The 143,565-nt window shown below is 49.5% G+C and overlaps 2 protein-coding genes across 4 annotated transcripts; one reads left to right on the top strand and one right to left on the bottom strand.

The window, feature by feature from the left end:
* The first annotated feature begins 27,040 nt into the window (after positions 1–27,040).
* On the top strand, positions 27,041–35,332 carry NTSR2 (neurotensin receptor 2). Of its 3 annotated transcripts, none has more exons than XM_036070908.2 (4): positions 27,041–27,698; positions 31,960–32,116; positions 33,704–33,794; positions 34,795–35,332. In XM_036070908.2, the coding sequence occupies exons 1-4, from the start codon at positions 27,075–27,077 to the stop codon at positions 34,961–34,963; spliced, it is 1,041 nt and encodes a 346-aa protein (XP_035926801.1). In that variant the 5' UTR covers positions 27,041–27,074; the 3' UTR covers positions 34,964–35,332. The 3 variants fall into 3 exon arrangements, with proteins under 3 accessions (XP_035926801.1, XP_035926800.1, XP_035926802.1); XM_036070907.2 differs by having other exon boundaries at positions 31,867–32,116; XM_036070909.2 differs by lacking the exon at positions 31,960–32,116 and adding an exon at positions 31,746–31,866.
* Positions 35,333–40,547: 5,215 nt separating this feature from the next.
* Positions 40,548–111,877, bottom strand: GREB1 (growth regulating estrogen receptor binding 1). Its single transcript, XM_078055981.1, has 32 exons — positions 111,505–111,877; positions 106,615–106,734; positions 103,815–103,991; positions 97,123–97,305; positions 95,558–95,701; positions 94,569–94,697; positions 91,038–91,151; positions 90,409–90,552; positions 87,850–88,035; positions 84,037–84,384; positions 83,003–83,131; positions 82,191–82,319; positions 81,392–81,589; positions 80,487–80,667; positions 78,902–79,097; positions 77,394–77,530; positions 69,574–69,913; positions 68,433–68,548; positions 66,712–66,911; positions 64,992–65,081; positions 61,821–62,449; positions 59,147–59,249; positions 56,875–57,033; positions 55,798–55,940; positions 52,458–52,619; positions 50,563–50,767; positions 50,022–50,196; positions 47,555–47,773; positions 46,560–46,695; positions 44,125–44,325; positions 43,533–43,671; positions 40,548–42,378 (listed from the first exon to the last, which is right to left on the bottom strand). Exons 1-32 carry the CDS (start codon positions 111,659–111,661, stop codon positions 42,215–42,217), a joined length of 5,853 nt encoding a protein of 1,950 aa, XP_077912107.1. The 5' UTR covers positions 111,662–111,877; the 3' UTR covers positions 40,548–42,214.
* Positions 111,878–143,565: the final 31,688 nt, after the last annotated feature.

Raw genomic sequence — 143,565 nt, 5'->3', positions numbered from 1 at the left:
TTAACCTCTAACACATTATGTAACTGACATATTTATTATACTTCTTGCTGATGGACTGTCCAGAATGTGAACCCCATGAGGCCACGGCTTTATTTTTTATTTGCTTTGTTTTGGCCAGATTTGTTCACTGATGCATCCCAAGTTTCTAGCCAGTACTTGCCATATGATAGGCTCTCAATAAGTACTGAGCAACTGAATTGAATGAATTACAGCCTCATGATTGCCTTGTACCTTGGTTTTAGGATCCGTATTTTATGGGCAGGAACACCGAACAATGAAACTCCATGGTGTCACAGATGATGAGGTGTCATGGAAATTCACAGAGGCTGAGAAAATGACTGGAAAGTGGTACCTAGAACATTTCAACTATAATAATCTTTTTTTATCAGTGAAGGAAGTAGTAGGGATGCAGGTCTTCATTACAGTAATCTCCATAACTTTTGTATATATAAAAGGTTTCCTATTTTTAAAAACTTAATCGATATTCAAAAACTTAGCCATTCCTATTATGTGCTCATCCCGTGTTAGGTGCTGGGCTGGGAAGCAGATGGGGAGCACAGAGAGCTGTGGTTCTGTCCTCCAAGAGCCTGATACCCACAGTGTGAGAACACCGTAACCTCTAGAACAATACACAGCAAGGATGGAACATGGGAGGAAACCAGTTCAGGATTCATGGCAGACGAGTGATACACACACTCGCTGGTATGGAAGTTCAGAGGACCCGGAGATGGCTGTGGTCAGAGAGGCTGGAGGACCTTCCCAAAGACTGAGAGCTGAGCTCAGTTCCAAGGGTAGAAGGACCTCACAGAGAGTGGGAGCTGTCGCGGGGCGCTGTCTCTGAATCCTCACGTGAACCCCTCATGTAGGCTTATGCAAGGATAACAGCATCTTTTGAAAGGTCACTTGACCATAATTTCTTCACCCATTCACTGAGTGGTTCGTTCTAGACACTCTACAAAGTCTTTTCTGCTTCAAGGATTCTATAATTCTCTGTGCCAAAATGACGAATTCATTCAATGCTCGGCATTGGGCAGGCAGAAATTTTAAAACTATATGGCCCTTGCCTCAAAGAATTCATAATGTAATATGGGAGTCTGGCATGAGTTCCTCTGACAACCTTGAGAAGAAAATACAGCAAAGAGGAGGAAACAGGCTCAGAGGGGTGTCAAGGATCAAACAAAATCCCTGCCTCAGGGCGCTCCCATTCCAGGGATGGAGCCAATGTGAACAAGAGGCACGGATCTCACAACCTCTCACACACCGAAATCGCCTGAGTCAGCTGGGGGCGCTTGTTAAGAATGCAGATTCTGGGGTGCCTGGGTGGCTCAGTCAGTTAAGTGTCCCACTTTTGGTTTCAGCTGGGGTCATGATTTCAGGGTCATGGGATTGAGCCCCATGTTGGACTCTCCACTTAGTGCAGAGTCTGCTTGAGAGTCTCTCTCTCCCTCTGCCCCTCCCCCTGCTCTCTCTCCCCTCTCTCTCTAATAGATAAATAAATAAAATCTTTAAAAAGAAAGACTGCAGATTCTGATTTGATAGTGTTGGGTGGGGTCTGAAAGTTTGCATTTCTGATTAGCTCCCAGGTGATGCTGATGCAGATGCTGGTCTGAGGACCACACTTTGAAAAGCACAGGACTATAGATTCAAACTAGCTCAGACCGCTGACCAGATCATTCAGCAGAGAGCCTGGTTCACATTTAGATTATTCTAGAATCTCTAGATCAGTGCTTCCCAAACCTGACTGCACATCAGTCAGATGGGCAACGTGTTAAACGTGACCAAGGCTCAATGCCAGCAATTTTATTTCATAGGGATGGGACCTGGAATTTTGTAGTCTTCTTTGTTTGTTTGTTTGTTTGTTTTTAAACAAATTGCTCAGGGATTCTGGTGCACAGCCCTTTTGGAAGATGACTGCCTACCTGGCCTTCCTGAGACCCCCCCAGGACAGGCTCTCTGCATTCTCTATTTCTCTGACTCTCTAGCTCCACCTACCGTACCCATCTTGACTTTATCCTCAACTGGACACGACCTGAGAAAGCCTCTAGGGTTTGATTTAAGTGTATAAGGAAGGCAGGCCCCTGACCCAAAATAAGACTTCTCAAAACATTAAAATAAAATAAAATAAGAGAAGATAAACAAAATAAAATAAAGTAAAGTAAAACAAAACAAAATAAAATATAAATGAGACTTGTCTCCCACGTTAGCCGGACTCGATGCCTTAAATTTCTCAGGCGGCAATATAATCCCAAGATCTCAAGGGCGGAGCCAGAGTCCTACTTGTCTATGTACCACGGGGCTTCATAAAGGGTACAGAGTATAGACCAAATCAGTGGTGGTGGAATTTAAATGAAAACTGAGTTAAGCATTGCCCTTTCCCCTGACTATTTTTATCAAAGGAAAACATCTGGAGGAGAGCAATTTAAACCAGTTGTCCTGTGGTTTTCCTCTGGGACACCAAGTGGGCAACACCTGAGCGCTGTGGGCCTGGGGGAGGAGAGGTGGAAATGTGGGAGAAGGGAAGCGACAGGGAGACCCCTGCAGAGCATTGGCTGTGTCCAAGAGCTGTCCGCTGAGCACTTTACAAACATTACGACTCAGGATCTAAGCCTGCTTGCTGATCAGAATCGACTGGGGAGCTCACTAACATTACTTGGTCCCAGGCCCCACCCGACCCTGATGAGTCAGAATCTCTAGAGGCAGAACTCAGGAACTCTTCAGAGCTCCCTAGGGACTGGGGCATTTGGGAAGCCCTGCATTGCCCTCCCAGCAGGCCATTCAGGTACAGAGGGACTTATTGAGTCACGTCACGCAGCCTGTAGGCGCCAGAGCAAAGGCAAAGAGAAGGAACTGGGACCCAACTTTCCAGTGGCATTTTCATAGGAAGTAAAAATATTCAAAATCCCCGGGGAGAGTAAGAGCTGGTGACTTTTTGCTTTGAATATGCCAGTGTTTCCTTGGGATACATAGTGAGGCAATGTTCCCATTTAGGGCATGTTCACCGTGTGGACTTGACCTTGCGTGCTCCAAGTGAGTCACTCTCAGTGTCAGGAAGCCAGGGACATTGACAACCTGTAAGACAGTAGAAGCCACCACCAGAATTCCCAGGGAGCAGCGCTGGTAAAGAAAATACATTTTATTTTCCCTAGGATAGTTAACGGTGGCAAATCAGGGGAATATCTCACACACACACACACACACACACACATACACACACACACGGACATGTAATAGTTTCAACAAGGCATTTGATAAAATCTTTCATGATACACGAAAGGATAGATTGGATAACTTGGGTTGGGTAATATTTTAATACTTACAGCTACTTACACTGACATTCCTAGGGAGCGTGAAAATCAGCTCGGATGGAGACCGCGAATGTCATACCACTAGCTCTAGCCTTGCCCTTTCCTGCTTAAACATTTTATCAGTGTTGGGTTGAGACAGAAAGCATGTCTATAATTTACAGTCAAGATAGTACGGTGAATTTGTACTCTGAATGATCCCACCCTCTGATCCAAACCCAAGTATATCAAAGGATAAAGCAAAATCACACAGAGAGGCTCAAAAACAAAGAAAGCGTTTCCATGAATCACAGACAGATTAAAAATGGAAAGCCGCAGGTCCACGAGGCACTGATCCTAAAGCAGAGGGTGTGGCCAGCACCTGCAAAGGGTCATGTGGGATGGGACACAGGGGCCATACTGAAGCCTGTCCTGGGACTCAGTCCCCGCTGTTGGCAAAAGAGACTTGAACATTTCTGTAGCCTAACTGCTTTGGGCCAAGGCTATGGAGGGCAGTGGGAGGACGATGACATAACTTTTCAAACAGGAATCAAACTGAGTGGCTGTCTGGCTCAGCGTCTGTCTAAAATGTCCCCAGTAGCACCACGAGAAAGGAGATCTGCAGTGCTGTTATGAGGCCTGGCTCTGGGTTGTACCCCTGGGGCCTGGGAGAAAACTAGTCAAGGGTGTGTCCAGGGTGCCAGACTGAGGGTGTGCCTCTCAAGTCACCCAGCCCTGATGCTGGAGAACAAACTGGGGAGGGCGGCGGGTATGAGAGGAAAGAAAACAATAACAAATTTAAAAATGAGACAAACTGAGAGTTCATGGGGGGACGGGTTAGTCTGGTGATGGGTATTAAAGACGGCACGTACTGCATGGACCACGGGGTGTTATACGCAAACAATGAATCATGGAACACTACATCAAAAACTAATGATGTAATGTATGGTGATTAACATAACATAATAATTTTAAAAAAGCAAAAAAAAAAATTAAAAAAAATAAAAAATAAAAATGAAGTCATTCAAATTGAGCCCCAAAACAAAACTTCTGATACTTATGAAGAAATATAATGCTAAGAAAGACAGCCAAAAATACAAAAACAAACCAAAAACCATTAAGAATATGGATTCACACCAAATTCATTTCATTGAACAGCCTCACAATGACTTTAATAAGCATAAGGCTTAAGGATACCAGTTGAGGAATAACTTACATTAAAAAGAGAAATTAGGAAACAGGAAGATATGAAAATTCAACCAAAACTAGTAGCTAGGACCAGTTAGAAGTCTTGGAAATGAAAAATATAGTCACTGAAATTAACATTAAAAGGTACACCTGGATGGTGCAGTCTGTTAAGCATCTGACTCTTGGTTTCCACTCAGGTCATGATCTCAGGTCCTGGGATGGAGCCCAGAGTTGGGCTCCGCTCTCAGCAAGGGGTCAGCTTGAGATTCTCCCTCTCCCTCTCCCTCTGCTCCTCCCCCCCAACTCGCACGCTCTCATAAATCAATCAAATAAATCTTAAAAAGAAAAAGCCAGTAAAAGAGGGAAATAAGGAATTAGAATATAGTAAGGAAGAACTCAACCAGCACTGCACATCAAAGAGAAAAAGAAAGAAAGAAAAGAGCAGGAAGGGGATGGAGGATACAGTGAGAGGCTACCGTTTGTGTCTAAGAAGTGTTCCAGAAAACAGAAAAAGGAAATCACAGAGGAGAGGCTTTTGAAGAGATGTCTGATATTCTTCCAAAATTGATGAAAGACCTGAGTGATGAGTGACACTAGACTCTGAGCACCGAGACGGACAGATAAAAATAATTCTACACATGTTGTAGTGACACAGCAGAACATAAAAGGCAAAGGATAAACTTTAAAAGTCTCACGGAAGACTAGTATTTTTTAAATACCATACCAAAGGAAAACAACTGTCAACCTATCAACCTAGAATTTTATACTCAGCTAAACTACTATTCAAGCAAGACACCTTCAGTATACAAAAACTAAAGGAATTTATCTCCTATAAACCTGCACTAAAAGAACAGTCAAGTGATGTACACCAGCAAAAGGAAAAGTGAATCCAGATGGCAGGTGTGAGATACAAGAAATAGCAGGAAGTACACATATGGACCCAAGAGGTTGGAAATTTTCATTATTAAATTTTATACTGAAAAATAATTAAAATTTTTAGAATTTCTTTTAGGCAAAAACCAAAGCTCTGAACAAAAGTAGCAAGAGGAGAGTGCATTCAGTAGTGGTTAAAGTAAGGTAAGGTCTAGGTGATATTTGGCAGAATAGAAAGAACAAATAATTTTAGGGGCGCCTGGGTGCAGTCGGTTAAGTGACTGCCTTTGGCTCGGGTCATGATCCCAGGGTCCTGAGATTGAGCCCTGCATCGGGCTCCCTATTCAGCTGGGAGCCTGCTTCTCCCTCTCTTTGTGCCCCTCCCCCCACCTCATGCGTGTGCACGCACTCTCTCTCTCTTTCTCTCTCTCTCTCAAATAAATAAATAAAATCTTTTAAAAAAGAAATAACAAATAATTTTAAACTACATTCAACAATAAGTTAAGTGGGTGTATCCAAAAATTAAGGAGAATCACTAAAAGAATGGGAATTCAATCTATAGTCATGAAATCTTCTGAGGAAAAATGGAAAACAGAATGGAAAAAGTATATTTTTTCAATTATCAATTCAATAGAAGTCAGGAAAGGAAAGCAGATTTTCAGATGTAATAAAATCAGTATGTTGGAGAACAAAATTAAAGCACAAAAGGACTTACACAGGTCTAAAACCGGTGAAATGATATTTAAGGCAGATATAGTAAGTCTCAAAAAGTCAACTGTATAACTACTAGATAAGAAAGCCCTACCCACCAGCAGTTAACTATGAATGCTTTGATCTTAGAAAACAGAAAGAGATGTATGAGATCCAGAACAAAGAAGACCAGAGGCCATTCATTAGCCACTGCACTGGTCAGATAAAGCTTTAAGAAGAACACTGGGCAGCTAGAGTCCTCCCAAAGAGTGCAAATGGATATCAATAGAACCAGAAATCTATCTCATGACAATTAGCCAGTGGAAGGAACTGGGCATATGTAGTCTGGAGAAGAAAAGACATAGTAGGGTCATGAATATTGTCTGCATATCTTAGAAGGACATAGTCACCTAAAAAAATTATATATACATATATACATATATATATATTTCCATTTATTATATAATAATATAATGTATAAATTATATATAAGTATATATTACATGTGTTTATGTATTTATTATATTTACATATATTTTACTACATTACATTAGATGTATTTATTTTATTAATATACATTTTATGTATTAGAAAGAGAGAGAGAGCTGATTCTGGGGAGCATCAGAGGGTCCAGCTAAGATCATGAGTTGACAATGCTCAACCTCCCACTTCCATTTACTGAGCCTCTTCTCACACCCAGAACCTGTTAGGTGCTAGGAGACTAGAGATCTGCACGGCACCATTTCTGTTCTTAAGAAGTTCATACTCCAGTAGAGGAAAAAAAAACTGTAGAATCAATCAGTACAACGAAGTAAGTAAGCCCGTAGACTGACAGACACAAATGACAACAGGCAGCAGAGGAACGTCAGATTCATTTGGTCTCCAAGGGCAGAAGAGGAAATTGGACCTTGAAGGACAAGTAAGAACTCTCTGGACAAAGAGCTGGGGAGGGAATATCATGAACAAGGGGGCAGAAGGTGAAAGCCTGAGAGCCCAATGTGATGGGATTATGTCTCAGCCCCCAGCACAATTACCAGCAGAACTTCTAAGAAAAACAGAGATGCCTGGACCCAACTCCGTAGGTTCGGATTCTGTATTATTTGGGAAGCCCATGACTCTGATGTCCGGGACTGAGAGCAACTTCAAGACTCGTGTGAGGCCAGCTTTGCATGTGAGGCTAGATCAGATGACCAGCCAGCAAGGCCTCTTCCAATCCAACATTCGAGGCTCTTCCTTCATCAAAAAGTTTCCAAGGATGGGGCCCATGGAGAGCAGTGTCTCTCTGCTAGTCCCCACCCCATCCACCATCACATTGAAGAGGCACCGGGCACTAGGCTTCATTGGAAAGTGACCAGCCTTCAAGTGAGATGGTCCCTGCTGGAGAATCACGCTCCAGCCCAGGGCATCAGGGCTAAGCAGAGACATGTGGGCCGGGAGAACTGGCTCCCAAGACGGTCAGAGTTCATTCCTACAAATGTTCTCCCCAGAAAACCAGGGAGGCAGCCTTCCTGGTGGAGAGACCAGGGTCTTTTTAGCAGGACGCCCGTGCTGGAATTTCGGTTTCGCTGCTGGTTATAATCTCTCTAAGCTCCCCTGTGTGTAAACTGAGGCTAATAATCCACTGATTATTATTATTATTAGGAGGAGGAGGATTGATAAGACAAAAAGGGAAGATGCCTCACAGGTGCCTAGCATATAAAAAGCACTCAGTTAACAACAATGATACACCTGGACACTTATCACTGTGAAAGCACTTTCATTTACCTATAAACTGGGAATAACTCATATGTTTGCAAAATGCTGTTATACCAGGCAGCTATTCAGTGTTCACCATGCAAGACTTACTGTTCTCTCTCTTTTCATCTGGTGACCTCTAACTCATTGGGCATTTCTAATTGGATAAAAACCAGAAACCTGATCCCGTCTTGCTTCACCATTAATTGTGAAGTGTCTATCAAACGGCTATTAATAAAACGCAATTTCTGCTTAGGTCAAATCAGGGGAAGACACCAACTCACCAAGTCCCCATTGCCTTTATTTTGAATGACTTTGAAATTCAAATCACCGTGTCCTTAGATAAAGAGAATTCACTCAAGAATTTCAACAAAACTCTCCCATTGTTGGCAGAAAATGTTTTATGTAGTAACTCATTTCTCATTTGCCCCCCACTTGAATAGGGCAGAGGGGACCTGATCCTTGCCCAAGTGCCTGTCCCGGGACCCCCAGCGTGACAGCGCCCTCTGGGGGGCGGGGGGGGGTTTTCTGGGCCACCAGCTGACAGCAATTCAATGTTCCCTACAAAGGGCTGCTCTTTTAGGGGGTAAATGAGGAAAAACAGGGCCTGAAGGATGTAACAGGGCATGGAAACAGGGTCCTCCCAGCCACGCCCATGCGGCAAGGCTCGGTCCACCAATCTGAAGACTGCACACTGTTAGTCCAGCCTGTGACGGGGCGCCTGGCTGGGTCAGTCGGTTAAGCAACCTACTCTCAAATCTCAGGTCAAGTCTCGATCTCACGGTCATTGTGAGTTCAAGCCCTGTGCTGGGCTCTGTGGAGCTTACTTAAAAACAAAAACAACAACAAAAAAAACAAACAAAAAAACAATTCCAGCCTGTGATTTCAGAGTGGTCAAGCTGGTCTCCAGCGTTTTCATGGAGCCCGAGGGTGGCCGTGGAGGGAGGGCGGGCGGGGCTGAGCAGGAGGCGGTCGGTGTGGGGAGAGGCCAGGGAACTTGAGATGGGAGGGCCCCAAGCTCACCATCTTTGCAGCCTCACCAGGTGCCCCATGTTTATTCCAAGTTCAGGGAGCCGTCTGCAGATATTCTCATTGCCCACAAGCGTTCCAGGTTGGGGAGTGCCGGTGCTGGAAATCATGGTCAGGCCGCTTCCCGGGCCACAGTGCACCCGAGCCCCTCGGCAGAGTGAACGAGAAGGACCCCTCTGGATGAACAGATTTCACAAAGGTGTCCTTCCTCCCGATGGTGCCAGCCAGCCTCAGTCCCAGAGCCCCGCAGGCTTGGGGAGCGAAGCGGAGGTCGGCTTTCAGCCCCCACGTGCCCCTCAGCCCGTGCTCCAACAGCCCACAGACCTCAGGATACTCTGCGGCAGCCCTGCCTCGCCCTCGTTTTCCAAAAGTGCCTGATGAATGCAGCCTCCCCCGCCAACGACAGTCAGCGAGGCTACTGCCTTAGAGAGGGCACCCCACGCCTGCGATTGCACATGCAGTGTCTCCTGTAAGCTGCAGACAGCCCCCGGCACCGGGGGGGGGGGGGGTCATTGCCCTAGAATGAGAGCAGCCCTGCCCAGAGCCATACGGCAAGCCTAGAACCCAGACCCCCGGACTGTTCAAATTCTCAATGCTCCTCTCCTGCTGAATACGATTCTCCTCTGTCTTCATTCCAGTAACAATAAAGTCTTGAGAAGTTCACGGGCAACCCCCTCCCGTCCCACCTGGCAGGGGCTGCTACAGGACACATCACATCCTTCCGCCCCTCCTGAGCCCCGGCTCCAGACCCCCGACCAGGGACCTCAGCAGTCACGTCCCCGTAACGTCCAGTAACACCCTGCTTTCATGTCAGTCCTGTCTAAATAAAATTTTTAAAAAATAGGTAATTTTATTCCAAACTTTTGGTTATGAATGGCTTACATCTGTTATCAAATCCAAAAAGGATCTCGAGCAGCTTAGAAAGAAAAAAACAAGTAATAGAACTGTTTGAAAACAGATCAAAAGCGGTGAGTGGAGCAGGATTTAGAAGAAGGGGAGGGAACAGAGGGAATTATTCCTGAAATCTAGACTCTACATAATCGTGCAGTTGAGCACTGAACACAACTCGGCCCCCGGCTGCCAGGGCCAGAGGGGAAAGATGAGTAACAAGGTTCTCTGTTGCAAGAGCCATACCAGTTCATCCGCACAGATACACTTCCAACCACACACCCCGTGAGGCATGTATTTGCGGGGCCTCACACAGGGCAGACAATAACAGGAGGATGGCATCTGAGCCCATGGAGCCTCGGGCACAGGCATCTTCTCGTTCACCCGCATGGGATGGGTATGCTCTTCCTGGTGGGCATGCGCTCTGCTCAGGGTGCCCGGGCAGTGATCATCCACCCCAATCCTGTGCCTTTAAATCAGACCATCTCACCCATAAAACACACCACACAACACTTGTCCTCCGGCCAATATCCACCAGCCTCAGGCATTAGGGAGTAACTCATCTGGGCCAGACAATCTGGCACCAGCCTGCCTCTTTCCCAGAGTCTATCTGTCCTAATATTCTGGTCTTCAGCTCCCATTTGGGACTAACTCCAGAGCCATCTCTGGGCTCCTCCTGGGGCCTACGTGAACTGTGTCTCCTCCCTTTCCAAGGGCAGCCCACCCACAATGGGCAGTGAGTCCCCAAAGGGCAGCCTGATGGCTGTGGATGATTTCAGAGCTAAAATGGGATAGGCGGGGGGGTCTGGGCACATAAATGAAGACCAGACCAAGCAAAAGCTCACCATCAAATGATCAAATGATAAGGACTCGGATGTGCTCACCTTGTCATTTCGTTCATTCACCTTCCTTCCACAAATGCCAAGCACTTGCTGTATGCGGGGGGGGGGGGGGGGGGGGGGGGCGTGGGGCGGGGAACCAGTCTTGGATAACTCCAGTGAAAATTAGTGCATGCCAAGTTCCAAAAGGAAGCTGATGGTTGAGAATGGAAGCACCACTCCCAGCTGGGGTTTCAAGGCAAAGCTGCATTTGGACAAGACCTTGAAGGGTCAGGAGGCCACCAGTGGTGGTGATCCCTCCTCCAGGTTCTCTACTAGCTGAGCATAAACCATGAATGAAGAAACAGGGTTAGATAAGCAGAGGCATGGGGAGAAAACTCAAGGAACGAAAGGAGTAAGAGAAGGGAAACATCTGGAAAGAGCAACAAGACCAAGTGTCAAGTGCAAAGAGAAGTTCAAAGTGAATTTATGTACTTTTCCTGCATGGAAGGTCAAGAAACTAGGATTTTAGTCTTAGAAAACATGCCAAGAGCCCTCTGGAGGGTTCAGTTTCCCCATCTGCAAAATGAGGGACTGCACCAGGTCTGGAGTTCTTAAACTCTCTACTTCAAAGACTGAAATTACATTTCTAGCCTAGACCTTCCCTGGCTTCCACTCCAAACCCTTCTCACCCCTCCCCTGCAACCACTGCGATTATCACAACAGCCTCAGAAATGGTCCCACCAGCCAAGGGCCGGGAGCCTGGTCCCCATCATGTGCACAGTCCAAGGCAGCCCCAAGTCCCCCATGACATACTGTCTCATTGGATCAAGCCCAACACCCTATGATGCTCAGCTCAGATGGGGGGAGGACCTCTGACATGAGCTCCTCCTTTCTGCTCCAACCACACTGGCTTCCTTGCAGTTCCTCAAATGGGCCTAGAAGCTTCCGCCCCAGGGCCTGGACACCTACTGTGCGCTCCGCTCACTCCCTCACCTGGTTCCAGGCTGTGCTCGAGTGTCACCTTCCCAGGGGGGTCTGACCTGACCTCTCCCTTAAAGCCACATCCTTCTCCCATCTTGTCCCCCTCCCCTTGCTCAAGTCCCCCCATCACCCCCTCTCCATCTGCTACATGTTTTACTTATTCATTTGCTCATTCTTTTCCCCTCTACCTGGAATGTCAGCCCCAGGAGGGCAGGGATATTTGTTGGTTCATCTACTGCTCCACGTCTAATGCCTAGAAACATAGCAGAAACCTAATGAATATTCATTACCAGAATGAACAATGGAACAAAAAGACAATAATCTTTTACTATTTTTGTCCAGGGGACCACAACTGACATAGAGTTGTCAACTTCTTATCTTAAGAAGGAAGGAAGGAGGGGCACCTGGGTGGCTCAGTTGGTTGAGCGTCCGACTCTTGGTTTCAGCTCAGGTTGTGATCACAGGGTTGTGAGATCGAGCCCATCAGGCTCTGCACTGGGCATGGAACATGCATGGGATTCTCTCTCTCTCTCCCCCTACCCCCCCCACTCCCCACTGTCTCTCTTAAAAAAACAAGGAAGGAAAATGCATATACTATTATAATCTTTTTCATAAAAGAAAGATACCTTAACATCCCCCAAATGGGATACACATTCTCTCACAATAAATAATAATCTTTCCCAAGAAAAAGTCACATCAACATTGTCCTGCTCTTTTTTCACCGAGCACCACTGAAGACTTTGGCACCAGCCCCCCCTCACCCGCCCCAGCTCTGCGTCACAGTGGCTCTTCCCTGAGCAAAAAGACAAGACGGTCACGTGCCCCGACCGGCCCTTGCTCCCGCAGACGGGCCTGCTGACGTCAGAGGCATTCTTGGCTCTGGAAAAAGGCAGGAGTTCCAGCTCAGGACAGCGGCTCAGATCCAGGGCCACCACTCAGGTCACTGAGGGCCAGCGTGACCCCAGCCTGTGGCTCACAGGCTGTTCCGTCCCTGCTGAGTTGTCAGGGCATTTATACTTTCTGCACAGCTCCTTCCAATATCTTTGTCATGTAGCTGCTGAGAGAACACTAAGAAGATGGTCCAAACCCCACCCCCTCTACCCGCACAATAAGCTAGCAAAGCAGGGCTGTTAGCCCAAGGGTAAAGACGAAGAACCTTTTGTTCCCAGAGGTCCTTGCTCACGGCCACTTAAGGGGTGCCAGTGGTCTCCCCTACCCCTCTGGTCAGGGCTGGAGCTGGGTGGGGGCTCAGGGATGAGCGGGGAGGCTGAGAGCAGCTTCGTCAAGGCAGGAAGGGGCGGTGGGGGGCAGGTGATAGGTACACTTGGAGAGGCAGCCCTGCCTGGGTCTTCCCTCCTCCGTAGAGCCGGACATGTGCACCTGTGGCTCCTTCTTTCTTCCCGGCCCCCATTCCCACCCCTGCGGCTCAGCTCCAGGCCCACCTGCCACCACAAGCCGGCCTCCTGAGCTGCCTCGCTGCGGCGGCTCCCAGCTCTGCATGCACCAGCCCTCTGTGTCCCGACCTCACCGTGTGGGGCGTGCCTGCTCAGCCCCTTCTCTCGGGCTTTCAGTCCCATTGTTTCACGTTTTAACGGATCAGAACACAAAAATAGACGTGATTCACGTAACATGATGCACATTAGTTCATGTAGTTCTCAGCTCGTTGCCTCGCCTTTAAATTCGACCCCATCTGCTCTTCTTCTATAGCGTGCACGGGGCCGAGAGCACGCATGGCAGACCCCCGACGGTTAAACTGTATTTGTAGGGGCTCCACAGTTTGCAACGTTCTGTGACTCACATAACTCATTTGAGCCTCACAGGACCAGGCAGGGCGGGGAAACTGAGTCTCTAATGAAGTGACCTTATCCAAGGTCACATATCTAGTCATTTGGAATGCTGGGTTGCACCCCGGTTTTCCAAACTCTATGGCTCTTGAGCATCTCAGCATATTGCTTCTCAATAGTGCATATACATGGGCAAAAAAAAATACATTTCTTGTTGGCAAAGAGTGGAGCCCTCATCATATACATACTTTCAATTTAAATGCATTTAGTTATTTATACCGTTGGCAAAATAGAGAGGGAGGGAAAGAAAAATAGTAATAATTTCAAGAGTGCATGGCGATTCTTCTTGCGGTTTTCACTCCTGGGGGTAATTCCCCAGAAAGGTCTGGAATAGAAAGTATAGAGCTGCTGTTTCCCCAACTGTCTCACTTCCTCGGTGGGTCTCATAGAGTAAACAGCTCACCCTCCTGATGTGAGTAGAACGCTCAAGGAGAGAGATCATGTTGTGCCAAAAAGCCCCCGTGCCAGGCTTCGCAGAAGGAACAGAAATCTGTTCCAAGGCTCCAGAAAACAGGCCCGTGTTGCATCTGATAAGAGACACCAGTTACGTGCATACTGAGTGCTTCACAGATTTTAACCCACTTAGTCTCAGGAAATCCATTTTGCAGATGAAGAAATGAGGCTACGGAAGGTCAGTCACCAGCCAGCAGGCTCAAGAGCTAGGCTGTGAACCCGAACAGGGAGTCCGTTTAATCTCCTCCCCCAAACATCATTGCTGACGTGCCCAGGGATGGCGGCTGCAGGGGACCCACATCCTAACAGACTTGGACACGCACAGTTTCTGCCTGTCGCACTGACTTGAGATCCTAATCTTTGCATGAAACACGTCTCCCACCATACAAAGCCCCCACCCAGCTCCAGCCCTGACCAGAGGGGTGTGGGAGGCGACTGGGGCCCCTGAGTGACAGTGAGCAAGGACTTTCGGAATGAGCTGTGGGTTAAGGGACTGCAGCAAAGCCAGGCACAGGTGTGGTCTTACAGGTACGTGCCAGGCAGGGTGATCATTCCATTCCAGACACTTCGGAGAGCAAAAGGGGGTACAATACATAATTACATCAGAACAACAGATTCGAACCCAATTGACCCAGGCTGACACAGCTCTGCACTCGGTGCTGTGGGGACACCAAGACAGAGACACCCTCGCTGCCCTGGGGAGCTCCCAGCTCAGCGGGAAGGAGTGGGTAAGAGTGGGTACATAAGTACTGAACATAAGTACTGAACAGTGCTAGCTGCAGGCAGATTTTAAAAGCAATGTCTGGGGCCTGTCACCCTGCGAATCCGATTTCATAAAAGGAAACAAATCAGTCTCCATCAGAAACATGCAGAACATGGGGTAACCTAATGCAAGGGGGGCAGCCTCAACGGCTGCAGGAAATTTTTCAGAGATCGTGGCATCGGCACTGGGCCTCAAAGGATGGGTAGGACGGCACTGGGCTGAGAAAGAGGAGGGACGGTCCCTGTCTCTGTGCGAGATGCGGAGCGTATGCTGACAGCAGTTTGCAGCAAGGAGGTAAATCACAAAAAAAATATGATGGTGCGGAATTCAGACTGGACCCAGTGATTGCTGGCTTTGTGCACCACTGAGTTACCATGTTCATCCTAACTTCTGAATCTTCACAAGTAAGTCACATGGGCCTCACGCTGGGCTGTATTAGAGGAGGGTTGGTGGTTTGGCTGTCTGTAATGGCAGAGTGCTGCCTCCAGGGGGCGCTCCGAACCCCCTACTGCTCCACCTGAAGGAGGGATGGAGGGGTGCCCCAGACCCTGAGAGGAGGGGCAAGGCGGCCAGAACTCTGCTTCCCAGGAGGGAGGGCTATGAGGATCGCTTCCTACAGTTTTTCTCTCTGCCCCTCTCCCCCATCCACACACACCAGGCTGGGAGGGTTCAGGCCCACCCAAGGCTCTTGAGCGGGTTAACGTGTTTCAGGTCATCTGGGGCTTTGGGGAGAGGTGGACCCTTTCCCTGAGTCCGTCTTCCTATGTCCCCACCACGGTCAGGGGCTTGGGCCCCAGAAGTCCCAGAAAAAAGGAGCCCTTGGGGGTACTGTCTGGCCTCTGCCTAGGCCTCCAGTCAGCGTTGTCAAAGAAGTCCAGGCAGCAAACATACTGTGGCAGTTGAGACCCAGATCCCAGCCCCAGGTCTACAGGGGTGGAGGTGGCAGGATGGGTCTGGGTTCCTGATGGTCACCTCCCTGAAGAAAGGCACTTGGTGGGCAGCACTTGAGAACAGAGAACATGGCCAAGAGAAGGAAGCGGGGGCCAGCTTTGGGGAAGCCTTGAATGCCGAGCTAAAACACCTGGAATGGAGACTGCACTCCAGATTCTCCATATTAGGAGACACAGTGTCTGGATTTGTGTACTTCCTCCTTACATTGCTTACTAAGACCAACGATCCAAGTGTAACTGATCTGATTTCTCTTCAACATGATACTTGCAGCCCAGCCTATAACTACAGGCTATCTTTTTTCAGGTTTAGTGTCATTACTAGTAATAGCTCCATTTACCAAGCACCTGTGAGTATTATATTATTAGGTCGCATACACCCCATTATACAGATGAGAAAACTAAGTCTCCAGGAAATCAAAACTTGTAAGTGACAAAACTGGGGCTTGAGCCCAGACCCTATGGCTCCTGTACAACCCCCCCCACTGGTTGCACATTGGGTCCCACATATTTGGCCACTGCTCGCTTACTTTCACAGCCTGGGCGCCTGACCAAGATGAAAAGCACCATGCACGCCCCTGCTAAGGAGTAATAAACTCCCCAGTGGCCTGAGGAACAAAACCTGCAGCCTTAGCTTGAGGAGAACACCCTGTCCTCTCAAAACCCAGCCTTCTTTTCACGCTCAGTTTAGAAGGCCCCATCCCCCCAGCCCCCCCACCCCACCCCCTGTGCTCTGTTTATTGAAACCCTACTCTCCTCCAAGGCCTGGCTCCAATGTCAGCTTCTGAGTCGCCTTCCCTGGCCCTGCCAGTTGGAATTGCTCCTGATCTGTGCTCCTGTGAACTTGGCAGCTGGTGGAGAGCAGGCCCACCCACTCACATTCTGCCTTGACCTCCTGCCGGCAGAGACCAGGTCTCACCCATCCCTCTGCACCCCATGGGCTCTGCATATGCTCAGGGCCTGGAGATGAAGCCCACAGTCCCTGGGAATGCTAACGGCCAAGGCCACAGGTACATGGTGCCAAGTTAACAGGTGTCCCCGAGGGCTCAGAACTCTATCAGCTGCCCTTCTCCAGCCCCAGGAATGAAAGCACTCCACTATGGCTGGGCCACTTTTACCCTTTCCAGAAGCAACCAGCCCAGCCTGGGCTCCCGGCCCTGGCAGCGACAGCTCCAGCCTCGCCCGCCCTGCTTGGCCGGCTCTCCAGACTGCAGCCTCCTCCTCAGCCTTCCCGCACTGCAGTCAGTCCACCTGAGTGTCTGCCTCAACCTCCTGCTTTGCCTTCCAGTTCTGCTTCGCTGCAGCCTGACTTTGGACTTGGCCCTCCCCTGCCCTCCACGGGCTAGTCCGGGACCACCGCCCCCAGCAGCAGCGGGAGGCCAGCCCTCTCACTGGAGCTGCCGTCCTCCGCACCGCAGGTCAGATTCTCCCAGGCACCTGCACAGCCTGAGCCTGGGGCCCCTGCAGACCCTGCATCTGGGGGCGGAGACCCTGCAGGAGCCAGGGCAGCGGCTCCAGGGTCCACCGGCCCGGCCCGTCACTCCCTCCTGCCAGAGAGGCCTCCCCAGCTCCCCCCGCCCCACCCCAGGCAGAAAGTCACACAGCAGGTGTCATGCAGCTTGGGGCTTTTGCATCAAGCGCTCAGGGCAGGGTGGGGGCTAAGAGAGTTATAGAATAAAAAAGGACAAGAGGTGGATTTGAAATCCTTTCTGTGGCTTAACTAGAATGAGCCTTTAGGGAGCTGAAGCGTGACCTCTGTTTACAAAGTTCCTAGGCTCCCCGAGCAGTGGATGATTGGCATTTCGCTATCTTATTTACCCTCCTATAATGAACATGCTTTTGTAATCAGGAAATATAACTAATAACCAAAACATACAAACAAAGAACGGATACTGTCAGAGCGTCCCCAGATCACAGCATCTATAGAGTGCCCAGGATTCGATAACAGGGCCTGTGCTGGCCCCAGGGGACCCGCTTCCTGTCCCCACCTCCCAGCAGCCCCCGAGCTCCTGTGGGCAAGTCCCAAATTCACAGCTAGTTTCCTCGACTGTCAAATGGGAATGACAGTGTCTGCATGGGCCGTACAAGAGAGATGCCCACAATAATAAGACCTGTGACTCAGGGCGGCAGAGACTAGGTGTCCCCATCATGGATGTGGGCGAGCACTATGGGGGAGCAGTGCTGCCCTCGCGCCTCGCAGAAGACGGGGCTGCTCTGGGTGAGAGAGCCATTCCAGGAATGGAAACAAGACCCGGCCATCTTGCTCCCCAACTACCCACAGAACCAGTCTAGTTAATCAGAGTGTGGGTGCTGTTGGTCCACACCACACTCCTTGGGGGTGGTCCCATTCCTGTCCTCAGCATGCCTCTTGAGAGAGGGTCAGTGATCAGCCTCGGGGAACTCTTCTGCCAGCATCTGTCCACTCTTGGATAGAAAATATTCGCCCAAGGGGCCAGCTGCAAATGGTGGCCAAGGTGGGAGCAGAACCTGAGCCCCCTTTCTCGGTCCAGCACCCCCACTGCATTTCAGCCTGATCACCCACAGCAACTTCCCAACAGGGCCTGTTGCCCCTGGAGGGGAAGGAACCACCCTGAGGATGCATGTGACTGAAGTGACAGGTGCTTTGGGGAACCCAAAGCCTTGTGCATGCCATACCCCTCACTCTATTTCCCTCAGAGGCAGAAAGCCCCAGTTCTCTCTGCTTCCAAGTCACGCAGAAACTTCCAGCACAACCCCAGCCTTGTGCAGCTAAAGACAAGAAGCAGAGAGTCATGGGCGTCCCAAATACCATTCGGGGTGGGGGTGGTGTTCACACATTATCTTCACGGCAACCAAACCCCCCAGCCTCTGGAAGAAACAGCAAGTCATGAATTCTCACCAAAGCCACAGCCCAGTGCCCACTTCTACTTGGGGTTATTTGATCACCCTCTACTGCTTTGGGGCTTAAACTGAAAATAACTACTTCTGAACCAAAGCCCTGGCATCTAGGGTGAGCTCCAAAAGGGCAGGACAGTACTACCTCTGGCTTTGGAGGTTGGTGGGGGCCTACAGCACACACATCACAGCCTCTGAGACACCATGGTTACATGACTGCACAAGGGCAGGTCACTTCAATACTTGGGGCCTCTCCTCCTCACCCGCACGCACACGGAAGGCAGCATGAGTGCCCAGCTCTCTGCCTGGCGGGTAGGAAGCCCGCAAAACACCCTGCGCCCCTGTCTTGGTGATCGAAGCAATCACTGTTCATTTTCCATCCAAGACACAGAAAAAAAGCCTTTAAATTCTTGAGTAAATTCTAAAACCTCCTCTATAAATGCCGTTTCCACGTCATAGGAGCCCCTGGGGAGCAGCTGGTCCCACCTCTTATTTGGAGAAATGTGACTGCCTCAATACTAAGTGAGTGCCTCTGGGCACAGCCCGTCCCCCGCGGCCCCACCCAGCGCTCCCAGTAGGGGGGGGGGGCGCAGTGCAAAACCGGCCAAGCCCTGGCCCTTACCCACGACCAAGGTGAATCCGGGGAGCTCTTGCCCTGTGGGGGCTCCCAGGTAGACCCGCCACGATCCTGCTCCTCCATGGCCCGGCCCGCAGGATGCTGGCTGTCTCCTTGCCCAGCTCCAGAGATCAGTGACCCAACGCGGCTGATTTCACCCCCTCCAGAGCTGGGAGGCTGGGGGGGGCGGAGGGAGCCCAGAGCAGACGGCTTCCCTTTACAGCCAGGAGCCCGGCCAAGTCACAAGGCTCAGGAAAAGAGCAGAGTGTTGAATTGCAAATCCTCTCCCACCTGGGGACTGGCTAGCAAACAACCCGAGACACCTCCTGTTTCCTGAAGGATGCAGAGATTCCCCGCACACGCCAGTCTGTGTGAGCTCGGTGGAATAGGGGCGGGAGCCCTGACCCCAGCTCCGGTCAGTGAGATGGACTAAGTCCCCCCAGGGCTCTAAGGGGCTCTAAGGGGCCGAGGTGGGGGGCTGAGGGCAGCAGGTGCTGGAGAGACCGCCTCCCGTGCTGCCCGCAGCGCAGGGAGCAGAGTGTTCACGTTCCCCTCCACCACCGGATCCCACCCCCGCCCCGGGGATCCTTTCTCTCTGTTCCTCCAATCCCGTTCCTGTGAGTTGCCTGGGCACACCTCGGGGAGTCAGGAAGCCTGGGTTCCTGGAACCCTCCCCCAGAGGCCACCGCTGTCCCCTCCATCACACGCAGCAGCATCAGGCACAGCGACAGCTCACCTGTTTCGAATACCTTCCCCCCCCCCCCCAAGCTAAGTACTCCAACCGCATTCTGGTATATATTGTACACAGCCACCCTACGGGGCTGCAGACGCACCATGGGAGCTTGAAGAACGGCCTTGGGTCACAAAGCGGGCAGTGGCAGAGCACAGCCAGCCTGACTTCAAATACGGTGCTGGAAGTGTAGCTCTAATCCTACCAGGAGCCCTGGATCCGTGGTGATGGGCTGGGCTCACGGGAGCCCCGGGCTTAGCGGGACCTGCAGCAGGGTGCAAGGGCGGGCGTAAAATGGGGGCAGTTCCTGGGCAAGGCCGGGGGCGGAGGGCGTGCTGCAGGGGCAGGGGCAGGGGCTTTGACCTGGTTTGACAAGCACCTCGAGATCCCACCCAGAGGGAGAGGGTGGCCCCCTGAGAGCACAGCAGGGCAAAGGAAGGGGCTTTAGAATAGTGACAAGTCAGGCTCCCTGACTCAACTCTTACGAGAGAAGACCTCGCCCTCCATGCTCTGCTCCTCCTCATGTCCCTGCAACGGGGGACGGGTGACCCTGACACTAAGGCCAACCACCTCCTGATGTCTTTCAGCCCCACTTCTGCAACTCCTCCCAGGCCGAGCCTTCTCTGGCTTCACTCTTCACGGCTCTTTCTCCTTCCCTCCAGAGAGGACCTGACCCAGAGCCCGAGCCCCCCTGGGCTGGTAGGGCGAGTGAAGTTTAGAACACAGGAAAGGTGTGTCCTATCTAATGCGAGGGGTGAAAGTGCCCCTCCCTTTACAGGTTCTGGGGGCAGTGGATTCCCCGGGTGCTGCATCCGGGGAGGAGCAGGGAGGGACTCAATCCCAGGCCTCCAGGTCACCACAGTCCTGGCCACCCTGGTGCCCCTGGCCCTGCTCACCCAGAGAAGCACAGAGAGTGCTAGCAAGGGACCAGTGTGCACAGCCTCAGAGCCGGGTGCCCACCCCCGCCCCCACCCATAGTCTGAACACCCTGAGTGTCATTTACTATAAGGGAGAGAATCACACTTTAAAACACTTTTACTGAGCTGGGTCACCACCACTCTTACTATTTTTAATTCATCCTATCAAGATATTTTAAGAACCTCATGACCAACGGGTGATAAGATTGGGAGTCATTATACCTGGTCGTGTTTAGCGTTTAGCCGGAAACCTGGCGGAGGTACGGGCCTGCACAGACTAGAAGTTACTCTGAACATGGCAGGCCGGTGTCACGGCATCGATTCGGAGGACGCAGCCCTGTGGACGCTCCGGGAGGGACGAGCCAGAGCAGGGTCCTCAGAGCTCCGAGCCCAGGCAGGCTCACGCCCTGGCTGCTGGCCGCGCGGGTCGGCCACCGGAGATCCGGCTGACATGTGTCTTGCTGCAATGTCAGGCCGCTGAGAGCCAGCACTGGTTTGGCCAGTCCCCCTGGAAGTGGGGACATGAGCACTGATGGGACGCCCAGGAGCACAGGTGACGCGCAGACCTCACAACCTGAGTCACACAGACCTGGGCTCTGGCTCTGACCCTCCCCTTAGCAGCAGTTCTGACTCAAGGCAATTCCCTCAGCCTCTAAGAGCCTTTGTCTCCTTATCTGGGAAACACAGGGATAAAAATAAAGTCTCTCCTTCCTCGGGTTCTTGTGGGGACACTTGAGGCCATGTGCGGAGAGTCCTTGACACGATGCCTACCTAGCGTGGGTTAGACTCTCAAAAAAAAGTAGCAACTATTAATCCTCACAATAACGTTGAGGTAGGCATTAATAGCTCCATTTTACAGAAGAAGAAACTGAGCCTGTGTTTATTAGGGGCTTCCGTCAGCTGTTGACTCTCCATCATTTCCTGCCCTACAGCTCCTGAGACTCCATCAGTGCCCCAAGTGGCCGTGGCCAGGACCAAGCTGACTTTCCCCTGAGACACCTCCCCGGCCGTGTGCCCCCCAGCTATGAAGAATCCCCCCGCTGCCAGGCCAGAGTCTGCGAGGCACCTGCTCACTCCCCAAGAACACTGGATTTTTCCATTCCCATCTTCCCTTAGCTCATGCTCTGACCTCTTCCTGGAATGCCCTTCCCCTCCTCTCTTTCTTTTCAAATTTGTCCACTTTCTGGGCTCATGTCAGACCTCCTTCCTCCATGGAGCCTTCCTGGATCTGTCCACCCCATAATGAGTCTTCCATCCTTTGATGTTTGAGGGAAAGGATGAGGTCAAAATGGACATTTCTGAGCCCTTTCCAGGTGCCTAGTGTTTGCTCACACATGCCATCTCTAATCATCACAGTTTGCTTTTTCCCAGAAGAGGAGACAGGCTCAGGGAGGCTCCCCTGGCCAGGAAGAAGTGGAGAGAGTCCTCCTCATCCAACACGTAGAGCGTGCCAGGGAGGTGACTTACCTGTGAGTCTGTGTTGCATCATCCCGACTACTGTGGGGACCCCTCGACGGGCCTTACTCCTCTTTGGCTCCAACAGTCCTTCACACGGTGGCAAGGACACAGAACAGGAAAAAAGTCACGTCAGGTAGGGTTTTTTTCTTTAATAAACTTAATTTTTCTAGAGTAGTTTAGGTTGATCTGCAAATTTGATCTGAAAGTATAGAGAGTTCTCATATACTGTGTTCCCATATATGCACACTTGCCCCACTACCATCATCCTGGCACCTGAGTAGTACAATTCTTACAGCTGATGAACCATTGCACTGACATCAATATCACTCGAAGTCCACGGTTGACATTAGGGTTCATTACTGGTGTGGGATGGTCTATGGTTTCGACAAACGTGTACTACCATGTATCTACCTTTTTAGTATCACACAAGTGTTTCACTGCTCTAAAAATCCTCTGCGCCCCACCTATTCACCCCTCCTGCCCTCCGTGTCCTTTCTTGGTCTGATAGCTCATGTCGTTTTAGAGCTGTTATTCCATTATCTGGATGGACCACAGCTGGTTCATCCATTTACCTACGGAAGAATATCTGGGTTGCTTCCAAGTTTTGGCAATTATGAATACAGCTGCTTACAAACATCTGTCCGCACATAAGGTTTGTGTGTGGGCATTAAGTTTCCAACTCCTTCGGGTAAAGGCCAAGGAGCACAATTTCTGGATTGTCTGGGAAGAGCATGTTTAGTTTTGTAAGAAACCTCCAAACTGTCTTCCAAAGTGGCTGCACCGTTCTGCATTCCCACCAGCGGTGAGTGAGCGTTCCTGCCGCTCCGCATCCTCGCCAGCATTGGGCATTGTCAGTATTCCAGATTTTCTCCATTCTGATAGGTGCGTAGTGGTACCTCATGGTTGTTTTAATTTGCATCTCCCTGATGCCTTACGATGTGGAGCATCTTTTCATATGTTTACTTGTCACCTGTGTGTCTTCTTTGTTGAGGTGTCTGCGAAGGTCTTTGGCTCATTTTTTAATCGAGTTCTTGGTTTTCTTATAGTTGAGCTTGAAGAGTTCTGTGTGTATTTTGGATAAGAGTCCTTTACCATGTACACACTAGATCCGTCAAGGTCCCAGTAGAAAACAGATGGGACACCTGAGCTGAGTCCTTAAGGAAACCTATTAAAGAAACCTTTGACAGGATATGGGCAGAGTTGAGGAAGACTGCCAGGGGGCTCTGACAAGACCAGCATCAGCCAGAGGAGGGGCCAAGGCCAGCCTGGGCGGGGGGAAAGAAGAGGGGGCAGTGGCCTGAGCCCAGGTGTAGGGGGCAGGGCATCAGCCCCCAAAGGTGTCCACATCCTAATCCCCAGAACCTGTGTCCATGTCACATCCTGGAGGTCACATTACACGGCAAAGGGAAATTAAGACTGCAGTGGAATTAAGGTTGCTGGTTGGCTGGGCTTAAAATGGGGAGACTGTTCTGGATTATCTCCAAACAATCACCTGACTAGTCGCCCCGAACCCTCCTCCTGCTTTGCCGCTGCAAAGCTTGGAGCACGCCCATCACCGCTGCCTGTCACCGCAGTCTCTAGCCTTGCTGTGTGTATCAGGTGGGCCCAATAAAATCACAGGGTCTTTAAAAGGAGGAGGAGGAGGCAGGAGAGAAGCAGAAATGGCAGCACGGGAGCGATGTGGCACGACCTTGCTGACTTGGAGGAGGAGACCCCAAGGCAGTGACGCTGGCAGCCTGCAGCACCCGGAAGGCAGGGACACAGGTTCTCTGCTAGGGCTTCGGAAGGAACACACCCTACCCTGCCAACACCTTGGTGGTAGCCCCGCCAGACCTGTACCCTGACCTACTGAGCTGTAAGGTACTTACTTTGCATTGTCTGCAGCCACCCAGTTTACTGTCATTTATGACAGCAGACATCGAAGGCTAGTTCACGAAGTAGCTGGAGGAGACCCCTGCAGGGGCTTTGGTGGAGGGTGCCAAGGGTTGGGGCCAATCCATGGTAATCCAGCGGGGAGGAAGTGAAAGGAACAAAACCTTCAACTCTCTCCTCCCACTTTCTCATTGTCCACCACGAGCTGAACCCACGTGGAAGCCAGAGAACCCTGGGCAGAGAGGAGAAGAATAAAGAACAGATATGGAAATGCATAATGAAGGGAAGATGTGTGTGTGTGCGTGCACATGCCTGCCTATCTCTCTCTCTCTCTCTCTTTCTCTCACACACACACACACACACATGCATGCGTGCACGCACACACACACTCTGTGGTTGCCGTGAAGGTAAACTCTGTTTATCTGAGTCAGAAATTCCTACCATAACTCAATCCTGGAGTGAGGGAAACAGGCATTAACTCTCTTTTTCAAGGTTCAAGTAGCAAATAATCTCTCCAGGTCATCGGTTGGCACCAGGATCCAAAGCTGCATAGGGATTGGAAGCTGTGTTAGTGCAACAAAGTACCACGAACTGGGAGGCTCCAACAATAGAAATTCAGTTGCTCACAGTTTTGGGGGCTGGAAGTCCAAGATTAAGGCGCCAGCTGATTTGGCTCCTGCTGAGAACTCTCTTCCTGACGGGCAGTTTCCTTCTCGCCATGTCCTCAGACAGCAGAGAGAGAGGGAGCTCTGTGGTACCTCCACTTGTAAGGACACTAATCCTATGGGATCAGGGCCTCACCCTTCTGACCTCATTTAATCCTAATTACTTCCTTACTCCTAATACAGCCACACTAGGGCGTAGGCTTCAGCATACGAGTTGGGGAAGGGAGACACAAAGCAGTCCATAGCAGACGCCCTTTTGATTATATCTTGCATATAACAGGCAAGAAGGTCAGGAATCCAGGCACACAAAGCAAGCAAAGGGTCCTGGCCTCAGAGACCCCCTGGCCTGGCCAGGATGCCTCATTAATACTTTACATGATTGACCCAACAGCCCAAAACAGCATCTCTCCATCTCTGGCATCCCTGGACTCAGAACTGCTGTATTTCTACAGCTGCCCACACCTGGGGATCCCTCTAGCACTGAGTGGTTCTGAGTTATATGCGGCATAATTAGAGGTGGAATCATTTAGCCTGGCATGTGGTTCAACGGGAGAGCCAAGATTTTGATGCTAACATAGACAGTGGAGGATATCAGGGATCAGTCTTCCAATATAGACTGAAACCAGTCTTAACACAAGTGATGTTTTGTTTTTATTCTAAGGCAAAATTAGGTTCATATGGGGATGGAAGAAGCAAGCTCTAGGCCCAGAGCATCCAGAGAGTAGATACACTCCCTGAGTAGACTTTCAGCTTAGAAGGACCGCAAATGAGATTTACAAACAGAAGGCACGTTGGTCACTCTGCTGTGGTCCCCTAGGTGAAGAGAGAAATTGTGAGCCCTCTGACATGGTCACAGGGGGAACCCACGGGGTGAGTCAATGGGGCTGATTCTTCCTCACTTCCACAGTAACTGCATTTTGCAGGCTGCCTCTGACCAGGCTGGAGAGGCTCATCCATCGAAGCCACGGAGGAAACTTTCCTCTTTCTACATGACAGAGGATGCTTACCGAGAGCTGTCCTAAAAAGACAACAATACCTCCTTCACCTCTTGGACACTCCCACAAGGGCCACAAGTGAAAAACCAGGAAATACTCCCTTTGTCTTTGAACTTCCCTACCATGTAGGAGTTAAGGTTGAACTCCCGTAGTGACAGCCCAGGGACTCCAGTCCTGAAGACTCCTATCTGCTCAGTGCTCTAACACACTAAAGTAAGAGGCTGATGGCTCGCCGGAGATACACAGCTGGTGAACGGCAGAGCCGAGGCTCCTATCCACCTCTCCTGATCCCAAGCCCCCTGTCCTCTCCACCGTTCCAGCCTAGACCTTGGGAGACTGAGTACTTGGAGAAGTCTTCCAAAGGGAAGCAGCAACTTGCCTTTTTCCAGATCCGACAGGCCTTACTGAGCTACACGAAACCCAGTAAAGAGTTAAAAATTTATTAATATAGGATTTTTGCTTCAAAGAAAATTTGTCTAAAACTCATGTATGGAATCCTTATTGTGGACTGAATCGTGTCCCCCAAAACTCCACTTGTTGCATCCTTAGCCCACAATGTGACTGTAAGGTTATATATCTGGATGGAAGATTAAACTACCAGTGGGGCATAGCAACTTTGCCAAAGACAAAAAATCAGGAGACCTGTGTTTGGCTCTAGTAAGGATCAGGGGTTCTAAGTGCAAGATAATTAAGGGCCTTTTAACTCTAAAGTTCTGGCATTTACAAGGGTTAAGGAAAGAGACCAATGAAAGGTTTTAAAGCATGTTAACACACTCTTTTCACTTCCTCACCCTGCTCCATGGGAATGACATCCTAAAAGCCTGGAAAGCCTGATACCCTGAGGATGCATCTACCAGTGACAAAGAAATCCCTGGAGGATGTTAGTGTGGTGTTCAAACAGCCCTTTAGCAAGCAGAGTAACAACAAAGTGCCAACGTTCTGGCAAGTCCTTGACCAGCTGTTTCTGGGACCACATGCACATAGCAGCACGGTGCAAGCGGGCCAGGTGCCTGGTACCCACGGGATGCCTATTTATGCTGAAGGCTTGGAGCTTTCTCACAGATTGGCTCATTTAATCTTCATGGAGATTCTGCAATGTAGACAATAGTTTTTAAATGCAGAAGTGGGTTGAGAGGTTAAAAAACTTGCCCAAGTTCACACAGCTGGTAAGTCAGGCCCAACGCCCCTGTATCACCTTCCATCCAGCACCCAGCGCTTCTGTGGGTTGAACTGAACGGAGAAATGTAAACGCAGCCAACAGGCTCACATTCGCTGTCCCATCCCGCCCGGCGTTTGCTCAGGGGCACCCTTGGGGGGGTGGGGTGGGGGGGCGGGGGGGGCGGGTCCTCCCATCCTGGAGGTTCCCGGCGAGGAGGAGGCGCTCGCTCTCCTCTCTGGGCAGCTCGCCCGGTCTCCGCGCAGTGAGAGGGAGGGAGCGCCGGCCGCGGGAGCGGGATGGAGAGCAGCAACCCGCAGCCCCCGAGGCCCAGCCCGAGCCCCGCGCTGAGCCTGGACGCCCGGCTGGGCGTGGACACGCGCCTCTGGGCCAAGGTGCTGTTCACCGCTCTCTACGCGCTCATCTTCGCGCTGGGCACGGCGGGCAATGCGCTGTCCGCGCACGTGGTGCTGAAGGGGCGCGCCGGGCCCCCGGGGCGCCTGCGCTACCACGTGCTCAGCCTGGCTCTCTCCGGGCTGCTGCTGCTGCTGGTCAGCGTCCCCGTGGAGCTCTACAACTTCGTGTGGTTCCACTACCCCTGGGCGTTCGGCGACCTGGGCTGCCGCGCTTACTACTTCGTGCGCGAGCTGTGCGCCTACACCACGGTGCTCAGCGTAGCCAGCCTGAGCGCCGAGCGCTGCCTGGCCGTGTGCCAGCCCCTGCGCGCCCGCCGCCTGCTGTCGCCGCGCCGGACCCGCCGCCTGCTGTCGCTCGTCTGGGCCGCCTCGCTCGGCCTCGCCCTGCCCATGGCAATCATCATGGGGCAGAAGTACGAGCTGGAGACGGCTGACGGGGAGCCGGAGCCCGCCTCGCGAGTGTGCACGGTGCTGGTGAGCCGCACCACGCTCCGGGTCTTCATTCAGGTAAGGGGGCGGAGGGGGGGGGGGGTGCTAAAGGGCCGGTGTTTTCACTTCTAATACTCGCGACCGCCCCGACTCCGAAAATTTGGGTCTCACTGCCCCATTTTACAGAGGACTTGCAGAGAGGCTTGGCAAAAATGAGGCATTAAGAGAAGTCCAGATTTGAATTCAAAACTAATTCTGAAAGTCTGCGCTCTTCCCAGTGGTGCAAGAGTGATGACCAAACGTCACTGGGCATAAGAATTGTTGGGGAGGGGTGCTGTAAAAATATAGATTTCATAATCCACTCCAGCCTTTTACTTTTTTATCATCAAAACTAACCATCTTCATTCAGCCTCACTGCAGACATATCCAGTTTAATGGGATTTTGTGGAGATATAAAAGCAAAGCCTGAATATTCAATATTAATGATTTCAGAAGAAATACATATATTAATTGTAGCCTTAACAAGAATTTGGAAAAATATAAAGTTAAACCTGATTAGGAAACATTCCACTTGGCTTCAGAAGTTGCTTACTATGGTCACTATGGAGAATTACTCAGAAGCAACAAGGTAGGATCGCTAATTTTTAAAAATCCACTTCCTATATCAGACATGTTTGTGGGTTGTCACATTCCTTACCCAAATCTGGACCTGATGATAAAGAAGACAAAAACAAAAGCAGAAACACACCAGCAAGCAGAACAGTAATGACACTAATGAAACTGGTCATGCAGGGACTCTAGACCACAGTCAGAAGGAGGGGCCCCATTGACAATAGTGGGCTGCTCCTACCACGTCAGGTGGACTAATCATGCCCTGAGACCCCATCAGTCCAGTCCGCACGTTGCCTTCCGCCATGCCGGCCCAAGCACATCACAGCCACAGAGCCACGTTATCTAGAGCACCCATCGAGTCCCAGCAGCCTCCATGCAGATTCTGAGTTGCAGCAGAATGATCTAGCTGAATAGTCAGAGCACCGGACCTCCTGCCTTAGGTCTGTGTAGCTCCCTTCTGCACCCTGGTATGGCCGTGGCAATGAACCAGGAACCACATGCTCAAAAGGCGTGGTAGCCAAGGTCCACCAGTTTTCACAGACTAGGGTGGTAGCTTCCAGGCTGCACCTATTTTGGAGTTGGGCTTAAGGCAGGGAGAGAGCCAAGCAAGGTCTGTGCTGTGAATACACTGCTTGCATAGTTTACATTATGTGGTGCAAACTGACCAATGCAATAGAAACCGTGAAATGTGCCAGGGGCAAGCTTTTGACATTATGCGTAGTGAATTCCTTCACGGTAACAGCATTATTCGACAAATGGTATATTAAAAAATATTTAACTTGAGACACACAGTCTATGTGAACACAACAAAATAACCAAACTCAAATTAGGATTATTTCAGTCCACCTTCCTTTTTAGTGTCTTATCGCTCACTGTCCATATTTATCAGTGCTTTTTGACCACAAAAAAATTGCTCATAGTTTTTGAAAGTACAAAAAATTGTCTAGTATTTCAAAGCTCCCAAAGATTAATTACTAACTGATGAATATATTTTTACCTTAGATTTCTGTCTTGATGGGTATCAAAGTTACAATTTGTTAATAAGTATGTTGTTGCTGATAAAACCCTGCTTGGCTCTGCAACAAACTAAAATGACTGTCACTTAGTGTTCTATTTTTCTCTTGATGCTGCTGATTTGTGAGCATGCGTTAAGAAAAAAGCATTGAGTGATAACTCCTTAAAAAGGTACAGCACCCAACCCAGATATTTTTTACTGATTTTAAAATGTTATTAAAATGTTCAGTTTAGGGGTGTCTGGGTGGTTCAGATAAGCATCTGCCTTCAGCTCAGGTCATGATCCCAGAGTCCTGGGATTGAGCCCTGCATCAGGCTCCCTGCTCAGTGGGGAGTCTGCTTCTCCCTCCCTCTCCCCTGCTCCTTCTCTCTGGCTCGCTCACTCTCTCTCTCTCAAATAAATAAAATCTTAAAAACAAAACAAAACAAAACAGAAAGGGGCACCTGGGTGGCTCAGATGGTTAAGTCTCTGCCTTTGGCTCAGGTCATGATCCCAGGGTCCTGGGATCAAGCCCCGCATCGGGCTCCTTGCTCAGCAGGGAGCCTGCTTCTCCCTCTCCCTCTGCCTCTCCCCCTGCTCATGATCTCTCTCTCTCTCTATCTCTGTGTCTCAAATGAATAAATAAATAATCTTTTAAAAAAAACAGAAAAAAAAGTAAAAGAATAAAATGTTCGGTTTAGGGGCACCTGGGTGGCTCAGTCAATTAAGGGTTGGACTCTTGATTTCGGCTCAGGTTGTGATCCTGGGGTCCTGGGATCAAGCCTCATGTGGGGTTCTATACTCAGCACAAAATCTGCTTGAGGATTCTCTCTCTCCCTCTCCCTCTGCCCCTACCCCTGCTCCCCCCACAAATAAATAATCCTTTAAAAAAATAAAAACTTAAAATGTTCAGTTTAAAACAAAATGTTCACACAGAACCAATAAGGAAAAACCTTATAACACATAGATTTTGAATATTTTTTAAGATTTTATTTATTTGTTTATTTGAGAGAGAGAGAGAGAGCATGAGCACAGGGAGGAGCAGAGGGGGAAGAATCTCAAGCAGACTCTGCGCTCAGTGCAGAGCCTGACATGGGACCCAATCCCACGACCCCAAGATCATGACCTAAGCTGAAACCAAGAGTCGGACGTTCAACCGACTGAGCCACCCAGGCGCCCCATATACCTAGAATTTTAAAAATTAAACATTTAAAAAACAAGGTATTATATAATAAGCTTGTTTTTCAAAAGTCAAAAAATATCAACCAATAATTACGTCACAAGGCTTGTAACATAAAACGCTGTTCCCTTACCGCCCTTTCACACTTTGATTTATATTCTCTTGTTGAGGGGCAGCTACCGTCCACCCTTAGCTTTTGCTGCTCTTTGCCTACATATTTCTAAAGAACATGCCTGCTTGATTTTGCAGTTTTTACACTTCATGCAGTGTCTTCTAACTGGAGAGAAAGAGCATTCTGCTCTCTTGCACTGCATCCCTACCCTCCTCGTCCCGCATCCACACACACTTCTCACGGCTCCTCCAGTGCAATAATAATAAGGTTCGTCTTACGCTCAGTACTTACGTACTGCAACTATGCAAAACGTTCTTCACAGATGAACCATGTCATATATTTTATTATATTTTCTTTCCAATGTTACCTTTGCTTCCTTGCCATCAATAATGGTCTTTTTTTCAATTGGCTTAGTTTCCTGTGATCTATTTCTCAGGCATGTTTTACTCCTCTACTAGAAGCATAAATACTATTTCAGTATGTCCAGACCCATCCAGTCAACAGTCAGTTGCATCCTCCAGTCGCCCCTGGAGCCCCCTCTCCTGCTCCAATCTAACTGGATGTGCAGCATCATCTTCCATCACTCTGCTCTTCTGCCACATACACTATTTTTGGATCCTGGGTCTCCCTCTTTATTGCTTTACAACCTTATCTTGATGGAATATATTCTCCTGTAACCTCCTGTGACCTGAGAAAAGTTCCACAGAAGGTTAAAAAAAAAAAGTGCAATTTTGCATGTCTGAAAATGTTCCAGATTATGGAACATAAGATGGCCGGGCACAGAATTCCTCACAAGTTGTAAAGCATCACTCCACGGTTTTCCAGCTCCCACCGTTGCCTTAAAGAAGTCCAATGCCATTCTGGTTCCCATCCTTTGTATGTGCCCTGTCTTATCCCTCTGGAAGTTTTCAAGGTTTTCTTTACTCACAGCATGCTAAAAGTCCTAAGAACAGGCCTCAATGTGGGCTTATTTTCATCCATGGTTCTGGGCCCCCAAGCAGCCGTTCAATCTGGAAGCTTATATTTCTCACTCTTAGAAAAACTTTCTTCAATGTGGTTTATTTTGAAAAACTATTTCCTCCCCTCTGTTTTCTCTATTTGCTTTCTAGAACCCACTATTACGTAGACGATGAGTGCCCTCAACTAATCCCAAATGTTCTTGTTGTCTCTCCTATTTTTATTGCTCTTTTCCATCTTTCTGAGAAGCTTCTCAACCTTATCTTGTAGCCCTGCTGTCGCCCTCCCCCCTCCTGCTGCTGCAGATTCCTGGGCCCTGGGCACAGCCTGATGACCAGAGCATCACAGAGCCTTGGTGCCACCACCATAAGCCATGGAATTACCTTTACAGGTGAATGTGCTGGTATCCTTCGTGCTCCCCTTGGCATTAACTGCCTTCCTGAACGGGGTCACTGTGAGCCACCTGGTGGCCCTCTGCTCCCAGGTGCCATCCACTTCTGCCCCGGGCAGCCCCACCCCCAGCCACGTGGAGCTAACGAGTGAGGAGAGGAGGACGCCCCCCCTGGGGGGCCAGGCCAGCCTGGTGAGACACAAGGACTCCTGCCGGCTCCGCCGTCTCCAGCACAGCGTCCAGGTTCTCAGTTAAGTACTCAGTAACACTGCCCTGAGTGGAAGAGTTGGGGCTCCAAGGATGCCTCCCCTAGCCCCTGGCCAAGTGACCTTGAGCAAGTTACCACCTCTCTCCAGGCCTCATTTTTTTCTCTATGCCCCAGGGGAATTGTATGACCACAGGGTTTGGTGGTATGATTAAAGGCTAGAATGGGAATTCTGTACATGAAACCCCCATCTGCTCCAGGGAGTAATGCATAAAGACAAACAGATACCCGGTTACTTTTCAGGGAGTCTAGCCTATGGATGGATACAAGGAGCAGCTATAGTTAGGGAACTGCTGCCCAAGACTGGAAGACTCAGACCCGCTGGGTCCCCAGCCCAGTTCCCCACCAACTCCCTGCTTTCCCTGATACAACATTGATTGTTGGTTGGTTTTTCTAAGTATCTAGGTCAACTTGGCCTTGTAGGGGAAACATTAAGAGGCACAGGAAAACAGGTCTCTCCAAACACCTACAGTAATGCAGGTACTCACTAAGGTCTAGGAAGACTGAATAAGAGATCAGGGTCTGCTCTCATCAATGCCCCCAGTGTCATCCATAGGACAGCAATGCAAGAGCTAAATGTCATGTGATGTGACAAGAACAGAGGCAGCCCATGACATGCGTGGACTTTCCTCTATAGAAAACAGGCAGCATAGAGAGTCAATGCCCAAGAATGCAGGGAGATTTGCTTTAGAGATAGGTTTTACTCATCAGTCTCTGGAGTGTAGGCTATGCTTCTCCGCTTCTGTGTGCGTGAGAACAGTGTGGAGAGTTGTAAAACACAGGCTACAGGGCCCCAATCCAGAGATTCTGATTCAGTAGCTCTGGGTGGGCCCGAGACTCTGCATTTCTACCAAGTTCCCAGTTGATGTTGATGCCCTGGTCCAGAGGCCACACAGGATTACAGAATGGATTTGCCAGGCAGGGCAGGTGTAGGGGAGGGAATGGGAGGGGTATAAGGGTAGGGACAAAGGGGCCAATTCGGAAAGTGCTGTCACAGTCCAGTGGACGGGAGATATGAGCCCCTAGGGTGGGGCAGTAGAGGTGAGGAGGGAGGAATCAAGGGATGCTAAGGAAGAGCTTTTTAATAGATTGGATCTGGGGGTGATGGCAAAATCAACAGACTATCTGGCTTATGACTTGAGAGCTAGATGGATTGTGGACCATCAGTCAATCAGAAAAAGGAACAGAAGAGGCTTTATGAGGCAGAAGGACATTTAAGTTCAGTTGTCTCTGCCATTAGACACCAATCAGGTGGGAACATCTAGCCCTGGTTTTTAGAGTATATTCTGGTGGTCAGAAGGAGGTTATAGAGGTTTTAGAAGTTTCTAGAAGCATGTTGGTGTACAGGTGGGGGTTAAAGTGGGCATTCACCCAGACATCAGGGTAACATCAGGTTTGGCTTCAGATTCAGATCAGAATGTCAGATAGCCTCGAAGTTCCCTCCCAACCCCTGGATTCTGGGAACAAATTCCAGGGAAATGCTGCGGTCACCTTGGCATCTTCCTCCCTGGAGACGGCATAAGTGGGAACGTTTGCTCTCTGTCGCTCTGTCCCTCCCGACCTGTTCTGCAGGAGCCATTGTGGCTGTGTATGTCTTCTGCTGGATGCCGTATCACGTCCGCAGGCTCATGTACTGCTACGTTTCCGATGACGGGTGGACTGGGTAGGTGCAGCGGAGGGACCCAAGAATGTAGGCAAAGGGCCACTGGGTTGGGCCTGGGAATTTCTATGCTCTCCACAGGGATTCCCAGTTGCTGGGTCTTTTGGAACTCTGTCCTCCATTCTAGCTGGTCCTGCCCAGTCTGTGCCCTCAAACTCTCTGAGCTGGGGGTGGGGAACAGGGCGTTTTCTAGCAACTTCACTGAACTGATAAGGTCACGTGAATGAGAAGTCTCAGTGGTGACCAGGGCTATGGGCATCCTGACCACAAGATGGAGAGGCCCTCGGGTGGGGGAGCAGGGGGAGGGCCTTGCTATTGCAAGGAGAGGGAAGGAAGCCTCAGAGCCTCCCTGAGTCCATGAGCTAACAAGGGCCCCTTAGACAGAGACCAGACCATGTATGCCTTTTGGGACACAACTGGAAAAGAGGAGAGAATCTACTGTCTTCCTTTGGGAAATCACTATGCCTCTGATCCTAAGTGGAAAGCAAACATCCAAGAGAAGAGAGATCCATGTAGTCTCCAAGGAAATGGCTGTGTCAACAGATGCCTCATCCTCGAGGGCAACTAGTGCCCCTTACATTCAAATGCATATGCAAAGCCCGCCCCACAGCTGAGAATCCTTGTGGCGAGGAACATGGCTTCTCAGAAAGACGTTCACTTCTTAGGGAAGCCACGTCTCCTGGACCACCCCCAGCAGCACAAGGCTCCCGGCGTCCCAGCGGGCTAGGAGACAGCCCCTGTCAATCAGCAGGTGCACCCTTCACTGCGCAGGGCACCGAGAACTGCACGGGGAACAGGGACTCAGAGGCTGGGTGGAGCGCACCTGCCAAGGGCAGCTGGTGTTGATGGACCGTTTATCGAATTCACACCATGCTTCCCAGTAGCAGAAAACAGGCCTTCCTCACCTGGCCCTTTGGAGGAGAGATGCTTTCTCTAGAAGAAAGGGGTGGACCCTGTGAGGAGGTGCAGGTCCTCTAACACACCTCCCGGGTTTCTCTTCCAGGACACTCTACAATTTCTATCACTACTTCTACCTGGTGACAAACACGCTTTTCTACGTCAGTTCAGCGGTGACCCCTGTCCTGTACAACGTCGTGTCGTCCTCCTTCAGAAAACTCTTCCTGAAAGCCCTAGGCTCCCTGTGTCGAGAGCACCACCGCATGGAGCCATGACCCCAGGGAGCCCCGGAGCCCCCCTGAATGGACCCAGCTTCGGGCTCCGGGGATCCCCCAGGCACGCCGACCTGGATGAAACAGAAGAATGAACGAAGCAAACAGTGACTGACCGCTCAGTCATCTAGCATTCAGACAAGCAATGTTACCATAAGTAACTCAAGCTCTGCAGTCAGATGCACTCACCTGGACCCCCGGCCCCGCCACTTATCAGCTGTGCATCTGCAGGCCAGTCGCTTACACGCTGAGCCTCGGTCTTCCCCTCTGTGTGATGGAGATGAACAGTACCCAGCTCTTAGAGTTGTTTGAAGATTAAAGTGCTTAGCACAGTGCCTAGTGCATAATAAATAATAAATGTTGGCTGGCATATTTTTGTCATCGTTGTTACTGTTCTTATTATTGCTGTTTTTCACTCTCCTGGATGTCCACCACATTCTCCTGTAGCTTTATGCTCATCAGTTGTGGGCTCAGATGTCCTAAGAATTTCCCCAAATGACAAAGGACAGTGCTCCAGAAGCTTACTGCATTGTCACATCACATGAGCTGTAGTAACCTTCTCCAGTCTTGCCCAGTAGGACTCCATGAGCCATGAGAGGGCCCGGGGGCACCCACTCCCCTCCCCTGGCCTCAGGCCAGCGTGACTGCCTGACACCAGGCATTGGGACCACCCGGGGTGGGGGGACAGATGTGTGACTGACCCGGAAGCAGGAGGGTGCCAAACTACTATTTATTTGGGGGATCCTGGGAATACGCTCATGACCACTGCCACCTTCTATGTGGGAAAACAAGAGCAAAGAGAAGTTAAGGAAGGTTCTTCTCCCACTACTTAGTAACTCAGGGACCGAAGGCCAGGCTTGGGAGAGAGCAATAAGGCTCACCAGTGCATCCTGCTGCTTCCCAAGAGTCTGATGGCCAAAGAGCAACAGAAACAAAAGGCTCAACATGAAGGAACTGAGTGAATCATGATAATCCACTCCACAAATTCTATTTGTCAGGCCACCATTAAATAATAAGTATAAATCTTATTCAGCAACATAAACATTATGGTTGTACTATTAAAAAAGAACATGATACAAAAATACATGATGATATTATGTAGAAATCATTCAGATGCAGACAAAAGGTCTAGAATGAAGAAGCCCTTAGTGAAAATGGCGGGTTTGCTAAGGAGGCACAAGTGACCCGAGGACAGGGGTGGTTTCTGTTCTCTTCATGCCAGGATCTGAACCTAATGATGCCTGCCATGCAGCAGACACTCAGATGTCTGGTGAAGGGCGGGGAAACCTGCATTGTTTTCCTCTAATTTGTTGGTATAATATTGTTTGTATGATATCTAAATAACAAATTTCAAGTAGAAATTAAGTTCCCCCTATCGTCCAGAGAGCCCAGAGCGTGTGATGGATCCTCCCTCTGTCACTTATTAGTTGTGTGACTTAAGTTCCTTCACTGGCTTGGGCCTCATGTCGAGTCTGTGAAATAGACATCGTAACAATTATCCCCTGGGTTTCAAGAATTAAATGGTATCATAAATATGAAAAAATGCTTGAAAGTGTAGTACCTAGCACCAGAAAGAGCTCGGTTAATAGTGGCTGTCATTAATATAAAGGAAGCTCTTGGTCACCAAATGCAAATTATCTTTCTAATTCTGTATTTAAACAACTTAAGCTGTTTGTGTGGTTGGCTGGACCGTTGGCTTGCTTGGCTAAGATCAAGAGACCCCAAAGGTGTTCCTTTCATCAGCCTTAGTCTTACAACCATGACTTCCCATCAGTGCCAGAATTTTAGGACACTTCCACCAAACTTTGAAAGATGAAGGATGCACTGCTCACCTGTATGAGTTTCCTAGCACTGCAAAGTATGTGGCTTAGAACAACAGAAATCTATTCTCTCACAGTTCTCAAAGCTACAAGTTCGAAATCAAGGTGTCAGCAGGGCCATGCTCCCCAAAGACTTGAGAATAGAATCCTTCCTTGCTTCTTCCAGCTTCTGGTGGTTCCCAGCAATCCTTGGCTTGCTGGTTCATCATTCCGACCTCTGTCTTGATGGTTACATGGCAGCCTTCCTCTGCTACTCACTCTCTTCTTAAGACACCAGCCATACTGGATTAGGAGCCCACTTTATTCCAGTATGACTTCATCTCAACTAATTACATGAGCAACAACCTTATTTCCAAATAAGATCACATTCTTAAGTATCCGGGGTTAGGACCTGGATATATTTTCGGGGATGTGATTCAACCCAAAACAGCAACCAAACCCACCCTTCTTAGTAGGGTGGACTGCCACCCTTGGGAAAGATCCTTTTATAGAGCAAGAACCAGAGTTAGAGTGGCCAGAGATCCCAAGAGAGAGAAATTTAAAGAAAGAAAGGCAAAGGGAAACTGGGACAGTATATTCAGTGAATGACAAATGTAGTCATGGATTCTTGTTTCTTCTCTAGACATGAAGGGCTTGAAAACTCTGCACTGGCTTTCCAACTGTTTTGTTAATTAAAATGCTAATTCCTTCTGAGCTGGGAAGTCTGCCTAAGCAAGTAGACTAAAAAAGAAACGAAAGCCATTGACATTGGACGTGCCCTTGGTTCATGTCTTCCTTAAAGAGCTGTTGCAGACTCTAAAGCCAGATCTGGAAGGTTTACTGCAAATCTTGTTATTAAAACGTTTCTAAACATTAATGCTGAGATTGCCCAGACTCAGGATGATACATAATGTAATATATTGGCTATATGCTGGCATCCAGCACTACCTCCCACAGGCAACCCAACACCTCTCCCAATGAAAGAATTTTGGATCCATACTTTTATCATACAGAGAGCCTTTGAAGCCAACAGTCCCTTTCTAATATGAGACATGTGGTGGAAGTAAATTACTCAAGATGGAAAGCAGCTGTGATGTTAGTGGAACAATGCTTACACCTGTAGGCATGAATCTAGATTTGTTCTGTCACTTGGTAGCTGTGTGATCTTAGACAAGTCATTCAAACTCGCTGAGCCATAGCTTTTTCATCTGAAGATGTTCCCACTGGTATCTACTTCAGAGTATTGTTGATTAAATAATAAGCAATCAGTCACCTAGTTAAATGCCTGGCACATAGTAGGTGTTCAAAAATGTTTGCTACCGACTGTTACTCATTTCAGAGCTAACACATTCTCCAGGGGGCCAGGTGACCTGGCAAAGGAATCAAGGCATGAAACCAAGTCTCTGGGTTTCAAATTCCATGCCCTCTCTCTGCCACATCTGCCGGGAGAACTCTGACATCCATGTGAACGTTGTTCTTACAGCCCAATTTCTCTTCCTTTACTGCAAGAGTTCTCAAATTGCTGGAAGTATTCAGGAAAAAAGAGCCACCGTCTGTGTATTTATTATTCTTATGTGGTTTGAGGGTGATTATTATTTCTGATTTTGCAGAAGTACAGATTTCAGTATCTTCCAATGCTCTGGAATAGTTTTAATTTTATTATGGCAAAATACAGGTAAAATTTACCATTACTGTCATTTAGCACATTCACAATGTAATGCAACCATCACTTCTGTCTGGTTCCAGAACGTTTCCTGGAATTTCTATTCCACAGGAATTCTCTCCTCTTTGGAGGTTAATGACTTTAAATCACACATGTTGCTGTGTCGGTCGACTCTCATTTCTATTGGTCTTCTGTCTGTATTTCTGGAGAGATGCACTAGTCTCCAATCATGGTTATGCAACTATTCCATTATTACCCTATTCTTTTCCTGTTCTAGCTTTCTAGATTTCACAGCAGTGCTGGCATAACTACAAAGTTTTGTGACCATTATCATCTCTTTGGGTTTAACTTTGAACTTTAAAGTATCTCTTCACCCATTTAATTTTCTAAAAAAAAATTTTTTTATCTTTCAAAAGGGATTTTTTTAAATTTTATTTTATTATGTTAATTACCATACATTACATCATTAGTTTTTGATGTAGTGTTCCATGATTCATTGTTTGCGTATAACACAATTTTGAAGCCCATTCTGTTAGCTTTCCTAACCCAGTCTCAGAGCTTCCAGCTGCTATTAGGTGAATTTAATCCATTTATGTTTATTGTGATGAGGGATACATTTGGATGTGTTTCTGTCAACTACTTTATTTACCAAGTTTCTTCTCTCTCCCCTCCCCAGCCTGTTCTTCCCTTGTACCACATACACTGGGTTTTTTTGGTGTCGCTCTCCCTTTACTTTTTAGATGTTGGACATCCAGAGATTACTGTTGTATTTTTTAACATATATTTAAATGTTTCTTTTCTGCTAACATGTTAATCAATCCCATCCCATTAAATCAAGAATTTTAGCTCAATTTCACTCATCAGTTCCTCCATCACCAGCCACTCCCACTCCCAGCTCCCATGTTGGAAGCACCTAAGACAGAAAAGAGTCCATTGATGGGCACAAGCACTACCATTTGCTGGGCATATTCAAGTCTTCAAGGACACAGCAGTGAATTTGTCTTACAAAGTTCCTACTTCCATGGGGAAAGACAAATAAAACACTAAACAAAATGTATTCTATTGGGGATGACCTCATTAAGGAGGGGACCTATGAGGGATCTGAGTGATGTGAAGGGAAGAAGCGTTCTGGGCAGAGGAAGCAACAGACCTGAGGTGGGTACTTGCCTGGGAGTGGCCAAGTGGGCCAGGAGAGCCAGATGGCTGATGTGCCGTGAGCAAGGGGAACAGTCAAGTGTTAGCACAGACCACCAACATTCCTGTTTGCTGCCTTCTCAGAGACACCATCCCCACGCCTCAGCTGCACCTTCCGGCTACTTTACTCTTGAGCTTGTCTGGTTATTTCATCTGCCTACTGAGGTTTTAGTTTTGATTTCTAAGATCTATAATCCATCTTTTTTGTTCTGGATACCATATAATTTCACTGTGTTCTGATCTTAATCACATTTGTTTTATAGGATTCTGTTTGCTTTATTGACTCTTTATTGAGGTTATCACCCTTCACTATATAACATTTACTTTTTCAGGAGTCTTAGTTTTTTGTTGATTTCCAGACTAGAGAGTTCCTGTTTGCTTATTTTGTTTACTGTAAACTGCCACCACATGACTGTGGGGGACAGGACAATGCCCTGGAGAGGGGTGTGCCAAAAGCTTGTCTTCACGAAAGTCTGGACCCCCATGCCCTCCTCCTTGAGGCTCCACACTCTGCCTTAGCAACGGCCACCTGCTCAGCCCACGTTGGTGGCATCTGTAAGTGTTGCAGAAGAGCTGGAAGGAATCGAATAGCCCAGCTGCCCTAAACTATAATCACCCTGATGAATGCCCCAGGCCCCCTTCCAGCTTCCTTAGCCACTCTGAAGCACACAGCACCCCTGACCCCATCTTCCCATGCAGGTTTCTCTGCATGGTCTGAGCTGTGCTTTCCTTCATTTCTGCTCTTCTGTACACCTAATTTTGTCTGCTTTTCTCTTTCAGAGATTCCTCCACATGTGAATATATGTTTATTTTTATGGATTTATCATTTCCTTTCTAAAACTGTCTTTTCTGAGATTTTAACAGGGAGCCCCTGGAGATCACTGGCCACACTATTTCCTCTCAAAATAATGCAATTAATACTTACCAAAGAAACCATAAGTGCACTCTATCTTTTATTTATAAGGCTGGAACAAACAAGAATATTTTGGGTTTTTTTTTCAAGTTTAAATTAATAAAATGGGAAGAGTAGCACAGAAGCTGCTATTCACAAAAGACAAATATAACTAAAGAAGGTAAGTTTTTATTCCAAGATAGGAATAATGGCATATACAAAGTGATCGTTTTATAAACATTGAACTAATCTTTTATACTCGTGGGCTTTTTTTTTTTCCTTAGGGGAAAAAAAAAGATTAACTCTTTGGCATCATCTTTTAAAATAATTTCTTCTTGGACAGTTATCCATTAGAGTGCTTATAAATGTCTGAGATGGATGTGTCGGAATGCCTTCTGATGGTTCATTTCTAAATATCTTTAAATTCTTTCTTCAGTTAGGGACACTCCAAAAGCACTGTGGTGCAGGGCAAGACAGACTCTGGTCCAGGATGCAGGAGTCTACTCGTCCATCCTTCCGCTCCTCTCCTGCACTGTGATCTTAGAGAGGTATATGCTCTCTGCATCTGAACCCTCTCGTCTTCCAAGTGGAGAAAAACTGCACCCACGCGGGCTGTTGGAAGGACTAAGCAGGATCCTAACTGTAAAAGCACATGGTCCAACGCGTGGCCTGTGGTTGGAGACTCTAACACGCTGGCTTGATACACATTCTGGCAGACAAATGGACCGGTGAGCATCATGGAACATTCCTGCTGTCTTCTCTGCTCTGCCCCCTTCCACTCTGATTGAGGCCAAGAACTCATAAGAGAAAACAAGCTATTTAAGGAACGAAAAACTGAGCTTCAGTAAATTACAGTCAAAAGTTTAGCTCTTACCAACTATTTTCTATGTCACTTTGGTTGTGTTTGTTGTTTCAAAGCAAGCAATTTGGTCCTCTTTCCTTTGTAAGGCAAAGTCTGTCTCTTCAGGTCAACCTCAGCAACCCTAATTTCCTTTCTGAAACCCTTTTTGTTTTAAAGAAAGTTTCTTTTCACTTTTGCCCTTTCTAAGAGGTAGGGTATTGACCCTATACTATTTTATTTTAATAGAATCATATGTGCTCTGATGTAAAACCATTTGCTTTACTTTATTAGAGTTGATGCCTTTGGGCTAGCTTCTAGAAGAGCAAACTTGTAGGCAATTACATAATTCTTAGGAAATGACCTTAGTTTCTTCCTATCTCCAACCTTTGTACTTAAAATGTTCTTCTGGAATATTGCTTTGTAGTAGGTGATAAGGAAACCCACATAGCCAAAATCCTATCCTTCACCCAAAATACTGGCTCCTCTGTGAGAAAATCCAAGAGCGATCCTTTAGCACTAAGAGAAAAGTCAGGTTTGTCCATGGAAGCACATGGATGACATGACAGCAGGCAACAGTTTGTTCTTCATGAAACAGGCTTCAACAGAGCCCAGGGCCACGTGGTCTGGCCCGGTAACTGGCAGGCATGGGTTTGCGCTCCTGCTCACCACCAACTCCTCCTCGTTGCTCTCGCTAAGACTCCGTGCACGTCCCGGCCCAGGGTTCCCAGCACACAGCACGAGGGGGCAGCACACCAGTCCCGGGGCCGTTCCAGTTCAAGCACCCAGGGATCTCAGATTTCCTGTAGCCTCAAGCGCATGAGGTTCTGAAGGCTCCACTCTTGCAGAGAACCTGCTGCTGTCGCCCTCAGATGTGCCGCCCCGTCAGAAAGAAGAGCGGCCGGTCTTCCTTGGCGTTGGCGGTCTGGAATTCATCCCTCAGCCGGAACTGCCACTCGTCTTCCAGCTCGAGGCGGACCACCGTCTGCCGCAGGGAGTTCCGGTCCTGACAGATGACGCACAGGGTGGCACCTGCATGCACGAGCAATGGCAGAGGCGTTGAAGAAAACAGGTGAGTTTATCCAAATGCAAGCGACCGCCTGCACTCTACTTGCAATAAGGAAATATGATGCTGCTTGGGAGGAAAGGACCAGACCACCAGGTGGCCTCCTGTGACTTTTGGAACACTTCATAATCTTAACAGGACACACAGTGCGATTGTTAGTTGGGGAGGCCAGAAGAAAGGTCCAGAAAGAAGTAGGGGGAAGGAAGGGGAGAGAACCAGAAGCAGACACATGGCTCTGATCGCAAACCAAGTGGTCCCAGCTCCAGCCCTGTGTGAACTGCCCTGTGCTAGCCCGCCTCCCAGCGGGACCCCACCTTCTCATCCCATGCAAGCTGCCTGCATCCAGGCCCGACGCAGCAACCCCCGCTCCCCGCCCAGCCTTGGGAATTCTCCCTTCTCTCCACTTCTTGAATCATCGATCCATCACTCTGGCTTGTTCATCCGTTCATTCTGTTGGTCTGTCTCCCTCCTACCCACACATCCTGTCCTCCTGTTACACAAAATGTTTCCCGAAGGCAAAGACTGTGTTAGAAACCTCTTACTTCCCAAGCCTTTTAGAGCATTGGTGCTCAGGAAACACCTGCTCGAGAAAGTCAGAGTGAAGACGCCCAGGGTTAAGTGCAGATCGGTGAGGGATCCCAGCTGGCTGGAAACCATTTTTTTATGTCCTATAGAATCAATGTCTGTCACTCTCAACACCTCTAGCATGACAACAGCTACAGAAGGAGGGAGGTCAGAGTAAAAGGCAAAGAGTAGGCAACACCCCCGAGACGAGGAGGAAGAACTTGGGTACCAGGAGGAAGGAACTGAGGGAACTGGGTGCTGATGCTAAGAATCTGGGCTGAAGAGGAACACAGAAGGTGAAACTATCTCTTTGCCTAAAAGAAAGGGGATGTGTCTTGTCTCTACCCAGGCAGGTACAAGGGAATGAGAGTCACCCTGGGATTGCATCCCAGCCTTCTTGTACTTTCCTGGATAATTGGGGCAGTCATATTTCCTCTCTGAGCCTCCGTTTACCCACAGGCAAGTAAGGATGAGGACCAGAAGTCACCTCCTCAGATGCACTGGGTAATGAAAGGCATTCAAATCAAGGTCCAGAGTAGAAGGTATGAGCAGTTACCTTTCAGAAAATGAAACTTTTTCAAAAAGCTAGCTCCCACAAAAGAATCACAGAGGTACAGCAAGAGTCCACTAAACATGAAGTCAGAGCAGCTGATGTTTCGAGAGTGGGGCCTGGAGCTCACATAGCACACAGAAATCTGAAAAAGAAGAAATCCAAGAGAAACCATTGTTTTCCCTGAAATTCTCAACCACATGACGCTAGGGCTTTGCATCCAACAAAGACTAACTGCTTGGTCAAGCTCAAGGCTGCTGGTGGGGAGGGGGGGAAGGGGGCAGGTGCAGAGACGATATTTAGTGTCATTTTCAAATCTAAATCCTAAAAATCAGTTCCAGGAAATTTCTCCCGATTATCTACTCACTAATTCATCCGAGCATCAGAAGCGTTTTGGCATCAGAGTCGGCTTTCATTCCTAATTTATGGTATCAGGGGCAAAGCATTTAAACTCTCTCAGCTATAAAGGGAGGTAAACACCAGAGGCAAAGGAGCTGAGTAGCAGTTACAAGTCCGAGTCCTGGACGGTGGCGCATCTGTTTTAGGAACATGGCGGACTCGTGGGCTCAGCCGGGGGGGGGGGGGTTCTGAAAGTCACCTGAGGTCCCAGGTTAAGGTAGCAGTCGACCGAGAGCACAGGGTGGCTGCGGTTCTTCAGGGACAGCGGGAAGAAGCGGTGGCTGCGGTGCTGCAGAAACTTCTCCAGCAGCAGCTGCGCGGGGGCCGCGAGGAACGTGTGCTTGCTGTCCGGGGCGCAGATGTACTGGGCCGGCACGACGGGCACGGGGCTGTCGGACACCTGCGCGGGGAGGCGTGGGGTCAGCCAGGCTTCTGGGGGCGGGGGCAGTGGCCCTGGCCCGGAAGGCTCAGTCGCAGGGTAGGGCTGGCAGGGGAGAACCCAACCTTCAATCATAAAATTCTCTATTAAGAAAAATTGGGCTTTTCCCCAAGTGAAACTAATGAATGTGATCAGGAAGAATTGCCACAGTGATCACTTCATGCAGAAAACTGGCCGTCTGGTCTAGAAAAATCAAGAGAACCCACAGAGCTTGGGAACTCTCCCCCAAATCGAAGGATGCAAACTTCTGGGCAGGTTCGGCCTCCTCCTGGCCCCCAGATCGTATCCGCCTCCCACCTACCCCCGCTGCACTTCCTGCTGACCCCTGCCAATCCTCTCCCACCAGCTCCTACTCCAGAGCCAACACGCTTTCCAGGCTGCAGCCAGACGGACTGTCGACATAAATCAAACTCATCAAATCCTCCGCTGGACACCCATCAGTGGTTTCTCATTACTCCTACAGAAAGTCCAGAATGTTCCCATGGCTGTTAAGGCCCTGCCTACTCTCTTCAGCCCATCTCTGCCACTCTCCCTGCCCGTTATGTTTCTTCCACACTCACCTCCTCGCCCCAGCCGCTCAGCTCCTTCGCCCAGATTCTTCCCTGAACCTGGATATGAAGCCGTTTCTCACCACCCCCCCCCCGGGTCTCTGCTTTAATGTCACTTTCTCAGGGACACTCACACAGACTCCCACCCCCACCCTTCGCACGGGGAGGTCTCCCTGTGACAAACATCACCCCAGCAGTGCTTATCACAAGGACACCTCGCTACCTACTTAACATCTGCCTCAGCTGCAAGGCTCTACACTCCTGATTGAAGGGACGGTGTGTTCAGTAAATACTTAATGAGTAAATGAAAATAAGTTATTTCATTCAGATGAATGATTACCAAATGTTCCCAGCTCTCCTATATATATCAACATGCAACTAAACCCAATGGAAAAGATGATGTTCAAAATAGGAATGAAGATAAAATATATAAGCTAAAAAATGATACTGAGGAATATAAAGAAAAATTAGTTTTAAAAGCATAACAGGCTCCAGGTGCCTGGGTGGCTCAGTCAGTTAAGCGTCTGCCTTCAGCTCAGGTCATGATCTCAGGGTTCTGGGATCAAGCCCCTCATTAGGCTCCTTGCTCAGCGGGGAGTCTGATTTTCCCTCTGCCCCTCCCCACTGTTCGTGATCTCTCTTTCTGTTGATCTCTCTCAAATAAATAAAATCTTCAAAAACACATCAGGCTCTTTGATAGACTTAATGTGACAAAGATCAGAATTTTAAAAATTAAACTTATAAATCTAACACAATTTCAGTAAGAAATCTTAGTGGTGGGGGTGGGTAGGACTTAATGATTCGCAAGTTCTTCTGGAGGTACAGACCTTTTATTTGAATGTCTTGCTACTTTTTAAGAGAAATGAGCATGGACTTTCCCTTTCAAAGAAGGCTTCACTCCCTGCTGATTGGAAGGGGCAGATGGGTAGGGGTTGGGGACTGGTATCCGAATTCAGACCTGGCCCAGCTCAGGATAAGTAAGCCACCACATGAGGATTTAGTGGAGACAAGGAAGGACAGAGGCTGGGAGGAGGCAGGTGGCATTGGGACTGGCTGATGTCCAGCATCAGGGCAACATTCAAGTGAGATGGAAGGAAAAAGCAGAGAATGGGGCTCTGGCCCAGGGATCGGAGAGACATGCCAGCCCCATATGGCTTCCTGGAAGACACAGACCTCTGAGGGTTTGCTGCGACTTTGCACCTCCAATTCTGCAGCTAGCACGGCCATAATCAGACCACGTTTCTCCCCACCAGGAGGCTGGCTCGTGCACAGCACAGCTACTGAGCCAGCCTGTTGGTGCGCTCAGTTATTTGGCCAGGCCCTGTCCGGAGGCCTGGAGATGAGCATGGCGCCCCGCGCCCCCAGGAGCTCTTTCCAGCAGGGAAGCCAGACCAGTGAGCACAGAGCACAGCGACAGGACAGCTAGGTCGGCGGCGGGAGTGTAGGCAGGATGTGTACCAGGTGCTGATGAGAACCTGAGTTCAAGAGAAACCCGACAGCACGTTTCCCTTCCCGAGGCTCCCAATTAAAACCCTTTACTCACACCAGCCAGCGATCAAGCCCACGCCACGGACCGGCCTCCCCCCAGCTCCCAGCCTGTTCGCACACCACGGCAGCCCTGGCAACAGACTCGGTGGGCGCACTCACCTTGGACGTGATGTGGAAGGACCTCTGCCCACCCACTGCAATCTGCTTCTTCATCACACTAAAGCGGTTGAATCGGCAGAGCAGGAGGCCGGCGCTGTGCACGCGCAGGTTGAAGTCCACATCGTCACACATGAACCTGCTCAGAAGCAAAGGAGGGAGCGGATAGGACTGGATGCAGCCGTCCACCCCCCACACACCCCACCAGCCACGTGGAGGGTGTGCCCCTGTGGAGGCGGGGCGTCCAGTGGTGGGGTAGGCTCCTTCCTACCGTACAGAGGCATGTGAATAAGGCAAAACAAACAAGGAGAGCAGGCCCAGCTGTAGCTTGTCTGCCCCAGGGCGGGCAGCATACCCGAGGCTAACGGGACAGAAGCACGCCCAGGGGCTGACCCGATGCCACAGGCCCTGCGCGAGGGACTCCACGAACACTGGTTTTCATCTACTGCTTAAAGAGAAAACAACAAACTGCCCGGAATAAAAACAGGAGCCACTTTTTACAGCCAAGGAAAACAAAGCTCAGAGATGGAAGGCCTGTGCCTAAAATGCAAAGCTGGTAAGTGGCAGAACCCCGATTCCCAGCAGGGCGGCCTGGCTTCCAGATGGACGCTCCTACAAGGGCCATCTTGGCTGTGTGCCCACCGCCTGGCCTACGGAGACGCCTGGTAAGTGTTAGCAAGTGGGTTATTCTTCAGATGTGAGCGCTTCTGTGACTAGACCTGGAGAGGGTATCACACGGAAGTTACTTTTCAGTTTTAAAGCAATGTGTTCCAAGAAGGAGACAAAAAAGCAAGAGAAACAATGTAGCACATATGTTGTCACTACGTGGACTGAGGAAGGAAACTGCAGGATCTTATGCAAATCTCCCCTCCACAAAATTATACGATGCCAAATTTTTTTTAAACCTGAGGGCTGAAAGCAGGGCCAGACCAGTGCTATGGGCTGGAGGGCCCTGGGCCCGCGGGCTGTGCTGACGGCCGCAGCCGGGCAGGACTCACCGATTCTGGTTGTACTGCACATTCTGGGTCAGGTCCACGTTCAGGATGATGAAGTCGTGCACGTGGCAGCGGGAGAAGGGCTCACGCACCTCACCGCTCCCCGTCTTGCTGGACCACTTCCGCATGCCAATCAGGGCGTAGTGGGTGATGTTGGGGGACGCCTCGATATGCTGCATGATGTGCTTCAAAGACACGTTTCTTTCTGACCAGGAAAAGTCCCTGCTCGAAAGAGGAAGATTGACGTCCCTGGGTTGAGGCGCCAAGAGCAGCAAGGCCCTCTGGCTCTGGCCTGGGGGCTGCTTTCCAACGGGAGCTTATGTGCCGGTAGGTAGGGCTGGTCGGCTGGAATCTGTCACGACCACCCCCGAGTGCCAGGCGCCAGCCCGGGCACGTCACATCTACTATCATTTATCCTCACGGCAATCTCATGCCATGGACATATCACCCCCGTTTTACCAATGAGGAAAAAGAGGCTCTGAGTAACTTGCCCGGTGTGACTCAACAGGACTTGGATTCAAACAATGCTGTCTCCGAAGCCCTTCTTCCCATCCCGTGCTAAAACGCTTTGCATTTCCGGTTTGCAGACGTGAAGGTCAAGCGGTGGGGAGAGCGCCAAGCTTTCCACCATGCGTTCCAGGGAGGGGATGGGAAGGAAGAAAGTAGTGCACCAACGCCCACCCCAACTGGACTGCCAGTGTCTGTGGTCCGTGAAGACAACAGGGACACCTGATGACCAGGGAGGGGGCTGACGGCAGGGGCTCCAGGGCGAGGAGTTGGGCCCAGGCACGCGGCTCAACTCTTCTGGACCCCAGCTTGCTTTTCCCCCACCAAGGGGCTTCAATAAACTCCCCAGGGCCCTGGCCAGCCCCAAACCCCAGGACGTTAACTGCTGCTTCAGAATGGAATTCAGGAAGGCAGAATGAAAGCCAGTTCTCTCCCCGTCTCAGCCCTTGGCCAAGCTCTTGCCTTTGGAAGACTGTCTGGGAGAATATTGGAAGCAAAGCGGAATTGCTACTCCCATAAGCCACATGTAGCTCTATCATTCAGAAAACACCTTTTTCTAGAAAAACAGTGATCAGTGGTCATTGTTTCATTAGGATATCAGTGACATAAAAGAAGTAAACGAACCTAATGTCTCTTAAAAAAAAACAACAACAAAGGGCACCTGGATGACTCAGTCGGTTAAATGTCTGCCTTCGGCTCAGGTCATGATCCTGGAGTCCTGGGATCAAACCCCTCATCGGGCTCCCTGCTCAGGGGGGAGTTTGCTTCTCCCTCTCCCTCTGCTCCTTCCCCTGTTCCTTTTTCTCTTTCTCTCTCAAATAAATAAATAAAATCTTTAAAAACATTTAAAAAAAAAAGCCAAAAATAATCAGGCAACACTAAACTGAAACATTCATGTGGCAAAATCACAAAAGGAACTATTTTACCAATGATGTTGGGAGTCTATCTACCGAGCCCTTTCCACCCGTGCTGCCCTCCTGCCCACCTCCAGGCACGCCATTCAGAGTCTAAGTTACCCTCACGACAAACCTCCAGCACAGGTCTTAGTGCCCTTCAAAAGATGAGGAAACTAGAACCCAAAAAGAGTTCAGTTGTTACCCTAATGTCACACAGCAAATGAAAATACACCTGGGCCTTAGGAGTTAGGCTGGGGTAGGGGGCAGGGTCTGGAAGGCTATAGGAGGGAATTTCTAGGGCACTCGTGATGTTCCATTTCTTCAAACAGGAATTAGTTAAATGGGTGTTCAGTGTGTGAAAATTTCTGGATATGTATCATACTTTCATTTTTTGTGGATACTTTATTTTTTTTTTTATTTTTTTTATTTTTTAAAGATTTTATTTATTTATCTGAGAGAGAGAATGGGAGACAGAGAGCATGAGAGGAGAAGGGTCAGAGGGAGAAGCAGACCCCCTGCTGAGCAGGGAGCCCGATGTGGGACTCGATCCCGGGACTCCAGAATCATGACCTGAGCCGAAGGCAGTTGCTTAACCAACTGAGCCACCCAGGCGCCCCATATACTTTATTTTTTTTAAGATTGATTTATTTATTTGAGAGAGAGAGTGCTTGTGTGCCTGAAGAGAAGGAGGGGAGGGGAGGAGCAGAGGGAGAGGGAGAGAAGCAGACTCCCCACTGAACGGGGAGCCCGTCATGGGGCTCGATCTCACGACCCTGAGATTGTGACCTGAGCCGAAATCAAGAGTCAGATGCTTAATGGACTGAGCCACCCAGACAACCCCGTAGGTACATATAGTGACTATATGTTGTGTGATTTTCTGTATTGATGATACATCAACACAATTAAAAACTCAAAATAAAGCTGGGCTTGGAACAGGAGCCTGCCCCATGCAGGGCCCTGTCCACCACACACCATGCCTTCTAAGATGAGGTGTCCCCCCCGTGGTCCTCAGATGGTGGCTGAGACTCCCCCGCTGAAAAGGAACAGGGTCGGGGGAGGCGTCTCACCTGCTTCTCTCCCCGCCACAGTCGACGTCCACCACGTTCCACATCACGCAGGAGTCGTCGGAGATCACGATGAAAGGCCAGATGTCCTGTGGCTTGATCCCGAGCTCCTCCTGCCGGTTCCGCTCCAGCTCCAGGTTGTGGTAAGACAGCTCCTTGATCAGGAAATGGGCGGCACCTGAAATGGGCAAAACCACTCCCACTCTCCGGTCTGTCCTCCGGGGACACCCACACAGGACCAGAGCCCCGGTGAGAATTAGAGCGGCTCATCAAGGCCCACCCTGAGACCAGCCAGCTCCCGATGGTTCTCATCTCCGTCACCAACCTGCACACACACCTGTCTGCTTCTCCTTGCTGATCACAGAGAATGTGAATTAAGCCAATAACCCAACATCAAAGAAGAAAGAATATTCCAGCAGATCAAAGCAGTGTTAAAAATCAAAAAGCTTGATGAAAAATGTTAAGCATGTTCATCTCTAGAATATTCTCCCGAGCCTCCATTCACAGAAATTTTACCGAGTAGGGCAAGTTAAACAATGCCTACCAACTCCAGCACTGTTGAAGATACTGGGGAGCACCAGCATGATGTGGTTGGGCCAGTATTTCTTGTAAATAGCCATTTCATACTCCTTGACAACCAGCACATGCAAATGGCTGGCACCATCCATAGCGTGGTACAGATTAAAGAGTCCATGTTCGTGACGGCCAGTGGTTGGAGTGAATGTCGGACTTTTTATACATTCGTGACTCTGGAAAACAGGAATAACGAGGGGAAGTGTTTGTAAACATGGTCACAATCACTCCCCTCCCTTTGAAAAGTGACTCTGCAGCCTCTTCCATCAAATGATGGAGCCTAGAATCCAGCTTAGCCTTGGGACTTGCTTTTACCAAAAAAACAGTGAAAATGATGGTATGCCAGTTCCAAGCCTGGCCTCCAGAGGACGGACACATTCTGCCCTCTCTTAGAACCCTCTCACGGATGAGCTGGGGCTGGCGGCTGGAGGAGGAGAGACCACAGGGAGCAGAGACGGGACGGGCACCCCACGGTAACCACCCTCCCCGGCCATCCCCGAGCCGACCTGGCAGCTAAGCATAGACGTGAGTGAGCGCATCCAAGCCAGGGTCACCACACGGCGGGACCAAGCCCAAGCTGCTAGCCCAGAGAATCAGAAGCTAAGTAAGTACTCGTTTGGGAATGGTTTTCTTATGCAACCCAAACTAACTAGCATCTATCAATTACCCAAATGCATTACCCTGCCAAATTAGCATCGACTGTGTGCTGAGTATATGTTATTCTGGATGATTTAAATCCCTCAATCCCTTATCCATACAGTCTAGCTCCTTATACACTTGGGTTGTGAATCTTTTATATAAATAACTAGGTTTTCTTCCAGTCTGGCCGAGCTAGGTCTTCTACTCCTTCTGAGTTCCTCAGAGCACCCACTACAAGGCTGTGATGTAGCTGGTGCCCAGAAGTTCTGGTGGGCACTGGCTGGAAAAGTGAGGGGGCTAACAGAGAAATCCTCCACCAGGGCAACAGCCCACCCCAGCCCACGGAGTAGGAGACACCCTATAATAAAGGCCCCATTGGTTGTTTACAAATGTTTTCAATGCTCGATAGAAGCCTGCTGGGTCTGAAAGGCAATTCAAACCCCATCATACTGGCCCTCTCACCCAGAGAAGGAAAAGCAGCGTTCCACACAAGGCTGACACTGGCTGGGGCTGGTGGGAGGGCAGCAAGCTGACCCTGAGAGTGTCAGGCTGATCTACCAAAGCAGGCATCCCTAGGAGGAGCGTCCCTAAGGACGCCGGTCACAGACACAATGAGTTATGAAGAACACCCTCTTCAAAAGGGAGAAAGTTTATCTTTTATGGATGACGTGATGCACCATCTGGGATTCGCTTCCAAATAACAGAGGAAGGCAGAAGAGAAGGACAGACGGATCGAGGCTGGCTGTGAGACACTAGGCTAGGTAACAGGCCTGCAGGGGCCACTACACTATTCTACTACCTCGGCCTGTTTCAGATGTTCTGTAACAGCAGTAAAGACAAGGTGGGGAAGGGATGAACATCTACGGAGCACCTGTCATCCTCCAGGCACTGTGCAGTGCCCTACGTCGGTCATTCCAAATCATGCTCACCGGAAGCTCCTGCAAGAATTACTACTGCCCAAGTTCACAGACAAGGGAACTGAGGCTCAGCAGTATTCAGGGACAGGTTCAATAACACAACTCAAAAATGGGAGAGCGAGGTTCAAACTGGAGTCGGAGTGACCCTAAAGCCCAAGCGCTCCCCAGCCTCCTCCAAGTCCAATCACCGTATCCATCCCCACCTGCCCCACCTGCCCCACCTGCCCCTGACTCATCAGGCAGCTCCGGTCTCCTGCTCAACGGTCACTCGCGGCCACTGTGATGTCACCCCCGGACTCAGAGCCAGTACCTTGTCTGTGACAAGGGGCAGCCGCATGCTCTCCAGCTGGCCTCCGGGTTGGCTGAAGACAAAGTGGTGCTCCTTGGACTTGGGGATGATGAAGTGGAGCTGGACTTCCTCTCCTAGCATGGAGTAAGAGAAGGCAAAGGCGTGCAGGGTGGACTCATAGAGCTGAGGTGTGAGGGGAAAGGACAGAGCTTGTCATCAGAGTCCGGTGTTACTTCCCAGAAGAACCCAGGCCCATCGTGGGCATGACAACACAAAGCTCATTGCCACCGCCCCACACAGCACGAGAAACCCACCACAGGTTGACTCCGGTACAAAGTGTGGACACCCAGGTCTCGTTACTGGGCAGACACAGTGGAGCCCACACCCACTCAGACGGAGACCTTCCCATCTTTAATTCTGATCGTGCTTCACCCAGTGACGCCCCTTTAGACGCCAAGCCCTTCTGGACTCTGGATTTGACCCAGAGGCATGCTAGGTTACCAACAAAAGCTTTCACACCATAGATCTCATTTTTTAATTCTAATAAATGTATTTTTCCATCACAGGCATTATGCATAGCAACATATTAATAAAACCGTGTCAGTGAGTGCATACACTTGTACACTCCTGTCACCCTCACTCTGTCTGGGCCCCCTTCCATCCCTATGGTGCCGTAACGAACAATCCTATGAAGCAGGTACCGTCCCCATTCCCACTGTATGGATGTGGAAACTGACACTCAGAGATCTTGGGTTCACTCCTATCCCCAGGCCTACCCTCCCATCCCCTCATCCCTTGTCTGCCTGCACTGCCCCCTGGTGTGACACCCCCCCACCCCCGTGCCACATGGCTCTGCCCAAGCCTCCTTCCCTGACCCCCCTCCGCCTCCAGTGGACAGCCCCTCCCCAGACTGGCAACTAGCATGTGCGCTGCACTCCTGAGAATCCCCAAGGCCTGGAGAAAGCAGACCACACACGACACCCCAACTATAAACTCCTACTGTGGCTCCACTAGAACCACAGAGCCCTTTGGGAGCAGAGAGGAGACAGAAATAGATTTTGACTTGGGGAGGGAGCAAAGGGGGACGTAACTGAGGAAGCTTCATTAAAAAGATCAGGGAGGCTTGAGAGAGGGGGAAAGACAGCAGGGGGAACTGAGGCTGGAAAGGCCAGCAGGGAGCAGGCGTGTGCCCTTCAGCACTCCTCACGTGGCCTGGTTCTGAGCCCCCTGCGACCGTGGCCCCCAGACCTGAGCGCCCCTGGACACGGGGGCGCAGTCCAGCCGGAGCCCAGGGTCTCCAGAGCTCGGTTCTGTTAATTCACTCCGGACACCGACCGAAGTGACTGTGACTAAAACCCATGAGTCTCCTCCGGTTCTTTAAATTTCAAAATTAAGAGAACGTTTTCACTTATATTTTCTCTGCTTTGAAAGAAAAATTTCATCTCCAAGGAGGAAATGTTAGGACAGCTTATCTGGAACAAACAGAATTACTATTTTTAATTCTTTAAAAAACTGCTCATATGCATTTTCTAATTTTGTCTCCAGTACAACTGAATAGTTTAAAAAAAATCGGTCTTGATGCTACTTCAGTGAGAGCTGAGCTCCAGGCTGGGCAGACTTGGGAAAATTAAAGCCACTATCTGCTGTTCCCCCCTGCAAAAGGGACAGAGCTGGCAAGCCCGTGCTCAGGCTGCCGCAGAGCCTTCTGGAAGCAGCCAAGGGCCTGAGCTATCCTGCACACCCCTGGGGGCTTCGTAGGTGTCTGACTGGCTCCCACCACCTCCAGCTGCCCCAGCTGCTCCTTCCTCCCCTTTCCCTCACTTAGGTCCGAAATGAAACACTAACTGTAAAATCCTGCCTGCTATCTGCTTCTTCATGACCGGCCTCACAGGCCCTCTGTGAACTTGCAAAATGCAGCTTTGCCCACATTAGACCACTCCTTGGAGTTCTCCCTGAAAATGTCCCCATTCCGCCTTCCCCACAGCACCTGATGCCTTTTCTTAAAATGTTTTATTTAAATTCAATTTAGTTAACATATAGAATGTATTATTAGTTTTGGGGGTAGAATTTAGTGATTTGCCCATTGTGTACAATACCATCATGTGCCCTCCTTAATGCCCATCCCCCATTACCCCATCCCTCCACCCACCTCCCCTCCAGCAACCCTCAGTTTGTTTCCTAGAGTTAAGAGTCTCTTATGGTTTGCCTCCCTCTCTGTTTTTATTTCATTTTATTTTTCCTTCCCTTCCGCCACTACTTTCATCTGTTTTGTTTCTTAAATTCCACATAGGAGTGAGATCATATGTATTTGTCCTTCTCTGACTGAACCTGATGCCTTTTGTGGTGTACTCTCTTGGCCCACCTTCCCAGTGTCCTCTCCTGGGACCACCCACCCCTTGCACTTTAGGGTCCAGCGATGCCCGACTAAAATCACTTCTAATTCCCCCAGAGACCCCATGTCTCCCCTCTACTGGTGACACGGGTTCCCTCTCTTATCTGCCTCGGTCCCTTGGCAAATCCTTATTGATTCTTCAAAACCCTCTCCTCTGCTCCCCGCCCAAGACAGTATCTTCATTTATAAAATGGGGATAATGTTATTGCCTTGCAGGGTTTTAGTGAGAATTAAGTAAGAAACCAGACAGGAGAGTTTCCTCTCTGGTGGGTGTTGAATGGGTGAAGGTGTAGCTTAAACACGGACACCTCCAGGTGACCAGCCAGAGCCCGGGGTCAGTAGCCTTATCCATTTACCCCAGTGTCTAAAGTATCATTTTCTAGCACGTAAAAAGGTTAGAGGAAGTACTGACATATCAAAAGTGCCTAGCACGTTGCCTGGCATGCAGTAGGTGCTCAGTAAGTGCACACTGCTCGCCTTCTCTACATAATTTCTACGCTTCACCAGTACTGCCTTTCCTGCCAGCCCCTCATTGTTCTGAGGTTTTGTGCCCGTGCATCTCTCCATCCCCAGACTGTGAGTCTTGACTATGGGGACAGAGTTTATTCATCGCTCTGACTGGTACATCAGCACTCAGTCTGCTGCACTGAACTCACTTCAGAAACTGCTAGAACGTCAAGAAAATGAAGACATGCACAGTCAGTTAACTCTGCCACCAGTAAACGTGTAATCCCAGGAGAATCACGGTTTCTGTGCTGTCAGCAATAACTCTGGAGATCACTGAAGGGAACTGGAGATACACGTAGACCGGGAAGCAAAGGCTTCCAGAACTTTCCACATCCTGCTCTGGAATGAAAACTGAAAACATCAGGAGAAGAGAGAACCAAGGGTGTCGGCCAAAATGGAGCGTGCGGGAGAGCTGCCCGCTCCAGGGCTCCTGGAGACTCGGCCCCGTGCCCCGCGGCCTACCTGGTAGCGGGGGTGAAAGCCCATGTACTGGTGGCACTGCTCGCAGTGGTGGTATGTGTTGTACGCCGCGTACTTGGACAGCCTCATCCGCGCCGTCTGACGCCGCACGTAGAGCTCCTCGGGCTTCCGGGACGTGCCCCTGTCTGCAGGAAACGCAGCGTCACAGGGCGGCTGCAAGCGGAACAAGCCTGCCCTCCGCGCTGCTCTTCCGATCGCAAGGAACGGAGGTGCTGTAATAGGACTTCCCGTGACGGCACCCGGTCCGAAACAGCCGAGACTCGGCGGGAGAAGCCAACAGACTGTTCACACGGGGTCTTCCTGACGGACCTACAAATGTCTTAGACACAGAGTCAAGGATGCGCTCCAGGACGACGCAAATGGATTGCCGACCTCGGATGCAGATACCATTTTGCAGATGAATCGCCTCTGGTTTGCCAAAATGACTTAGCCAGATTAAGATTTTAACCCTAAACCTGGATTAGAGACTGGTCTATGTGAAGGATTGGTCAGTGAAAGTGCTTCAGATAGAGAGAAGATAGAATTCTTGGTGTGACACGGAGACTGGTGAGTATCCTCCTTCCCTTTCCACTCACCCAACTTTCCTAGCCTGCACTTAAAATCATACTAGCCCACTCATATCCGGTGTTTGCTGACGGTGACCCTGAAGCCCTGTGGGGTGCTAATACCCTGAAAGTCAGTGGTCCCTGAAGGAGGAGGGGGAAAACAAGACACTGAGGCTAGAGAGGGAAATATGTGTGCTTCATTAGGACAACCCCAATTCATACATTAACATCCATGTCTCATATCCCCTATTAACCAGAACCTTGAGGATATTCTGACCATGACACACCCCCAGGAGCGCGCTCATCACTGTCCGCATGTGCGGAGCCGCCAGCCTGCCTTCTTGGGAAGAGCCCGTCCTTGTCCACTGAGGCAGTGACCTCAGTTCTCTGCCAGGCACCGCTGGTTATTTCCCACCACCAGACAACTGAGCTCATCGCCAACACAGTTCAGCGCAGCCCTTTAAGAGGCTCTTCCTACGTACTCTGGAAGAAGGTGGAGGTTTATGGGGCTGACCTTCGCTCTTTATGCTCTGAAGGTGGGAGCAAATCAGACTGGCATCTTCATACTTCGGGTCATGAATAACGTAGTCAAAAGGCAACTTCTTGAACAGCTCCAGGTCTGGCCAGGGGTCACTGAGTTGGAGGTAATGCCAATCTGATTCCTCTCTGAGATCTGTAAGATTGGTAGAAACACAGGTGACAAACTAGGAAGTGAGAATGATTGATTTTTAAATGTGTACACGGGTGATGCTTGCGGGAGAGCTGCTGCTGAGTCTGTGGGTTACCAGGGGATGCTACTGTATCTGGAAGGCTCCTGGAACATACCGCATTCTCAGGATTGTTCCAAGGAAGCAAGAGGTGCCTTTGGGTCTACCTCTTATCCATGGCCTGTGCTGTTTCCTGTGGGATGGGTTTGCATTTCTGGCTCCCATGTTGACTTCAGCTCCTCCCAATATACCTACTGCTTGCTCTGCACATCCCCCCAGCAAGCCCCACCCCATATGCAGCATACTGGTTCCCACTGCCAATGGAACCTAACATAGTTCTCGTTCTTGTCTTACATCTAAATGCTACACAGCCATATGACCAACTCCTCATGCTCCTCTAGAAAGCCTAAGTGTTCAAGCCCACTGGTTTCTCCCTTCTGAATGCTAACACTATTCATGGCCCAAATTCTATCTTACATCTTACCTCATAACTGGTATAATCTATGATGCTCATTCAGTGCTGGTTGGCTAAAAAAGTAAAAAAATCTAGACGGTCCAACTAAAATTACATAATGTATTGATTTTTATAGCCATGGTATGTACACATGGGCAGAGTGCGTGTCCATAAGAGAAGAAACAAACAAAGAAGAGGGAGAGGCATGTTTATTGCGTGTGTAATAAGTGCTCAGTGCTTCATATGTATCTTAATCTTCACAACACCCCTTAAAACAGCAATTATCCATGCTTTCCCAAAGAGAAAACCAAGGCAATAGGAGAGAGAGTTTCTGAGAAAATGGGCTTTGAAGTTGAACAAACTGGGCTCAAATCCTTTGTCATTGGGATATCCAAGAAAGTGAGGACACAGAGACTCAACAGGTCTGATTTTCATCTGAAATTCAGTTCCAAACTGTGAGGGGGGAGGTGTGAAAGCTCAGAGCTTGGATGAAGAGCCTCCCTCCTCTTTCCTTCAAAGGAAAGACTAAGGGATGGATGAGCCTCCTTGGTTCCAAATTTTCTCCAAGTCAAAACTCAAACACAGTCAAGAACATCTAAAGAAATGTCTTTGCAAATGGCAGGACTTTCATCTCTTTTAAGGCTGAATGATATTCCATTGGGTGTATATACCACGCTTTTCTTTATCCATCCATCTGCTGATGGACATTTATCCATCAACGGACAACACATGGTTGTTTGTGTATCTTGCCTACAGTGAATAACACTGCAGTGAACATGGTAACTATGAACATGTCAATTAGCTTGATCGTCGTGGTGATTTCACAATGTTATACACATATCAAATCATCAAGTTGTACACTTCAAATGTATACAATAAAAATAAAGAGAAGTGCTATTTAGATGCCAGTGCAATCTACTCATTCCCTTTCTTTGCAACACAGACAGGCCTCCTCACGCAAATTTTAATTCCCAAAGCAACAGATTCATTTACCAGACCACGTGGATGAGCCACTGGAGGCCACACAAGGAGGTAGGGGAGCATCAAACCCCTGTTCAAAGGGAGTCTTACCTTAGTCAGGGCAAATTCTGTTCCCTGAATAAGGAGAAATGGCTTTTCGCCACATACCATATACTTCCATTTTGCCCTAAGATGTGGACCTATGCGCTCAGCTGCCTGAGTGGGAAATTCCCCTGATGGATAATGCTGCTTTCTAGAAGCAGCCATCAAATCCGGTTCAGCTCCAGCTCTGCCATCTCCCAGCTGGGCGCCTGAGCATGTTACGTATCAGGAAATAAGCAATTATTCTCACTGGGATGTGCAGAAAGTTAAATGCGACAATTTATGTAAAGTATCCAGCATAGTGCCGGACACTTGGAAGATACGCAGTAAACAGCGGTTATTTTCAGCGTAGCAATTTTATCTCCACGAAGGCCTCCCAGCGCTATTCTGATATTGAGCAAAACAATGGCAAACAAGGGAGAGAAAAAAGCACCCCTCAAGGCCCCCGGGATGAGTGGGATCACTGATCTGAAAATTCCATCTAGATGGGAGAAGACATCAAGTCACCCGAGAAACTGATTAAAGAGGATTCTAAGCCCACGGGTCACCAACGCATAACTCACTGATGTTGATCTCCTCTTCATCATAAACATCCACTTCCGTCAGCCGGATGAGCATTCTGGACAAAATACTGAGGAACTGCAGGTAGGCACCTGTCTTCCCAATCTGTAAAGACATTGGAGTTGGAGCCAATGCTCAGTAGGGCCTGTCTACGTGCAGGCACCAGCTGGAGCACCAGACAGGCTCTGTGTCACCTATCTCTTTCCAAGACCCCACCTCATTAAAGCAAGAGCCAGGGGGATGCAAAGCCATTTGAGGGGAAATGTGACCTAAAGAAGGATGGCAGGCCACAGAGGGACTCCCGTGAGCAGCAGACCTGCCTGCTTATAAATCATGGCAATGCATCTCTACTTTTCATTGGCCACATTTTCTAAGCTGTTAGAAATAGGACTTTAATAGCAAACTGAAGAAAGGTTGCTTCAAAAGATGAACTGACAATAAAAAGCGTAATAATGTCTTAGAAGAATCTCGTATGGGGGCGCCTGGGTGGCTCAGTCGGTGACGAGTCCAACTCTTGATTTCGGTTCAGGTCAGGATCTCAGGGTCGTGAGATCAAGCCCCGCATCTGGCTCTCTGCAGGGCATGGAGCCTGCCTGAGATTTGCTCTCTCCCTCTCCTGCTGCCCCTCCCCCCCATGCACTTGCACTCTTTCTCTCAAAAAAAAAAAAAAAAAAAAAAGAGAATCTTGCATAATTAGATTGCTATTCTTGCATTAATCGATAGGTCTCTAATAAGAGAACAAAATCTGTTGTGCAAGACTTAAAAGTCTGGCATCTCATTTCTCTCCTCCTAAGGCCAGGAAAAGAAAATGATTTTTCTTCTCTTCCTGCTTTTTCTTCTTGTATCATAGAGTCCCTCGCTCCCTCAGCCACACACCAGGCTAGGACACTATTGAGTCTTAGTTCACTTTGGTCACAGGTGGTTAAACGGGCACCTGTGGGCTAACCTCCCACCCTGTTACTCTGGGAATGTGCTTTCTAAGTTCTCAGCTCAATGCCTGGCTCATACTCTGTACTCAACAAATGTGGATGAACAGAAATAACTAACTTTAGAAAAGAAAATATGAAATACGACTGGGTGAACCTTCAGAGAAAATACTTGCCATACATGTAATAATAGACAAAGGATTAACATCTATAATCTCTAAAGGGCTCCTGCAAAGCAACAGGAAAAGGTCAAATGCCTAAAGGAAAAGTAAATAAGAGAAACACACCAGAAAAATCACTGTGAAAGTCGTAGCAGTGACCCATAAGTATATATATTCAACCTTAATAAAACTATAATAGAGTATTTTTCACCTATCAAATGGGTGAAATTTTTTAAGATAACATTCAATAACATGACAGTATGGAGAAACCTGGATCCCCTTTTTCAAATTTATAAAAAGTTAATATATGCTCATTCATTTAAACATTCAAGAAATACAGAGTGATGGTGAAGAAGAACGTTTACAAAGCCCACGCCCTCTTCAGTGGCAATTCCGCCAGGGAATTTTTTTTTTGGTATTTCCGCACACAGAGACATATACGTACACACCAATACTTATTTTCCTAATTGATATTACACTGTGTATATATTATTCTGTAACTCGATTTTTTTCAATTTCAATTTCAAATTTTTCAATTTAAAACCTTAGAGCAATTTCAGTGTCAGTATCTAGAGATCTACCTCCAACCTTCTATGGCTGAACTGTGTAATACAGTTATGCCCAAATTTATTCAACCGACCTTGACCAATGGAACTTCAGTTGTTTCCAGTTTGGTTTTTGACTATTGTAAACAATCCTAAAATGAGAATTCTTGTACATGTTTTTGCGGGTTTGCATTTCTTGGAGCAGACTGTAAGGAAATTAACAGGCTGAGTCTGAAGGCAGCCATCATGAAACGGGACAGGACGGTATTGATGGGGGTGAAAACAGCAGTAACTGACCCCACAGTTACCTGCTCTCTATGGTCAGGCTGTACTCCAGGCACCCTGTGGTTACTCTCTCGTTTACTGCTCACATCTCTGACTCAGGTGCTACTCTTTTCCTCATTCTCGGAGAGGACACTGAGGCACGGAGAAGGCTGGATCCTGCCCAGGGTGCCAGGTGTTGTCTGAGGCAGAATTCGAGCCCACTCCGGAGCCCACCTCCCACCTCTGCACTGTTCTGACAAAGCCCCTTCCAAGACCTGACACGGTCATCTTCACACGCTCCCAGCACTTGGCAGATGTCTCCCATTTTGACAACTGCAACGGTCTTTTGTTGTTAGGAAAATACAGTGAGGTGAGAGGTTGGGATAGGGACAGGCCTCCTGCCTCCCCAATACGTTTCACCAAAACCTTCCGGTGCAGAACCCCGGGTGGGGGTGGGAGGGGGGGTTCTAATTGGCACAGACTGGCCGTGGGGACCAAATGAACTAATGTGGGAAGAGCAGAGTCAGGGTCTGAAGAAGCACCCACAGAGAAGCTCTCCGCCCCCACATCCCGCGAGGCAAGCACCTGAGGTCCGAGGCTGGACGTGAGCCAGCCGTGGGTGGCAGGCAGGTCCCGACCCCCAAGCCCCCGCCCACTGTGGGGTCAGCCGTCAGAATGGCAAGATGTGACTAAGGGGATGCTGTCAGCCCCAAACCGGCCCCTGTGGGCGTGAACACGAGAACCCCCACGCAGCCCAGGCCCCGGCCAGGCAGCACCCACCTGGGGGGGCCCGCTGAGCAGGAGCCTGCGCGGGTGGAAGCCGTCCACGCGGCCCTCGGCGCGGTTGCCATAGTCCATGTGGCTGGGCCGGGGCACCGTCCACTGCCGGTAGTAGAGGGACTGCTCCGTGGACGTCATCGTCTTGCTGAGCAGGGGGCGGAAGGAGCTGGCCCACATGACCGAGTGGGAGGGCAGGAGTGAGGCGGCCTTGGGCAGGCCGCTGCTGTCGGTGGCCGTGACCATGTCGTACACCAGCTTGGGCAGGAAGACGATGGGGGGCTGCCGGCAGGCCTTGGTCATGGAGCACTGGGAGGCTTGCAGGACGAGCGTGCCGGCCGCGGGGGTCACGGACGAGGAGGAGGAGCCCGAGGAGGAGAGCTGGGAGGACGACGGGGTGACCGACACCTGGACGCTCCTCTGGCTGGCTCTTAGGCCGGAGTCCGGCTGGGGGGCCAGCCCAGGGCTGTGCCTGCTGATGACCGACGGTGGCCCCCGGCTTGCTTGGGGCCTCGGTCTCTCCCCGGGGGCCCTGCCCTCCTCCGAGGGGCCGCAGGGCTGTGGCGACCTGGCCCGCTCCCCCTGCGACGGTGGCCCGGGCTGAGCCAAGGACTCGCCGCACAGCGCCGAGCCTAGGGAGGGATGCACCTGTCAGTCACGCCCCAGGAAGGACCCTCGCCAAACCGCCCACCACTCCTGTTCCTGTGACACAAAGTACCCGTACTTGACAATCACTGGGAACTTCCACGAACGAAAACGAAATCCCCCCTCTGGGTACACAGAAACTTTTGTCTTAGGACAGAGCCACGACTTGCTGAAGAGAGAGAGCCGGTGTCACGGGGCGAGACTTCACCCCACACTCACCCCAGCACCCTGCACACGGCCTCAAAGCCTCTCCGTTGCAAGCCCCGACCCAATCTGTTCCACAGCACCCGGCTCAAGCTCCGCGCACGCCCCGTGCAGGTGTTCCCGGGACGCCGCTCCCCGCTGTCCCCCCGGGGAGCTCACATCTAGCCTCTGCACCAGCACAATGGCAGCTTCTCGTGCAAACTGCCAGGGAGCCGCGCGGGACTCAGGACTCAGGAGGCTTTAACCAAACGCTGGAATTACCTAGCTTTTCGAAGGATCGGGGGAGGAAACGCAGAGCAGCCAGCCGAACCAGGACTTCCTTCCGCCCCTCCCCGACGTGCACCACGTTGAGGCCTCGGGGAGTGTGGCCACATACTGGGCAGCACCCTGCTCTCTCATATCATCCCAGCCATACGCACCAGGGCTCGCGTGGCAGCTCACGGCAGCCCTGCAGACCTCGGGCCCGCAGAAAGCAGGGCAGACGGGACACTGCATCGTTGTCTTAACTCTGTCCTTTCCCAGGAGACGGTGTGGACAGAAGACAGACCCAGGGAGGCCTGCCTCAGAAAGGCCTTCTGGCCACCCTGCAGCACTTGGCTCAGCCTGCACCCCACGCACCACGCCACTCAGGCAACCTCCCCTCTGGATCTGAGCTCCCCCCAAGGGCCCTACCACTCGGCTCCACGGCCTGCATCTAGCACCCTTCCAGACGGCTCACGGAAGGAGGAAATGCAGCACTGGCCAGTCCCCCTCGGCTGAAGGCTCCTGCTGAGATAACCTCGCGCTTGGGCAAGGCACTTGAAGTGACTGGCTCAGTGTCAATGGACTAGCCCGAAGAGCACATATGGGGAGGCTGTGAGGGACCCAGGCACTGGCCTGGGACAACGGGGGCAGATGGGCCTGAAGGACATCAAAGAGGCACAAGATTCCAAAAGTAGACCAAGGGAACCCCAATGTCTTCATCCGCTTCCCTAGGTTGTGAGGGCCAGCCCAGTAGGACCCTGAGGATGGACACCCACACGGACGTTTCTCTCCGTCCACCCCCAAACCTCAGTTGGTCTGTCCCCAGTTGAATCCAGGGAAACTGTCAGTCTATAAAGATGAGACCCACCCTCACCCAGGTCTCCACCCTGACTCGGTGGCTGCGGCCAAGTCTCACCTCCCTCGGCCTCCATTCCCTCATCTCTGAAATGTATGGCAGCCGAGGCCATGAGAAGCATCTCGTCAGAGACCCCTAAGACCTCAGGAGCTTCTTCCGAGGAGTCTTGGCTAAGAAAGTCACCTCACCTAAATGAAGAACTCCAGAAGGAGAGAGCCTGGCTCATAGCCTGGACATTCTACTCCTGAAGACGCTGCACAGACCAGTGTGTCCCCAGAACCTTCTAGAAAGCTGTCCCACCAGGACTGGGGAAGAACAAAGCACGGTTCCTCTCTATTCTGAATAGCACAGATTCATTCACTCACCCATTCGCCAGCTCCCTATATTGTTTGGGGCAGACGACACCAGAGGCTACAGCATTTGGCTTTTCTGACTACCCCGAGCCGAGGACTAAGTCTCCCTTCTGCCGCAGAAGGATGTGAAGGAGTCCTCGTTCTGACTCCCTCTGGGCACAACTGTGAGGGAGACCCCCCTCAGCCTGGCTCACTGTCACCCGTGGGCTGCGTGAGGAGGGGGCAGAAGACAGGAAACCAAATCCCCCGGTGTTCTCTGACCTCCACAGCCAGGTGACCACCACGCCCTGTGCCCAAGCACCACATGCCCCTCCACAGCCCGAGCCTCCTCCATCCTGAGTATCTTCTCCTCTGAGACCCAAAGGCCCTGCAGGGACCACACCCTACCCCTAAACCTGCCCCCACCTGAGGCAAAATTACCTCTCCATCCACGGAACTGTCCCATGTCGTGTGTGTGTGTGTGTGTGTGTGTGTGTGTGTGTGTGTGTGTGTGTGTTGCTTTTCCCCCAGGGAATCTGTGTCCACTTCTCTCTGCCTTTAGACTCGACAAGAACACCTGACCCCAGCCCTCTCCTCCCCCAGGGCACACTGATTCCCTAAACCAACAGCTGCCGGGGGAGCAGCAAGGGGACACTGCCCAGCACAGGCCACCGAGGGAGACAGAGTCCATGATCTTCTCCCAGGAACTCTGACGTCCTGCCCAAACTCCTCACGTCCCAGACCCTAATCCAGAAACACAATCTCTAAGAAGCTCCAGTTCTTCAAAGATTCCCTTATCTTTCCAGTTCTAGGTGAAAATAAAGATCTCTTTTCATTCTCTGAAATCTCAAAAGAAACATCCAGATGTGCACTCTTTCCCACCTGGAGACTTACTGGATGCTTTAGAGGAGAGGGACGAAGACACCGAATCGTGGGAGCAGGACCTCTCCCTCTTCACCGGGCTCCTCTTCTCCGAGGTGGGGCCTGTTTCAAGACACACGTGCTGAAGACGCCTCATAACCATCATCTCGTGTGTTCGCCCAGCACTTCAGAGTTTGCAAAGTGAGTTCACACCTAGCATCCATCCATCCATGCATCCATCCATGCATCCACCCATCCATGTATCCATCCATGCATCCATCCATCCATGCATCCATCCATCCATGCATCCATCCATGCACCCACCCATCCATGTATCCAGCCATGCATCCATCCATCCATGCATCCATCCATGCATCCACCCATCCATGCATCCATGCAACCATCCATCCATGCATCCATCCATCCATCCATGCATCCATCCATCCATGCATCCATCCATCCATGCATCCATCCATGCATCCACCCATCCATGTATCCATCCATGCATCCATGCATCCATGCATCCATCCATCCATCCATCCATCCATGCATCCAGCCATCCATCCACCCACCCAGCTACCATCTTGCAGGCACCCGCCTCTGACAGAGCCCCGAGGAGACAGAAGGGGGGCGACACAGGCCAGTCAGGCGTTCATGGCTCATGGAGGCCCCTTCTCACAAGCCACAGCTACAGATGTAAGGAGCGCAGAGAGAGACCTGGGAGCCTGGAGGCCAGGCTCCCGCCGGGCACAGAAAGGCAAGAGCAGGTGACTTTCTGGAAGGAGTGACCCGACCTGAGCCCTGAAGGGCCAGCAGGGGTTTCTAAGTGAAGCACAAAGGAGGGGGAGCTCGAAGCCACGGGAGAGACTCTGTGTGGCCCAGAGGTGACAAGAGCAGAGCACAGCCAGGGAACCCCGATGCGCTGAGTGTGACTAACAGCATGGGGTACTGTGTGAGAAGCAGTGAGACTAGAGAGGTAGGCTGTAAAATGCCAGGAATGCGGATTCATCCCACGGGCAACAGGGAAATTGAGGCATCTTAATGTCAGGGTCACAATCACGTTTGTGCAAGGTTGCTACAGCTCCCAGCAGAGTCTGTCCTGGGGGCCTTTTAGTCTCTGTCTTACAGGTGAGCAATCTGAGGCCAGTAAAGGAAGCACGACGTGTCCCAAGTCACACAGCCAGCAGATGCAGCGGGAAGAGAAAGCGGGTCTTCCGACCCTGCATCACACCCCACAAACGCGTCCCACGCTTTTATAAACAGCTTTGTCTTTTTTCTTGCTGCACTGTTGACAACAGTCAGATGCCTTGCATTGCTCTGATTTACGTGTCCTATTAAAATATAGTGTTGGATTTTCATGTCTTGGAATGAAACCGGCCTTTTCTCATCAAACTTCATAATAAACCCAACCTGTTGGTTCACACGGGAAATACGCGAGCAAAACTTATACGGGGCAGTAAAGTCACTGACTAGTCAAACCGAGTAGGAAACGGAGTCCTGAGAAATCGCAATTTTCCTTCCTATTCTCTAAGAATTCTAGAGCTAGGAAGAACCAATCGGGGTTTCCATTTTCTCATACCACCAAAAGTGGGGGGGGAGCAAAATCTGAATGCAATCAGGGGTGTGCCATCTTCTGCAAAAACGTATCTAGATAGTGCTCATCGGAGCTGCTGCCCGTGAGACGGGCCCCAGGGCCACACAAGTGCAGGCTGCCCCCAAGACGAGCAGGCAAGGTGGACCTGCCACCCCTCACCTTCCGTCACCAGCTCCTCATCCTCGTTGTCTGTGCTGCTCAGCTTTTCCGCGTCGCTCTCTAAGGGCTCGTGCCGGGCCCCCTTCTCCAAGGGAACCTCATTGCTCACGAAGTAAGCAGCCAGGCCCAGCTCCTGTTCCAGGGCTGTTCTCACCAAGCAGGAGGAGTTTATCAGACGCAGGTCGCAGTATCTCAGAGACCTGGAGGGAACAAGAAGGTATCTATTGAGGGTCTTCTACAATGAGGCACCACTCCCAGGGCTGGGGGGAATGGGGATCGGGACCAGCCCCCTGCCGCCTCTTTAGGGCCCTAGGACTTGTGCAAACAGAAAAGCAGATCACAGTACAGTGAGCCCTTGGCAACCAAGTCAGTTTAACAGTAAGTCTCCTGGGGCACCTGCTATGGATTCAGCCCTGTCCTGCATGTCATCAAGAGAGCATTTTCAGGCCAGAAGAAAAGCAGATTGAACCCCAGCTCTGCTACTTCTAGGGCCAGAAACTTCCACAAGCTGGGCAACCTCTTGCAGGCTCAGATTTTCATCTGAAAGATGAGAATTAATATTAATAGCCATCTAAGTGCACTGTCTGAAGACTATATGCAGTCAGTGGACATTTAATTATTCAATCAGCACTTAAAATGTGCCAGGACTGTGCTAGATGCTAGGGATAGGGTGACAATCAAGTCACCTTTACCCGGCCTGTGAGGACACTGTGTGCAGTAGCCCTCGTGTAAGTGTGGGGTGGCCCAGGGGAAGGATCCCCGGCTTTGGAGTCGGGCAGCCGAGAGTCCATGGTCCACCAGGCTTAATCTCGGTAAGTCCCATTTCTTCACTGCTCAAAGGGGACACAAATGTTACCTTCCCTCAGGGTGATAGCAGTGAGAGTAAAATGAAATACAGCACATGAGAAGAATCTAGTACAGTGCCAGCACATGACAGGAACCCAATAAATGTCAGTTCTCACTCTTTGGTTATACCCGGAAAGATGTGCGTGGCCACCTGCTCTTCTCCATGGTATTAAGTAAATCTTCAGGAGCCAACCTGTTGCCACCCATTCAAGGAACTGCCTTACTGGAGGCCCAGTGACCTTCTGTCCTGAGTGTCTACCTGTCCGTGTGATGGCCTAGAGACCCCAGGAGACACTGAGGGGGCTTGCAGCTGACTTCTCCGTGGCCATGGTCTCCAAAGGAACACAGCCTTTAAGACAGTCAGCTGTGTATGTGGAAACCAGCTCTTCCTAAGGGGCATCAGCTGCCTCCCCACTTCCCAGAACACCTCCTACACCGGGAGGGCCCTGCTATCCCAGCAGCGAGATACCAGAAGAGGAGCCTTGACCCCCAAGATGATCAGATACTTTCCTAAACAGAACAGGAATGCACAATGCACATGGTGATCCTCACGGGAGAAACTGAGGGAGGCATCAAACCCTAACCCCAGCTGGAAGACCTCCACCCACCGGGCCCAGCCACAGCCATCCCACCCCCCGTGAGCCCAAATGGTGCCTGTCTGAGAATTAGGAAATGCTGCCCAGACCTCAGACACATTTCAGTGCCACAGGCTGGGAAACTGTCATGATGAATGCACAACTCTATGATGACTCTGAATGTAAAGACTCCACCTGCCATTGGGCACTGGAAGCCTGGCCCGACCACCCCCCAGAGCTGTGGGTACAGGCAGCTGGCTCTTCAAAGACCCCCAGGGCCACACAGCCCCCTCCCCTGACCTCGGTAAGGACTCCCCGTGAGGGTCCATCCCACTGAAGATCAGGATGCACGGCAGGCCCTCCAACTCCAGGTAGGTCTGAGGCCTCCACTCCGCGTCCTCAATTTTCTGCCACATCTGCGGATAATTAAAAAGCAATAAGGCGGGGAGACTCCTTACTTTCGGACTAGCCCAGCTCTGACAGATCTATGGTGTCCTCCTCCTGACTGAAAGCGTTTCGTGAGAAGGACAGATAAGCACATCGTCTGCTTCACGGCTGCGTTCCCAGCCACACTGCCCGGCACGTGTTAGCGATCCACGGAATATGTGGCCTGATCCTCGGGAAGAAAAGTGCATGTCCTCAATTGGTCTAACCTTTTTACTGTGCTTTCTCAGCCATGCCGCTCCCTCGGTGCCTGCTCACCTCTTCTCTCAGGATTCTTTGTAACCCTCCTGCTTTTTCCCTCACCTCTCTGTGGGTTCAGTGAGAAGCTGGGGGCCAGGCACTGTGCTAGTCTGGGGGGGCCTGAGGACTATGGGGGTGGTCCCTGCCCTCCACCGCCTGGAAAGAGCCAGAGGACAGGCAGGGAGCACCACGCCAGCCCCACTGCAGAGGAGAACCCGGAGGCAGGGAGGGGCGGCTTCCTGAAAGAGGAAAAGACAGGAGCTGAGTTCTACAGGCCTATAAGCGTTGGCTAAACCAAGGAGGAGGAGAAGCACTCCCAGGAAGAATGAAAGGCACGCGGCAGCCCAGAAGTTTAAAAGAGCAAGACAAGGGGCGCCTGGGTGGCTCAGTCGGTTAAGCGTCTGCCTTCGGCTCGGGTCATGGTCTCAGGGTCCTGGGAGCGAGCCCCACATCGGGCTCCCTGCTCAGGGGGGAGCCTGCTTCTCCCTCCACCCCTCCCCCTACTCGTGCTCGCTCGCTCTTTCTCTCTCTCAAATAAATAAAATCATTAAAAAAAAAAAGAGCAAGACAATGCATTGGGGGCGGGGGGCAACATTTATAAGTAATTTAGTACTGCAGGTAGGGATGGGGCAAGAGAGGCAGCCAGAGGGTTGGCCAAGCATGGAGGGGGCCGAGGTGCTTATCACCACACCATCACCCCTCCCCCCTGCTCTCCCAGGCACCTTCCACCCCTCCTGTCCCTGCCCCCAGCGCCCACCTTGAGCTGCTTCACGAAGTGCTTCCCAACAGTGATGCCAGAGCTGGGGTTGCCCAGGATGATCTCGAAGTGCTCCTCCAGGGCCAGGCGTGCCCGCACGTGGGCTAGCCGCTCGTAGGCCACGGCCGCCAGCGGCGAGCAGGGCACCCGCAGCAGGACCATGAGCCCGTGGCCGCAGGGGCACTGTTTGGGGGAGTTGATGAGGTTCTGGGTGATCTCCAGCGTCTCCACCGACGTGTAGTCCTTCATCTGCGAGAGGCCGCTCACAGCCATCATGGCGGCCGCGTAGTGCTGCACGAGAACAAAGGTCCTGATCACCGCGCTGTGCAGGCGGGGGAACCTGCAACAAACAGAGACACGGAGCCGTGACCGGGCTGCTGGCCACCTCCAGGATGCCCGGAGTGCTCCGGGAGGAGGAGCAGGGCCTGCGCCCAGCAAACGAGGGACCCAACACAGCCAGCGATGCGGGCACGGTGACCCCCAGGTGGCATCCAGGTTGTGTTTCCTTTCGAAGCTGGTTGTTTCAAACCTGAAAGGGAAGCCTTCCTTAGAAGTCAAATCAAAAATTGCTCTGTCACTTCCAGCTAGGAAAGAAGCGCATAGGTTTGCTATTTCTCTGTGCTTTCCAGCACCTGGTGCACAGTAGCGGCTCAATAAATATTTGTGCAATGAACAAAGAGAGGAGTGAATGAAACAAATGATGGTTTCATCTCTCATCAGCTTAATTTGTACAGTAATCTGCCCCCAGTTCCCACTGAAAATAGAACCACTAGCGATCAGCATGTAAGCGCAGCGATCACATTCCCCAGATTGAGGGCGACCATCCCGAAGGCACATTTCTGCGTCTGTTTCAAGCACAATGAGTAATCAGAAATGTAACTAGATGTGATTTGACAGATGAATTACAAATCAGAACATACTCAGTCAAATCAAGAACCCCAGTTTGGGCTTCAGAAACTGTTACCATCTGTGTTTCCACAAAAAAGTGGTGACCCCGCCAAGACCACATGCCCTGCAAGCACTCTTCTGACCCACGCATCAGAAACAGATCTGGAGGCCATCCCTGGAGGCCACTGTGTTTCTCTGTAGGAACAAATTGACATCTGCTTTACACATGATGCTCTTGTGGGTTTATTTCGCTGGAATGTATCCCCTGACACAGTGGCTTTTTGGGGCGAAGATAAAAAAAGTTTCTCGATCTACAAAGATCGGCCCCTTACCATGGCCATGCCACCCCGAGAGTTCTATCAGGGCAATCAGTCACCTTCCACAGAGTTTCTGAGGTCTTCTCTTGTCTACTATTCTCCTCCTTTTCTTCATTCTTCGTCCTTAGCATTTCAACTACATCATGGATTCTATAAGTTGGAGAGCTGGCTTGCTGTCTCAGGAAGGCATGACTGATCTGCAGATTCTGGCACAAAGGGGACTCAGCAGTCCAAGGACTGCTTTGCCCTGCCCCTGGTGCACTGGCCAAATAGTGCCCAAGAAGAAAAGAAGAGAGCAGGGTGGAAAATGCACGGTCTCCCCTGCCCTACAGTACTGCCTCCACTGTGGTGGCCCCTTGTCACCCTGAGCAAGGTGGGATGAAGGGGGATGAAGAAGGGCAGGATGTCATTTGGGAGGAAGCATACTTTCTCCCCATCTCTGATATGGTGGGAAGTACCAGCATTCAACTCTGTTCAAAGGACAAGGAGAGTCAGAACAGGAACCATATTTAGCCATCTGAAATGACAAAAAAACTGGACAAATATATGAAATAAGAGTGTTTCAAGACATTGGGCATCAGGAAGTGAAAGACGGTGATCCTTAGAAATGGAAAAATTGGAGGAGCCCCCAGCTTCTTCCTTAAAAAAGTTTCTGGAATGTGGTCAGGAAAGGGAAACCCAGGCAAAGCATCAGTGGTCTCCCTGACTTGAGGAAAGACACTGGAGTCCAGGGAAATCGAGTAGCAAGAGCTCACAGGGGAAAGTACCAGAGAGGAATAAGCTGCACAAATAGAGAACTCAGGAGAGCTACAGAGTGTCCCCCAAGTCATCAGTTGAGTAGTGATCAGTGCATATAGGGGAGGAAACTACTCAAGGCCAAGAAAGAAATCATCCAAGAAAATTAAAAGGAACAATGCCTTGAGCTCATACAGGGTTTAGAATAACTCCTGTTCCCATTGCCAGCATGGAAGACCTCAGAATTTGTGGAACATTATAGAATATTTAGAGAGTTTTGCCTTGGTAGTGGGACCAAGCCCCGTACTAAATACTGCTCTGATCCTGTCTAACAAAGCTCAAAGCTTAAAGCAAGACCTGAAAGGATTAAACCATTACCAAGTAACTTAACTATATCCCAGAACAAAGCTGAAGATTTATAGGAATACAAATACATCCAGCCCCAACAAGGTGAAATTTACAATGTCTGGAATCCTCTCAAAAATTACCAGATATTTAAAGAAGAAAATACAACCCATAATAAGGAGGGAGAAAAATCAATCAGTAGAAACTGACTCAGAAATAACACAAATGATAGAATTAGTAGATAAGAACATTAAAACAATTATTGTCACTATATTCCATACATTTAAGAAACTACAGGAAAGATTAAGAATGGTAAGTGGAGATATAAAAAAGACTCAAATTCTAGAGATCAAAACTAAAAAGCCTGAGAGAGAAGATGAACTGGACCTTGAATTCTCATGGGAGCTACCATCTTGGTATTTGGACTTGCCCTGCCCTGCCAGCATTAATAGATGCATTCAGGGATGGGTACCTGACCCAGGACAGGTCATCAGTCTTTTCTTGGAATTTTTCAAACAACGTTTAAAACAATCAGTCCCCCTCTAGAAGCTGAAGACTGTGTAATTCAGCAGCAATGAGGGGTGATGTTTTCATGGAAGAAGCCAGTGCAATGAGATACAATACAGCCAACACAAAGAGAGGTACCAAAGACAAGACAACAGAGTCACAGCAGTGTTTAATACCTAACTTAAGTTGCTCCTGAAACCAGCTGCATCTCTGACATTCTGTGGTTTATTTATTCAACCTCTCCTTTTATTTCATGACTCACTACATTTCTCTCCTTTTCTTAAGGTAGTTCAAGTTGAGTTTCTGTCACTTGCAAGGTAGAACCCTGATTAATAAACAACCACAAGTAAATGTTTATCATCAATTCATCAATGTGTATATACATTCATGCATGTGCTACCTGAAATTGTCTTTCTTCTTTTCTTAGAAGACAACTTCTTCTCTTAGGAGAAGAATTTCTTCCTGTCATATAAGACTCCTTTGCTTTTATAAAAAAAATATAAACAAACAAACCAGATATGACTCACAGCAGGAAAAAAAGATTAGTAAATGTGAAAACATAGCAATAGAAACTATCTAAAATGAAACAAAGGGAAACAAAAACAATAACATCAGAGAGTTATGGAACAACTTCAAGCAGCTTAATGTATGTGTTATTGGATTACTCTAACAGAGAGAAGGAGAGTGTAGAAAAATATATTTGAAGAAATAATGACTGAATTTTTCCTCAGACGTAATGAAAATTCAATTAAGTACAAGAAACATGAAGAAAATTATACCAAATCATATCTTAAATTGCTTAAAACCAGTAACAAATTAAAATATTTTTTAAAGCAGCCTGGTCAGTGGATGGAAGGAGCTGGGAGGGGAGGGCACATTACAGAGAGAAACAAAGGTGAGGATGGTGGCAGATTTTGTTTGAAACAGTGCAAGTCAGAAGACGGTAGAGCAACATCTTTAATGTACTGAAAGAAAAAACTACCTGAATTTTATACCTAGGGAAAATATCTTTCAAAAATGAGTAAAAATAAAGACACACAAAAGCTTAAAGAATGCATCACCAGCAGACCTTCCCTACAGATGTTGAAAAAAAGTCCTTCAGAAAGGGATAACAAAACCAGATAAATCCACACAAAGAAATGAAAAGCACTGGAAGTAGTAACTATGTGCATAAATATAAAAGATGTTTTTAAAAATTATTATTATTTAAATATCTCTAAAAGATAATTGACTATCTAAAGCAAAAGTAATTTATTGTGGAGTTTATAACGTATTTAAGTAAAATGTATGAGCATAGATGCACAAAGCCTGTGAGATGAGAAATAGATATACTACTGTAAGATCCTTATCCATGAAATGGTATAATATCACTTGAAAGTAGAAAGTAGGTTAAAAATATATACTGTAAAGTCTAAAGCAACACCTAAAAGAACGTATGAGTTACAGCTAATGAGCAAGTGGTGGAGAGAATGAAATCATAAATGCTCAGTTCATCCAAAAGAAGACAGAAAAAGGGAGTCCATAGAACAGATGAAACAAATAGAAAAATTGTAAGATGGTAGATTTAAACACAACCACATCAATAATTACATTAAATGTAAATGGTCTAAACACCTCAATTAAAAGTCACAGACTGTCAGATGCAATAAATAAATAAGACCCCACTATACACTGTCTATACGAAAACAGCTTTAAATATAGACACAAGTGGGTTAAAAATGAAAATACGGAAAATTATAAACTACGCTAACACTAATCAAGTGAAAGCTGGAGTAGCTATATTAATTTCAGAAAAAGTAGATTTTAGAACAAAGACTAATATTCTTTGGGTCATTCCATAATGATAAAAGAGTCAATTCATCAAGAGACACTTCACCAAAGATGACATACAAATGACAAATAACACATGAAAAGATGCTCAACATCATCGGTCACTGGAGAAATGAGTGAACTATTGACATATACTGCATAATTTCATTTATATAAAACACCAGAAAAATGCAAATAGTCTACAGCGAGAAACGCAAAGAAGGAATAATTACCAAGGGGTAGGAGGAAACTCTTGTTCATTATCTTAATTGTGGTGAAGGTTTTGCCAGTGTTTACATATGTCAAAACTCACCAAATTGAACACTTTAAATATCTGCAGTTTACTGAATGTCAGTTATTCCTCACTAAAGCTATTGTTTAAAAAAAAAAAAAGAAAAAAAGAACTACTGTGTGGGAGGCAGGGATTAGCCCAGCTCCAAACAGCAGGTATAGGTAGAATGTGCCTACCCCTAAGCCTTTGTGGTTGGCCCTATAGGAAGCTCCACAGAAAACATATTGGAATAAAAATGGGAGTTGTTAAATGTCTAAATCTCTTAAATACCAGTAAGTTCATGGTCTTGCAAGCAGACTTCCCAGTCACATGCTAGGGTGTGCGTGCAACACAAGGCAAATCAACAGGCTGGCCATGCACATCGTGGCAAGAGGCAGTAACCAATGTGTTCTTACCCTTAGTGCCTTCTGTCCAAGTTGCCTGTTTCAAGAGATTTCCAGATAGAGGATTCCTGGGAAAGGCAGCATGGCACAGTGGAGAGAACATCAAACCTGGCTATAATCCAGGTTGCCACAAACAGGATGTGTGACCTTGGCCAAACCACTTCCCCTCTCTGGGCCTCAATTCCCACAATTATAAGACGGGGTGGGGTAGCTGGGTTAAATGATTCCTAGGCGGTCCTAAGAGTCTCCAGGACTCAACATTCCAGAGTTTTCTATCCTATTCTCACTTAGTGAAATGGAAATCTTGATCTCTGCGCAACACTTTCGGTTCAGCAGAGGGGGAGAGAGGCAAGAAAGGAAGAGGACGGTGGTGAGGACGATGGTGACAGTGGTGATGGTGGGGACAAAGCCGTGTCGGTGCTGGCTGCAGCTGCCGTGAGCACGTAATAACGTGCGCCAGGCATGCTCTTAATGTTTTGTATGTATTAGGGGCGCCTGGGTGGCTCGGATGGTTAAGCGTCTGCCTTCGGCTCAGGTCATGATCTCCAGGGTCCTGGGATCGAGCCCCACATCGGGCTACCAGTTCATCAGGGAGCCTGCTTCTCCCTCTGCCTCTGCCTCTCCCCCTGCTTGTGCTCTCTCTGCCTCTCTCTCTCTCAAATGAATAAAAAAAATCTTTAAAAAAAAAGTTTTGTATGTATTAATTCATTTAATCCTCATAACATCCCCACCTGGTAGACATTATTCTCCCCGCAGAGGAATGAGAAACATTCCTAAAGTCTCCCAGCTGGTAAGTGACAGACCCAGGACTCGAACCCAGGAAGCGTGATTCTGGAGCCTGACCTCCCAGCACACAACTATTCCTGAGTCTGCACGTGTTCCTGTTTCATCAAACTCTCATGAGAAGCCACTAGAAAAGTAGATTTGTTCATAGGTGAAGGTACGGAAGTTCATATGGGTTCAGTGATTTGCCAAAGGTTAAAACTCACGTTTTCCTAAGTGTAAAGCCAGAATGTATGGTCCCGCGGCCAGTCTGGCCTTCTGGCCATGAGACCTTGCTCCATATGGCTTGGTGGTTCCACTATTTTGGAGTCAAGTGACAAGGATTAGGTCTGGCTTCACTACCAACCCCCCATGTGACCTAGGACAGGGGACCCAACTTAAGTCCATTCCTTCCTCTGCCACACAGGGATAACAGTACCTATTCCACTGTGCTGCCATGAGGATATTTTAGGCAATAAACGTCGAGTACTGGGCCCAAAGTGACAGTTCACCAAGCACCCAACAGAAGCTGCTGCATGAGGAGAGCAGGGCAGAGAGGCAGAGGCAGGGCTCCTTCCCTGAGCAAGTGTATGAGCGCCCAGCTGCCCACGTGTGAGGTGGAGAGCGGATTAAGTCCACCAGCATCCCTGCACTGAAACGGATTCAGCTTCTCAAAGGGCATTCTGGGGAATACTGATCCCAGGGCACACACCGGAGATGCCGCCCATTCGAGCCTCCTCCTCAGGACTGACAGCACGTGTGGCAACAGAAGGCTCGGAGAACTCTCATGGAAAAGAAAACCTTAAATGTAAGGTTTCTCAAACACATTGACCATGGAACCCCTTTTGGCCTAAGAGCTATTTGCATGCAGCCCAAGCAGTACAGCTTGGAACACAGCTTGAGAAGCCCACATCTAATTTAATCCCTTTGTTGGCACAAGAGAACAGGGCGCCATGAGGGAAGGTGGCAGAGCCCGTGGCAGAACCACTCATTCTGTTTTGCAGTAGCCAGTCTGTAAACCTTTGCCTGGGTGATTATGGCAATCACTTAACCTCCCAGGCCTCGGTTTCCTCATCTGAGAAATGGCCAGTCTGTAAACCTCTGCCTGGCTTTATGGCACATGAACTGGGTGATGATGGCAATCACTTAACCTCCCAGGCCTCGGTTTCCTCATCTGAGAAATGGCAGCATTAAAACCTGCCTCAGCGGTCTGCCATGACATGGGTCGGAGGGTGAGCTGTAGAGTCAGGCTGATGCTGGGTTCATGGCCAGTTCTGTCACTGGCCAGATGTGGGGCCCGGAAAGTCATGCGGGTCTCTCGGAGCCTGTTTATTTGCAAAATGGAAATAATAACAGCAACTGGCTAAGAGAGATGGCGAGGCTCTTGGAACAGCAAACAGTATAAAATAAGCACTCGGCAGATGATACACATGGGACATGAAAGGATGAAGCCAACTATGATTGTCACTATCATTTCCTTTAAATCTTTTGGTGTCTTACCTCCTCCCATTTTCTTGGCTTCCCCGTGTCTCAAACACACCCTCCCACATTCCAGCATATCACTGCCCATTCCCATCTCTAAAACATTCTGGAACAACGGCATGACAGGTATCACTGGCCCCACAGGCAGGGCAAGAAATAAACCAGGATCCCTTTAGTGGAGGGACAGAGTCACCCAAGAAAGGAGGAAGGTGGCCCCCTTCCTGGAATTCTCTGGCTGCACACTCTTCAGCTTACACTCAACTCCTGAGCATTTTAGTAACTTCCAACAGAGACATGTACCTTTTTCCTAATGCCGTGACCATGGCCTCAAAGGAACTGTCGTATCTGAGCAAAGGGAGGCTGTGTCCCGAAAGGGTGGACTCAATGAACTCTGACAACCCGAAGTACTTCTTATTCTCAGGATATAAGTCCACTCCCTAAAACAGAGAAGAACACCAGTCACACAAACACTGCATTTGCGGCGATGGAGAGATTCACACGCTGGGCACGTAGATGGCTGGCAGAGGCATCTTGATCTAAATTGTGCTGACGTGCGGAGCCTCGATGGCTCAAGTCAGTTAAGCATCCTACTCTTGATCTCGGCTCAGGTCATGATCTCAGGGTCGAGAAATTGAGCCCCATGTCAGGCTCCGTGCTCATCATGGAGTCTGCTTGAGATTTTCTCTCTCCCTCTTCTCCTCACCCAGCTCATGTGCATACACATGCACATGCTCTCTCTCTAATAAATAGAATCTTGTAAATAAAAATAAATTGTGCTGACTCTGCAGTCCTGCTGCTGATGTTTTATATATTACTTCCCTCTGCAGACCCAGAGCACAGAGCACTCTATACTTAAAGGATGGTGCATCCATATCAGTCAAGACTCTTCGTTCATCTGACCCTAGTGTCTCTGCCAAGAAAAACATCAGCCTTGTGTTTTAAACCCACAACTTCCTTGGTTAAAATGGCTTCTTTCCAACAATTTTAAGCTAGTTTTAGGAATAGGCCAATCAACCATCTTGCGTTCAGCTTGCTATTAAAATCAGCAGGAAGAAATGCATTTATCTAATCAATTTCACTCCCATTGACCTAACATTCCTAGCTCAACCCTCCTCTGCCTCATTTTCTCCATTTGTAAATCAGAAATCATCCTAGCCTCTGCCCCCTATAGGAGTTCATACGATAAAGCACTCAGAACAGTGCCTCCCTAGCTCACGAAAGTGCTACAGAAACACTTGGTATTACCACCAATGATTCCAAGTCTGCTGGACTGAAGCCAAGCATCAGTATCTTTGTAAGTCCCTCAGATGAGTCTGGGACACCCCCAAAAAGTCTAGAATTTGAGGTTTGCTTGTTACTTGTATAATTAAGTAGAATCCAACCACCCAGAATTCTCCAATTATTCTCAGAAGTCTCAAATTATCAGTTGTAGCCTTCTATTTTGATGAGAAAAGGCAGGGGATAAACCAAAACCTCACCAGGTTTTATGGAGGTTTGTTCCATTTGAGGAAGGGGATTTTGAGCCTTGCAGCTTAAGGATGTGGGGATAGGAAAAGCAGGAACCTTTCCAAGGCTTCTAGACTAAACATTACATGTCCTCAGATGGGGAAGATAACTAACATCCTTTGGGAAAGTTTCTAAAGACCAGGAAGGGTTTAAATCTAACTCTGGGTCACATGAAAGATCCAAGAAACAGGAGACCCTCTTGACCCCCAACTACACCAGTTAATCAAGGTTTTTACTAAACAGAATTTCTCCCGACTCAAGGGTCACGGGGACACCAGGCCTAGCAGCCCCGTGGCACTCACATTACTGTAGGATGCAGGCCAGTGGATCTCGTTGTAAGGGCTGATGAGGGTATGCTGTGTCTGCAGCGCGTAAGGGAAGGAAGTCACGTGGAGCGTCACGATGTTGGGGGCCTCCTTCACCTCCCTGCAATTGAGCAATCTGTCCACCAATCCCACGGCCGGGTCACTTTGGGAATAGAGATTATGAACGGTGCTACTGAGGGAGGAAAGGGGGCGGGGGAGACACAGTGAGTGGAATGACGAAAACTGCTCTGTAATTTTACAAGGATCAAGCAGTTGAATACATTTCTAACTAGCCCCACCCGCAAATGTGCAAGTAATCAAGGCTTCTGGCTCTGCCCAGGAAAATTTAAGAAAAAAAAAAAAAATGACCACACTGCAGGCACCTGTCCGGGACTCCCCTGACCCTCGTTGCTTATTAAAAACTTAGCCAGGGGAACAGTATTTATGGAGGACTGCTTGCGGGGTACACAAACCACCCACTCCTGTAGAGCAGGGCTTCTCACCCAGGAATGCTCCTTTGGCCCCATCTGAGTGTGTACTTGTCTCCTTAAATTCTTTCCCCTAAATTCCTTCTGACCTGAAACGATCCACAGAGAATATAAAATGGTACATTCCATATTAAATTGAAAGGTACAGGACCAGGAAGGGGAAGCATTTTGGACCAGGGGCCCAGGATACAAGCGCAGCTCAGCCATCCCTGCAGGCCATGGCCTCAGCCTTCTGTCCTAGCCACCCAGCAGAATAGAAAACTCTTCGGCTTTTGGGTGGCAGGCGGCTACTCTGAGAAACCTACCCACCAAATGAATATTCACAAGATAGCTCTTTATACAACTCAGGACGTTCAAATACCTCCGAGCCCATGCAGGGACCTTATATCGCATGCCCTGCGTATAGGTGATCTCTGAGGTTCTGGCCAGCCCTATGCTTCTGCATCCGTGAGAAATCAAAGCCTTCCTCTGCGATCTGACCCAGGATCTCCCTTCCCTCCTCACCCCTCCCCACCCAGTCAGTGGTAATGTCTAAATGCACAACCCTCGGGCCAGTCTAGGGAGATGACAGATCCTGGTAAATCAGGAATCCTGCCAGACTCCGAGCCTGACAGCATCTAAAATGCATCTAGATTTACATTCATTTGAACTGAGTCCATAAAATCGCCCCTAAAGAAGGGTGGCACCAGCTGCGACCCTCGGTACTGAAGCCAATGGGCCTTCCATCAGCAGGGGAGTTATTCCAGTCAGGATCCCCTCCCTGCACCAGGGCGCACCTTGTCGCCAGGTGGGGTACAGAAAAGGAGGCCCTAGTTCTAGGCCGGCTCAGTACTAACACCCTCCTGCCCGCACCCCAGCCCTGTGACCCTGAGCCTTAGATCATGATAGCATCTTTTAGAGGCTCCGCTAGATGTCCCCCGAGATAATCTGCAGCTCTAAGGTTCTGGAATACATCCATGGCATCTGCTTACAAATGCCAAAACCCCAACATCATTCGTCTTGTCAAGGCTTGTACCCACAGGCCTGAGTGTCATCCACATATTAATTCAGGGAAGGAACCCATCAACCCTGCCATGTGCCAAAGCCACTCTCACCTCACGAGATCCCAGTGGGCGTGGTCGTGGATCAGGACAAAGAGCGTATGTGGGTTCTGAAAGGAGTTTTGCAGAAAGGACTTAAATTTCGTCTGCGCTTCGGCATCAAGTTTCAAAACACACTGTTCGACCCTCTGCTTAGTCACACGCTCCTTTTCCAAGCCAAGCTCCAGTAAAACCCCTGTAACGTGGTAAAAGTACATCACAAGTAATCCATGCCAAGTAAAACCCTTGTCACTCGTTTCTCATTCACTCAACAGACACCTGGTGAGCACCTGCTATCCGGCTAGCATTCTGGCCGGCCCCAAAACTACGGGGATGTGGGAGACGTGGGGGAGTCGGGGCACCTGACCCCATGCACACCGTGGTCACACGTATGTCTGTGCAGGAGTTGGGCGAAGAGGCGGGCCTGTTTCCTATCGAGGTGTGTGCACAGTGGCCCACCCAGGGGGTATAGCAAAGCTGGCTTCATGAGGCTGGTGATCCTAGGCTCGGTGGGACCTCCCCGCCATCCCCAGCAAAATCATCTCCCAGCCTGAAGGCCGTGGAACCCTAAAACAAATCCTCTGAGTGAAGACATTGACTCTTTGTGTTTTTCATATTTCATCCCCTTGAAAGCACAGGGAAAGTACATGAAGTTGAAGCAGGATATCAACACATGGGTTGTTGACCTGAGTGGGGGAGAGTGGAAATTCAAGTCATGGTTCTTGCTTTAATGGATTATAAAATCTTGGGCAATTTGCTATCTCTGAGCATCTGTTTCATGATCTATAAAATGGGGGTATTAATCCTTGCCCTACCTACTTTAGAGGCAAAGACTGGTATTTCAATTCCAAATCTGAAATTAAGGGAATCAAAGCTTCTCCCACACAGACACCACAACCTGCCCCCCAAATGCCCCGTACCTGAATGCCAGACACGGAACAGGGTCTGCTGATAGGTCACTTCGGAGGGGGGAATACAAATCAGAAAGTCCACCTTCTCAAAGGATCCTAAGTCCAAATTTTGAGTGCTGGAATCCGCAATTGAACACACATGGGAGAGGAGCTTCTGAGCCACGGCCAGCTGGAAGGGCCGGATGTGGTGGGGCTCCAGACTGTAACCTGGAACCAGAGGCCCCATAAAGGTGAGATGCAGAGGGCCAACACCCTGGACGTCTGCTAGGGAATCCAGCAGCAGGGCCCTGCCTAGCGCACAGAGTGACCAAAGGGGGATCACACCAACATTTATCAAGTGCCTACTCTGGGCTATGTACATTTCATACTTTTCAGAATTTAATAATAAAAGGATCAACAGTGCTCAGGGAGCACAGAGGCAGTGACCTTCTCTACCTGAAGGGGACAAAGACAGCATCCCAGGGAAGCTGACCCTGAGACAGGACTTTGGAAGAGGCTGCGAGTTCTCTGGAAGAGAGGGAGACCATCACAGCTCTTCGGGAACTTGGGATACATAACATATTTCAATGATGCACTGATAAGGTGGAAATCTACACAGAGAAATATGCCATCTCTGGAAAAGTGTACAAGCATCCATTTCAGGGTAGGATGAGACTACTAGTGTTTTAAAGACTAAAATAAAAATTATTTATCAGTCCACTTTGATGCTCAGAAAATGCCCTGCCTTGCTTCCTCATAGCCCCCTGGCGCCCCCTGGGTGCTGTCTCGTCAGCCCAGATCCTGGCCGCGGGCTCCCCACATCACTCACTCGTGCATGCCGGAGCTCCGCCAACATCCAGGGATGCTGATTTGGTGACAGAGGAGGCAGTAAGTGAGGACGGAATATGGCCTTGATTTTCCTGATGAAATTTGTCCAGCAAAATGTCAATGTCACCCTCTGCCCAAAACAGAGAGAACAACAGAAGTGGGTTTTCCATCCCAGTGAAACTCAGCAAACCTCCATGCGACACCTGCGTATGAGGCACTGTCCGGGACTGGGGTAATGGAAATAGAGAAGACATGGCCCATCCAGTCGAGGAGCCCATAGCCTAGTAACGAAGGCGATTATGTCAGAGAAAATTGCACTGTGAGGTGGTAGGTGCCAGGACAGAAGGAAGAGCCAGGTGCTGAAGGACAGGAGGAAGGGGTCCGAGCCCATCCTAGAGAAGGAAGGGTCAGCAGAAGTTTCTGGGAGGAAATGGGGTGAGGAGCCAGGCAAAGAAGGGAGGAAGGCACAGAATTCACAGCATAGAACACAAAGACTCAAGAAATTCGGGGGGGGTGGGTAGGGAGCCACAGTGCACAGGGCTGGGGAGGTACAGGGGAAGAGGCACAGGACACTCGTGTGCCCCAAAAACCAGGAACCACAAGCCCCCCCCCCCACCTAGGAGAACCCAGTCAGTGCAGGAAGATGGCCAGCCAGAGACCACCACAGAAAGGGTCGTAAATGCTAACACGGAGAATGAAGGGGTCACCCTGCACATCCAAACCAAGGCCGGCCTCAGCAGGTCCTAGGGAACGGGCTCCGAGAGGACTGCCCCTCCCACTTGTGAACTTACACCTGTGTCACTACAAGCCTACCTGGACAGAGGGTGCTAAAAAAGGCCCCCAAGGAGTCCACTTTCCCCGTAACCAGCTCATAATTGACTTCTTTCTGGTACTCCGCTGGGGTGAGAAGGCTCTCGGAAAGGATTCGGGCTTGGTATTTTCCTGGAAAACAGACAACTTTCACTGGGCCCCTCCACTTAGAATTAGCACGTGAGCCCCTCGATGGCAGAGTCTGTGCTCACCACTCTCTTTCTCTTTCTCTCCCTATCCCCAGACGATGGCCTAGTCCCATCCTCTGCCCTGGCCTCCTGATTCCCTACAACGTGGGAGGCACAGAGTGCTGCCACGTGGTCTTGCGGAGCCCCACAGCTGTCCCCAGTGGCAACATCGCCTGCCTCCTCATTTCTCTCAGGCCCCTGCTCCAACGTCACCTCTGTCGATAGGTTCTCCTGACTCCTCTTAATAGCCAGCTTCCCAAATGGGATCCTCCATCCCCTGGCCCTTCCACCCGAGATGTTCTGCGCTGTGTCTGGCGTCTGCCTCCCCCGCCAGAATGTCCGCTCCGGGGAAGCAGGGACCTCGTTGTCTTCGTGCCTGTGTCCCCAGCCCTTAGAACAGCGGCTGCACATAGTAGGGCTTCAATAAGTACTTGTATAATTTATTAGTTAATTGAGTTAATTGACTCATTAGTCTACATCATACAAGATCGCTGTTGTTGCTGTTCTGCATTAGCTAGTTAAAGCAACGGAGGGCCACAGTCAGGGAGGGACCAGTCACATCACCAGGTGCGTGGAGCCGGGCTTTCCACCCCGTCTGTCCAGGCTCCAGAGTTGCCCAGGCTCTCTAGGGGGAAATGGGGATGCTCACCCTCCACTCGGAGGAAGAACGAATCCTAACTCGGCAGGCTAGCCAGCGCACGCGCCCCTCACACCAGGAGGGCACTAACCGCAGTCCCTAACCGACTGCTGCTACAAACCCCGGCCACAAGAGGCAAAGTGCGCAGATCTGCAACGGAAGAGGACACAGCTGCTCTTCCCGCAGCCGCCACACTCGGGCGCGGGGCTCACCGGTGACCGCGACGCAGGAGTCGATGGCGGGGCTGCGGCAGGCGCGGACGATCACCACGTAGTTGGTCTTGGCGAGCTTGCCCTCGATGAGCAGCCGGAACATCTCCGAGAGGCCCTCGGCCAGGGAGTAGGTGCACTCGATGATGTGCACGCTGTTGCCGGAGCTAGCGGCCAGGCCGGCCAGCCAGGGCAGCTGCGCCGAGCTGACCGGGGCCGCGGCACCGGGCGCGGGCGGGCAGCGCTGCGGCTGCGGCTGCTGGGACTGCCGGATCTCCGTCAGGTGCGACTCGCGCCACGAGCGCAGGAAGATCTGCTCCAGGTCCTCCATCAGGGGCACCTGGTCGGCTGCTGGCAACAACAAGACGGCCCGAGAGGCTTCAGCGCCCGCCCACGAACACGGAGCGCGGGCCTGGGGAGATGCGTGCGGGCGGGCTCGGCAGTAACCCAGCACGCATCACTCGGGCTCCACCGTCTTACAGAGGCCGGGAGGCTGCGATGCGAGCACCGAGGGCACGCGAGCAGCCCCGCGCTCCCCAGCCTAACCACGCCGCAGCTCGTCCTGCCCGTCTCTCAGTCTGGTTTTCAGCGACAGGTTCTAAATCGCTCTAAGGACTGAAGCCTCCGACTTCAGGGCTTGTCTCGTTCCCCGCCCCTGTGCGCAGAGCCGGGTGTCACTGTCGCTGGGCACACCGGGTCCCTTCGAGCGATTCACGGCCACTTACTCAGCAGTGTCTCCACTGTTGATCCTTCTATTGCTTCCAAATAACCACTGCTATAAATACCTCCACAACACACGTCTTCAGGGATGGAACCTACTAACTTCCTAAATTCTCAAAACCGGGCTTCTAGAGCCAGCTAGTACACATGATCGGGCTCTTTCCAGGTGGTCCAAGTGTGCCAACCCACCATGACGTTAAGGGTGGTGAGGACACTGGGTTTACTGCACCCTTAGCTCCACTCGATACCATCGCTGGTATTAATTTCACTGAAAAACATTACTTGATTTGTTCATTTGTGCCTCTCAGATGCCTAGTGAGACTGAATACTTCTAGCATTTCTTTCCTATAGACATTTTCTGGTGCCTTTGTCCAAATTTTGTATCTGGAGCTGAAGGAAGAGCACCCCACTTCAATTCAGAAGACGTGCTCCCTCCCAGCTCTACCCAGCACCAGCTCAGACCGAGAGCTAGCTATCCTAGGATACTGGTTCCTGACCTGATCGACGGGGATCACACCACCCCCTCACCTGGCTAGGCCACGATTTTATTAGATTAGCTGTTAGACCTCCCATCTCTAAAATCTTGCCCCTGAGCCCACACCCCCTTATGGAATCACCACCACCAAGCAAAGCTCTTGGGAGAGTTGTCTACCCTCACCACGCCTGTTTCCTCACCTCCTCTCTCCAACCCCCCACAGCGCACGCACAGCTTCTGTCCCCACACTCCTCGTACGCACTCATCATCAGGGGGGCCGATCGCTTCCAGACACCCAAACCCAATGGCCAATAATGAGCCCTCACTCCGCTCCTGGCCTCACTGACTCAGGGGGCTGGTCCCTCTCCTGAAATGCTTTCACGGGATTCTGCGTCCGTGTCTAGTGTTCCTTCAACACGTGCTGAGAGCCAACTTTACATGGCTGGTACTGCTGGACACACAGACGAGAACGAAATCAACCATCCTGTCTCACAGCACTTACATCCTAAGCGGGGGACATGCACCTACAGTAAACAAATACACATGGCATGTAATTTCTGGGGGTGCTAGTGCTCTAAACACAAGATAAACAGTAGACAGAGCCACGGGGGCCTGGGGAGGGGGCGCTGTCTTAGATACGGTGACGAGAAGGCCTCTCTAGATGACATACGAACCAAAACTCGGAGGCCATGAAGCAGTAGTCGTGCAAATGTCCTGGGCAGGCGTGTTTCTCGGCAAAGGAACAGCCAGCGCAGGGGAGACTGGTATGCCTGGGGGGACAGCAGGGCTGGAGGGACTGCGGGAGGCAGGCCGATCACGTGGCCCCTGGAACCAGCGTGGGTTGAGTGTGTGATAGGAAAGCTCGGCAGGCTCCAGCAGAGAACAGATACGATCAGACTCACAATTGTAACAGACGTGATAAGAGCAGCTCCCTGGCAAGGAAGGCCCGATGGGGAAGGTGGACAAGGGTGGGTCTGGGACGAAGCAGGGCTTACTGATGCATGAACTGTGGATCGTGAGGAAGAGCAAGACACACGCCATGTTTTCCCAGAATCCTGACCGTTCCAGGCAACATTCTCAAGGTTCCGCCCAACCGCGTGCCTCCCCGGCTCTCCATCCACCTCCTCCTCCAGATCTCTGACTGCTGGGGTGCCCCGGAGCTCAAACATCGGCACCTTTCTCCCAGGGGCTCTTTTCCAGTCTCCCAGCTTCAGTGCAGATCATCACTGGGCCAGTGTCCCCCAAACTGTAGCTGCACCTTCTCCCTGGGGCTCAAGTCCTGTCCAGCCAAATCCTGCAACTCGCCCCTCGGCAGCCTCACGGGCATCTCAAACTCGAAACAGCCAAGGCAGAACTTATGCTCACCCTCTGGCTCCACCACCCACCTGGGGACTCAGGGCAGAACCCAGGCTGCACCGTTCCTTCCCTTCCCTCAGACAGACAGCCTACCGCCGCCCTTACAGCTTCAGAAAGAAATCCAGCGCCACCCTCCCGTGACCCTTAGTGGTCAAAGCCACCTCCCACTTTCGCTGGGACAACACAGCCCCTGCACCGCCCGGCCCCACGCAGCAGCCGCTGTGGTCTTCTGGAAGCGAAGGTCAGATCATATGCATTCCAGAGGTGCTGCGGGTTGAATTGTGTGCCCCCTCCCCAACTCATATGTGGATGCCATAACCCTCATTGTGACTGTCTTTGGAGATAAGGCCTTTAAAGAGGGACTGACGTTAAGTGAGGTCATAGGGTGAGGCCCTGGTCCAGTGGGACCGGTGGTGGTATGAATAGAGACACCGGAACCCTCTGTCCCTCTCCCCACACGCATGCGCCCAGGAAGGGCCCGGGGGCACACAGAGGAGGTGCCGTCTGCAAGCCAGGAAGGGAAGCCTCCCCAGAACCCGACCGCCCGGCACCCTGAATGTTGGGCATCCAGCCTCCAGACCCTGAAGCATAAATGTCTGCCGTTTAAGCCCCCAGGCGGAGGCACTCTGCTATGGCAGCCGGAGCTGACGGACGGAGCTGACGGACACGGAGCCGTCTGTCAGTGTGTCTCAAGTGCAAACTCTTGGCCGTACCCCGAGGCCCTGCCCCTCCGCCGGCACCCCCTCCCCCACTGTGCTACAGCCACCAGGCCTGGCCCGCAGCCCTCACGGGCCTCTCCCTCGCCTCCCCCACCTCCTCACGGGCCCCTCTGGGCCCCCTTCCCCCTCGGGCCCCTTGAACACCATCTCGTCACAGAGGCCCTTCTCCGTGATGCTGAGCCAATCCCCCCCACACAGAGCTCCCTCTCCCTGCTCACACGCTCTGCCTGTTTACGGCTCCTCTCCCACTAGAATGTACTCTCCTGAGGGCAGAGCCTTTGTTTTATTCCCTGATCCCTCTGCGCATCTGAATTGGCAGGTGCATGGTTTTTGGATTATCTCCAGAGGTTCTGACCCACTTTAAGCCCTGCCCAGGCCCTCCGGGCGCTGACCTGACTGCAGCATCAGCACGTTCCCCGGGCTTCCATCCCCACGGGCCCCGTGGCTTCACAAGGGCTCCGGGTGACGGGCCGCGATCAGCTTCTGCATTTCCCACTCCGCTGATTAGTGTACCAGCGACTCCCGCGCAACGGGAGGGAGACTCACCCAGCTGCACGAGATAGTAGACGGTGAGCAGGAGTTGTGTCTCCTCTGAGATGGGCTGTATGGTGGAGGCCCCATACTGCTCATACGCCCGAGAGATGGACTGCGAGTTCTGGTAGCATGCATACAGGAGCGGGCTCACGACCACGTCGTTCAGGTTCCCGCAGAGGTAAGGGAAGTTCCCGTGGCCTGCGGAAGGAGAAGCCGCGTCCGCTCGGCAGCTGGCAGTGGGCACAGCGTGTGGCATCTCCAAACACAAGGGGGCCAAAGCGTGCAGGCCAGATGCCGCTGGGGTAACTCTCGTGCCCCGTTTTGGGGAGACCTCGGACTTCCGGCCCTTGCTGAGCTGGCGCAGCGGCTCGGATAACGGACCAGGGCTGTGGCATGTGTTCACTGCCTTATCTCACACGTGAGCGGCCCAGAGGGACAGGCCCGTGGCGGAAGCGTCACCCCGGGCCGCTCCTCAGCACGGACAACAGAACGCTTCGTGGAAGCAGCACCTTCTGGCTCTCTGCTGACTGCCTGCCAACCAGCCGCCCCCCGCCGCCCCGACTCCCCGATGTGGGATGCTGATTCACATCCTCCCGGGGCTCTTGAGCAAGCTGGGTTAGGAAAATAAATCACTGTACAGGCCAGAGGCTCCAGGCCCTGACAGAACTTGACCAACACTTTAGCGCACGTTATAGATTCATTCTGATGACAACCCCCAGAGGCGGAAGAGCCCGGCTGGGTTGGACTCTCCTCCGCACGGTGCACCAGCTGGGGGGGCCCTGGGCAGGAAGTCTGACATCGCTAAGCCTCAGTCTCCACATCTGTACAATGGGGTGAACACACGCAGTCCCCGTGGGGCTGCTGAGATGATCAGATGTGCTAAATGCGTGTGTGCTGTCCTGTACTCAGGCGGTCTACACTTACGCACCAAACACACACTTACTGAACGCCCGCTGTATGCTACGTGCGGGCGTCGTGCTTGGCTCCAGGGAGAATCTGATGACTGAGACAGATCACACCCTCAAGGAATTGCTTCTCAAACCTGCGGGTGCATGAGGATCCCCTGAAAGGCAGCCTAAGACACAGAGTGCTGGACCCTACCACACAGCTTAGGATTCAGGAATGGGGCCTGACTGTGATTCTGGGATGCTCCTGGGAGTTCACGCCTCTAATAGGTCCTGGGGGTGGGGGGGCTGGTTCTCTGGACCAGGGACCACAAAGGGGGTGCCACTGCTCACCAGCATTATGATTCAAGCTGTATGGGGGCCCAGGTGAAAAAGAAACTAAGGCAGTCTCACAGAGAAGGCACGGGGGTGGATCTTAAAGCACAGGTGGGGTTTGGGCATGTGGTGGGTGGGGGCGGGAGGGGAGAGCCAGGGAAGCAAGCATGTTACAAAGAGCTCATGGCTCGAACAGAGCAGTTGCGCCAGGAAGTGCAGTGAACTTGAGGAACAAGGAGGATGGTCTCCATCTGAGGTCGTTAGCCATTAGACACAGGTCTGCTGGACCCTCACCCCGACTTCCCTGGGGCTTCTGGCTCGAGGGAGGTGCAGGTCCTGCCCGTATCACCGTGCTCTGTTCTCCCATCACTGTGTTCTCAGGGCCTACCACGGACACGAGATGGCCATGCGAAGAACATAGGTAATGCTGCTGCGTGCTGACCTCCACCTTAATCAGCTAACAGGGCCCAATGGGATATTGGCCCTGTCTCATGCCCAGTCCAAAACCCAGATTTGCACCCTTATTCCTAAATACCCTGTCCACTTTTGGTTTTTTAGGAAAAAGGAGTGCCTCTGTTAGTTCTTAACTGCCTGTAAGATCTCTCTCCCACTCTCCCACCACCCTCTCTCCTCTCTTCCTACAAACACGATACCAAATACAGTATTAACTTAATTAAGGATCGGAATGCACGCATGTGTGTTATCATAGGCCAGCATGAGGGACCAGCGAAAACCATCATCAAACAAGTCCCGCCCAAGCTTCACATTTCAAGATCTCCTGCTTCACTGGAGAGGGACTTCCTTAGCTGAGCCAAACATCTACCTCCACGCAGCATACATTGGACGCCAACTGTCACAAAACAGATCGAATCTAGTTTTCTTTTATGCTTCCACAGGGTGACCATAGACATTCCTTTCCCAAAGTCAGATTTCATAGTCAAAATATACCAGTGGCCCAGGGTGACAACAGGACCATCCGCCGGACCAGGGGTCCTTGAAGCAGGGGGCTGATGGATCCGTCTCTGATCCCTCGTGCTTCGTACTGGGCCTGTTCACGGGACAGCAGCTCAGTGAGGTTGAATGAATGAATGTGTGAATGAACGAAGAGATGGACATCGTGGAACCGAATCATTTCTCCCGGGCTCGTTGTGGAAAACCGTGACCAGCTCTAGAACTCTCGGCATCTGATCAGGGGCTATGCTAGTGACTGGTCTGCTTTGTTCTTTCATTGCCCTGGGCGGGGTCTTAGAGCTTTCTCAGGAGGACACCCCTGGCCTCCGCCTGTTGCCTGTTCCTTGCGGACTCCTCCAGGCTCCCCGACCTCCACCACTTGTCCCACTGCTATACTTGCCTTTAAATATCACCGGCTTGGCCTTGCATATTTTCAGCAAGTTGTCGGGAACGGACACCGGCTCTCCGGAGGCCATGACAGGAAATGTGACCGAAGCTGGTCCCACCAAGCCAACCTGGGGCACGCAGGACATGCTTGCGCTCTCTAGAAACACGCCAAGAGTGTTAGGAAGACGCGTGGGACGGGCCTCCCTCTCTGGCAGACCCGACGTCAGGCCGGCCTACACATCCGCTGCAGCCTGATGTTTACCCCTACTTAGGGGAACAGCTGAGTCCTGGAATCACAGATTCCTGAGGTCAAAGCATCTTTAAGGTCGCTTGATCCAACCTTCCCCACCAAACAACACAGTCTCCTCTTCAATCTCTCTGCCACGTGACAGGCAAGCCCCTTTTAAATTTCTTTAGGGTCAAGGAGCTAGCTTACTGCCGTACAAGGACCCTGGGCTCTGCTGTGCAGCTCCAACATATGAGAGACCCTTCGGTCATACCCAAGTCTGCCCCCTAGAACATCCTCGCCAATTCACACAAATTCACACGGTGTGCACGTGCACACACCCCCCCCAGACCTCAGCACCAGCACCACCACCGGCCCCCGAGTCTTGGACTTTTGGCGAGGTCGCTGTCACTTACCATACTTAGCTCTGTTCCCACCACCCTGGGAGTAGCCACCATCTGCAGCTGATGGAGATTCTGGAGACCACCCTTTGTGGCGTTTTTTGGGGGGCCCGGAGTTTGATAAGATACCTAGACAACATTCAGAGTACAGATTAGGCTGTCACTAAGGATGAGTTTCAAAACATTCCCCTGATTTGGAGAACACCTGCAATTTTTAAACATCAGAGCTTTACAATGGTTCTTAGCTGTTTTAGTGAAGCATCTGGGCTTCACTAAAGTGAGGAAACATCCTGTCCCTTTCAGTAAACATTTCATTCCAAACCACCCAAGTGCTGAGCATTATCTCTGAGCCTCGGCACCCTATTCTTTAAAATGGGATCATAAACCTGACCGTGAAAGGTGGTTTGATAAAGACCAAAGAGCATGCACATAAAGCACAGAGTCTGGGCCCACTGACTGGCAGCCCCCAAGATCACATCCTCCTCCCGGTCCTCCTCTGAACATTCCAGTAAGAGGATGCGTTTCTGCAAACCAACCACTGAATCCACCATCACAGCTTCACCACTGGGGGGCAGTACTGCTCCACCTGTGCTCGACTCCCACCCTAGCCTTGACCCCTAGCCTCAGACCAAAAAAATCAAGGGGAACAGAAGCCGGTGCTCGGTGCTCACTGCTGCTGTCGAGTCATTTCTGCCCACTCTAGATAACAGCATGTGCGTGACTCGCGCTTGATGTTCAAAACATCAAGGATCGGTTACCATATTTTTTTTAGCAATCTGACACAAAATTTCCCCGACGTTTAGAGCTATACATTCAACTATGACTGCATGATAAACTCACCTGGGAAAGCTTTAAATCTCTCCGTGCCTGGACGCAAGCCTATCTATCCCAAGTAAACCAAAACCCAGCACCTGGGGGAGCCCGGGCATCGTGAGGGCCCCGAGCTCCCTGGTGACTCTAACTCACAACCGGGGTTGAAAACCATAGTTTAGAGCAACATTTCTGTAAATGTGGTTTGAGAAGGAGCTGGACGGAAGCAGCAGAGGCTCGTTAAAACTGCCCGCTCCTGGGCCCTGCCTTGACCTATAGAACCGGATCTCTGGAAACCAGAGGGAGAAAACTGCCACTATTCCCGGGCGCCCCGGCTATGCCTGAGTGCTCTGTGGTTTGAGGGTTATTGCTCTAGAGTCTCTTCAAGGTAATAAAGCTATTCTCACCTCTTCCTTAGACTGATCAGAAACGAATAAAGTGAATAAAAAGTTAAAATACAAGGTACTTTGTTTACACAGAGCTTTCAAGCAGGTGAGCTCCGTCGACCACCCCCCACTGGCAATGCGGGAGGCAGCTACGATCACAGCCGTTCTGTTCAGACCACAGCTTCTGCTGCCCGAACATCCATCTCCAGTGCCAGCAGAAGCCCTCCCACAGGAATGAAGATGCCAGCGCCCCGAAAACCACATTAAACTACCAAGGAGGCGCTGGGCCTCGACACTAAGGACAGAAGGTCTACAGATATTTTCCCCTTTGGGACACAAGTTCTAGCCGCCCCTAGTGTGGACTCAGCTCATCAACTCTGCCAAAGTGACGGCCCCAGGAGCTGTCCCTGCGCTCCCAACGTGGACCATTTCTCGCGGTGGCTCCCGGTACTGGGGAGGGGGTCACTACTTGGCACTTTGGGTGAGCAATTCTTCATTATGCAGACCACTCACTGCGGGACACGGAGCACCCGGACCCCCAGGTGGGACCACCAAGGAAGGATCCTGGGCACCTGCTAACAGCACCCACCAGGGGGCAGTACCTCTCCGCTAAGAACCCCTGAGCCACAGCCCTCAAGCCCATATTCAAGACCTCTTGTAGTTTCAGAAACAGTTTCTTAAACCTGATTTCCTCTCTCCCCAGAGCGGGCGGGAGGGCCCAGGACCTGTGCCATTTTGTCTATGCTGTTAAAACAACTCCAGTCAGTCAGCATCCACGGCAGCCGGGCGCCAGGGGCCCCGAGATGGGGAGGACACCGACGCTGCTCTCGGGAACTTCGCTACCTGCAGGACACACATGGCCGGGCAAGGGAGACAGACACCTGGGGCATCCCAGAGAGGGAGGGAGCCCTCCTGCAGGAGGGGACACCTGAGCTACGTCCTGAAAGGCACGGTTAGCCGCGGGGTGGGGAGAACGCTGTGAGATCACGATGTATGGCCAGGGGGTAGAGACAGGACGGGGAGGGCACTGAACCCTCCCACACAGCCCGAGTGTGGAGGTCTTGAGCAGAAACAGCAGGGAATGGATGAGGTTCTACAGGTCAGCTGGGGCCAGATTCCAGCAGGGCTGGAGTGCTGCTAGGGACCTGGGGGCTTTCTCCTTCCCACACCGCTCCTCATTCACCAGAGCAAGGCCCTCGTCCCCTGCTGCTTGGGTGAAGGTTGGGCAGGGCAGGTGTCACAGGTCAGGTCTGCCGTCACCGTCCCAGAGGCTTGGTCCTTGGCCACCCTAAATTCAGCACCTCACAGTCACAGGAAGAAAAGTGGGGGCCTGCCTGGGGCTCCTTCTGCAGGAGGAGGGACAAAGGCTTGACCTTGGATTCCACGCTGGTTAGGACTGGGGAGTCTCAGGTCCAATTCAGAAAAGACACTGGTCCTTCAACTAAGAGGGAGACTCCCACCAGGGAAGTCCTCTGCTGGCCACGTAACGGAAGCAGGGAAGCCTGGGCGAGCCTGGGCTGCCTCTCTGGGCCTCACGCTCCTCTTCTACCAGAGTGTGGGGCTGGACAGTTGCTACGGGCGCTTCCAGTGGATAGTCTTGGATCCCCAAATCCACTTAGCTGTGTGCATGGAGGAGGAGAGAGGGAAGCCTGGCTCACTAAATGGCTCCCGCGAGCATGGAGGGGCAAGCACAGAGCCCAGAGTCAGACTCCATGGCCTCAGCTCTAGCAGAACGTCTCCTTAACCCCTTCATTCACCTCCTCATCCTCTTCCATGCTCCCTCCCTTACCATCTCGCTTGCTTCCCCAACTGTAAGTAGTAGCTCAGCTGTCACCTCCTCCAGGAAGCCCTCCAGATGTGCCCTGAATTTCCATACAGCCCCTCATCTGACCGTCTCAGCTGCCCTAAGAGCACAATTCTTATCTCCAGATGAGGCAACGATTTAGTCAGAAGGCTTGTCCAAGATCCCCCAACTAATAAGAGACATGGTTGAGTTTCGATTTCACATTTATCTGATTTGGGAGCCCACGTTCTTCCCTTGACACCACGCTGCCCCCTATTTCTCCAGAACTCTACAGCCCTCCTGATGCGTAGCCCACAGGCGACTGGCCGCCCACTGCTTCCTGGCGTACACCCATCACCCAAGTCGGTGGCCGAAGCTGCGGTCCCACCCAGCACCGGGGCCTGGATGGCCCCCAAGACTCGGGAGGCACCTGCTGGCTGGTCCTGCCTCGCCCTCTACGCCACACCAACTCCAGGAGGCGCCGTGGCCCCAGCACGGTGGCTCCCGCAACCCCCACAACAGCCTGGCCCGGAGGAAAACGCGACCCCCCTGGACAGGCGACGGCACCTAGCGCCGAGGGCCGTGGCATGGCCGACAGGTCGCTCTTCGCCAGCTGGTGGTGCTTCGGGGAATCTCGGCCATTGAGCACAGCTGGGCCCACGGCTGCCGTCAGCGAGGGGTGCTCAGAGGCTGGTCCTGGCAGCAGAGAGAGAGAAGGGGGGGCGCAAAGTCAGTTCACAGGACGCTCCGTGAGCCCAGCTAGCAGGAAATTACTTTTCTTCCATTTTTATAAACGAGCTTTATGCCAAGAAGTGATTCTGCCTGCTGAGAACACACAAACACACACGCACACACACTCCTGTTCCAATGAGCACGGCCTGGGTGAAAGCAGGACCAGGGAGACCTGAGGAGCCAGGGGGGCCCCTGAATCCCAGGGGTGCACGCAAGGCTCTTCCGCCTACCTCCCCCTCACCCTCCCAGCTCAGGCTTGTACCGAACATGCTCAGGAAACCTGTCAGGCTTGCAGTCACCCAGCTCCAGGCTGCTCACGGGGCCTGGGGCTCCCCGGGCCTGAGGATAATGCTGGGGGAAGTTGGGGGTACTGCTCTTCTGAGCCTCACTGCACTGCTTAAATGCCCACATCAGCCAGAATGGTCTAGAAGGCACTCCAGAGTCGGGGGTAGCACAAAACGTTTCCTGTGGGTGAGGTGGCACGATGAGGGGGTTCAGAGCATGGTTCTGAAGCCAGCTGCCCTGTGTCTGAATCATGCTGATCAGACCACACCACCAACAAGGGGATCACTTTCCGTAGCCAACAGGAACGAAGGACATCTTTCCAAATGAAAAACATAGCACGCTGTGCCGGAAACTACTACAAATTCAAGATGAAACACAAAGGCACTCTGGGAAAGAAGACAAAGCACGCCTATTATTTATCTTGAAGAATGTGTGGCTGCCTCATCGAGCCGCCATGCTGGGGACACGCCGGGGACATGCCAGGGACACGCCAGGCCCACGGATCCAGCACCTCTGGCGCTTCGCCGCCCACCGCTCACCTGCAGGCTGGGCTCCCATCGGGATGCTCAGCGTCGGTCCAGGAACGGGCTCACTGGAGAAGGCAGCCAGAGGCCCGGAGCTCTCCGCAGGCGGGAAGAGGGAACTCGAGCAAGTACTGGCCAAGGTCTGCCGGCTTCTGAACTCTAAGGGGGCAAGATGCATGGGTGAAAACCAATTCCCCACCGGTTCTGAAATGCTTTCTAGACTGGAATTTGTCCCACAAGAGAGCTAGATACCTAGATAACTCAAATGGTGCCAACACCTTCCTAGCTTTGCTTCAGGGGGAGGCAGGGGTGCTCCGTGCCAAGGCCAGGGGAATCTGTCTGGGGGACAGCTCTGATTATCAGGAGTGGGAGGCATCGTGAGCATTTGAGATGACACAAATGAGTCACCCCATCACTGCCCTTCAAGTCCAAGGAAAGAACAGACTATTACTCAGAAGGAGAGGAAGAGCCAACACCCGGCTCCCCCCAACTCCATCCTGAAAGTCACCCTCTGCCGGAAAGATGGACCCCAGCAGTGTGGTGCATCTAGCTGATGAGGAACTTGGTCACAGCAAGCGATCACAGACTCTTATCTGGTCCCACAGTGGAAGAACCACTGCCTCCCAGGACCTAGAAAATGACTGACACACAGCAGGAGCTCAAGAAATACTTATCAAGTGATGTTAAGAAGACGAGAGGGGTGGGGAGGAACGCCCAGAGCCAGCCCCTCCTGAAGCCCTTCCTTCTCTTCACAGCAGCTGGCTGGGGGTGGCCAGGTGACCAGAAGTAAGCCAACGCAGACAAGTGAGGGACAAAAGGTTCTCGCAGAGACCCCTCCTGGGACATGTCCCTCCACAACTGGGTGAGGGGGGGTATCTCAGGGACCACGGACCACCTATGGCTGGGCCTCTGAAAATCCATCCCCCCCACCACCGCCCTCTTCGCTCCATAGATGACTTAGCCATGGGTGATACAGGGAGACAGGAGGGAGGAGAAAAGCCCAGGAACTTCTTCAAAGACAGGACTGTAAGGCTGGCCTTTCTATTCTATTCACAGAGTTCAGGACAGAGAGAGAAGTATTATTCAAGCCATTATTCCTCTAAATCAGGGTTTCTCAGCCTTGGCACCACTGATATTTTAGACTGGATAATTCTCTGTGGGGGGCTGTTGTGTGCGATGCAGGATTTCCGCAGCGTCCCTGGCCTGCACCCGCCAGATGACAGCTAGCGCTCTCCAGTCATGAGGATGATAAAGGTCTCCAAGCATTGCCAAATGTCCCACGGGGGACAAAATCACCCCCGGTTGAGAACGTCTGCCCCAAACACTTGCCACAAGAAGGCACAGCACGGTGTGGCCCTCTGTCAGCTTTTAAATGTCCCACGCAATTCGGCAGGTACTAGACCCACCCATAACACACAGCGGCGTTGTGATTTCCCGGGGCTGACCTTTGGCCTGCAATCATGCCTGCAGAGCAGTCTCTCCTCAAAGTCCTGCTGCCTGGCACCTGGGCCCGCTTGGAAGACCCCCACCCCCACCCCCCGGTTCACCCACCCAACCCTGCTCAAAGCCCAAGTGCTCACCTGAGCCTTTCCAACAAATGAGAGGTCCTTTGGTGAGAGTCCCTTGTGCATTGCGGACCAGGTAATACTTCAGGTGTTTCTGCTTCTTGGGCTGAGTGGTCAACTTAAGATTTATGTGATTAGAGAATTCTGTGAAGTAACAGAAGCCTTTCTTTCCACAGCCAACACAATTCCCAGAGAAACCTGGGGGAGGAAACAAACCATGAATGTCTCCAACTTACCTTCAATATCCTCTTCAAATAATACAGACCTCATGGAGGGGCACCTGGGTGGCTCAGACGGTTAAGCGTCTGCCTTCGGCTCGGGTCATGATCCCAGAGTCCTGGGATCGAGCCACGCATCGGGCTCCCTGCTGAGCAGGGAGTCTGCTTCTCCCTCTCCCCCTGCCTCTCCCCCCTGCTTGTACACTCTCTCTGTCCCTCTGTCAAAAATAAATAAAATCTTAAAAAAAAAAAAAAATGGAAACTCTTATCCTCATTCTGTGCCACCAACCAGAAAATTCCACAAGGCAAATGTCCCTGGCACCTTATGCTGGGCCAGGGGTCAGTATGACCTCGACTCAAACAGAAGAAGGACCAAGAAGACTTAGTCATGGACAACTCCCGCCCCCGCCCCGCCCCACCCCGCCCCGGCAAGCTTGGAAGACTGAACTTGCCCCAGGGGCAGATTTTAAAGCCTGTTACACAGAGCAAACTTTACAAGACAAGAACTGTCGTGTTCAACTGTCTACACTGATCAAGTACCTGTAACAAGGTGGTACGTCCCTATCTCCAGTCACAGAATCTCGACCCTAGGATACACTGAGAGACCTCCTGGGAGCCCCAGATCGCACCCCGATCCCATGAGTTGCTGAAAAGAAATGAGGAGAGCTCCATGGTGCAGCCAGAATGGCGGCAAGGGAATGCTGGGGGCCCGGCAGCCAAGGGAGCGGAGACCGTCTGCAAGAGCATGGCCGTCACCGTGCCGGAGTCCCGCTGCTGAGGCCCGAATGGGCCTTCCTGGGGAGGGACAGAGGTTCCCACCAGCTGTGAGGCCCCAGAAAGGCTGCCCCATGACAAAACTACCTCCTATGAACAGTTAAAATCCAGAGAGTACGCATGAAAAGAGCTTTATGAACTATCAAGTCCAATCAAACCATCCTCAGAACCGCTGGCTCACAGAGGAGAAATGGGCCGATTTGCCTTTCCCCCTACAGCTGCTGGTGTTCACAACCACCATCTCAAGAAAGCCTTCCTTAAGACCTCGCTTCGCCCACTGGTGCGTCTGGTTTCCATGGTACAAAGTCCTTTGGTAGGGGAGCCTCTGAAGCTGAGACTAATCTATTTTGTCATATTCAGGGACTGCAAGTTTACAAAGGTCACTCTGACTTTGCCCAGGAGGGCCATATGGCCATGTGCACAAACTCTGCTTTTTTAAACAGGGTATTCCTGAGGCCTCTGGCTAACGTTCAAAATAACATGTTAGTGAAGGTTCACCACATCTCCACGGGGAAACGAGACATCTACGTTACAGAAACTTACTGGATTTTCTGATCTCTTTTACTCTAAGCAAATTTAATATTCCTTCAAAGGCCTTAGAAAGAAGGACAAGTCTCTTGGTCGAGCCACGGGATGGGTACAGGTTGGTTGAAACCTTCCAGAATCCATTCTCTGTGCACCAGAGCAAAGAGACAAGGCACCAAGAAATGTCAAACACCGTGCTCTCCATTTACTTGTTTTTATGGGGACAGGAAGGGAATGAACGTGCACAGAGAACCAGGGACGTTCTGGTCATCTGCTGTCCTCTAGAGAGGTCACTCAGCTTTATTGGCATAACAACTAGTCAGTCGGGACAGCAAAACCTTCTTTGGGGAAGCCTGAGAACCAGAGAGGTTATGTAAGAGTCCAAAGGGGATGCAGACAGTGTGTTGCTCCATTCTAGCACGAGAACGGAGTGTAGACCCACAGACATGACATTCAAGGCCACCCCGAATCCTACCCAACCCCCATCTCCAGCTTCCACTCCTGTTCCCCACTCTGCTCTGCCAAATCGCCAACTGGACCCCCCTGCCCACTCCCACCACCCTCCTGCCTCCAGGCTCATGCTCCTTCCTACAGAAGCCCCACCTGTGTGTGTCCCACTGTCACCCAATGCCCAACTCAAATGTCGACTTCTTCAGAGCTTTCCTTGACCCAAAGGGCTGAAGCTTGCTGTTCTCAGCCCCCTAATGCTCTTTATACTGCTCAGAAGACCATGGTAACTTCTTCTTCTGTGTTTATCGAAATTCACGTCTTTTTCCCCCATAACTATCCCCCTGCTCCAAAGCACCGGCATCATGGTGTGAGTGCACGTAGGTGCGGGCTGTGTGTGTACATGTAAGTTTATGTGCACAGACTAGCGTCCAGCACATGGTAGACAGTCAGTAAATATCGGGAGGGAAGGCAGGAGAAACAACGTAACGATCCATGTGAACACTTTAGGATTTCTGCATATTCTTTGAAATAATAACCTACTGTTTTTTATTTATGCCTTTATCTCCAACCTGGATCCCTTACGATACGCACAGCTCAACTGCCATCAAAGAATGAGGCCCCGAGAAATCTTCCAACACCAAGTGTTGAAAAGATGGGTGGACAAGAATGACTGCAAGGCTGTGGGATGCCAGGAGCGCCGTGCCAGGGCCAGCATGGCCATCCAGAAGCAGCTACACGGATGTCAGGCCCTGGTTCCATGAGTAACGTGGGCTGTGGAACCTCGGCTCCCTTTCAGATGCAGGGCTGGGAAGCACAGACCATCAGGAACCCCTCCTTGTGGTTCAGAAGGGGGAACCGGGTCCAGCAAATATTTAGGGAGGCAGCAAGCAAGCTGCTCTCCTGCTTTGGCAACAATTTCTGGCCAGGAGAATAGGCTGCTCTTCGGAGAGGTGATCTGGGACCACGGAAGGGGCTGATCAAGAAAACCGCAGGACAGCTTCCCAACCAGTCCCAGGAGATGGGGGAAATGGCTGAAATCAGCCCAGCTGAACACATGAGGTAATTCTAATTTTTCAGGAAATTGTCTGCAAGGCAATAAAAGTTTTCACAAGGATGCATAAAATGAGCCATTCTCTTTGGAAATCTGCCTCAGGACTGGGGAGTTGATAATCTCTTGAGAAGACAGAGAGCATGGGATGCAGCCCGAATCCTCAGACTCCCAGGCACAAACATCCAGAGTCGAGAGACACGGTTCCTTCGATGTCCTACAGCACAAGAGACAGTCCATAAAATCGAGTCTCTCGTGACCACACATGGCAGCACCATCACTGCTCCCACACACGGAGCCAGGCTCTCCCTTCTGTGGGAAGACCTCCTGGCAAGGCAGGGCTCAATGGGGCCTGGCAGGCGAGGTCGGACCTCAAGAGGGGCTCCGAGCTCTATTCAAGGATGGAGCCTTCATAGGCGGGCACATGCCACACCCGAGTGGCGGGCAAAGCCTTAAGGACCAAGTCGGGGTTCAGATGAGACAGGAACGGGATGGGGATGATGGGCATGGAAAGATGGGCTAACGCTGATGGTACATTAGCAGGCTTGGAACATAACCAACAAGACCCCGGGATTCTCTAGAATCCTACAATAAAGCTCAGAACTACTTCCCCAGCCTCTAGTTCTCCCTTGGGAAGGGGCAGGGGGGGAAGAAATCAGTTGCTCATGTGAGCTCCAAGAGATCGTTCTAAAATGCAAGTTAAAAACATAGCAATCACCTTATTTGAACGTTTCCAAACATAGAAACTGTTACAGGAAAACTAGGAAGGAGGGGCCTATACAAGAAGAGAAAATTATCGACAGGTCAACCAAATGCTTTGGGAGAATCTTGTTTGGATTTTGATTCAAACAAACCAACTGTAAAAACAAACAAAAACTATAAGACAAAATTTGAACACACTGGATATCTGATGTTATGGAATGATTGTTACATGTTTTAGATATGATAATGGTACAGGATTTCTAACAAAAAGCCCTTACTTTTTAGAGATACACACTGAAATGCTTACAGATGAAATGACAGGTCTGGGATTTGCTTCCAAATAATTCAGAAGGTAGAGAAGGAAGAGTTAGGAGTGAAATGCAACTGTGTTAGTAACTGCTGAAGAGAAAAACAGATACATTATACTATCATAGTCTTCTCTCTACTTCGACAGTTTAAAAATGACTTCCTGGGGCGCCTGGGTGGCTCAGTTGGTTAAGCATCCAACTCTTGGTTTCGGCTCAAGTCATAATCTCAGGGTTGTGGGATCGAGCCCCGTGTAGGGCTCCCTGCTCAGCATGGAGTCTGCTTGTCCCTTTCCCTCTGCTCCTCCCCCCTCTCAAATAAATAAATAAAATCTTAAAAAAAAAAAAGACTTCCCGGGCACCGTAGCCTTTCGCAAGCGGGGCCCAAGCAGCCCCCATACCCAGTCTCCACCCTGTTTCTCCAGCACACCATCCTCCTTCATGCACATGGCCCCCCCTCCTGCCCGAGAGCACCCCGTCCTCTGGAGTATGAGACCAGGGCCAGAGCACCTGGGTTCAAATTCAGGACCTGCCATTTACTAGCTGGGTGACCCTGAGCAAGTCGCTTAACCTCTCTGTGCCTTTATTTCTTCATATACAAATGCCAGATAATAAGGTACCCACCGCGCCGGCTTATGTGATCCTACTGAGCAGTTTCCAACACACGGTCAGTGCTCAGTAAGGTGGCTGCTATTAATGTTTAGCTGCTATCGTTCTCTGACTGGCAAAACGCCACTGGTTTTTCAGGGCCGAGCTCAAACACCACACCCTCGGAGACACCCTTCCCGTCACCGGGGCTCAGTGCGCCCTTCCGTAGCCCCCCAGCTACAGCGTGCGGCACGGAGATGTAGTTTAAGCTTTATTTCTGCAGCTCTCTGAGCTGAGTCCCTGTCTGCCTGAGCTTTCGCACCAGGTGGCAAACCCCCAGGGAAGGAGCCGGTTGGACTTGACTTTGGGGCCCCGGGGCTAAACTGAAAGCCCACCTGCCATCCGGGGTCTACATTCCGTGAACGCTCAATGCTTTGCCTGTTGAATGAACACAGGACTCATTTACACCCAAAGGAAAAAAATGAACATTCTAGCTCAGTGTTTTCTTCCGTCTTAGCTGTCAGCCAATTTCAATGAATTACCGTCAACAACTGGAAACATACACCTAGATTTTCATCTTCTCAGACAAAAATCCCTCGGTTGATTCAAAGTCACTAAAACACGATTCCCTTCATTATAGTTTGGGGGGGGGGGTTATAAATTAGGAGCTAAAGCCATTCCTTCCCCCAAGATGCTTCACAGCTTCCATTTTATAGATCACTAAAAAGCACTGAGCCCAGGCCCCGGGGAGCGCTGCAGGGCCACCCTGCCTGTGCAGCCATCAGGGTTAATTGCAGGAAACCTAAACAGTGTTAAGTGTGCAAGCTGAGAGCATAAAGTTATTTTAAAAGAAGAAAGCATCGGTTATTACCAACCAGCCCTCGTTACCCACCTCCGATGGCTTTTTGGCGAGCAATTAACAAAGACCCCACTTCCTCTGCACTGGCCCCCTGAGGAGCTAGAGCTGTTTGGGGGCTGGCGGCCAATGCACTGAAAGATTCTTGTCTCCACCTTTCAAGACCCAGAACCTCCTTGATTTACTGCCCTCACAATTCCTTTACAGTCACAAAGTGGTGGAATTCAGCTGGAGCCCCGGCTGCCACCAGATCAAACGCTGACCAAGTCACCAGCACTGTCCTACCAGCAGGCTGCATCCTGAGTGGGCTCGATGAGCAAATTAAACCTAAGACGGAAGGACTCCATGAGCTTCTCGGGCGGAGTGAATTTTCCGGGATTATTCTTGTTTTCAAGAACTAGTGACGATAAGCCCACACCGGCCTGAACCTCTTCTCTCTCGGGTCACTGTCCCAGAGCTGTGTGTGTCCCTGCAACCCACATTCACCTGCCTTGCTTCCCAGCATTAACCCACCGCCGCATCTCCTCGAGGCAGGAACCATTTCTTTGTTTTCTGTGGCTCCATTCTTGTCCTCCCCTCCGTCTCTCCTCCCCTCGGGTCCTTTACGTGATGCCTCAGACATCAACTGTGCTCAATAAATACCACTGACGTGCATGTACCTACTCAGCTTTGGGGGCTGGATCAAGCGCGAAATTTAAACGTTCCACAGTGAAGACTGTTCCTGATGCTATATCTGGACCAGATCATTACGGCCCTTCCACCTGCCTGGTCCTCCTCCAAAGGAGACAGCAGGCCTGGTGAAGGGGCCAGACTGCCGAACAGCCACGAGCACGTGTGGGAATCACTCCCTCCTTTATGGAGAAGGTATGACTGTTCTGCAAGCAGGAACACGCACTCGGCCCTGTTCTCCCTCCACCTCATGTCTGATGGCTTCTGAAACCACCCAGGACAGGTCCGTATCCTATTCCTGACACAGGTAGGCACTTAGAAAAGGTGTGACGAACAAACATCCAAAAAAGTTCATTCTAAAGGACAGGTTCTCTATAGGAAGTTCGTCACATTTTAAAATAAATCTCATTTACATTCCAATTCCACACAGAAATAGCCAACTGAAAAACACAAACAGGGCCAGCCAGGACCTGCTGATGAAGAGGCCCCCAAAGGCGGCCTGCCCCTCCACCCCCAAAGGCCTCCCTTGTCCCTGCCCCAAATGCAGATGGAACCGCAAAGAAGGGACTTACCAAGAAGAGCGTTGTGCCCATTATCATCGGGCAAGAACCTTTTGTCAACGGCACACACCAGGAGATGGTCCGGCAGGCTGGGGGACTTGGCCCCCACGAGGAGAAAGCCTGCAGGGACGTCGATGGGCTCACTGGAAATGGAGACAAGACGCAGGTCCTTCCCCGCCTGGCAGAACCCTAGGAGGAATGGACAGGGCTCACATGCGTGCCAAGGGGCTTCCCCAGAACCAGGCTCTGCATGGGCAAAGGGAGGACATTCCAGATCTTGTCAGGAACAAACCTCACCTCTGTGTGCGGCTGACTTTAAAATTAGTTCCAAGAGATAAAATTATAACCATATTTACTCAGGACACTTGCTGCATGTTAATTCCTCTGAAGGCTATCGTGTCACCACCATATAATATTCATGTACAAGTGAAACTCAGCAGGAAAAACGGTAGACAAGTGGTGGTCAGTTAAAATGTATCCAAGATAAATCCATAAGAAATTGTGAGTAACGTGGTATATTTTACACCCTGCATTTCTCACATGTATGAGGAATAGGCAAATGTCACAAAGGAAGAGCCAGAGCGTGGTAATGCTGGCTGCCTCTGGGGATGGGACTGGGACCAGGACACAAGGAGGGTGATCATCAAGGAGGCTTGCACTCTATACCCTTTTGAACATTTTGTATTTTAGAGCTTTTAAATATATTTCCCATTTGAATAATAAGTGCCCTAAAATATCTGGAAATAAAAGGAAAGAAACAGCTGAGATTTATTTGGAGGGGTCCTCTCCCAGGTCTTCCTGGATGAGGGCACATTCGGCCCCATCTCCTGGGTCGGTTCCATCCTTAGTTACCGAATGAGACAATGAGAGTTAACATGACCCTGACGGTCCCAAGGCTTTCCTGCCAACACTCTACAGCGTGAACAGACCCCTCCGGCATGCACCCGCTTCACCATCTACAGCACCTGTGTCCAGAGTCTCCCACCTGCCCCCGGGGGAGGGCCACGAAGGGACCCTGAGGGGCGGGGAGGTTGGCAGGCCCGGAGCCCGTGCTCACTGTGCATCAGGCACTGGACCAGGTTAAGCTCTGCAAAAGCTCTCATTGGATCACCTCTGGGGAAGTGATTCAGCCCCAGTTTGCAGAGATGGAAATCGAGGCTCAGAGAGGTTCCATGATTTGCTCAGAGCTGCTAAGAGGTGGGCCGGGATAGAGCCACGTCCGCCCCTCAGCTTGGGGTGGTTCCCCTTCATTGTCTTAGGGAAGCTAAGCAAAGTCCTGAGGCTGAGGTCAAGCACCCTACAGGCCTTCTACCTACATGGCCTGGGCCCTTCCTTCTGAAGAGCTGGAGGAAAACAGGCCATGGACAGAGTGTTTACTACGTCGACTTGGAGAATTCTTTGAAAATCACTATAATGACCACTGGACAGTTCACAGTTTCCTTCTTTAATTAGGTGACCTCTTAACATGTGGACACTAGAAGTCCTACCTCATGAAGAACCATTGTGCCGGTTTCTCTCTCCCTGGAACAGTAGCCCCGGTGAGGGCTGACTGCCTCCCCTGCCGCCATCCTGCACAAGGTCAGGTCCAGGCCCACACACAGGGCGCCTGGGACCTCTACACCCCATCTGACCACTGCACCAAGCCCTGCCCAGCCACACCTCAGACCCCTACCTAAATAAGCTGCTAGCAGCTCCCCAGATGGCCTATATTCTCACCCTCCCGAGCCTCTGCACATGCTGTTTCTCTGTCTGGAATGTCCCAGTTTCCCCCAACCCTCTCACAGACTCCTGCTAATCCTCCAAAACCCAGATAACGGGCCACCTCCTCCAGGAAGCCTTCCCTAAACTCTCTACCCATGTAAGGAACCTTTCCTGTGCTCCCAGGCACCCCTGCTTGCCCACCCCACCCTGTCGGCACTTCCCACGTCGTGTGCAAAATGTCTGCTTACCTACATAGCTCCATTAAACTGGGAGCTCTTGTACCTTTTATCTCCATATTTCCAGAGTGGGGGCCCCAATCATTACTGAATTAACTGACTGACTAGTGACATCACTCAGCTGGTATGGGGACAGGGCAGATGAACGTACACCATTCAGAGAGTCTGTCCTGCTAGTGAGTGACAGAGCCAGGGGTTTACTCCAAGTTTCTCTGAGTGCAGAGCACGAGCTCTTATCATCAGACCAAGGTGCCCCCCACCTGGCATTTCTGTGCCTTGGTTCCTCAACACTGCAACAGGAGTAACATACTGATTCTACAGGGTTCCTGAGAGAACACATATCTGCCTTCTTCAACAGTAAATTACGATCGCGGACAAAGATTATTCTTACTAATCAGTCTGAGTGAAACGTCAGCGCAAGCAGACCCGAACTGGGAAATATATTCTAGTTTCCAAACAACCAATGTAGAAAAATGAACTGTTGGGGGCGCCTGGGTGGCTCAGTCGTTAAGCGTCTGCCTTCAGCTCAGGAAATGATCTCAGGGTCCTGGGATCGAGCCCCACATCGGGCTCCCTGCTCGGCTGGAAGCCTGCTTCTCCCTCTCTCACTCCCCCTGCTTGTGTTCCCTCTCTCGCTGTGCCTCTCTCTGTCAAATAAATAAATAAAAAAAAAAAAATCTTAAAATAAAAAAAAAAAAGAAAAATGAACTGTTGGACCCAAATCCATTTGTAAAGTTGAGCTGTCCAAAGAGTGCCGAGGGTTGGTGAGCCTGACAGTCCCCGGGGTGGTGTAGCCAGGGGCCAGGGGCACAGGGGACCCACCGGCGCACAGCCGCAGACTCTGGGCTTGGGGGGAGCCCACGGGCCAGCCTTACCGTCCATGGTACAGCAGCCTTCAGGTGGAGGGTGCATCTGGTAGGGATTTGGGGGACAGTTGGGCTCCAGTCCCCCTTCTCCCTCTTCCTCCTCGTCCTCATTGTCCACTCGGCTACCACCTAGAAGTGGCAAAGGGGAGGGAGGAGACAGGCAGAAGCAAGGGGTCAGCAAGTCGCAGCCATTTAATAATTAACCCATCCCTACAGACACGCTGGGAGTCAGGCATCATGGCTCTCTCTGCTCAGAGGGGACAGCTGAGGTCAGAGGACTTTCCCAAGGTCACGGACTCAGGCTCCAAGCCTGGCCTCGTGACTTCAAATTCAGGTTCCTTCTCTTTCCATCCAGCAGAGCTGCCCGAGTCTGCTCACGCACGAGGGTTCAATACAGACATAACTGGTTGATAAGAATGGCACATGAAGCACTCCAAAAATCTCTCTGCGGGAGGTGCCAAAGATTAAGATATAGACCATTTTACAGAGAGGGACCCGATGACTGGCCCACAGCTCTTCGGTGACCTGCTAAGAAGCACAGCCAGGAGGCTCCCAGGTGCATGTGAGGCCCATGTCCTGCGGCTGATGTTCTGCCATTGACTATCCAGCTTCACTTAGAATACAAAATATAGTGTGAACTGCCTCTCCGTCATATAAACTCTACGTGTCTATTTATCCCCAAGGGAAGAGTGGATGCATAGACAGGACTAGAAATACAAACACACCCAAATCTGGCACATACACACAAAGTGCCATTCCAGAACAAGGCCAAGCATGTTATGACTTTAGGAAACTTTTTTTTTTTTTTTTTTAAGTGCAGTCGCATTTTAGGAGTCCTGGCAAACATGGAACTGGCCAGAAGAGCCAGGGATTGGCCGTGGAAATCCCACTGCTCCCTACTCCATCGCGGCGGTAAAAGAGCTTCTTGTCGTTCCCCGCAGACTCTCGGCTCCCAGAGAGTGGGGTCCCTGCCCTCACTCATCTCTGTGACCCAGGCACCCCACAAAATGCTCGTGCAGAGGCAGTGCCTGGGAGACCCATGCCCAGCTGATATGGGCATACACCCTCAGGCCCCGTTTACCCAGCACTGCTCGAGAAGGGGGTTCATCTAAATGAATTTCCCAGGCTATGGAAGTATCATCCTAACTCCTTTTAATAGACATTTTTGGCCAAAATCTTTCTCAACTTGTCCAGGTTTAAATGTCATTTAGTAACTAGCATGCAACCTTCTACATGGAATAGGGTCATTACAAGCATCCTTAAATGGGCTGGGCTGGAAGACAGTTTTTCTTCTTTTTTGTTTCTCTGCCTCCTGTTTTAGTGCTCATTTCTGTGTTCCCATTTCTCCTACCTCCTCTTCCTCGGCTCTCGCACCCTCCGTCCATCCAGTGGGTTAAGTGGTTCTAGGTTAGTGATGGAATCGTGTGCAGTGGAAAGAGAGGGGCTGGGAATCAGGGAACTCAAGCTTCAGTTCTCAAGCCTGCCATTGTCTGTGTGGCCACAGGAAAGTTACTTAACCTCTCTGTGCATCAGATCCCACATCTTTAAAATGAGGTGGTTATATAGGGCCACTTTGAGCTGCTATAGTCTATGTGGGGGAATACGGCCCTCAGCGTTGCACAGTCTTCCTGATGTGATTTAATCAGTACAGTGGCCACCATTTTAAAGGTGCCCATGAGACAAGAGGCAGAAGAAACTGAACATTCTAAGCCAGCTCATGCCCATGACCTTGGGTAGGTCAGAGCAGGAAGTGAAGAACCCTGGTGTCTCGTCTTTCTGAGCCTAGAGTACACCAAGGTGGCAGGAAGACCATAAAAAGATTACCCAGGAAGCACACAAGGGGGTGGTGGGGATAAACTCCGGAGCTTCCTTCGGATGCTTCCTTCCTGCCATTAAATGCAGGCGTGGAGTGGCTTTAGCCTAAGTGACAGAGTCCCGCCCAGACCCCAGGCGCCAGCTACGCAGCACAGGGCCCCATGGGGGCTGGGACTGTCCTGCGGCCACCTACAGAGTGGGCGGCACAGAGCACTCGGCTGCACCACCCACTCTCCCCCCGGAGCCGAGACTCCAGAGACTGGGAGGGAAGGGCAAAGACCCCAACAGTCTGAGTAAGAAGAAGCGAGAACTCAGAGACCCTGGAGCTCTGAGGGCACACAGGAATGCCTGTCTGCAGTTATTCTGCTAAAGCCAAATGGAAGAGGAATTCAGTCTCTCTGAAAGAATGGAAGAGGAGGTCCTTCAGCCTCAGAAAGTCAAAGAAAGAGCTCAGAATCCAGTGGATGAGAAAGCAGACCTCAAAGATCAAAGGTCTACACCAGACATCCCAGGGCCTTTGATGGGATCAGTCAGGCAGTGGCCAGGGTGAGGAGACTTATTACAGCCGGGAGCAGACCAGACCAGACCGCTGGCCAAGGTCGGGCGGGGGGGGGGGGGGCATCACCACGGCGTCAGACAAGACCAACCGCATTGGAAGCTGAGGACCTTAACACGAAAACACAGACGCCCAGAGATGCTGTCCCACTTCTTCACTCTGCAGAGCTAAATTTTCTTTCCTTTCCACAAGAAGAAACCACATGACGTTTTGAGAAGGGTGAGGCTGCAAGAATTAACCGCATCTTGTTTAATTAATTAATACTTATCTCAAAACACTGGAGTGGGATTTGTTTTGTTTGGTCTTTCTCTAAAAACTAAAAAAAAAAAGTAAATAGCCCATAAAAGCCTTTTCCCCTGGAAGGAGGTGTGGTAAGACCTCTAATCCAGGGAACAAAGTCATAAGGCCCCTGCTCGGGAACACGGAAGATGTTAACAGACCCAGGGGTGTTTAGGATACCAGCAGCCTGGCCATAAAAACCATCTTTAATGTAATTGTCTGAGGAAGGACAGCAGTAAGAGACCCTGGCAGACAGACAGACAAAACAAGGTGTGGCCAGGACAAGCCATCGGCGCCAAGTTTTATAACACAGAATCCAGGGGGAGAGCTGTGTGTTCAGTTCATGGTGACATCCAGCAAACTAAAAAAGAGAGTGCTCCCCTTCCCACCAGACCCCTCCTTTGTCCTTCCTGCCCCTCGGGAGGATTTCTCTATTCTGTTTGCGGACGAACAGGAAAAGCTGGAGGGTCTGCTCTGGTTTTCATACAGGGGGGCTGCACCAATAGCTGGCGGGGCGCCTGCGGCACTCAACACGGGAGGCACGAGAAGGGGACGCCTCAAAGCTGTCCCCGGAAAGTGCCACCTGCCCAATGCCCTATCGGCAGGGGAGGGCATCCTAACAAGTCAGGATGTTCGAGATGCAGCCTCCCAGGTAGTCCGCAGAGATCTTAGGCAGAAGGAAAAGCTGGCAGGGAACCTCCCAGGGCTTTCTCCTCTCCCCCTCTCTCCCCCCAGGTGAGCACCACACCACCCCCACCCCCGCCTACTTAACCACCTGCTGCCCCCTTTCTATCACGGAGCTGCCAAAGCTAAGGGTGCAACTCCCTGACTCGGGCACTCCTTCGACACTGCAACCTCCAAGCAAACCCATCTCCCAGCGTCCCAAATCATGGGGTTTAATCACTTTAGTAGGTGCAGGTGGAAAGAACTTTGTACATTTTAAAGTGCCATTCACATGGACTAAGTCATCATTGTCACCATCATTAATTTATCATTAGCAACAAAGACTTTCAGTACTGAAAGTAGCTAAGGCTGACTGTTTAATGCATACATTTTACATAAGTCTGTCAGCTAGCCAAAAACACAGGCTGTATGCCCCACTCATTTCTCATCTCCTCCCTGTGTTGCAGGGACGCTTCCCCTGCTGGAAAACGTGCGTACTTTCGATATGTACAGAGAATTCTTGGTTTTCCTAATTCATGCTTTTGAGCATGGTCCGGTTTCTCCCAGACCCTCATCCAGCTCTTTTAGGTCCTTACTGTGGCTGTTTGTAAAGTTAACGTTGTAAGGATGTTTCAAAGATGGACACAAGGAACTGTGTGTCCCTGCTAGAATAAGGAACTATCAGATTCCACACAAGCAGCTCTGTGCCTCATTTTCCCTTATGTGCAACCCTCCCAGCCAGCCATCCCCACACCCTGCCAACACACACACACACACACACACACACACACACACACTGACCCACACACATGGTGACTACCCCAATACAGGATCTGCCATACTGCATGCATGCCTTCTTAACTGATTTATTTTTGTTTCAAACAACGGGACTTTTTGCCTTCAATATCGAAGTGAAGTCTGCAGGGAACTTCCAGTGGAAGGCATAAACTGACCAAAAGTCCCATGGACTGCTGTGGGGTTACTTCTGACATAAAAAACACATGGCTATTAAAGAGACACACTAAAGATTGAAAACACAACCATTTTACTCTCTAGATAGCTAAGTAAATCCTAAAGTTGTCCCCATGCCTGAATATAATTGATTCATTCATTCCTGGCACACGTTCAATTCATTAGGGTTTATTCTTGGTTTTTTTCAAAGTTTCTAGAGGGCTCTTATATCTGTGACCACAAAGAGAAACCACCTAGAAACTATTTTGCAAAGATATGGCCATGAATCCTGGGACAGAGAGAAAAAAATATCACCAAGGGCCAAAGCATGTTAAAATTTCTGACTTACCCAAATGAGAAGGTCAAACCTTCTAATGAGAGCATCAGTAACAACCAGTTCACGACAATCCAATGCAGCCCTCTTCCTTCCCCCGTTATCCAATGAATAACTGCATTCCTTGTAACTTTATGACCGAAACTTAGTCTTAGCCAAGGAAAAAGGTCAGTGCACCTTTCTTTTTCTAATAATTCTTTTCTCCTAGACTCTTCCACACAGAGGGGAGAGGAGCGAGTTCCCTGTTCTGTTACAACAGGAGCTGCATCAGACGCAGGACCTAACCCAGCGCATCTCCTACCTTCCAGGGCGGAGAGCTGCGGCTCTGTTTCCAGATAGAGCTGGGAGAAGACCGGCCGGGGCACCAGGCTGCTGGACCGCAGGGATGCCTCGATGGAGTTGTGCAGGACCTCTTCGAAGCGCGTCGTCCTCAGCTGTCCGGCGTAAGAGTTTCCCATCTTCAGAAAGGACGACAGAGGATGCTGTTTAAAATGACATCTCAGCGTCAGTTGAAAAGACTGAGGCTGCGCCCGAAGCCCAAAGGCAGACGTGAACCAATTACAAGGAGGGAACGGCCAGGGAAGGGCCGTGGATCGCCCCGCTCGGCCGAGAGGAGAGGGCGGTTCTCAGCACCAGCTAGTGCTGGCCAATGACTGGAAGTTACCGAAGTAACAGCTTTCTCTAATTCAGCACTCAGACAGCCGAGGCTGACACCTCTTCGCATATTGCGCTGGAAACCGGCTCTTTCCTCATCCCTGGTTCCACAGACCACGCCCCCCCACCCCGCCCCGCCTTTTCCCTGAGATGGGATCCAGCCCCCAAGAGAGCTCAGACAAATGATGGTTTATTTTCCTTGACTTTACAGAAGAATAGCCCCGCGCCACTTTATGTCTGGGACGGCGGCTCACAATTCCACCATCTCCAGATTGCAGGATTACAAGACCTCCCCGCACCTTCTCAGAAGGTAGGCTAGCAGATTTCCCATCACTGCCTTTTCTGCTAAAAGGCCAAAAGCTAACATTCTTCCTTTAAAGTGTTTTTGTAGCTCATTACCATTTCCTTTATACAAGTAATGTAGAATTACACCTGGAAAACGTGGAAATCTAGAAACTACAGAAGAGGGTGGACAAACAAAAGGAAAAATCACTGATAGTCCCATCCCCCAAGATAACCACTGTGATTTTTTTTTTTTGGTAGCAGTTTCAGATACAGTTCACATACCATGCCATTCACCCACTTAAAGTGCACAACTCAATGGTTTTTAGTATATTCAGTGCCATGCAACCATCACACATTCAATTTTAGAACATTTTCATCACCCCAAAAAGAAACCTCATACCCTTAAGCTGTCACTCCTTAATCCCCCAAACCCCCCCCCTCCCCGCCCCAGCCCCTGGCAACCACTAATTTACTTTCTGCCTTTGTAGATTTGCCGCCTCTGGAAATTTCCTATTAATGGAGTCCTATGATCTATGGTCTTTTGGTGACTGGCTTCTTCCAGATAAGCACAATGTTTTCAAGGTCCTTCTGTGTTGTCATGAGCATCAACACCTCATTCGCACCATGCTAGGATGATGTATTCTTTCCAGACTTAATTTTCTTCACAACTTGGGGACAGGAGGGAGATGGGAGATTATATTCACATAGTTATAATCATTCTATAAATGAAATTTTTGATTCTGCACTTTTCACTGGGCATGAACATTTCACTCAAATCCTCTTACAAATGCTTTTAAAATAACTGTCATGACCGCATCATATTCCATTGAGTGAAGGTGCAGATCCTTGCTCAGACATTTCTTTCTGATGATACATGGTAAACCTCTGTTTAGTACTTTCCAAGGAGCAGCACTTAAATTTATATTCCTAATGTTTTCCATTTATTTTCTATTTCATTAAAGTTAGCTTTCTGTTTCCTCTTGGCTTAATCTGTTGTACTTTTTCCAAACTTCTTAAAATCATCTTTATTTTCCACCTCCTTTAATAATGAAGCTATTTCAGGCTACATACTTTCCTCTGGATGTCTCTTTCGCTATGGCACATAGGTTTGGTATAAAGTGTTCTCCTTTTCATTTCTTTTGAGACAAATCCCCCTTTTGATTCCCTCTTTAATAGGGTTAATTATCCAGGAATGCATTTTTAATTTCGAAATAGTCAAGATTGAAGGGCAGGAAGTTAGCCTTCTTTTTTTTTTTTTTTTAAAGTAGGCTCCACACCCAACATGGAGCCCAAAGCAGGGCTCAAACTCATGACCCTGAGATCAAGACCTGAGCTGAAATCAAGAGTGAGACACTTAACCAACTGAGCCCATCCAGATGCCCTTAGTCTTACTTATTTCTAGTTTTTACTGGGTTATAATCATGACTGTGGCCTTTAGAAACTCAACTTTTAAAATGTGAGGGCTTCTTTTTGATGGATACCAGATGGATTTTCACAAAGAGCCTACCGATGTTAGAAAAGAGACGTATAAACTCTCTTCAAGGGAGGAAAGGAGATAGATCCTTCAGTACTTCCATATCGTTGTATATTTCTCATCTACCATACTGCTGATTTTCAAAGTAGCATTTGACTAAAGAATCCCAGCAGATGCCAGGGCCAACGTGACCACAGAGCGGTAGTAGCTGGTGCTACATTACAGTGATGCCCGCGGTCACACCAGCTGTGAGCCCAGCTTCACAAGCCAGCCACCACCTCACAGGGCGCTCTGACTTAAGACGCAAGACGCACGTAGGAAAGCCTCCCTTGTTTGGGCACAGAGCCATTTCAAGATGGGCGTGCCCTGAGAGAGCTCTGGTTTCCCTCTTGACCGTAAAATGGGCCAAGTAGTCACGTTGTTTCTCTACCTCTATTGTAAGGAAGTCTCAGCCTTTCCTCTTCCAAATACAAGTAAATGAAAACCATTAAACACTTGCTGCTGGGAGCAATAATCCCTGACCACAGGGCCCCTTGGCCAGCCCCTGCTTCCAGCCTGGGGAAATGAGCCTCCAGAATTAGCCTCGCACAGAGAAGGTGCTGGAGAAAGAGGTCAGCTGCCGGGAGCCCCCAGATAGCCCGAGCCCCCCCAAACAGCCCGGGTCAGAAGGCGCTCCAGGGTCCTCGTGTCTGCCTTTTTCCTTGACCTGATGCAAGGAAGCCTTGACCCCTCAATACACAAATGAGGGGTTACTAGCCACATTTGGAGACCCTTGCATTACTTTCGGTTCAGGGCAGTCTATAAAGTTGCTGCGAATTAGAAACATCACAAATGTCTATTTCTATAGATGTCTGTCTAAAGAGCTTAAGGCACACAGAAAGGAGCTTTAAGTCCATCCCGTTTTACATGGTGTCTCTACAGAATCATGCTCAATGATCAAAAGAAATGATGGAGGCATCCATACCCTACCTTCCCAAGGTCCTGTCCCGCTCACCTGATGGCTGATTGGCACCCTGAGCCCAGAGGGTTCCACCAGTTAGAGTAGACAGTGCCTAATGTGGACGGAACAATGAAGAGGAAGAAAGCACTCGAACATTCACTGTCCAGCTACTGTGTGCAAGGCTCTGTGCATGCTCCCTTGCCTAATACGTTTGGTTGGTCAGGTGAGCGATATTATGAAGCCCATTCTAAAGATGACAAATTCAAACCTTGGAGATGATAAGTAACCTGAAGGAACTCCTGTTCAAAGAAAAGAAATAGAATTGGGGTGGGGTGCAGGGAAGAAGGAGCAGGGAGGGAAGGGGGGAAGGGTAACGGAAGGAGGGAAGGAGCCTGGGGCAGGGAGAGGAGAAACGCAAAAGGAACCAAGGCACAGAAGAGTCTTCACACTCAAAAAATGGAAAATTGTGCAACCCTAAGCAAACATCGAAGCTTTAGTATCTATAAGCAAATACAGAGAAAAGGTACCCCACACCCTACCTAATGATGCATCTGAAATCATAACAAGGAAACACGGGTCAATAAGGAGGGAGAAGGAGCACTGAGAATCCTATGCAAATTCTGTGGCCCTTCTGTTAGTACCAGGGGGCGGCGGGGGGGGGGACGGCAAAACTGACCTATGTGGCAACTTCCTACCTGCAGAGCTCTATAATCATTCTCCTCCCGTAGCACCAGTAAATCAAGCTCTGTCCTTTAGAGCATTCCGTTACAAAGAGCAGCAAGTTCTAGGTTGGGTTGAAGTTCAATTAGAATAAGTGTGGGGCATGCACTTCAAGGAAGATCAAGGATGGTCACAAACGGAGACAAAGGAGAGAGAGGAGACTCCAGGGAGAGGGGACAGATGGAATACGCGCATTAGCTCTATTCCCTCCCAAAGGGCACTAGGAGGAGAGGGAGGAATTCATGGATATATACACACATGCACAGAGTGAGCAGACAACATCAGACAAGATGGGCCCAAGCAATCTGGAAGATGCAAAGCAGAGGAGAAGTGGTGATAGATTTTGAAAGAGTAAGAACTAAGGCATCCTCTAGGAAGCAAACCAATTCAAACCACAAGTGAAGCCAGAAAAGGCTTAATTAAGAACTGCAGGCAACACAGTGAAAAGTGGGGCTGAAGACCTGGGGGTCCAGTCCCTCCCCACTCTTCCCCCACCCCCAGCAGCCTCTTCCCTGTCTCCACCAAAGCCTGGAGGCTTACTTAAGATAAAAATCACAGAGAACCTGGACTCAGGGGTATAGCTGACAAGCAGGGTGCAGGACTGAAAACAGAGGACCAGGTTAGTCTATGTAATGACTGACGAAGTGTCTTCCCCTCTCATTCCTTTTCCCTGTTTGGTTCCCTGAGAATGCTGACACCCAGGCTTAAGGATGGGCAGACACTGAAAACTGGGGGTACCCACAGTGCCACAGATCCACATCTAATCGCATCCCATGAGGGAGCCCCCTACCAGCTACATCGTATGTATGGCACCTTTCACAAAACCTTCCTTAACAACAAGCAGACATCCAAAGATCATCAGCATCACAAAGGCTTTTAACATAAAAGGCGGAGATGAAAAAAAAAAAAAAACAGATAAAAGAGAGTGAACAAAAACTGCAAGGGTAACACCCACCATAATTCACATCCTCGGAGGAATACTGTATCCACAAAACAAGAACAGAATGCTATAAAGGTCAACAAGGAACGTGTCAGGGCACACCGTGTATGGGAACTCTCAGTACCTTCCTCCCAATTTTGCTGCGAACCTAAAACTCCTCTAAAAAAAAATACAGTCTTTAAAAAAGAAAATGTAAACATGCAGAAAACAAAAATGAACTCTTATAAACTGTTTAAATGATAATAGAAACTTAAACTTTACTGGAAGGACTAGAAGACAGAGTTGAAGATAAAGACACAAAAGAGAAGAAAGGTAAGAAAATTAGATCAATCAATGGTCCAATAGCAGTTCCAGGAAAAGAGAACAAGGAAAAAGGAGGGAATAATATTCCCAAAGAAATAACCCAAAAAAATTTCCAGGACCAAACGACTTAAGTTTCTGGATTTAAATAACCCAAGGGCCCAGCAAAATAAATGAAAAAGGAAATTTTAGAACACCAAGGATAAAGAGAGGATCCCAAAGATCCAGAAAGAAAAAAATGGCACATTCTCAAGTTGAAAATAATCAGAATGACTCTGGATTTCTCAACAGTGATCCTGGGAAACAATGAAATAATGCCCTCAAAAATTCTGAGGGAAAGTGACGTGCTACCTAGAATTCTATACCCAACTAAAATAACAATCCAAAGTACGAGTAGAATAAAACTATTTTCAGAAATTCAAGATCTAAAAAACAAAACAACAAAACCATATCTCCCAACTATTCTTTCTGCAGAGAATACTGACAAATCTGAAAACATGAGACCCCAGGACAGGGGATCCAGCATAAGGAGAGAAAGGGGTTCCAAAGGTGATAAGGACAACAGCTCAGGAAAGGATGTCTCCAAGAAGAAAACAATGTAACAGATCGGACTATCCGATGTGTTGAACTATGTTAAAAGGAGTTTTGTAAGTTCTATCAGAATATTGAGATGAATTATTAATACGTCCATAAAAATTCAAGTAAACAAAAAAATAGAGACAATTAGTAGCTGCAGGAAAAATAAGATATACAGGAACTGAAAATTTAAGTTAATTATAGCTGTAAGTCTATGCTGAATATGGATTCAAGCAAAGTTTGTGATAGAACTATTTCAGAAGGATGGGGAAAGGGAAGTGGAGTGTGCATGTGTGTGTGTCCGGGTATGTGCACTCGAGAGTGTGTTTTGGAGACAGGGGGAAGGAAACGTGAGAAAGCTAAATTCTCATATGCCACAGACAAGTATAAAGATGATCTAGAAATTAACAACTGCAGCACACGTTATTTGTAAGTTAAGTAGAAAATTCCAGAAAAGAATTAAAAAACTAAAAAATTAAAAGACAGTTGCCTTTCTAGGTAGCAGGACCTGCAGTAGAAATAGGTATTTTTCATTTTAAAGGTTCTAATTCTGTCTTTTTAGACTGTGTTCATAGTCACGCTTATTAAAAACTGAAGGTTATGTTTAAAAAATAAATAAAATGCAGGCATAAGAAGACATGCAGAACCTCAGTAGAAAGGCACCTGAAGATGGTGGCGGGCGACAGACCAAGAGCAAAGGCAGGCCAGACTGCCAAGCACTTCCTCAAGATTCTCTCATTTAATCCTAGCAACAATCCTATCTGGCCATTATTTCTATCCCTACTTTTATTGCTATTTTACAGACGAAGAAACTGAAGCTCAGAAAGTTTGGGAGTCGTGTCTAATGACACACAGCTACTGCCCCTTCTGGAACTGAAAGCCCATCTGCAAAGAACGTCTCCCATGCAAAGCAGCGGGAAGAAGTTTCAATTCGAAGAATAGGACATCTCAGACACCCTGTTTAAGGGTTACAAACCTGTATTACCATTCCCTTCCAGTGCTTTTTCCAGTAGTGACATTTCCCAATTTCACAGAAAGCTACGGCATTCCTCTAAACTTCTGAAGGACAAAGCCGGGAAGTTGGCCTCACGGGACGAAGCACGCACACACATCGGAATCTCTGGGAGCCCATAACCTCCTGCAGTTAACTCAGAGAAGGTTCTACCTGTACTCACAGAACCATGTGACCGAGCTTGGAAGGTCCCCATTATAGTTCCTACAGATCTCAGCATTAGATCCACAAGGAGCACAGAAAAAGAAAATAGCAACACTTCTGTTTATATCTATTTTATCTGATAATTTTAATTAGTTTTTGGTATCTGTTTTAGAATGTAAATAATACATACTATATACTGCGGTCCACATGTATAATTTGTAAATCAACAAACATATACATGGAGAGAGACCCAAGTTTGAATGGAAGACAAGAAAACCAGTATGTCTAGCAGCTACTGTGTGTTAGCACCTCTGTGACAAAAGGATTATCTTCATTTTGCAGAGGAAGACACGGAGTCTGGGATTTAAAGCATATGTTGTTATCCTATCTTTATTATTTCCTTTAGCAATGTAAAGCCCAAGAACATATTAAAATCAAAATACAGCTATCATTTATCAGGGCCACTTTGTGCAGCCCCTCTACTCCGCTTATATTTGTCATTTTAGATCCTCTTCATCAAGGCTCTAAAATGCACGGAGCACAGTTCTCATTTCACTTTAGGAAACTGAGGCAGGGGGAGATTAAGTGACTTGTCCAAGGTTCTACATTTTGGATAATTTTAGAATGTCCAGTAACAGCCCAAAGCACGAGAGTCTTTGCTTTCAAGGACGTTTTTTAAATTGCTGGGTTTTTCTCATAATGTTCACTTGTCCAGCCAGCTAAAACTTTTGCTTAGGAAAAAAAAAAAAAAATTGCCTTAGGCTTTTCCTGAAAGGTGCTTTACCAAAAAGGGGGCTGCCAGGGATAAGAAAATAAAGCCTCTGTAAAAGAAAAGCCCCATTTAAAAAGACACATTTCTAGCCAGACAACGGAAACCGAGAGCATTCTAAGAATGTTGCCTGAAGACAGGTCTGCAGGAGGGAGGAGGGGGGCAGGCCGACCACCACTCCGAGAGGAAGCAGGCAAAGCAGGGGCCTGGACAGTGTCCGCCTCTCTGTCAGCCCGACTGGCCATTCCCTGGAGATTAAAGCAGGAAACTCAGACTCCAGCCCATTCAAAGAAAAATATTCCAGCTCAGCCTCTCCTTGAAAAGTGACTTTGTCTTCTTTCTTTCTTTCTGAATAGAAGATCAAAAGTTTTGCCCAAGAGGCAGAAGAATCCGTTTATCTTAAAAGGCTCACTGACACTTGCTGGGGAATCCGAAGACTTATGTGTCCAGCTGACCTCTGAGCCCACAATTATTCTCCAGTTCCTTTCTGAGCACTTTTCACTTTGCTTTTATCAGTTAAGTAATGGGGCACCTCTTCCTAAACCCAGGGCTCAAATCTGTCAACAGTTAACAGAGTTTGCGGAAGATGCTAGAACACCCTTCCTAAGACGACACCCAGCTCTGCGTACCCCTGGGTGCTGCACATGCGTCGTTATGCTCCTTATAGAAAGCAAACACCTCTCTTGCTGCACACTCGTCCAAGCCAGCTCTTCTCCCAAACACCCAGGACACACATTATTGGCTCAGTCCCTCTGCACAGAGACGGAGGCCCACGATGTGCCGAGAACAAGCTCTGCAGTCTTTCGTCATGGTGTCCAGTTAGATCAAAACCAGCGGGACTCTCAGAGAAGGCCTCGCAGCTCCCTTCCAGTTATGATAAGCCTCTCGGTCAAGTTGAACTTTACCAACTTCAAACGAATTTCAAAGTTGGGCCTTGCAAAACATTCATAATCTGCCTGCTAGGTGGTTTTTACCACCTATTTAGCATGTACTTTGGAGGAAGACTACCGGGGGCTTAATTCATAGTTAGGCTATTTTCAAGCTGTGTGGCCTTGGACAAGTTACCTGACCTCTCTGAACCACCCCTCCCTCATTTGTAACAGGAGGCTAAGAATTACCTTTCGGAGTTGTAGGGAGAGCCAAATCAACTAACATACGGAGGGCGGTTGGCACACAGATATTAATAAACTCTAGTTTCTTGTCTAAATTTGGAATTAACTGCTCATAATTCCAATTTCTAGATGCTAACCAGAGACTCTGACTTAATTTCTACTCCGGCAGAAATCATTCAACTTCTGGCACCGACTGAAATGTGCCAACCCAAGCAGAGACATGATTTCTAAGTCTCAAAGCCTGAAGCTCCTAAACAGCAGGAACAACTCTAGTCACCTCCTTCATTTCCCCGGGACGCCGCAGGGCCCCAGAAAATACCTCCTAGAAGGAGGGAGCGGGGAAGGACCCGTGGAAGGTTACAGCGAGGACGCTATGAAAATGGAGCGCAGTCCTGTCTAAAAGCATTCAGGTGCTGGATTAAAACCCCACCTCTTCCAAGTAAACAAGCCCGAGGTTTTAATTTGGGCCCCCGGGGATGCCGTCGCTGCTACAGTTCCAGAAAGCCTATTCGCTCCTGCCCCCCTACCGCGGGGTACATCACCTGAACTGACCTCATTGTATCCTATTCCAAGCGGGGTCAGAAGGAAACCCTGTCTGCTGAACATCAAAGTACAAGACGTGCACTTTTGTTCTTTCCTCATGAACACACTGCTGCTTCACCCGCCCTGTTTGTGCCTCTTCTTCCTGCAGCTTCCACTTAAGCCAAATGCGTGACTCCCTCTTCTGTCCTCCACCCCCACCGCTTTGCTGCCGCCCCCACTAGGCTCCGGGGGGTTTTTCCTCCTAAGAACACAGAGTGCGCGTCTCCCACCTCCTAGGGGGTTTGAACTGCTGGAGACAGCAACCGAGTCCAGAGCAGTTTCTTACAGAGAGCAGATCTGGCAGAGAAATGGCTGTTGACTCTGCTAATCATCCCAGGCTGTTGGAGAGCCTCCGACCTCCACCCAGGCCACCACGCCAAGCTCCAAGAGAAGACACAGCTGAAGGCCTCCTGGGGCTCAGCCCCAACTTGAGACAGCTGGGTCTGTCCTAAGCCACAAATCGACAACTTCTGGCCCGTCCTATGCCTCCTCGGTGAAAAAGTGAACTTTCCCCTTCCAGGATCATGGTTTAGCCTCAAAATTAAAGGCTTAAATAGTCTAATTTGGATATATAGCAGAAATACTTCCTTCCCACTTGGAGCTAAGGGTGAAGGTGAACCAGACAGGGTCCGTAACCTAAAGACACTCACAGTTGTGTAGGAAAAGCAGGTAAACACTACGGCGCAAAGTACAGGGTGGTGGTTGCCTTGGCGAGGATACAGGCAAGGAGGGGGCTCGAAGGAGACAGAAGAGCGTAGAAGTTTCTATCTCAGGTCAATCTCAAAGGGCCTCCTCGAAAAGCTGAATCAGGAAGGATGAGCATCGGTTTGCTGCAAAGAAGAAATGGCATTCTGGGTGGAAGGCGGACAATGCACCCAGGCTTGACCCAGTGGGACCCAGTCACTGACTGGGGAAGGCAGGTCCTTCCAGATGCTGGCGCAGATCTGGATGGATGTGGTGGATCAGGGGAGGAGGGTGGCGAGGGGCCAGTTCAGACTATGCCCTGCCAACATGTTTAGAATCAGCCCTGGAGAACCAGGAAAAGGACTCTCCACAGACCTGCACAGGCTGCACTTCAGAGATCACGGAGCCTTCCTCAGGAAGGTCTATAGGACAATACTGCAATATACTGCAGCTCAGACTGGCCCCCGTGGAAGATGCAGGATGAGGGAGGCGGGCCGACTTCAATGCAGAAAACAGGAGCTTACTGAGCCAAGTGCTCAGGATCCTCCAGCCATGCTCTGACCGGCCGCCTGTTCCCTCACGAACACCTGCGGGGCCCCTCCCATGAGCAGAGGCTCTTTGGTCTGGTACCCACTTGTCTGTGTCCTCCGTCTCTCATCCTCGACTAGAGAAGTGACCGTGGCAGAGAAGAACGAGGCCGTGCTCTGGAGTTCAAGGCCTCAACAGAGAAAACCCTTCCACAGCTGCCTGCCAGGCCCCTCTCTCCTTCCCTTTCGCCACCTGCCTCCAACTCCGAATCACACCCACAACACACCTGCAGACCTCGGACACTCCGGCCTCGGGCTCCCCGTCCTTGCAGGTGACGGCCTTCCCCTTGAATCCTGCGGCCCTTTCGGGGCCTCACGGGAAGGGATGAGACATGCCCCAGCCAGCCACAGCGACACAGCCCCACCCCAAAGTCGCACCAGAACACCCCCAAACGCCAGCTCCAATCTGAGCTGCCACGAATCCCTGTTCCTTCCTCCCCCAACCTCTCCACAGCAAAACTTAAGAATCCTTCAGCCACCACCCAACCATGGGGGTATTTCCGGTGAGTCCAAAGTTTCACAAAAAAAAAAAAAAAAAACCCAAAACAACAACAACTAAGCGCAGCCCTCTCGAGCCGGTGTTTTCAGCCTCATTCTGTAATTTCCACAGGCGTGCTGGGGCCCTCCCCCGTGAAGAATGGGGGTGTAGGAACAGTCCGCCCTGAATATATGATATGGCCATAAACGCATTCAGACGGCAGAATGGTCTCCTATAAACTCTTTGACAGTCCTCCGGGCAGGAAACGGCATTCTAATGTAGATTTCTCCGATTTTCCCTGGAGGAACTCATAAACTCCACAGGTGCTGTTTAAGGAAGAAAAGCAGGGCGAGGGGCTGACTTCTGTCTAATCCTCCGGCTCTCCATCTGAGGCTGTCCTCCCCACAGCTGCCTGACCACCAAGACGCCACGAAGACATCTGTTCACGACGTGGGAGCGCTTCATCCGTCCCTAAGCTCTCTCCCCTGGAATTCCAAAGCAGTGGGGGTGGCCCCTCCAGCTGGGGGAGAAGCACCTTCAGAAGAAAGCCAGGGAAGAATTTCAGGAAAGAAGAGACTACTGAAAAACTCTTCTCCAGAAACAACCAGGCAGGATCCAAAAAGGGTTGTAGATCTCTTTAGCATATCATTCATAATTATACTCACTGCTGCTTTTGTGTCCACCCTGTGCGGAACTAATTATTCACAACCCCTCTAGATACCATTGCAAACAATAAAAATAAGGAGACTAATTCATCCGGTGGACTTCAGCGGTGCACTGCTCCCCGGCACTTTCCTGAAAGCTAATGCTTTGCCACTGTTCTCCTCGACACAGACCAATGCTGTCTTTACAATAAGCAAAAAGCCAACACAAATCTTTCCAACCCCCATAGTGGGTGCTCCACTCCCAAAGTCAGATGCACCGTACCTTACAAAAAGCTGGTCATTTCAGGCAGCCCATGAACACACCAGCCAAGAGCAGGCTCGACTCGGCAAAGTGGGAGCGCCTGCAGAGGGTGCTGCCTCCCCAGGCTGCGCCTTTGATCGCGTGGGGAGCCCTTAATGCCCCTGAGAGCAGGGCTCGGTCAGCCTGACACCCTGGCTCCCCGGCCCCGGCCCAGAAAAGCAGAGGCTGTCAAGCCAGCTAAGGGAAGGGTTTCAAAGCCAGTATCTGCTCCCGGGGCTACAACAACAACTAGGGAAAAAAAAAAAAAGAAAACTTCAGCTGCAGACCTTCCAAGTTGAGCTCCATCTGCCCCGGGCTCCCGCTGGGTCAGATGGCAGATGCCAGGGTTCTCTGTCTTCTTAGCGCTGAAATGTTTTGCTGGGTCAGAGTGCTCTCCACGCAGGTACATACCAATCTGTCAGTCTAACCGCCAGCAGTCAAACCGACTCTTTTTAAACAACATGAAAGTTTTGTACCTGGAGTGGAACCGCGTACTCTTGCGCAGAGAACAAAGGGTCAGCAGAGGAGGAGCACGGGCTTTGCCACGGGGAGCTGGCCCTCCAGTCCGCTGCAGGTGCCGCACTGACCCCAGGAACATAATCTCCGCGAATACCAGGAACATACCCCACCAGGGAAACCTCCCCAGAGAGCTACAGATGCACATCCTTAAACTTCTTTTATTTAAATCATTTCCACTATGGAAATCAAGAAAAACCAGCTCCTGCCAGAGCTTCCTACACAATCCTGTTGTAACTGACTCCAAAGTCCAGGAATCCCCATCAAATCCTAATTGAAAAAGAAAAGGAGGGGCGCCTGGGTGGCTCAGTCGGTTAAGTCTGCCTTCGCCTCAGGTCATGATCCCAGGGTTCTGGGATCGAGCCCCGCCCCGCATCGGGCTCCCTGCTCGGCAGGGAGCCTGCTTCTCCCTCTGCCTGCTGCTCCCCCTGCTTGTGCTCTCTAGCTGTCAAATAAATAAATGAAATCTTCAAAAAAGAAAAAGGAAAGAAGGAATGGGAGCTCACTTTATTTGTGCTAAATACCTTTAATGCTTATTTCTAGCTTCTTGTCAGTATCTTTTATTGGCCCCGCAAAGATGACTTGGATATGACCAGGGGTTTTCATGTCATCTACCTTTTGTGACAAAGGCCAAAGTGCTAGATTATTCTTGTTAGTGCTCCAGTCAGCAAAAAGAGTTCTCAGCTGTTTCTAGGCCCAGTTCCCAAAAGTACCAGGAGCTCCAGGGTGGAAGGAAGAACCCCATATCGCAGCTGAGCAGCGTCTCCCTAGAAAGGGCTGGAGTAGACCCCACTCATCCTAGACCTTCCCAGCAAGGGTAGGGGCAGCGCCCCCTGGTGGTTCTGCTTGAGCGAGGCTCCGGGAGTCCAAGCAAACTCCTGGCACCCAGGGCTTTGTCCATCTGGGGAGGCCGTCGGGTCTGAGAAGGACCCACCGGGCCGGCGACCACACAGAGTGCCTGCTGCAGTGTCCGCCACGCAGAGCACGGTCTGGAATGGCGGGAAATTGGATGCTTCAGGAATGCCCAACAAGAAAGGGATGCTTAATGCACTCTCCAATATCCACATGCACAAAAGCTATGTGCATGAAGAGTTTTTAAATGACGCAGATATACTTAGGATGTAACATGCAGCAACAAAAAGATTTTAAATTGTTATAGAAATATATATGTACACATTTTTATGTAATATATATTACATGTTATATGTTATACATATTTGTATTTATATATTAGTAACATTGTGTTATTATATTAACATATTAAACAATGTTACATAACATATATCACGTGTTACTATATATTACATATAACATGATACACTATACATTATATACAATTTACATATTATATTTATGCTTATATATTGAAAAATGTCTACAGTGATTGCCTCTAAATGAAAGAATTCAAGATTTTTGTGATGCTTCTTTAAGCTTTCCTATAATGTGCTAACTTTATAAACTGTATTAAGTTGTCATCATCCTGAGGAGAAAAGTAGCAAAGAAAAATGTGTCCTCGTTAGGTCTGATTTCCAATGCCTTTGAATTGACTATGCTTTTCCATTACTGTCAAAATAGGCTTTTGACGTGAGAAGGCACTGAGATAATGTAAGGAGGAAAGAGCTCAAAACATCGGCTCCGTAAGGATGTTTCTGGTATGAGTCTCCCTTCTGAACAGAGCTCCGCAAATCCCATAGATCTCAATGCCAACATTATCTCCCTGCCGTAAACCCCTTCCTTCTGTTCCACCTCAAATGCTATTCTCCCCCAGCCAAATCCCCTGCACATGAACTAGGACGAGCATAGATGTATTCACCACACTGACATCTGAGACTGGGAAGTGTTGGCTATATTTTTCTTTCTGACCACAAAGGCTAGATGCGATGACTTTCAAAAGGCAGAAGAGCCTCCACCTGTCCAACAAAGTGCCCTGGAGGTCATGATAACACCATTAACAAATAAATAGGCCTTGGCTCTTATAAAAGGTTTCCCTGAGAGTTTTTCGTGTCCCTTTAGATCCGCTTTACAAACTGTGAAGTGCTGGTACGGCCGCCGCTGCCATACGCTGATTGCTCAGTTCCTGCGGTCTCCCTGCCTCGTCATGCCTCCCCGTCCTTTGTGCAGACTGTGTGTTCCGTCTGCCTGGAAAGCCCTTGCCCCTCATTTGTGATATGAACTCCTACTCATCCTTCAAAACCCAGTTCTGGCATCTCTTCTACTGTGTGGTGGCCCTGACCTCCCTGAACAGACCTGAGCACTACACTTCTTTGTTTAGGTTTAACAAACTTCCAGAAGCCAGACTAGAGAGACAAAAGTTGTGGGCTGATGCCGAAGAAGGGTACCGCGGTATGATACATACCCGGGGGGAAGCCGAATGGTCCTACAAAAAATCAGAGACTCGGTACTCTGGCATGTGTTAAGTGGAGAAGCAATTCCGAAAATAGGAAGCTTCTTTGAAATACTGTCTACAGAGCACTTGGTGCCCCCACTCCCACCCTATGGCCACCTGCAGAATGCCAGCACACAAGCATTCACCCCCCACCCGGCAAAACACCCCAGGGTTCCTCTTGACATAAACTGCATCAACTGAGGAGACCTAGGCCCGCTAGTATAGACACAGTCTTGCATTTAGAAACCTCCAGAATACCAGCTGATCCTGTCCTGGGCACCCAAAAAGCAACACCTGCCAGGCTACAAGCTCCCCCGGAGGACACAAGGCTCCCAGTCGACCTTCTCTCTCATTCTTACACACACATTTTGAAAATCCAAGGGTCACAGCATCTGAAGAAGGACTGAAGCATGAAAAGAATATCCAGGAGAAGAAAAGACACTAAAGCAATCAGAGAAAAAAACAGGGATACAAAGAGAATTAAAAAAAAAAAAAAAAAGATTTTATTATCCTCTGAGAGACTGGAGGGCCATGCTTTGTCACCAGCCCATTCAACAAGAGACCCAAAAATTACAGAGAAGGAGCCCTTCGAGGTGACCCAGGCTGTCCCCTGGTTTTGGAGCTGAGGGATGGTCTTGGGCCATTCGGGCCGCTATTAACAAAAATATCATACCCAGAGGGGCTTCAACAAAAAGCATTTCTTTCTCATAGTTCTGGAGGCTGGAAGTCCAAGATCAAGGTGCCCACAGATTCGGTGACCATGAGGAACGGCTCCCTGGTTCCGTCTTCTTGTTGTGTCCTCACGTGGAGGAAGGAGCAAGGGAGCTCTCTGGGGGTCTCTTGTAAGGGCACTAATCCTATTCATGAGCCCCCGGCCAGGACCTAATCACCTCCCAAAGGCCCCACCTCCCAACACCATCACACTGGGGCTTAGCCTTCAATATATGAATTCGGAGAGGACACGAACCTTCAGTCTGTAGCAGGGACCTATGGCTACTGAGTGGACAGGCTGGGGACGTGAAAGCCACACATTTCCACGTGAACAAGTTTTAGACATTCTGTTATGCTGTTCCTGTATACAGACAGTTCTGCTATAACACTTGTTTCTAAACTGCAAATTCATACCAACAGAGTAACAGATTACAGAACAACGTGAGCACTGAATTTTCTGTGCGCCTAGGAGTGATTTCTTGTGCAAGAAACACTATGGTGAATGCAGAAGAATGGTGCCCAGCTAAACTGAGCTGCTTAACAATTCACAGAACGCACATCCCTCAAATATCCACCAGCTACCTCCATCACCATGTGCGTGCTGAGGCACGCCCATCCACATCTGATGCTAGAACTTTCCATACGATTCCACACCTCCCTCCTTCCCCTACTTCACAATAACTCACAAGCTGCAACCCTTCCAACGCCCACTTCCAAATGCAAAGCTTCATTTCGTTTATCTTGCACTTCACAGTAAAGTTCCATATTTATGGCAGTATTTAAGTACTTCCTAACCATTTTGCATGTGTAAAACCATGCTTTCCTTTTCCAAGAAGATTGTATCTTTTTTTCCCCAGTGTGTCACTGATGAAGTTTTTGAGGGCGTGCCTGTAACCCCGATTTTCCCATAAGCCCTGTGGTTCTTACTGTGCAATTTTGCACGATGCCGTGATTTTTAGGAACACATAGGTCTCATTAAAGCAGAAGCGACTATAATGTATTACTATATTTCTGCACACAAAGTACTTTCTGGAGTTTCTCTGATCCTTGAACAAAGACACAAAGAGCATGGAGTGCTGATTCTGGTTTGGAAAATGTGGTCGCCACCATGAATCACATGCCAGTCACTCCTAGTGGGTTATTTCTGGTGACCCCAAAACTTTCATCTCCTGCTTGGCCTTCTCCCCGCACTGACTGAGCCAGAATCTCTTCCTGGGATAAGGCCATTTGTTGGGTTTTGTTAGCATAAAAGAAACCTGCATAACATCCGTTTTTTCCTTCCAGCAAATAACAAAATAAAATCCAAGCATAAATAATGAAATCTCCATCCCTTGCTTTTGTTTACAAGAAAGTAGCCACGCCTCAGGGAAGTTCTAAGCTCGCACCTGGAGTCCCAGGCAGCTAGCTGCTCACCCATCTGTTAGCTGTGTGACCTTGGGCAGACTCCTTGACTCTCTGAGTTCTGGTTTCCTCTGTCATGAGCCCGAGATAACAAGGCTTACTTCAAAGGAGTTTTGTGAGGATCAAATAAGATAATGGAGTAAAGTATTTAGCACAGTGGCTGGCACTTTTTCCATTTATCTTTTATTTTTAATTTTTTTTAGGACTAGTCAAGCTGATGTCCTCACTGGTCACAAAGCTATTCCCTCATCTTATGTGATTTGCCTACATTGAAATCCCCTTCCCTCCCCGACCTCACCTCTAATTTGGAGCTTGAAAATTGCAAAGAGGAATAACCAAAAGGTACAAAGCCTCTGAACTTTTGGGACCAGCTCTTCCGGCTCATGGTGGCCAAGTTCTCTCCTTTTGCCTCTCCCTTCCATCAATTAGCTTGGAGCTGTCAGTTACTCATTTACCCGACATCCACTAAGTGCCTCGTATACACTGGGTAGTTAAGGGACTACACTTCAGAGAGACTCCGTTTTCCCAGCAAAAGGAGGATAATAATACCTATTATCATAAGGTTGTTGGAAGGCTTAAATGACCCCAGGACTGGAAAGCACCTTTTCACTGCCTGGCACATAGTAGGTGCTCAACAAAGAGCTGAGCTTTTATCGGGCATCACGGTGATGAAAATGACGAAGGACAGCCCTGCTGTCAGGGAGCTTCGACTCCGAGAAAGATAAAGACCCCCTTTGGTTGCACTAGCACAGACCAGCAGCTCCTATGCAGGCCCAGAAGGTCTGCAGATCTCTCTCCTACAGACCCAAACTTGCTTGAGCAAACGTTTCATTGGATATGGAACAATGACTCTGATTATGCACGCACAGGACTGAAAAGGCAGCAAGCTTGCTTAACCATGATTCATCACTGTCTGCTGCAGTAATTAGAAGTATTTTGGTTGGTTCTAGGTCAGAATGACCCAGTTATTGTACTTTTTTTTCACTGCAAAAGTCTGTGGTGAACCTTAAAACAACAACAACCAAGGCTTAGGAAAAGATAACTGCTCTGTGGCTTTTGCTCAGAGGAAGGACAATACTGGCCCCGCTCCTCAGAAGCAAGCCCTAATCATGGAAGCCGCTCGTGCTCAGTCTTGGATTTTATAAGAACTAAGTATAATTTTCATGGACCGCCCCCCCCTCAACGGGAACTCCTAGAACCTGTTTCTCCAGAACCAAGTACGAAATAAATACCAAGAAGTGTTTATTGAAGAAGTGCTCCTATGGGTAGGTTAACTTTCCAAAAGTAAGGAAAAAGAGAAGTTATGACCCAAAATATGTGAGACTTGCTAAACTCTCCAGGAATAAATGAACATTTTCTACTTGCTTCTTGCTAATGTTGATTCATTGGCAAGGAGAGTTTCTGCATATGTAATACAACATACTTAAGGGCCCCAAAAGAGCACAAATAATAGAAGACAGAGAAAACATACATAAGGATAGAAAGCTGTATCACTCACATCCTTAGCACCTAATACAATTGTAATTTGTTTAAATGCACAGAAAAAAAAGACTGGAAGGAAATTACATGAAAATTTTAACAGTGGATGTTTGGGGAAATGGAATTATGGACAAATGTTTTCTTAACAAAAATACAGAAAATTAGGAAGATTTTATTTATTTATTTGAAGAGAGAGAGAGATCACGAGCAGTGGGAAGGGGCAGAATGAGAGGGAGAAGCTTCTGTGAATATTAATATCTCACTTTTACCTTATAGTTTTTGCATCTGCCTTACAATATATTCTAGATTCTCCATTTACTGTTTTTTTCCCTGATGGGAGTGAGGGGAACTCCTCCATCTTCACAGGTTTTACTATAGATTTGGCAATTTCCTTATTTTAAATACTCTATTTTTAGAATTTCTTCCCATTGTTTTCAAAAGAGAAAGATCCTCTGAATTCTGGTAAATAGGAATTTTCAAAGTCATTATGGAAACCAAACATACAAACCAGGAAAAAATAAAAATAATAAGTCTTCTGGTTATTTTTTGAAGTTAATAACTACACTGCATTACAATTCTCTACTTTTGGTGACCCAAGTCACATTTGAACAATGTTGAAAACTGGGGCACCTGGGTGGCTCAGTCGTTAAGCGTCTGCCTTCAGCTCACGTCATGATCCCAGGGTGCTGGGATCGAGCCCCGCATCGGGCTCCCTGCTCATCCGGAAGCCTGCTTCTCCCTCTCCCACTCCCCCTGCTTGTATTCCCTCTCTCGCTGTGTCTCTCTCTGTCAAATAAATAAAATCTTTAAGAAAAAAAAAGAAAAAGAAAATTGCCCAAGCCAGTTGAAAAAATTGTCAAGGGTGAATTCTTCATCCAATCAGATTACTGAATGACTTCCAACCTAAAAAAGTTATCTGGTCATTCTTTTAGAAAAACTATCTATAGCTAGCAAAAAAAAAAAAAAAAAAGTAAAATTTGACAAACGTATATCATTTCATAAGAGTATTGGTATTAAGGATTTGTCCCAGAAAAAACAGAATTTGTACACTTAATGCTTATACGTAGAGTATAGCTTGGCAAAGGGCTTTATAAAATATTCTATAACCATAGATTTTACAGCTGAAAGGGAACCCAAAACTATCACCTGGTCCAACACTCTACCTTACAATAAACTGTTATATCATTCTAAAGACAAAGAATAGGACATTTAATCCAAGTAAATAATCCTGCTACTTTCAATGAGGGTGTTCACACTTTATAAACTTTTGCTATTTATGAACAGATCTGAAAGCGATTTCTGCCACTAACTCACTTTGACATAAATGTGAATTTGGAATGATAGTAAAGTGACAGAAAGGTCTCCATCCTTGACAAGTCACCATTCTTCTGTTCTACCAGAACACTGACCCCAGGATTTTTCGGATCTGTTCCTCAGACACACAAGCAAACACAGGAATTCAGGGCCCCTTCCTAGTGTGGACAGAAGAAACAGCAGCGTCCCACCTAATCTCTGGCACTCTTTCCCTGAGCAAGTTTCATAATTAAGAGAATGTGATCTTACAACCTCAGAAAGACTGATTCTGCAGTCTCATGGGTTTAGTCTACTCAACAGCTGTTTGACTGTCAATGCGGGAGGGAAGCCTACCAAAAAAAAGTTAAAGGAAAGGGAAATTAAGGAATTCAGTGACTCTGTATCAGCAGAACAAGAGATGTGCAGACCTTGTTAAACTATTGGTAGAATTAGGACCGGGTGAAAAGCAATGATAAGACGAAACAGCCTCCCAGGCCACCCTGCCTCTTTCTTTGCAACACTCACTCATCACTCCCAACAATTCACACTTCAATGTTTGTCTTCCCACAAGACCATGAACTCTATGAGGGCAAAGACCACATCTGTTTTGTTGATTACAGACTCCCTAGAGTCCAGCCCATGCTGGGTCTATCTATTTACTTCCTGATTGAATGAATCAGTGCAGTCCTGCTATTTAGGAGACACACAGTCCACCTAATCCACCAGGCGCCCAGATTTACTCCTGGATCAAATCTCACCACAGGACATTTTTAACCCCATTAGCTTGGTCCCTCTTGGATTAATAGCAGCTTCACTATAATAGTATAACCTTGATTTTTTCCAACACCGTCATGGAAAACGGCCATATGGAACTGGCTTTGGCATTTGCTAACATTAAGTCCACTGTGTTATAATATCATATATATGCAATCCCATAACAGAAATTATTTTGAGAATTTAATGCCAGGGGGAGAAGATTCTTTCCCCTGAAGAACTGGTATGTTTCTCCCTTTCTGGTAATATGCCTACTAGCACTTGCCACTTCGCCATTTTGTGCTGACCACCAGATAAATAGTGATAAATGCATACAAAAATATAGGCAATTACTAATTTCAGGAAAAAAAGAAAGCCATGTGGGAAAAACAAAAACTAATACTAGCACATACATGGCTCAGCTGCCAAAATGTTTACATTGCCATAATGATGTCTATGTTGAGTTGAGCTATCAAAAACTATGAATAACCATATTGGGAGGATGGAGGCCAGGATGGATGTATCTGTATGGGGAGAACAGGGCAAGTGTGAAAGAGAGAAAAATCCTTATCTTCCATATCAAGAAGTTAATAAATATTACCCAAAATTCAAGAATCAAGAAGTAGCAAAATATGCTCTTTAGCAATGTCAAGATAATTACCAAAAGAAGCAGTTAAAAGGACTGAAAGGTGCTGCCTCCCCAAAACAAAAGGGATAAGAGAGTGGGTAACGGCAGAGACTAAGACTGCAATTAGTATTTGACACATAATATCTTTATTTCTTCTTCACTAAAATTCTTATCTTACTAACGAGAAAATTAAGGCTCACAGACCAAGATCACACAGCTCGTATTTAACAGATTTATTGAAATCCAAAGTTCCTAATCTTGCCACTACATTATGCTCCCTCTCTACTCTTCTATACTAAAGGAACTAATGACATAAAGGAAGAAAGCTTAGAGCCACGTGGTTTCATAAAATGCCATAGTATGTAAAGAAAGAAAAAAGTGGCAAAGATGAAGAGTAAAGAACAATGTTGAAGACCATTCATAAAGCTAGAGTTATCTTAATCCACATAAACTCAAGCCCCCAATGGAATTTTTTTTTTCTTTTTGCTAGAACAAACTATGTTGGCATTTATAAAAGTAAGCCTTCCATAAAACCCTGCCAAGTAAGATAAAAAGCTTTTGCAAAGCAAAGGAAACAGTCAACAAAACCAAAAGACAACTGACAGAATGGGAGAAGATATTTGCAAATGACATATCAGATAAAGGGCTAGTATCCAAAATCTATAAAGAACTCATCAAACTCAACACCAAAAGAACAAAGAATCCAATCAAGAAATGGGCAGAAGACATGAACAGACATTTTTCCAAAGAAGACATCCAAACGGCCAACAGACACATGAAAAAGTGTTCAATATCGCTCGGCATCAGGGAAATCCAAATCAAAACCTCAATGAGATACCACCTCACACCAGTCAGAATGGCTAAAATTAACAAGTCAGGAAATGACAGATGTTGGCGGGGATGCGGAGAAAGGGGAACCCTCCTACACTGTTGGTGGGAATGCAAGCTGGTGCAGCCACTCTGGAAAACAGTATGGAGGTTCCTCAAAAAGTTGAAAATAGAGCTACCATATGATCCAGCAATTGCACTACTGGGTATTTACCCCAAAGATACAAAAGTAGGGACCCGAAAGGGTACGTGCACCCCGATGTTTATAGCAGCAATGTCCACAATAGCCAAACTGTGGAAAGAGCCAAGATGTCCATCAACAGATGAATGGATAAAGAAGATGTGGTATATATATACAATGGAATATTATGCAGCCATCAAAAGGAATGAGATCTTGCCATTTGCAACGACGTGGATGGAACTGGAGGGTATTATGCTGAGCGAAATAAGTCAAACAGAGAAAGACATGTATCATATGATCTCACTGATATGAGGAATTCTTAATCTCAGGAAACAAACTGAGGGTTGCTGGAGTGGGGGGTGGGGTGGGAGGGATGGGGTGACTGGGTGATGGACACTGGGGAGGGTATGTGCTCTGGTAAGCGCTGTGAATTGTGCAAGACTGTTGAATCTCAGATCTGTACCTCTGAAACAAATAATGCAATATATGCTAAGAAAGAAAAAAAGAAGAAGAAGAATGTAGCAGGAGGGGAAGAATGAAGGGGGGGAAATCGCAGGGGGAGAAGAACCATGAGAGACGATGGACTCTGAAAAACAAACTGAGGGTTCTAGAGGGGAGGGAGGTGGGAGGATGGGTTAGCCTGGTGATGGGTATTGAGGAGGGCACGTTCTACATGGAGCACTGGGTGTTATGCACAAACAATGAATCATGGAACACTACATCTAAAACTAATGATGTAATGTATGGGGATTAACATAACAATAAAAAAATTAAAAAAAAAAAAAAAAAAACCCTGCCAAGTATCTGATCCCTCTATGCAATGCTGGGATAAGCCTTCAGAAGCACCACACACCACACAGGAGCAGTCACTGGGTCCCAGGGCAAGCTAAACTCAGAAGAGCATTTAAGCCCAATGCACTGTGAAGTTCACAACCAAGAATCGGCCAGGAGGACCTCAGAGCACAGTGTGGAAAGGATGCTGTCAGTCAAGGAAGAGGGAAGATACACCACAGATGGAGTCAGGGGTGGGGACATCTGGGTTAGGGGTTCAGAACCAAGTGTTTGAATTGTGACTGGGTTTGGGGTCCATCACATGACACACCACACAGAGGATGAACAGAGCTGTCTGCCACGAACTGCAAAGTCTGATGCCCATTCAGCCGGGGACAAGATGAGTGATTTGTTTTGGAAAGCACAGTATGAAAAGCAATGATAAGATGAAAGCAGACCAAGGCCAAATCTGTCCCAGACAATGAGGTCATGCTGACCTTCTGGGGAGAAGAGGATGTTCAGACACGACATGGTACTGCAAGGCAAATGCCAAAATATCAAAGCGCTATTTACAATCCTGCAAAGGCAGCTATTTTAAGGATTTACTATCCCCCTGATAGGGATGGCACATGACCTGCCCCTAGAGGATGCTTCTGCCAGGCATTTCACACATCACTTCATTTCATCCTATGCAGTCCTATGAGTTCAACAGGAGAGGAAACGTGAGGGCCAGAAAGATGGGGTGTCTCGCCCAAGGACATACAAGGCAGAGATGGGACTCGGATGCAGATCTATCACACTTGCAAGCCAGTGACCCCTCCACCTTTCCTCTTATCCAGTTCCATCTTCTGGATACTGGACACCAGCCTGAAGAGATGAGCAAGACTCCACCTCTGTTCTGCTCAACCCAGACCTCTGGCTACTGAGCCAGACCAGAGTTTCAGATCACACCCACCTCCCACAGAGAGTTCTGACTGTCCCCCACTCTGACCTTGGCTTTGTCCTCAGGAACCTTCCCTTCTGCCTGTCCTGCCACCCAGCCTCCAGCCGATGCTGCTCAGGCTGTCGGGCTGTGCAACCTGCCCTAGGCCTGGCCTGGGCTGGTCTGGCCTTGAGCAGCCCACCCCCTACAGACCTCGCAAAAGCTCTCGCCTTCTGCGGCTCTTCACCGAGCCTTATCAGTCATGTCCCAATTGTCTTCCGTAACTAACACTTTCTCCTGAGAGGAAGGAGAAAAAAAGGGTGCATTTCATATGTGAGCATTTATTTACTAGGAGTCTGAATTGCCACTGGCACATTTAAAAGCAGTGTCATTGGTCTGTGTGACAGTGTTTCCTCAGATGCACTGAATTACTATCCCTTTTCTGGGAATAAAGAGTTCTTCAGCTGAGCCTGTATGAAACCCCAAGAAAAGACTTGCTCGAGTATGTACGTAGAGAACCTCCATTCTGTGCCAGGAACTTTGAACCAATCGGTCGAAAAGACAGTGACAGTTCACAGATTCTAGGTGTCCTGAGGAAGCGCCAGAGAGTGAGCTGGAAGGTGTCTGTTCACCAGACCGACAAGGACAGCAGGAAGGTGAGGCCACAGGAGCCAAGCAGGCTGGGAAGAGAACATACCAGGCACAGGAAGGCTATTCCCAGAGCCACCTGCTGTCCACTGAGGGCAGGGGCGGGCTGGGACTCACCGGGTCTATCCACACCCACAGCATGTGAAGAGCTGAGCTGACCTCCTTACTATCCATATGGGCAAATTCTCTCAATTATGCTGACATCACTCCTAAAAAATCTGCTCCTAGGAAAATGGGCATTGGACCATATCCTTTTGGTTTGGTTAATAGAGATAGGACTCTCTCTAATTAGAACTGAGAAGCCAACACAAAATCCAAGCTGAAGCCAAGCATCTCCTATCAGTGAATGGGTCACCCAGTTACCACATTTTCAACCCCCTTTGGGCTGCCCAGATATGAAAAGTAGAGGAAATCATTTGAGCAGGTCCTTAAGTCCAGCTGGAGAGGCAGGGTGATGTCCCACAGATCTGAAGTAATATATGTAACTGCAGTGCCCAAGTGTGTCCCAAGAACCAACTTCTCAGTAGGGTGAGGTGAACCACAGATCAGACATAAGGTGTGTACCACCTTGGGAGAAATAGAAGCAGCCCCCCACCTCCGTGCTTTCGCCCCTGTGTCCCCCCACCTCCCATGTCAGGGCCTGTCGAAGTCTTAAGCACCTTTTAAGTCAAGAAGGTAACTGTTATGGGTTAAATGTGTGCCCCCAAAATTCATATGTTAAAGTCCTAACTCCTAGCAGCTCAGAATGCCCCCTTATTTGGAAATACAGTCATTGCTAATTAAGATGAGATCATACTGGAGTAGATTGGGCTCTGAATCTAATATGACCGGTGTGCTTATAAAAGCTGGGGGGTGGAAGGGATTTAAACACAGACACGCCTACAGGGAGAACACCATGTAAAGACTGGAGCAACGATGTCGTGAGCCAAGGAACTGCTGGAAGCCGAGAGAAGGGCCTGGAACAGATCCTTCCCTAGTCCTTCAGAGGGAACACAGCCCTTCTGCCACCTTGACCTTGGACTCTGAGGCTCCAGAAGTGGGAAAGAATGCATTTCTGTGATGTAAGCTACTCAGTTTATGGTACCCTGTTAGGGTAGCCCAAGGAAACTAATTCAATGACCATCTTAGTCCATTCAGGCTTCTTTAACAAAATACCATAGACGGTGTGGCTTGTAAACAAATTTATTTCTCTCAGTTCTGGAGGCTGCAAGTCCAAGATCAGGTGCCAGCATGGTTGGGCTCTGGTGAGGACCCTCTTCCAAAGAACCTTCCAGACACATCGGCAGAGAAGGAAGTCGGATAAATAAGCAGGGCCAGATGGCTAAGGAGCTTGGTCTTGACTCAACAGGCTATGTCAGGAAAAACCCTGTGCTCTATTCCTAGAGTTCCCGCATGGACAGACTTCCCGGGGCAGGGCTCCCAGCCTCCGAGCCCTCACCACGCTACCCAGGTGATGGCAGCCATGGTTCTTCCCTCCAACAGGCAGAGCTAATCCAGAAAAAGCCCATTAGCACTGGCAACTCTGTCCCTTTTCCCTCCTTGTGCGAGGCAGCTTCCTAGGTAACATCAATGTGAAACTTTCCCTTGGATGGACCCCCCCCAAGATCTAGCCTGGGGTTGGGGGGCCAGGGAGTATTAACTAGGCCATTTGACTCTCACACCTTAACCACACATCCTCAGCAGATCTGAGGTGAGGCTCTGGTCTCCATCCGACTCCTCCATCTACTGCAGCTGGAACGAGGGTAAAAAGAGGACGAGCCCCACAGGAAAGGACAGCAGGGCTTGAAGCCCCTCATGGCACCACCTGAGTCATGTTTTGGAAGGCACAGGAGGCTGCCGTGGTAGGAATGCGATGGACCGTGGAGACCTGCCGGGAGCCGGTTCCAGCAGCCCGGGGAGGACCAGCCAAGAGCCCGTGCCAGAGCAGTCATGGAGAGTGACAGAAGGGAACACACGTCTGCCCCTCCCCAAACACACCCGCAGAGGATGACAAGGAAAGCTACGGCACCTGGCAATCAATCACCTGGCTGTGGACTGATGGAATCCCAGCCTCCAGGAGAAGCTGGGGGTGAGAGAAGATGGGAGTATGTCCTGGATGAGATGCGTCGGGGAGACCCCCAGCAGGTAGTGGGACGCCCCAGTCTGAAAATCAGGTGTGAGGGACACACAGCACTTGTTCCTGTCACTCTTGTGAGATCCATTATGCCGGCAAGATGGGCCACCTCCACTTTTCCACTTTAAATGCCCAGATGACAGATTTACCAAGACAGTTTGAAAATACTGGAATGCTGAGCTCTAATGAGGTTTCTTTGGGATGGTGTTCCAAAACTTGCCCGATGGGCTGTCCTGCGGGACTAAATCGGCCTCCCTGAGCACCTCCAAGCAGGCCTCTCAATCACAAAGGCCAGAGAAGGTGAATGAATGTCCGTTCCGCCAGGAGTCTGGAGTGTTCCACAAAAACGCTAGTAGGCTGAATCAAGAATAATGTCAGCAGATTTGGCCTCTGCTCTCAGATAAATGTGCTGTCACCTCCTGCTCCCAGAGGAGGGGCTGATGAATGATCACTCTGCCCAGAGAACATCTGCTCTGTCCTCTTAGGCAGCATTCCTCTTGGGGAGACACAGGAGGGGCTGGTGAAGTGACCACCTTGCAGCCACCAGGTCAGTGCCCCTGGCCTTCCCTCCACATGCAGCCGCCTACGGAGAGCTGCAAGTCTCAAAGGGCTTCCCGCAGAGGGAAGAGCCAGATGGGGCCTGCAAAAACCTCCCAGAGGCCAAGACACAAGGGAAACGGGACAGAGAGCAGTTGCCTCGTTCATATCTACATCATTTAAGATAAAGGGTATCTTCTTGGAGAGTCCCAGGCATGGGAATAACGACGTTTGCATTCAATCATCCTTTTTCTACCTACCACACTTCCTCTTATCACGTCCAGAGGCTGAGCTCTTTGAGAGCATGGTCTGCATCTGACTCAATCTCTGTTCCTCAACACTAGCCATAATGCCGAGCACATGGTATATTATTCAGAGAACACTGAACACAGGATGGAGTAATGAGCAGATGGGCAAATGGATGGGATGTATGGGCAGGTGGATGGATGTGTGGGTGGGTGGGTGGGTGAGTGGATGGATGGATGGAAGGTTGGGTAGATGTATGGACAGATGGATGGATGGGTGGATGGGTGGATGGATGGATGGATGGATGGATAAGTAGATGAAAGGTTGGGTAGCTGTATAGGCAGATGGATGGATGGATGGATGAATGGATGGATGGGTAAGTGGATGAAAGGTTGGGTAGATGTAGAGCTGATGGTTGGATATGTGGGTGGGTGGGTGGATGTCCTTGCTTTTTGAGAGCAAGACCGAGAATTCTCAATTAATCAGACTGATGAGGAAATGGGACGTTCATATTAATTTACGTTTCTGATGAGTCAGAATAAAATTCCAACCCAAGGCTACAGAAGTTCAGAAAAGAGGGAAAATCCTATTGGCTAAGAAGATTAGGGAAGACTTCCTGAAGGAAGTAGGCCTTGACGGGTAACTAAGAGGTGCCCTAGGAGCCCAGGACTGTGCTAGAGATTCAGGAAGTCCAATTATGACAGAGATCTTGAATGTCGTTCCTGGACAAATTAATTACAATGGCCAAGACACTTAAAACTTCCTGCCCTGAGAAACCCATCTTTCAGTTCTCAGATTGGAATCCCTCAGGGATGACTTAGAGCCTCACTTCCCATACCGGGACTAAGATAAAGACCCCACCTTTCTCTGTCAGGGAGATGAGCTGCAGGTCCCCAACAGACCCCCCGGAACAGATGAAAAAATGCCCTTCCTTGGAAACAAAGAGAATAGACTGATTAATCTGCAAAGGTTTCTGGAACCATGCCTGCCTACTTATGGTCCCATATATGAAATATAAACAGGAAAACCACCAGATCCAATTAAGCCCACTGTTTTTAAACTTTTCTTTTCAGCTCAAGAACAGAGAAGTTCTGACTTTATCAAACTCTCCCCTCCCAGGCAGATGGTGTGATGAAAGAATCTATAACCATCTTCCCACATAACCCTTCCCTGGGTTCCTTTACCCAAGCTGCTCCAGCCACAGAAGGAGGGTCACTTTGACCTGTATCTTTATCTATAAATCTTAAATCATATTCACTTAAGTAAAACATAAAACTAGCGAGGCTATGTAAAATGTCTCTTGAGTTGCTGGGAAGAATCATTTCTTTCATTCTTTTCTTGAGAGGACCCTTCATATCCAGCACTAGGTCATCACGCACCTATGTGGTTTTTTTGTTTTTGTTTTTGTCTTTGAGCCTTCGGATGGCCTCTTGAGGTAAGAGGTCTGAGCCCCTCTGTCAGGTGGGGAAAGAGGCTCAGGGGACTGATCACCTTGCTCCATCCCAGTCCAGGCAAGCTCACTGTGCCTTCCACCAAAAATGGAGTGGTCCTCAACCCTCAGCCCTACAAGCTCAAGATTCATTTTCTTCTCAAGCCTTAGGAAACATGCAAATCTCCCCTTGCCCAAATGTTTTCAAGAAAATCCTACAGGAGTCACATCTTTTTAGTGCATTACTAAATACTCAGGGCACAGCACGTGGTAAGTACTCAATCTGTTGAGGGAATTAATTTTTATTTATAGGAAAAGAGCTGCCTCTCTGAAATTCTACTTCAGCCCCATAAAAATTATAATTTCTTTCTTCGAGTTCTACTAAATTACATGATGACGGTTCTAAGAAATGAGTTCTTCCCCAGAAGCCAGTGGTTGACAGAGCACCTAGAAAAAAGGGAGTGTGGCCTCGAGGCCTCTTAACGCGGCCAGAATGTTATTTGTCATGGTGGCTGCAAAGCAGGGGTGTGGTCAACCACTTGAGGAAGAAAACAATGTGAGAAGAACAAATACAAAAAATACAAAAATTTAATTCTGATTCATAGAAATTTAGCACCGGTGCCCTTCCCAAAACTTTTAAAAGTTTGAAGAATTTAAAGGCAGCATTGCTAGAGCTGGCAGTGGTCCAGAACTGTGGATGTGCTAAATGCCACTACCTTTTTCACTTTAAAATGGGTTGATTTTATGTTACATACATTTCACCTCAATTAAAAAAAAAAAAAAAAAGCCGTTGCGTTTCTGGCACTGGTTCCGAGTATATCTCCGCTGCCTTGGAAGTACCTGGAAGTACCACCAGCTGCTGGCTGGAAGCCACCTGGTAGCAGAGAGCAAGTGAGACTGAGCCAGGATGTTTTTCTAGGGACACAGAGGGCAAAGTCTCACCGATGGTACTAGTGGCCACATCCCGGAGGCCCTCACAGCGGACCGGGCGCTGTGCACACATCTGGGGTGTATTATCTCATTTATCCCCCACGACATCCCTAAGAGGACGATTGTTATTACCCCAGCTCACGGTTGAGGATACTCATCTAAGAAACTCAGTGCATCTGCGTTCTGGACCAGATGTGGGCCCCACTGTTTAATTACGCATGGTCCCTGTTCCCACGAAGCTGTCCTGGGGTACAAGGGCGCAGACGAGTCAAAGGACAAGGAGGAGGAAGCACAGCGGTGGAGGGTCCTGGGGGCAAAGGAAGCATAAGGAGCAGGTGCTGCTCCCTGGCCCCCTCTTCAGCCGCCCCTCCCCCACCCAGGTTCTCCAGGACCTAATTGTTCTTGCCCTCTCCACTCCACACCCCTAATTTGCCCCAGTGCGAGCCAACCTTGCCCTGAATTCCCATTCCTCCACCTGGAATGCCATCCCCTGCCCTGCTCCCACTCCCTCACTGATTTTCAGGGAATTAGAGCCACTGTGCCAGGGTTGGAGGCCCAGTTCTGCCCGTGCTGGTGATGTCGCCTCGGGGAACACTTGACTTCTCTGAGCCTCAGCTGAGGTAGCGATGATGTGTTAACACCAAAAAGGCTACGACCTCTGGAAAAAATGTTTGATGGAAAGTGGACAGAGTGTGACCTTCTGCTGCCGCTTCATCAAAGTCTGGTTCCCCAAGGCCATTCACAGGGAAAAGTTTTGTTCTCAAAGAGCCTACAGGAGGAGGTAAGCCCCACACCCTGAGCCTGGGCCTCACCAAGCCCGGCCTACAGGAGCGGACTCGAAGGGCTCCCCCTGGCCAGAGGTGGGCAATATGAGCACCAAAAACAATGACTTCACTGAATTGAGCATTCTGAATATGTTAACCATCCATACATTCATAAATATACAAAAACACTCATTGGTCAGCTTTGGAGGATGCTAGGGAACCAACCCATTATTCTGAAACCTGATGAATAAAGAGCCAAGCACTTCTCCTGCTTTTCCCATGTAAACCGGATTTTAGAGTAGCCAAACAGTGATGAGGGGAAGTCCTCCATAAGATTCCAGCAAATACGTGGAGAAGGAATTATAAATTAAGGTATATCATTTTGCAGCCCCTAATGAAATCTGGATCTTGGCAGTGACCACCAGTTGTGGCTACATCCAATGCTGAAAGACTGATGGAGAATTTTGAAATGGATCGATCAGGCTCACGATCCCCGAACCCACTGGCCAATCCCAACATCACGGAGGGGGACATGATGTGTCTCCCACTGTGATGCAATATAAGGTACAAATCATCACTTGGACATGTCTGGCCAAATAGTGAACCTGGATCTGATCTTAAGCCTCTACATCAAGCTACCAATTTCCTGAATATACAGGGGGAAAGATATATATTAAACAACAGCCCACTGATGCAATCAGTAAAATCCAGAAAGTAGGAAACTGCAAGAGACCGATGACCTGGTTCTCGACAAATAAATGGCAAGGAGGGGGGGAAAAAAACAAAAAAGGAAGAACTGCTACAAATCAAAAAACCCCTAAGAGATTTATCAATAAAATGCAACATACGGACCTTGTTTGGATCCTGATTCCAACAAGCAAACCAATTGCAAAAACATATTAATGATACATCAGGGGAACCTAACTGGATAGTTCGGATTATAAGGAATTACTGTTAATTTTTTGGTTAGGTGTAATAATGGCTTCTTTAAAAAGAGAATACCTTGTGCACACATCTGGGGTGCATTATCTCAAAAGTACTTTCAGGTTTTTTTTTTTATTAAAGTATAGTTAACACACGATGTGACATTAATTTCAGGTGTACAAGGTGACTCAACAGTTTATATGTCACGCAGGGCTCACAAATGTGGCTGCCATCTGTCCCCATACAACACTATTACAATGCCATTGACTATCCTCCCTAGGCTGTGCAACTGCACAAGTAGTTTGGGATGAAACCATGTATCTGGGATTTGCTGTAAAATAATCCAGCAGTGGGACACCCTGGGGGGCTCAGTCTGTGGAGCAGGCAACTCTTGATCTTGGGGTTGTGAGTTCGAGCCCCATGCTGGGGCAGTGATTACTTAAAGAAAATAAAATCTAGGGGCATCAGGTGGCTCAGTCGGTTAAGCGTCCAACTCTTGATTTCCGCTCAGGTCATGATCTCAGGGTCCTGGGATGAAGCCCCGTGTCAGGCTCCCTGCTCAGCAGGGAGTCTGCTTGGGATTCTCTCTCTCCCTCTCCCTCTGCCCCTCCCCCACTCGTGCACACTTGTGCTCTCTCAAATAGACAAATCTCTTTTAAAAAAAAAGATTATGGGGCGCCTGGGTGGCTCAGTCATTAAG

The sequence above is a fragment of the Halichoerus grypus genome, chromosome 10, assembly GCF_964656455.1.
Source record: "Halichoerus grypus chromosome 10, mHalGry1.hap1.1, whole genome shotgun sequence".
NCBI lineage: Eukaryota > Metazoa > Chordata > Mammalia > Carnivora > Phocidae > Halichoerus > Halichoerus grypus.
Note: the sequence above shows the minus strand (reverse complement) of the source record. Positions and strands in the feature narration are given on the sequence as shown.

Bases quoted from the DNA above. Each gene is read 5' to 3' on its own strand.
- GREB1 (XM_078055981.1), bottom strand. From the start codon at position 111,661: ATGGGAAACTCTTACGCCGGACAGCTGAGGACGACGCGCTTCGAAGAG. The intron at 65,082-66,711 runs GTGAGGGGTGGC...GTCTTGAAACAG, and splicing joins TGAGGAGCTGGTGACGGAAG to GCCCCACCTCGGAGAAGAGG. The intron at 42,379-43,532 runs GTAACTGCTCAT...TCGTGCATGCAG, and splicing joins AAAGTTTCATTTTCTGAAAG to GTGCCACCCTGTGCGTCATC.
- NTSR2 (XM_036070907.2), top strand. From the start codon at position 27,075: ATGGAGAGCAGCAACCCGCAGCCCCCGAGGCCCAGCCCGAGCCCCGCG. The intron at 32,117-33,703 runs GTTAAGTACTCA...CCTGTTCTGCAG, and splicing joins GCACAGCGTCCAGGTTCTCA to GAGCCATTGTGGCTGTGTAT. The intron at 33,795-34,794 runs GTAGGTGCAGCG...TTTCTCTTCCAG, and splicing joins TCCGATGACGGGTGGACTGG to GACACTCTACAATTTCTATC.